This window comes from Mytilus galloprovincialis, chromosome 2, assembly GCF_965363235.1.
Source record: "Mytilus galloprovincialis chromosome 2, xbMytGall1.hap1.1, whole genome shotgun sequence".
Lineage (NCBI taxonomy): Eukaryota > Metazoa > Mollusca > Bivalvia > Mytilida > Mytilidae > Mytilus > Mytilus galloprovincialis.
This window is the reverse complement of record NC_134839.1, coordinates 32744433-32857142: the sequence shown is the minus strand read 5'-3', so window position 1 is coordinate 32857142 and position 112710 is coordinate 32744433. Positions and strand designations below refer to the sequence as shown.

Sequence of the window (112710 nt, the reverse complement as noted above, 5' to 3'; positions counted from 1 at the left end):
GCTTCTCCGAGCGCAGCTGGATACGACCGCAAAGGTCAATCCCTGAACAGTTAGGGCAAAAATGGACACAAAATTTGCACTTGATACAGGTCTTTTAAATTTTGATTGTATTTTAATATTTGACACATGATAGTTTTCTGACACAAAATAACTATAGTCAAAGAACTTGAATTGGTTATGAGATTATATTCATTTTTTTGCTTTTGTGCAATACACTATGCTGTTGCGAATTGACCCCACTACCCCCTCCCCTTAAAAATATTTGAAGACATACATAAGCATGGCTAAAATTAAATTACTTTCTGCTTCATCAGCATTTTGAAAAGTAACTTCTAAAAATAAATTGACAGCTAATCACTTCAAAACAATACAATATTTCTTTATACATTATTTAAAAGCAGTGTAAGGGAGGTAATTCAAAATGTTGTGTTTGAATTACTTCCCTTAAAGATAAAAATCTATTCACTAACACAAAAGTTATTATTCGGAAACCAATGTGTCTTCAGACGACGACGACGCAGACGCAAACGACATCATACCATTATACGACCCCAAAATTTTAGCAGTGTAAAGGAGGTAATCCAAATTTTACTTAAAAGTAATTGTCCATTACCCAGGACACCCTTGTTTTCCACCCTTTTTGCCCCTAATTCCGAAACTATTTGAGCCATAAATCTCCAAAGTTAATCATAACCATCCCTTTCTGGTATGGAACCTTGTGGCATAATTTCAGAGAGATCAATACACCATTCCACAAGTTATTGTCTGGAAACTACAAACATGCTTATGTGGGCCCTTTTTGGCCCTGAATTCCTAAACCGTTGGGACCATAACCCTTAATATCTATTCCAACCATACTTTTGTGGTCATAATAGTTAATCAAAGGTACCAGGATTATAATTTAGCACGCCAGACGCGCGTGTCGTCTACGTAAGACTCATCAGTGACGCTCATATCAAAATATTTATAAAGCCAAATAAGTACGAAGTTGAAGAGCATTGAGGGTCCAAAATTCCCAAAAGTTGTGCCAAATACGGCTAAGGTAATATATTCCTGGGATAAGAAAATCCTTAGTTTTTCAATAAATTCAAAGTTTTGTAAACAGGAAATTTATAAAAATGACCACATAATTGATATTCATGTCAACACCGAAGTGCTGACTACTGGGCTGGTGATACCCTCAGGGACGAAACGTCCACCAGCAGTGGCATCGACCCAGTGGTGAAATAGTTAATCAAAGGTACCAGGATTATAATTTAGCACGCCAGACGCGCGTGTCGTCGACGTAAGACTCATCAGTGACGCTCATATCAAAATATTTATAAAGCCAAATAAGTACGAAGTTGAAGAGCATTGAGGGTTCACAATTCCAACCAGATGCTCCGCAGGGCGCAGCTATATACGACCGCAGAGGTTGAACCCTGAACAGTTGGGGCAAGTATGGACACAACATTTAAGCTGGATTCAGCTATAAATTTGGATTGTGATTAAATAGTTGACACAGCATAGGTTTCTGACACAGATTGAATGTTGTCTAATGAACTTAAAATTTTTTTTTTTGCTTTTGAGCAATTCACTATGCTGTTGAATATTAATCCTCTCAAAAAAATGTTTGAAGAAATTTTCTTTTTATTTATGAAATCTGAAATGAGAAAAACTTAACCCAAACCCCCCACCCCCCATTTTTTTTCACATCCCCCTTTCCCTTTTTCCAAAACTGATCTCAATTCAAATTCCTAATGAAGTTTGCAACAATAACTACTCATTTAAATACATCATAAAATATTAAAATGTAAAATAAAGTGCTTGTTATAACTGAATGGTAAAGATTGTTTTAATTTATCAGTTGGTAGTAAAAGTGAATATACATTGTATATTGTATAAAACAATGATTTAAGTTGATTCAACTACTATTCTGGACAAAGAAAGATAACTCCAATTGAAAATTTCTTGCTATTGCACAATATTGTGCAATTAGATATTTCTTGCTATTGCGCAATATTGTGCAATTGAAAATATTTGCTATAGCACAATACTGTGCAATTGAAGATTTCTTGCTATTGTGCAATATTGTGCAATTGAAAATTGCTTGCTATTGCACAATACTGTGCAATCGAAGATTTCTTGCTATTGCTGAATACTGTGTAATTGAAAATTTCTTGCTATTGCACAATACTTAATATAATAATTTTGGATCCTGATTTAAACCAACTTGAAAACTGGGCCCATAATCAAAAATCTAAGTATATGTTTAGATTCAGCATATCAAAAAAGCCCAAGAATTCAATTTTTGTTAAAATCAAACTTAGTTAAATTTTGGACCCTTTGGACTTCAATGTAGACCAATTTGAAAACGGGACCAAAAATTAAGAATCTACATACACAGTTAGATTTGGCATATCAAAGAACCCCAATTATTCAATTTTTGATGAAATCAAACAAAGTTTAATTTTGGACCCCGATTTGGACCAACTTGAAAACTGGGCCAATAATCAAAAATCTAAGTACATTTTTAGATTCAGCATATCAAAGAACCCCAAGGATTCAATTTTTGTTAAAATCAAACTAAGTTTAATTTTGGACCCTTTGGACCTTAATGTAGACCAATTTGAAAACGGGACCAAAAATTAAGAATCTACATACACAGTTAGATTCGGCATATATCAAAGAACCCCAATTATTCAATTTTTGATGAAATCAAACAAAGTTCAATTTTGGACCCTTTGGGCCCCTTATTCCTAAAAACCTGTTGGGACCAAAACTCCCAAAATCAAACCCAACCATCCTTTTATGGTCATAAACCTTGTGTTTAAATTTCAAAGATTTCTATTTACTTATACTCAAGTTATTGTACGAAAAGCGAAAACCAAGAATAATGCTTATTTGGGCCCCTTTTTGGCCCCTAATTCCTAAAATGTTGGGACCAAAACTCCCAAAATCAATCCCAACCTTCCTTTTGTGTTCATAAACCTTGTGTTTAAATTTCAATGATTTCTATTTACTGATACTAAAGTTATTGTACGAAAACCAAGAATAATGCTTATTTGGGCCCTTTTTTGGCCCCTAATTCCTAAACTGTTGGAACCAAAACTTCCAAAATCAATCCCAACCTTCCTTTTGTGGTCATAAACCTTGTGTCAAAATTTCATAGATTTCTATTCACTTAAACTAAAGTTATAGTGCGAAAACCAAGAAAATGCTTATTTGGGCCCTTTTTGGCCCCTCATTCCTAAAATGTTGGGACCAAAACTCCCAAAATCAATCCCAACCTTCCTTTTGTGGTCATAAACCTTGTGTCAAAATTTCATCGATTTCTATTCACTTTTACTAAAGTTAGAGTGCGAAAACTAAAAGTATTCGGACGACGACGACGCAAGACGACGCAGACGACGACGCCAACGTGATAGCAATATACGACGAAAAATTAAAATTTTTGCGGTTGCATAAATACAGCAAAATTTCCTTAAATTACCATTTCAGGGGCAGCAACCCAACAAAGGGTTGTACGATTCATCTGAAAATTTCAGGGCAGATAGATCTTCACCTGATAAACAATTTTACCCCATGTCAGATTTGCTCTAATTGCTTTGGTTTTTGAGTTATAAGCCAAAAACTGCATTTTACCCCTATGCTCTATTTTTAGCCATGGCGGCCATCTTGGTTGGTTGGCGGGGTCACGTCACACATTTTTTAAACTAGATACCCCAATAATGATTGTGGCCAAGTTTGGTTTAATTTGGCCCAGTAGTTTCAGAGGAGAAGATTTTTGTAAAAGTTAACGACGATGGATGACGAAGCCGGACGCCGGACGCCAAGTGATGAGAAAAGCTCACTTGGCCCTTTGGGCCAGGTGAGCTAAAAAAGAAGATGTGGTATGTCAGATTGCAAATGAGACAACTCTGAAGTGTAGTCTAAATTTAACAGATAAAGATAGTCGGTAAGATAAATTTGTTACATAGCTTTAGTGTGCTAGTAACCTAATACGATATACACCGGGTCAGTAACTTCCATATGGGGTTTGAGCAAACTCTCACCCCATATGGAAATTACTGACCCCATTTATTTTGTATTGGGTCACTAACACATGATTTAACTAATAGTATTGTTGATATTGAATGCATATTAAAAGTATCATAAAATTTTATTTAACAGTCTTTTATTCTTATTAACATCAATACAGATAGTTAATACTATCAGATTATTACATGGCATTTTTCATATCGCATGTATTATCAGCCCTAGGTTCAATATCAGCCCAAGAGCCGCATGGCTCGAGGGCTGATGTTGACCGAGGGCTGATAATACATGCGATAAGAAAAATGACATGTTGTGATCTTTTTATCATATGCTTCAACAATGGAGAAAAATAACAGATTCATATATTGATCCTTTTACGTGGTTCCCAAAAAGAAGTTCAAAGACTGAAAGTTCGAGGACGTTGGATCCCAAATTTAGTACATTCGATATGAAATCTTTCTATCATATGCCTCAACAGAGAAGAAAAACTTTTTAATATAGATCGGACGAATCAAACAACAACAACAACAAATAATCAACACTATACATGATGAACACTGTTTGGAAAGTCAACTTTTTTTTAAAGTAACTTTCTAAATTTTGTTTGAAACTGTTAAAAAATGCATTTACTTGATAATTTTTTTTTTTTTTTTTTTTTTTTTTTTTTTTTTTTTTTTTATTATTATTTTTTTACACAATATACTTTCCAGTATCCAAATAATTGTTTTGTACACTTTCTGTAATGTTTCACTAAAAACGTAGCATTGAGGTGTATTTTCCGGAATTTGCCGAGTATCACCGGAATGCCATGTGATAACGTTACGGAAAGGCATGTGATAACGTTCGAAGCATGTGATAAACTTTTCATATCAGCCCGATAAGCACCAATTCGAAAAATATGGAATTTACTTTAATTTGATGCTATTATCATACAGTAAAAATCATATGTTATTTATTCTAAGTATATGATAAAGATAGCTATCATTTTACAAAACCACAATTTCACAGACCAAAATCCTATATATAAATCTAACCCTTATATCTAAGGTGTTACCACAGGAACCAACCATACTAGGGCGTATTCAGGAATCAAGTTACTGTGCTATCAAGTAAGAGATTTGTTGAATGTACACATTCCTAACACATGAAGACTTGACCGCTCAGTTTTTGTTGCATAACTTTCAATTATTGGAAAATTATTACGAAAAACAAACAAATTTCAAGTTTACCCTTTTGACAGAAAATTACCTTTATTTAGTCAGTGTCGTAGCTTGCATGTATGCTCAGATGCTCAAGCATCCACATCATTTTGACAGGAAAAAATATAAATAAAGATATGTTCGCAGCAGTTAAACTCGGAAGTATCCGTATGTAACAAAGATTAGGATATGAGGATAGCATCCAGTTATTTCCGATGAAGTATGCGTGGTCTTTTATTAAGGATAATTTAGTTTTAATAAAACAAGATATCGCAGAAAAGTGTTCTCGATTTTTTCGTAAAAAGACTACGTCGTCGGCTACGGCAAGTGCAGAAAATGATGCACATATCCTCGGACATGTTTCATCTGAAATTGAGCCTAGCGGAGCGATGGCTTCTACAACTGACTAACATCATAACTGCCAACTAAACCACCATATCCTGATATCGTTTCCTGTGAAATTAACGACGACGTGAAAAAAACTAATCTGTAATAGAGTGTGATCATTCCTAGGCTTATCAGAAAATTCCGATTCCTATCTAGGTCCACATATTAATTTTATTTTCAATAAAAAAACAAAGTTCCTATGCCCCTTGCATTGCACATATTTTATGTAACCAAATGAACAAGATCAATAACTAATAAAAATTAATGTTTTTCCTTTTCCTTTTATTTTTAATGGAGAAATAAAAGCTGTAGAGAAAATGCAATGCGATTTCCATTTTAATTTTTATTTCAAAAGGTCAAAGCTTAGGACTTATTTTCGAAATTGTCATTGCTGATGATATAAAAATCTGGCAAGAATTGTACACATGAGAGTGCAAACAAGACCGGATGGACGGACACCCGGTATTTCGAGGATGTCCCCTGCGACGCGTTAATGGGGTCACTTCAGTTCCTATATTCCGAAGTGCCGCTGTGATAGGGCCGTTTTTTGAGAAATGCTAGAAAAGGAGATCACTTCAGTTCCTTTATACAGAAGTGCCGCTGTGATAGAGCCATATATGAGATGTCTAATATTAAGATTGGTGGGAAACTTTTTCATCAAATAAATAAATTATGAATTTCATTCAGTTTCGAGAATTTCGAGAAAACATTAGAATTATGTTTGAAATATAATTATATGAATAGGTGGGTATTTTGAAATTAAACAAAAATCTATATAACCAGTGTCGGATTCTATGGGAGCAAATGTTCCTACAGGAACAATGTCTGAAAAAATATAATTTTCTGCATAAAATAGTCCAAAAATAAATTCGCCTCGCTCCGCTCGGCGAAGGCATCCACATCATTTCAACCCTGGCTACGCCACTGTTAGTGTTGGATAATCAGTTGAAATTTCCAATCGATTATCTATTACTATCAGTTGACAGCAACCAACCGACTATCGGTTATAATCGCATCATTATACCATGCCCTTTTTTTAAATGAAATCATGCATTGAGTCACATTGTACATGCATAATGTGTATACTCCATATCATTGCAGATCTCATTTGTGTATGTCCATATTTGATCTTTTGTTTCATTTTCATATTCAATTTAGCAATTTAAACAGTGAATTGATTAGAATCCAGATTAAGATTGAACATTGATTACCAGCATTGACACTCAAATTTCTAAATGTCAATGGTGTTACTCACATCATAATTTCAATAACATAGCTGTGTAAACATTTGAATACTTCTCAGATATAGAGTATTTAGTTTAAGCAATTTAAAATTAAGAATAATAAAAATAAAAACAAAAACAAAACAATCTATACAGTAAATTAAGGGACCCAACCAATGCTGTTAATTTGTGTAGAATGCTTTTTTTTTCAATTTTGTAATCATTATTCTTCTGTCAATTGTGTCATTCGCGAGGTCTACCTTTATTTCATGCATTACATTTCTGGTATATCTTTCTAGGTATGATATTGGTTTAAAGATGTATACTTACTGATGACATGGAATATTGCATCACAGGCATTAATATTTGACAAAAAGGCATTTCCTAATCCTTTCCCTTCATGTGCCCCTTTCACAAGTCCAGCAATGTCTGTAACATTTAGAAATGCTGGAACCTTGCTGTAATACAAAAAGTTAGTGTTTAAAAGATATGAAAAGAACACCTTAGGATCAAACACATCCATCTCAAAATATCAATACATGCTAATAATAATAAATATCTAAGCAATTAGCTTTACATGATATCGTTAACAATAACACTTCAATCAGTTTTACACTATTGTGCGTATTTACCAAAGGAGATTTCATACAAGAGGTCCTAAGGGCCAGAATCATGTGGTAAAAATATGTTTTTTTACTTTTATTGCATTTCGTCATATTAGCTTACTTGCAAATCTTATTCTTATTATGTGGAATTTTTGTAGATGATACAGTGATTAATGATCATCCATGAGAGGCCAGTGTGACCTTTTGCCATTACGCGGTGTCCATCGTCTTCCGTCATCTGTGGTCATCATTCTTTAACTTTAAAATGATCATCTCCTCTGTCTAACAATTTACCGGTACTAGAGTCATATTTTTTCTGATGGCAACTATGGGACTGAATGTTATTATACACTATTCTTAACAGGACTGAGAATCTTGACTGGTTATTCTTACATGCTGTTTCAGTGCAGAGGGACTTGTTAAAGAGATTCAGCATCACAGAAGAGTTGACTTCTGTTGGAAGTCTAAAGTTCACAGCAGGGAAGACTTAACACAAGTTTTTAAAGGCCTGGGGTTTCTTCATAAGCTTTCATCAGTTGGCATAATGAATACAACTAGAGGCCCTCAAGATCTAGAGCCTGTGTCGCTCACCTTGGTCTATGTGCATATCAAACAATGTCCAGACGCAGATGACAGATTCATGACAAAATTGACATGATGGTGATGTGTTAGTAGATCTTACTTTACTGAAAATTCTTTTTGCTACAATTATCTCTATCTATAATGAACTTGGCCCAGTAATTAGTGGAAAATATTTGCGAAAAATTTACAAAAATTAATGAAAATTGTTAAAAATTGACTATAAGGAGCCAATAACTCCTTAAGGGGTCAATTGACAATTTTGGTAATGCAAACTTAATTGTAGATCTTATTTTGCTGAACATTATTGCTGTTTCAGTTTATCTCTATCTATAAAAATATTCAAGATAATAACCAAAATCTGCAAAATTTCCTTAAAAATTACTAATTCAGGGGCAGCAACCCAGCAACAGGTTGTCCAATTCATCTGAAAATTTTACAGCAGATAGATCGTGACATGATAAACAATTTTGCCCCATGTCAGATTTGCTCTAAATGCTTTGGTTTCAGAACTATAAGCCAAAATCCACATTTTACCCCTATGTTCTATTTTTAGCCATGGCAGCCATCTTGGTTGGTTGGCCGTGTCATCAGACACACATTTTTTAACTAGATATCCCAATGATGATTGCGGCAAAGTTTGGTTAAATTTGGCCCAGTAGTTTCAGAGGAGAAGATTTTTGTAAAATATTACAGACGCTGGACGACGGACCCCAAGTGATGAGAAAAGCTCACTTGACCTTTCAGGTCAGGTGAGCTAATAAAAATTCATAACAGAATCAGAAATTACCTGGCTGGTTTATAATGTTCACAGAGATAATCAAATCTTGCATCTGGAACTGGAACTCTGCCTGAAATTATGTTAAATTAAACAGGTTAATGAATAATATCATAATACCCCAGTTGAAAGGCATACGCCTGAATCTGACAGATAAAGGTCAATCTATCGACACAAAAAGTACCCGTACGTAAAATGTTTACGCCCACAAACAGCGCAACCTATATATTTTTCTACTGCATCTTTGAGAACGATCCTGTTTTGTAGTAAATTAAAACATTAAAACATATAGAAAAGTAAGTGTAAACCAGATGCTCTGCAGGGCGCAGCTTTATACGACCGTAGATGTTGAACCCTGAACGGTTGGGGCAAGTATGGACACAACATTCAAGCTGGATTCAGCTCTAAATTTGGATTGTGATTAAATAGTTTACACAGCATAGGTTTCTGACACAAAATGAATGTGGTCTAATGAACTTAAATTTTTTTTTTTGCCTTTGAGCAATTCACTATGCTGTTGAATATTAATCCTCTCAAAAAATGTTTGAAGAAATTTTCTTTTTATGTATGAAATCTGAAATGAGAAAAATTGAACGCCCCCCCCCCCCTTTTCCCTTATTCCAAAACTGATCTCAATTCAAATTTCTAATGGAGTTTGCAACATTAACTACTCATTTAAATGCATCATAAAATATTAAAATGTAAAAAAAGTGTTTGTTATCACTGAATGGTAAAGATTGTTTTAATTGTTTAAAATCTAAGTACATTTTTAGATTCAGCATATCAAAGAACCCCAAGGATTCAGGTTTTGTTAAAATCAAACTAAGTTTAATTTTGGACCCTTTGGACCTTAATGTAGACCAATTTTAAAACGGGACCAAAAATTAAGAATCTACATACACAGTTAGTTTCGGCATATCAAAGAACCCCAATTATTCAATTTTTGATGAAATCAAACAAAGTTTAATTTTGGACCCTTTGGGCCCCTTATTACTAAACTGTTGGAACCAAAAATCCCAAAATCAATCCCAACCTTCCTTTTATGGTCATAAACCTTGTGTTTAAATTTCATCGATTTCTATTTACTTATACTAAAGTTATAGTGAGAAAACCAAGAACCAGGTGCTCGGCAGGGCACAGCTTTATACGACCCCAGTGGTTGAACCCTGGGGCAAATTTGGTCACAATATTCAAGCTTGATTCTGTCTGAATTTGGATTGTGATCAAATTTTTGACATAATATAGGTTTTTGTCACAAAATTAATGTGGTCAAAGATCTAACAAATCTATTGCACAATACTGTGCAACTGAAGATTTCTTCTTGAACTTTTCAAAATTCGAAATTTGAAAAATGTTGAAAAAAAGAAAGCCCTTCAAAAAATGGTAAACAAAAAATCCCCCCCCAACTTTTTGAAACCCCCTTGGAGCAATAACCCTTAAACTCAATCCCATGCTTTCCATTGCAGTATTGAACCTTGTAGTACGATTTCAGAGAGATCCATACACTGAAACACAAGTTATTGTCATGATTGTTTGGAAACTAGAAACATGCTTCTTTTTGGCCCCTTATTCCTACATATTTTGGGCAATTAACCCAAAACTTAATCCCAGCCTCCCCTTTGTTATATGGTACCTTTAAGAAATAATTCATGGAAGCCATATATTGTTGGAAATTTACACATGGCCCAGGCCATGTGTAAATTTCCAACAATATATGGCTTCTATGAATTATTTTGATTCTAATCGGACAAATACGGTCATTAAAAAACTGAAGCGGCGGTGGGTATGCTGTGTGTGTGTGTGGCTGTTCTTTTTTACTCCCTGCTAGATAAAGCTCAAATATCTTTATAAATATGTAGCATTCGTGAATAACTGCTAGAAAAAACTTTTTAATTCTTTAAATTCTCACACCCAACATTTGCCATTTTTAATTTACATGTTTTTCTCGTAAACTTCCATTAAATCCAAAGTTGACATTTTGTAACTAAGGAGCCGCCATGTTAACTTGCTGAAACGAGTAAATATGCGAATAATCCAATAGAATAGAAAATAAAACAAAACCTACCTAAAAAGTCAGTTTTAATACAATATCATACGAATTCCGATAGTTCACGCAACAGGAAACTTTCAACTTTAGCGGTTTCATTTGTATGACGTCATGTTTTGAAATGACTTAAATGCGCCAAAAAGATTAATAGACTTTCGCGGAATTTTATTTAATTTTTATTTTGTTGATTTCTCCGAGCTCTTGTGCATTACTTCTTTTTATTATGCATACGAATAAGAAAAAAAAGTTATTTTGTCTTTTTTAATTGCCCTTTTTAAAACAATAAAATCGGCAGACGGTCTGCAAATAGGTTCCAATACATGTAGATTACGTGGGAAGTGTATTGTAACAGCCATTATTATCTATATCTCTGAGTCTGCGCTAAGTATATTTTATCGAGAATTTTATCACAGTGTTGTTTACAACGCTAAAGAAGCACGTCATATTAGAATGTGGTACAATTTCAGAGAGATCCATACAATTACACTAAGTTATTGTCTTGAAACTAGCAAAATGCTTGTTTTGACCCCTTTTTGGCCCTTACCGTAATTCCTAAACTTTGGCCCCATAACCCCTAAATTGAATCCAAACCTTCTACTTGTGGTTTTAAACATTGCGGTATGATTTCAGAGCAATTGAAATACTTCTAACAACAAGTTATTATCCTGAAACTGAGAAATGCTTATTTTGGGCCCCTTTTGGGCCCCTAATTCCTAATCGGTTGGGACTATCATCCCCAAAATCAATCCCAACCTTCCTTTTGTGGTATTGAACCTTCTGAATAAATTTCATGAAGATCTATTCACTTAAACTAAAGTTATTATCCGGAAACCAATGTGTCTTCGGACGACGACGACGCAGACGGCACTGACGACGACATTATACGATCCCAAAAAAATTTTGGGGTCGTATAAAAATGCTTATTTGGGCCCCTTTTTGGCCCCATATTCCTAAACTGTTGGGACCTCAACTCCCAAAATCAATCCCAACCTTCCTTTTGTGGTCATAAACCTTGTGTTTAAATTTCATTGATTTCTATTTACTTATACTAACATTATTGTGCGAAAACCAAGAATAATGCTTATTTGGGCCCCTTTTTGGCCCCCAATTCCTATACTGTTGGAACCAAAACTCCCAAAATCAATCCCAACCTTCCTTTTGTGGTCATAAACCTTGTGTCAAAATTTCATAGATTTCTATATACTTAAACTAAAGTTATACTAAGTGCAACCAGGTGCTCCGCAGGGCGTAGCTTTATACGACCGCAGAGGTCGAACCCTGAACAGTTGGGGCAAGTATGGACAAAACATTCAAGCGTGATACAGCTCTGAATTTGGATTGTGATCAAATTTTTGACATTACATGGGTTTTTTTTTACACAAAACAAATGTCAAGATTTTACAAATCAATTAAAGATTTCTTCTTCAAACTTTTTAAATCTAAAATTAAATAGTTGACACAGCATAGGTTTCTGACACAGAATGAATGTGGTCTAATGAACTTAAAAGTTTTTTTTTGCCTTTGAGCAATTCACTATGCTGTTGAATATTAATCCTCTCAAAAAAATGTTTGAAGAAATTTTCTTTTTATTTATGAAATCTGAAATGAGAAAAATTTAAACCACCCCTTTTTTTCACATCCCCGTTTCCCTTTTTCCAAAACTGATATCAATTCAAATTTCTAATGGAGTTTGCAACAATAACTACTCTTTTAAATACATCATTAAATATTAAAATGTAAAATAAAGTGCTTGTTATCACTGAATGGTAAAGATTGGTTGGTTGTAAAAGTGAATATACATTGTTTATTGTATAAAACAATAAAAAAAACTTCATCAGCAACATTTTATATTGGCAAATTTCCAATGAAGTTATTCACATAAAGTTATTGGCAAATAAAAATAGAAAATGACATCATAGTCATGTCTGGCAAATGTCCAACATACATTATCTAAAAACATTTTAGATAAGATAAGGAAAAAAAGCTTCATCAGCAACATTTTATATTGGCAAATTTCCAATGAAGTTATTTACATAAAGTTATTGGCAAATAAAAATAGACAAGGTGCTCCGCAGGGCGCAGCTTTATACGACCGCAGAGGTCGAACCCTGAACAGTTGGGGCAAGTATGGACAAAACATTCAAGCGTGATACAGCTCTGAATTTGGATTGTGATCAAATTTTTGACATTACATGGGTTTTTTTTTTACACAAAACAAATGTCAAGATTTTACAAATCAATTAAAGATTTCTTCTTCAAACTTTTTAAATCTAAAATTAAATAGTTGACACAGCATAGGTTTCTGACACAGAATGAATGTGGTCTAATGAACTTAAGAGTTTTTTTTGCCTTTGAGCAATTCACTATGCTGTTGAATATTAATCCTCTCAAAAAAATGTTTGAAGAAATTTTCTTTTTATTTATGAAATCTGAAATGAGAAAAATTTAAACCACCCCTTTTTTTCACATCCCCGTTTCCCTTTTTCCAAAACTGCTATCAATTCAAATTTCTAATGGAGTTTGCAACAATAACTACTCTTTTAAATACATCATAAAATATTAAAATGTAAAATAAAGTGCTTGTTATCACTGAATGGTAAAGATTGGTTGGTAGTAAAAGTGAATATACATTGTTTATTGTATAAAACAATAAAAAAAAACTTCATCAGCAACATTTTATATTGGCAAATTTCCAATGAAGTTATTTACATAAAGTTATTGGCAAATAAAAATAGAAAATGACATCATAGTCATGTCTGGCAAATGTCCAACATACATTATCTAAAAACATTTTAGATAAGATAAGGAAAAAAAGCTTCATCAGCAACATTTTATATTGGCAAATTTCCAATGAAGTTATTTACATAAAGTTATTGGCAAATAAAAATAGAAAATGACATCATAGTCATGTCTGGCAAATTTCCAACATATATTATCAACTACTATTCTATACAAAGAAAGATAACTCCAATTGAAAATTAATTGCTATTGCACAATATTGTGCAATTAGATATTTCTTGTTATTGTGCAATACTGTGCAATTGAAAATTTCTTGCTATTGCACAATACTTGATATGGAATCCTGATTTGGACCAACTTGAAAACTGGGCCCATAATCAAAAATCAAAGTACATATTTAGATAAAGCATATCAAATAAGCCCAAGAATTTAATTTTTGTTAAAATCAAACTTAGTTTAATTTTGGACCCTTTGGACCTTAATGTAGACCAATTTGAAAACTGGACCAAAATTAAGAATCTACATACACAGTTAGATTTGGCATATCAAAGAACCCATTTCTTCAATTTTTGATGAAATCAAACAAAGTTTAATTTTGGACCCCCATTTGGACCAACTTGAAAACTAGGCCAATAATTTAAAATCTAAGTACATTTTTAAATTCAGCATATCAAAGAACCCCAAGGATTCAATTTTTGTTAAAATCAAACTAAGTTTAATTTTGGACCCTTTGGACCTTAATGTAGACCAATTTGAAAACGGGACCAAAAATTAAGAATCTACATACATAGTTAGATTCGGCATATCAAAGAACCCCAATTATTCAATTTTTGATGAAATCACACAAAGTTCAATTTTGGACCCTTTGGGCCCCTTATTCCTAAACTGTTAGGACCAAAACTCCCAAAATCAAACCCAACCTTCCTTTTATGGTCATAAACCTTGTGTTTAAATTTCATAGATTTCTATGTACTTAAACTAAAGTTATGGTGCAAAAACCAAAAATAATGCTTATTTCGGCCCTTTTTGGCCCCTAATTCATAAACTGTTGTGACCTCAACTCCAAAATTCAACCCCAACCTTCCTTTTGTGGTCATAAACCTTGTCTTAAAATTTCATTGATTTCTATTTACTAATACTAAAGTTATTGTGCGAAAACCAAGAATAATGCTTATTTGGGCCCTTTTTTGGCCCTTAATTCCTAAACTGTTGGAACCAAAACTCCCAAAATCAATCCCAACCTTCCTTTTGTGATCATAAACCTTGTGTCAAAATTTCATAGATTTCTATTCACTTAAACTAAAGTTATAGTGCGAAAACCAAGAAAATGCTTATTTGGGCCCTTTTTGGCCCCTAATTCCTAAAATGTTGGGACCAAAACTCCCAAAATCAATCCCAACCTTCCTTTTGTGGTCATAAACCTTGTGTTAAAATTTCATTGATTTCTATTCACTTTTACTAAAGTTAGAGTGCGAAAACTAAAAGTAATCGGACGGCGACGACGACGACGACGCAGACGACGACGACGCCAACGTGATAGCAATATACGACCAAAAAATTAAAAGTTTTGCGGTCGTATAAAAAGTTGTGTCAAATACGGCTAAGGTATTCTATTCCTGGGATAAGAACATCTTTATTTTTTCAATAAATCAAAGTTTTGTATTCAGGAAATTTATAACCAGGTGCTCCGCAGGGCGCAGCTTTATACGACCGCAGAGGTCGAACCCTGAACAGTTGGGGCAAGTATGGACAAAACATTCAAGCATGATACAGCTCTGAATTTGGATTGTGATCAAATTTTTGACATTACATGTTTTTTTTTACACAAAACAAATGCCAAGATTTTACAAATCAATTAAAGATTTCTTCTTCAAACTTTTTAAATCTAAAATTAAATAGTTGACACAGCATAGGTTTCTGACACAGAATGAATGTGGTCTAATGAACTTAAAAGGTTTTTTTTTGCCTTTGAGCAAATCACTATGCTGTTGAATATTAATCCTCTCAAAAAAATGTTTGAAGAAATTTTCTTTTTATTTATGAAATCTGAAATGAGAAAAATTTAACCCCCCCCCCTTTTTTTTCACATCCCCGTTTCCCTTTTTCAAAACTGATATCAATTCAAATTTCTAATGGAGTTTGCAACAATAACTACTCACTTAAATACATCATAAAATATTAAGATGTAAAAAAACTGCTCGTTATCACTGAATGGTAAAGATTATTTAAATTTATCAGTTGGTAGTAAAAAGTGTATATACATTGTATATTGTATATAACAAAGATTTAAGTTGATTCTGGACAAAGAAAGATAACTCCAATTAAAAAAAATTCTTGCTATTGCACAAATAGGATATTTCTTGCTTACTAATCTGGACAAAGAAAGATAACTCTAATTAAAAAAAAATTTGCTATTTCACAATATTGTGCAATTGAAAAGACTTGCTATTGCACAATACTTAATATAATAATTTTAGATCCTGATTTGGACCAACTTGAAAACTGGGCCCATAATCAAAAATCTAAGTACATGTTTAGATTCAGCATATCAAAGAGGCCCAAGAATTCAATTTTTGTTAAAATCAAACTTAGTTTAATTTTGGACCCTTTGGACTTTAATGTAGAATTTGAAATTTGAAAACAGGACCAAAAATGAAGAATCTACATACACAGTTAGATTTGGCATATCAAAGAACCCCAAGGATTCAATTTTTGATGAAATCAAACAAAGTTTAATTTTGGACCCTTTGGACCTTAATGTAGACCAATTTGAAAACTGGACCAAAAAAACTTCAATAATCAAGAATCTAAGTACATTTTTAGATTCAACATATCAAAGAACCCAACCGATTCATTTTTTGTCAAAATCAAACTAAGTTTAATTTTGGACCCTTTGGACCTTAATGTAGACCAATTTGAAAACGGGACCAAAAGTTGAGAATCTACATATACAGTTAGATTCGGCATATCAAAGAACCCCAATTATTCAATTTTGATGAAATCAAACAAAGTTTAATTTTGGACCCTTTGGGCCCCTTTTTCCTAAACTGTTGGGACCAAAACTCCCAAAATCAATACCAACCTTCCTTTTATGGTCATAAGCCTTGTGTTTAAATTTCATAGATTTGTATTTACTTATACTAACATTATAGTGCGAAAACCAAGAAAAATGCTTATTTGGGTCCCTTTTTGGCCCCTAATTCCTAATCTGTTGGGTCCTAAACTCCCAAAATCAATACCAACCTTCCTTTTGTGGTCATAAACATTGTGTTTAAATTTCATAGATTTCCATTTACTTAACCTAAGGTTATTGTGCAAAAACCAAGAAAAATGCTTATTTGGGCCCTTTATTGGCCCCTTATTCCTAAACTATTGAAACCAAAACTCCCAAAATCAATCCCAATCTTTCTTTTGTGGTCATAAACCTTGTGTCAAAATTTCATAGATTTCTATTAACTTAAACTAAAGTTACGGTGCGAAAACCAAGAAAATGCTTATTTGGGCCCTTTTTGGCCCCTTATTCCTAAAATGTTGGGACCAAAACTCCCAAAATCAATACCAACCTTCCTTTTATGGTCATAAACCTTGTGTTAAAATTTCTATTCACTTTTACTAAAGTTAGAGTGCGAAAACTAAAAGTATTCGGACGCCGGACGACGACGACGACGACGACGACGACGCCGACGCCAACGTGATAGCAATATACGACGAAAATTTTTTCAAAATTTGCGGTCGTATAAAAATGACCACATAATTGATATTCATGTCAACACCGAAGTGCTGACCACTGGGCTGGTGATACCCTCGGGGACGAAACTTCCACCAGGAGTGGCATTAAACCTTGTGTTAAAATTTCAAAGATTTCTATTCACTTATACTAAAGTTATTGTGGGAAAATCAAATGTTTTCGGACAATGACGACACCGTGATACCAATACACGACCTCAAAATTGTTTGCGGTTGTATAAAAACTCCTATAAGGGGTCAGTTGACCATTTTAGCCTTGTTGACTGTTATGTTAATCTAATGTGTTGTGCTAAAGATTTTTTTTTGTAATGACAGATTCTTTCCATCACTTATAATTTCTTTGGAAGATGTCAACAGTTGATGGAAAAAATCATTTCAATGGTAATAACACATAAAAGCTGTCAATAAACAAAATAATCAAGCTGGAAACAGTATATCAATATATATGTTCCTGTTGAATTTCCCTTGTAGAAACAGCAGCCATGTGTGTTGATGATACAAATTCTTAAACTAGTTTCTGTAAGGATTATTTCGTCAATTTAGAACAGATTGGTAAAATACCAGGTCCTTATTTGCCACACAGATTTGACCACCTTTATTAACATCTGGCACATTTTACTATTTAGAATTTTTTAGACCAGTATAGTCTTTTACACTGTATAACATGACCACATGCAGTCTGACACCAAACTTCAATAAATTGCCTCGCCAAGCGCAGCTGGATACGATCGCAGAGGTCCAAACCTGAACAGTTGGGCCAAAAATGGACACAATATTCGAGTTTGAAACAGGTCTGAATTTGGATTGTAATTTGACACATAATAGGTTTCTGACACAGAATAACTGTAGTCAAAGAATTAAGAATTAGTTACATGATTTGAATTCATATTCAAGTTTTTGCTATTGTGCAATACACCATGATGTTGCAAATTGACCCCCTCCCCTCCCCCCAAAAAAAAATAAAATAATAAAAAAAAAAAAAATACCCCTTCCTTTTTTTGTGCAATACACTAAGCTTTTGAGAATTGCCCCCCATTTTTGGATAAAAAAAAATTGAAGGAATTATCTTTTTAATTTTTTAAATCTTCAGAATTCTCCCACAATTTCTTTTTTACCCCCCCCCCCCCCCCCCCCCCTTTCCAAAAAGAAAAGATATGGTCACAATGGAGTTTGCAACCATAATTACCCATTTAATAATTAACGAAGTGCTCCGCAGGGCGCAGCTTTATACGACCCCAGTGGTCCAACCCTGAACAGTTGGGGCAAATTTAGTCAAGCTTGATAACGTCTGAATTTGGATTGTGATCAAATTTTTGACAAAATATAGGTTTTTGTCACAAAATTAATGTGGTCAAAGATCTAACAAAATCTATTGCACAATACTGTGCAATTGAAGATTTCTTCTTGAAAATTTTCATAATTTGAAATTTAAAAAATTTTGAAAAAAAGGAATCCCTTAAAAACTAGAGGCTCTAAAGAGCCTGTGTCGCTCACCTTGGTCTATGTGAATATTAAACAATGGACACAGATGGATTCACGACAAAATTGTGTTTTGGTGATGGTGATGTGTTTGTAGATCTTACTTTACTAAACATTCTTGCTGCTTACAATTATCTCTCTCTATAACAATACTTTCTGTGGAAAATGTTATTGAAAATCTTCAAATTGTAAGAAAATTGTTAAAAATTGACTATGAAGGGCAATAACTCCTTAGGGGGTCAATTGACTACTTTGGTCATACTGACTTATTTTTAGTTCTTACTTTGCTGTACATTATTGCTGTTTACAGTTTATCTATAATAATATTCAAGATAATAACAAAAAAACAGAAAAATTTCCTCAAAATTACCAATTCAGGGGCAGCAACCTAACAACCGATTATCAGATTCATCTGAAAATTCCAGGGCAGATAGATCGTGACCTGATCAACAATTTTACTTCCTGTCAGATTTGCTCTTAATGCTTTGGTTTTTGAGTTATAAGCCAAAAACTGCATTTTACCCCCATGTTCTATTTTTAGCCATGGCGGCCATCTTGGTTGGTTGGCCGAGTTACCAGACACATTTTTTTAACTAAATAACCCAATGATGATTATGGCTAAGTTTGGTTAAACTTGGCCTAGTAGTTTCAGAGGAAAAGATCTTTCTAAAAGATTAATAAGATTTACGAAAAATGGTTAAAAATTGACTATAAAGGGCAATAACTCCTAAAGTGGTCAACTGACCATTTTGGTCATGTTGACTTATTTGTAGATCTTACTTTGCTGAACATTATTGCTGTTTACAGTTTATCTCTATCTATAATAATATTCAAGATAATAACCAACCAGATGCGCCGCAGGGCGCAGCTTTATACGACCGCAGAGGTTGAACCCTGAACGGTTGGGGCAAGTATGGACACAACATTCAAGCTGGATTCAGCTCTAAATTTGGATTGTGATTAAATAGTTGACACAGCATAGGTTTCTGACACAGAATGAATGTGATCTAATGAACTTAAAAAAAAATGTTTGCCTTTGAGCAATTCACTATGCTGTTGAATATTAATCCTCTCAAAAAAATGTTTGAAGAAATTTTCTTTTTATTTATGAAATCTAAAATGAAAAAAATTGACCCTCCAATTTTTTTTTCACATCCCCCTTTCCCTTATTTCAAAACTGATCTCAATTCAAATTTCTAATGAAGTTTGCAACAATAACTACTCATTTAAATACAGCATAAAATATTAAAATGTAAAAAAAGTGCTTGTTATCACTGAATGGTAAAGATTGTTTTAATCTATCAGTTGGTAGTAAAAGTGAATATACATTGTATATTGTATAAAACAATGATTTAAGTTGATTCAACTACTATTCTGGACAAAGAAAGATAACTCCAATTGAAATCCAATTGGAATTTCTTGCTATTGCACAATATTGTGCAATTAGATATTTCTTGCTATTGTGGAATACTGTGCAATTGAAAATATTTGCTATTGCACAATACTGTGCAATTGAAGATTTCTTGCTATTGCACAATACTGTGCAATTGAAGATTTCTTGCTATTGCACAATACTGTGCAATTGAAGATTTCTTGCTATTGCTGAATACTGTGCAATTGAAAATTTCTTGCTATTGCACAATACGTAATATAATAATTTTGGATCCTGATTTGGACCAACTTGAAAACTGGGCCCATAATCAAAAATCTAAGTACATGTTTAGATTCAGCATATCACAGAGGCCCAATAATTCAATTTTTGTTAAAATCAAACTTAGTTTAATTTTGGACCCTTTGGACGTTAATGTAAACCAATTTTAAAACGGGACCAAAAATTAAGAATCTACATACACAGTTAGATTTGGCATATCAAAGAACCCCAATTATTCAATTTTTGATGAAATCAAACAAAGTTTAATTTTGGACCCCGATTTGGACCAACTTGAAAACTGGGCCAATAATAAAAAATCTAAGTACATTTTTAGATTCAGCATATCAAAGAACACCAAGGATTCAATTTTTGTTAAAATCAAACTAAGTTTAATTTTGGACCCTTTGGACCTTAATGTAGACCAATTTGAAAACGGGACCAAAAATTAAGAATCTACATACACAGTTAGATTCGGCATATATCAAAGAACCCCAATTATTCAATTTTTGATAAAATCAAACAAAGTTTAAATCTGGACCCTTTGGGCCCTTTATTCCTAAACTGTTGGGACCAAAACTCCCAAAATCAATACCAACCTTCCTTTTATGGTCATAAACCTTGTGTTTAAATTTCATAGATTTCTATTTACTTATACTAAAGTTATGGTGCGAAAACCAAAAAAAATGCTTATTTGGGTCCCTTTTTGGCCCCTGATTCCTAAACTGTTGGGACCTAAACTTCCAAAATCAATACCAACCTTCCTTTTGTGGTCATAAACATTGTGTTCAAATTTCATTGATTTCTATTTACTTAAACTAAAGTTATTGTGCGAAAAACCAAGAATAATGCTTATTTGGGCCCTTTTTTGGCCCCTAATTCCTAAACTGTTGGAACCAAAACTCCCAAAATCAATCCCAACCTTTCTTTTGTGGTCATAAACCTTATGTCAAAATTTCATAGATTTCTATTTACTTAAACTAAAGTTATAGTGCGAAAACCAAGAAAATGCTTTTTTGGGCCCTTTTTGGCCCTAAATTCCTAAACTTTGGCCCCATAACCCCAAAAATAATCCAAACCTTCTACTTGTGGTTTTAAACATTGCGGTATAATTTCAGAGCAATTGAAATACTTGTGCACAAGTTATTATCCTGAAACTAGAAAAATGCTTGTTTTGAGCCCCTTTTGGGCCTCTAATTCCTACACGGTTGGAACCATCATCCCCAAAATCGATCTTAACCTTCCTTTTGTGGTATTAAACCTTCTGAAAATATTTCATAAGGATCTATTCATTTAAACAAAAGTTATTATCCGGAAACTAATGTGTCTTCAGACGACGACAACCACGACATAGACGCAAACGACATCATACCATTATACGATCCTAAAAATTTTTTGGGGTCGTATAAAAAGCAGTGTAAAGGAGGTAATCCAAATTTTACGTAAAAGAAATTGTCCATTACCCAGGACAACCCCCCCTTTTTTGCCCCTAATTCCTAAACTGTTTGAGCCATAAATCTCCGAAGTTAATCATAACCATCCCTTTCTGGTATGGAACTTTTTGGTATAATTACAGAGCGATCCATACACTGTTCCATAAAATATTGTCTGGAAACTAGAAAAATGCTTATCTGGTCCCATTTTGGCCCCTTATTCCTAAACTGTTAGGACCATAGACCGAATAATCTGTCTCTTCGTGTTTATTTTTGACATTTCATATTTTGTATTTATCATTTGGATTTTTCATAATTTTTTTAAACACTTGTCCAATACGTTTAAAGTTTCGCTGAGCGCAGCCTGATAGGACAGCAAAGGTTGAACCCTTAACATTTGGGGCAAATTTGGATACAATATTCTAGCTTGATAACGTCTGAATTTTGATTGTGATCAAATTTTTGATACAATATAGGTTTCTGACACAAAATAAATGTAGTTAAAGATCTTACAAATCTATTGTGCAATACTGTGTCATTGAAGATTTCTTCTTGAAACCTTTTGAAAAAATATGAATTCTTTAAAAAGAAAAATCCCCCCTCCCACAACTTTTGGAATCCTGCCTGGGATCAATTACCCTACTTCTCAATCCAATTCTTTCCTTTGAAGTATGAAACCTTGTTGTACAATTTCAGATAGATCTATACACTTAAACACAAGTAATTGTTTGGAAACTAGAAAAATGCTTGTTAATCTCTGAGACACAAACCTCCTTGAACAATTCAAAATTCTTCCATGTGATTGGATTTCATAGAAATTCCAGCATCTAATATGGCATTGTTCAGAATAAATTTCTGCAGATATCTGTCATATTGATCTTGTATATTTCTGTATTTCCCTTATTAGGTATTGCAATTATGATTAAAAGCTACATCATAAATATGAATTACAATTGTACACATCCGTTTTATGGCATTTTTAATTTATCATTGTTTGTCTTTTGAGTGTAATCAGTGTTGGAAATGGAAGGGTATAAATTATTCACTACTTTTCAAACTATCTTTACAAATTGTTGCAGGAATAAATAACTGAACTAATTTATCAGACCATTTCATTTTACTTCCATGATCAAACCATATTTTTTTTACAGAGGCAGCCCATTAATTCCATCCTCCATTCCACTGAACAAACTTTATAGAACATGCAATGGCATTAAGTAGGTGGTTGCTTAACATAATTAAAACATAATGAGGGACTCTATCAAAAAGTTTAAAACAAGGTTGCATACAACAGTTCTTCATTAAATGCAGGTAGTTATACTAGTTAAACTGTAATAAAAACAAGATATAACAAAACAACTGTTTTATTTTCCATAAAAAATAATTTCAAAAATTACATAAATCATACCTGCCAAGTTTTCAAAATGCCCATGGGGGTTTTGCATGCAAGATGGCTGCCATACTCCTAAAAAACCTTCAAGGGGGCCTTCAAATACAATGTAATGTTGTTTTTTTGGCTTCTTCATACTTTTATAAGCATCAATTCATTGTAAAATTGATTGTTTTGTTAAAATTGTGGACATAATTGCTCTTTAAAAATTACAATTTGGGAGCCTCCATGGGGGAAATCCCCCGCAAATAGTAACAGTTGGCAGGTATGATAAATTGTTAAAGCCATCAAACAAATATTTGTTTGGCAATAATATCTATGGATACTACAACAATTTTACCAGCTGAATTTTTAATCTTACGGATCAGTATAAATTCAATGCCTTGCTTACTAGCAACAAGAATAAAATGTGAAAATATGAAAAATTGAAGCACTGCATAAAATAAGTTATCATAAAAGAACATATTTTTTTGTGTTTTATGGTTTCAGGCAAGGATGTTTTATTTTTGAAAAAATGCTTTTTTTACCTCCAAATTTCTTTTCTTTTTATTTTATTGTGTTAAGTGTTGCTGTCTTATTGACCTATAAACCTCCTCTTATTCCAACTCATTGGGTGACAATAAAGTCTGTATTATAATATAAAAAAAAAATAAAGTCTGTATTTAATTGCATGCCTTTGCTCGATTAGTATTTATAGTATATAAATAACACATAGCTGAGAGGGTGATAGAGCCTATTGGTACCCCTCGAAAAAGAATTATCAACCTTAGCTTCGCCTCGGTTGACAATGTTTTCTCTGGGTACCAATCAGCCCTTAGCTTCGCCTCGGTTGACAATGTTTTCTCTGGGTACCAATCAGCCCTTGGTTTCCCCTCCGTTGACAATGTTTTCTCGGGGTACCAATCGGCCCTTGGCTTCCCCTCGGTTGACAATTTTTTCTCGAGGTACCAATCGGCCCTTGGCTGCGCCTCGGTTGACAATGTTTTCTATGTGTTATTTAATTTATTATACTGAATGTCCAATCATTATTGTGGTTTACAGATTAATTTTGTTTTAAAAGTATTTTCTTTGACGTCACGTAGAAACAACGGTACGGGTATTAAAAAAAAAAAAAAAAATTCAGCAAGATGTTTTATTTTTTTTATTTTGACAGTAATATAATAAAATCTGAGCCAAAAGTATTCAATTACTTGATGTTGATTTTTGATTGGTCTGGACAAGAGGGAACATTATAAAAAATTGTCACCCTCTCATAAGCCATGTGATAGAGTAAATTAACACCCTTGTATTAGCCAATCAAAATATGGCATTTTAACGTGAAGTATAATAATAGAAAATAATTCCCTAAGTCCATGAAATAAAAAATGTTCTTCTCACATTGTCAAAAAAAATGATATCCCTCTCATTTATGATTATATGTAGGTAAAAAAAAAAAAATGCAGAATGATACTAAAGGTAGAATGAAAACTTACAGGTTAAAAAGAGGCCAAATTATTATGGCCAAAAAAGGGAAAAAAACAACACAAAGACTACCAAAGGTCTACAAAACACATAAAGTGTAATATATAACAAAACTATTTTACACAAGATTCCCTGTTAAGTGTGAAAGCAAAAGAACTGTATTTGCATTTCATGAACAGCAACTGAGTAATTTATTAAAAAAAACATTTCCATAGAATCTGACATACATATATTAAGACATACAAATGTATTTAGACAAATGTTTAACCGTACTACAATAATCATAAAAAATAAGCAACACAGATAATATAACATAATAAAACTCATTAATATAAAGTAAATTGTCTACTTCATTTTATTTTCATTTCCATGCTGAGGTTCCTTCATACAAATGTTGGCAACCAATTTTTTTTTATATTTAGTGCTTGTTTTTTCAATATGTCCCATTTTAATAAAAGTATTCCAATTATTGTTTTCACACTTTTTTTCAGTTTCCTGACATTGATGCAAAATCATTCTTGCTGTGTTGATTTATCTTTATATGAAAAGATTTGTATTCAACTCTATAAGTCATGTAAATAATTTGATCTGCAGAATATATGACCTATATTAGTTTATGTATAACTTGCTAACATACAAGCCTAAATTACATTATGGATGTAAAACGATTACAGATATTAAGTGATGACAAAAAATATTGAATATCTTTTAAGAAGCATATCATTAAAAATATTTCATTCAAGTTGTATTGCACGCCATTAATTTATAACATATATGTTATCATTAATCCTTTGTTTCACTGTCAGTTTGAATTATTTCAATGCAGTCATATTTTCAGATACTAAACAACACATATTACGCTAAAAAAGACTTATTTTCTGCAACAGAATCGATCCTTTCATGATGAAAAATTCTCTGATCGACAGAATTCTATATTTGTTTTTAATATTTGCTCTGTTACAACTATCACAGATAGATGTAAAAAAAAATCTTCCTGTTATCCACCAGATAACTATCTGGTTCCCACAGGAAGTAAATTCCATCCACATCATTCTGGCTAGGGTTGACTCACTGTGTTGGTAACTGTTCTACTGGTGTAAAGAACTTATAGTCGGCAGGGAACAAGTCATGTGCTCTTGGATACATCTGTTTATAGGCCTGTCTGATTGTTACTTCTGCTACTCCAGCAATGTCACCAATCTCTGTAATATAATCAACCATCAATATAATTGTTTTGTGTGTAGAATCGTGTTTTAGAGCTTTTTTCATGATTATGATAGGGCAATCATGAAATGCTGAATGTGGTCAAAATCGTGTAGTTCAGGCCTTAATCATTAATTTGGCTGGTTTGCAATATTTGTTTTAAATCTTGCACTTATTTAGAAAGTCAACAACAATACTGTAATTCAAGCATTATGAAACAAACAAAACAAGAATGTGTCCATAGAACACAGATGCCCCACTCACACTATCATTTTCCATTAGCAATGACCGTGAAATTAGGGTCAAAACTTTAAATTGGAATTAAAATTAGAAAGATCATATCATAGGGAACATGTGTACTAAGTTTCAAGTTGATGTGACTTCAACTTCATCAAAAATTACCTTGACCAAAAACTTTAACCAAAACTCAAACCTGAACTTCGCACTATCATTTTTAGACCGTAAAATTGGGGCAAAACTTTAATTTGGCATTTAAATTAGAAATATCATATCATGAGGAACGTGTGTACTAAGTTTCAAATTGATTGAACTTCAACTTCATCAAAAACTACCTTGACCAAAAACTTTAACCTGAAGCGGGACGAACAGATGAACGAACGGACGGAGGCACAGACCAGAAAACATAATGCCCCTCTACTATTGTAGGTTGGGCATAAAAACAACATCATATAGCATTTAAATAGTCACAACTTAAATAAAATATCATACGACATGTTAAGCAGTGAATTCTGTAAGACACAGGTTAACCAACATGTTCTCTTCTTCTTGTATACTTCATTTTTCTTAATTTTAAAATAATCATTCATTCTTTTTTTAACATCAATATCTATAAATAACAGTTTTTAGAGTTTTAGAAAAAAAAAAACAATTATTCAACCTTCCCTTCATCAAGATTAAATCAAAAAAGCTTTGAAATTTATGCTTAATTTATTGTTCTGATCACCAATTATTTTTAAAAGAAAATATATGGCAGGGGAACTTCTCAGCAGGAAAAACCTTCTTAAAATAACAAATGGGTTATAATCACAAATTAATATTTAAGTAAAACTCAAAATATATGTTGTTTACTTATGTTGAATATGTTTAAGACACTATTGTTACCTTTTTGGTTCTTTTTGTCAGCTGAGGCCTGAGAAGCCATATAAATAGCTGATGCAGCAACAGAGATAGGACTCCTCCTACAAAACAGAACCAGTAATGTTTACATTATCAATATTCTAAACAGCTAAGAGTGTCCTTAAGTTTAGTCACTTAGTATGAAATAATAACAGATGCTGTGACTTGCTACCCTTTAAATGTTAATCTTTCCATAGAGATATATGTCAGTGTTCTAGTTCACACCAAGTGTAAATTCAGATATTATTGAGAGGATTTTATTAATGCCAATAATGGGACTTGGTGAGTATCCCAATATAAGAACTTAAAATTTGGTAACTAAACATTGATCTTTATGCAGATTTTTTTTTTGTAATCACAATACCTAAACTCACTATTTCGTCAATTCTTGAAAATCAGAATAATATATGCCTGCAATAATTTCTAAATTTACAGCATATCAAATTTTTGTTTCAGGTATTCTTTGAAAGGATTAACCAAAAAACTAATTTAACAGCGATATCCAGTAAACTTTAGACACTTAATTTTCAGGTTGAAATTAAGAAGCATATTTTAATCTAAGTGCTTGTCAACAACACACATTAATTCAGGGGAGATCATCTGAAACATTTCCCTTAGCTTCCATTCTCCGCTATTAAAAAATGTTAAAATGTAACAATTATATTTTTCATGCGTCTGTTCAACAAAGTTGTAGTGGTCACATCTTGAATATCTGATCTGATCTTTTTTATATATCTTTATACATTACACCAGATGCTCCGCAGGGCGTAGCTTTATACGACCGCAAAGGTTGAACCCTGAACGGTTAGGGCAAGTATGGACACAACATTCAAGCTGGATTCAGCTCTAAATTTGGATTGTGATTAAATAGTTGACACAGCATAGGTTTCTGACACAGAATGAATGTGTTCTAATGAACTTAAAATTTTTGTTTCTCTTAGAGCAATTCACTATGCTGTTGAATATTAATCCTCAAAAAAATGTTTGAAGAAATTTTCTTTTTTATTTATGAAATTTCAAATGAGAAAAATTGAACCCAATTTTTTTAATCACATCCCCCTTTCCCTTATTCCAAAACTAATCTCAATTAAAATTTCTAATGGAGTTTGCAACAATAACTACTCATTTAAATACATCATAAAATATTAAGATGTAAAAAAACTGCTTGTTATCACTGAATGGTAAAGATTATTTTAATTTATCAGTTGGTAGTAAAAAGTGAATATACATTGTATATTGTATATAACAAAGATTTAAGTTGATTCTGGACAAAGAAAGATAACTCCAATTAAAAAAAAAATCTTGCTATTGCACAATATTTTGCAATTAGATATTTCTTGCTTACTATTCTGGACAAAGAAAGATAACTCTAATTAAAAAAAAATTTGATATTTCACAATATTGTGCAATTAGATATTTCTTGCCATTGCGCAATACTGTGCAATTGAAAAGACTTGCTATTGCACAATACTTTATATAATAATTTTAGATCCTGATTTGGACCAACTTGAAAACTGGGCCCATAATAAAAAATCTAAGTACATTTTTGGATTCAGCATATCAAAGAACTTCAAGATTTCAATTTTTGTTAAAATCAGACTAAGTTTAATTTTGGACCCTTTGGACTTTAGTGTAGACCAATTTGAAAACAGGACCAAAAATGAAGAATCTACATACACAGTTAGATTTGGTATATCAAAGAACCCCATTTATTCAATTTTTGATGAAATCAAACAAAGTTTAATTTTGGACCCCGATTTGGACCAACTTGAAAACTGGGCCAATAATCAAGAATCTAAGTACATTTTTAGATTCAGCATATCAAAGAACCTAACTGATTCATTTTTTGTCAAAATCAAACTAAGTTTAATTTTGGACCCTTTGGACCTTAATGTAGACCAATTTGAAAACGGGACCAAAAGTTAAGAATCTACATACACAGTCATGACAGTTAGATTCAGCATATCAAAGAACCCCAATTATTCAATTTTGATGCAATCAAACAAAAGTTTAATTTTGGACCCTTTGGGCCCCTTATTATGTTGGGACCAAAACTCCCAAAATCAAACCCAACCTTTCTTTTATGGTCATAAACCTTGTGTTTAAATTTCATAGATTTCTATCTACTTATACTAACGTTATGGTGCGAAAACCAAGAAAAATGCTTATTTGGGTCCCTTTTTGGTCCCTAATTCCTAAACTGTTGGGACCTAAACTCCCAAAATCAATACCAACCTTCCTTTTGTAGTCATTAACATTGTGTTTAAATTTCATTGATTTCTATTTACTTAAACTAATGTTATTGTGCGAAAACCAAGAATAATGCTTATTTGGGCCCTTTTTTGGCCCCTAATTCCTAAACTGTTGAGACCAAAACTCCCAAAATCAATCCCAACCGTTCTTTTGTGGTCATAAACCTTGTGTCAAAATTTCATAGATTTCTATTAACTTAAACTAAAGTTATAGTGCGAAAACCAAGAAAATGCTTATTTGGGCCCTTTTTGGCCCCTAATTCCTAAAATGTTGGGACCAAAACTCCCAAAATCAATACCAACCTTCCTTTTGTGGTCATAAACCTTGTGTTAAAATTTCAAAGATTTCCATTCACTTTTACTAAAGTTAGAGTGCGAAAACTAAAAGTATTCGGACGCCGGACGACGACGACGACGACGACGCCAACGTGATTGCAATATACGACGAAAATTTTTTCAAAATTTGCGGTCATATAAAAATATATATTTCAAATTGATTTAAAAAGTCTGATAAACAGATGCAATAATTTGACTAAGAATTAATTATGAACTGTGTTTCTCAGTTAAAAATGGACAGTTACAAGCTGTCCTGGATGCTTCTATATTGACTTACTCTACCTATCATGTGACTAGATCAAATTAAAAAGTTCTCTTAGCTATATGTCAATCTAATTAAAATTAAAAATCCATACTCATTTTTTAACCTTGGTCGCTCGCTGCCTGGGAGCGACCAAGAATGCAAAATAATCCAGTGAAGAGATTTAATTTCAATTGGATTAAGCTATATGTGTGGCTATTATTTATACTGATTAATTCAACTAACCCTGTGACTTGATCCATTTTTACCGCTTTCCCAGCTATATATGTGGTTATTATTTATATTAATTAATGCTACTTACCCTGCGACTAGATCCATTTCTACAGCTTTCCTAGCTATATGTGTGGCTGCTTTCTGTACTGATGTTGGCAGACCCAAATTGGAACAGAATCTGGACTGAAATTAATAATAACATTGCTAACTTTAATAATGATACACTTATATCTTTTCTGACTCAAGAACAGTAATAAATGCTTAGTTCAGTTGACATTTAACCATACTTCAATTCTTGTCATTGCATTTAAATCCAAAGTTTATTTAACATGAATTTGTATTGACAATTCAAAATTCAAATTTTAAGTCCAAAACATGACAATATTTTAAATAGAGTTATCTCCCTTTGTAACAGGAAGATTTATGCACCTCTTAGTAATATGGTAATAAACATTCACATCAATTTGTAAATTGGGTACAAGTTTTTGCGTGGCATGGATATGATCCTAAAAACTGTTCACCAAGCTACAATTTGTACTGTGAATGCCATAGAAACTAGAATTAAAGTTAAATCCAGTGACTTGTCACAAAAATAAAAGTTAAACTGCACAAATGGAAACATGAGACATCTATAAGCCTGTTTATTACATACAAAAAACAAGAATGTGTCCAAAGTACACGGATGCCCCACTCACACTATCCTATTCCATGTTCCACGGACCGTGAAATTGGGTAATTATCTAATTTGGCATTAAAATTAGAAAGATCATATCATAAACAACAAGTGTACTAAGTTTCAAGTTGATTGGACTTCAGCTTCATCAAAAACTACCTTGACCAAAAACTTTAACCTGAAACTCCCACTTTCATTTTCTATGTTCAGTGGACCGTGAAATTGGGGTCAAAAGTCTAATTTGGCTTAAAAATTAGAAAGATCATCTCATAAGCAACAAGTGTACTAAGTTTCAAGTTGATTGGACTTCAGCTTCATCAAAAACTACCTTGACCAAAAACCTGGACGGACGAACGGAACCACAGACAGACGGACGAACGGAGGCACAGACCAGAAAACATAATGCCCCTCTACTATCGTAGGTGGGGCATAAAAACATTTAGAACTAATCAAATCTTACCATAAAATCTCCTGTAGTAATCAGCTCTACATTTGTCTCAAGATTCTTCAGGATCAGTTTGAACACTCTACCAATCTCTTTCTTAGATATCTTGGACACAGCACATATTTCTACAAAATAGAATCAACTTAAAATTGATTAAATCAAATAAATTCAGTATATATTTAACTAAACATGTAGTTCACAACAGCTTTAACCATCCTATGGCTTAGTCTTGTTATCATCATCACCCCTCAGCTCTCAAAAAGAAGCTAATCACATTTAAAATACTGGAAATTTACTTTCGTTTCAGTCCATTGCAACTGTAATGATAAATTCCGAGCAATACGAAAAGAATTATGACAACATGACAAACGCTAATTCGATAAAGACAGAGAAGATCGAAAAGTTTTTATCACCTAGTGTACCTTTGGAGTAACGGCAAATTTCAACAGGGAACCTTTTAACGCTCTATTTTAAGAACGAAAGGACATTTCCAATATTAACTATTTAAGCGACAACTATGTAATAGATAAGGGTAAACTACGCACACGATTTATCTGGAGCTCTGATGTGATTAATAATAAAATACAATAAAACAAAAATGTATATGCAGTCTAATTAATATTTATATCAAAACAGGTTATCTTGCAACTTGGTGCATTCTTACTTTATACGACGAGTAATCTTAGGCTGAGTTGACTATATATAGCGACTGGTTAACGGTAGAAATATTACCCTCCAGTATCTGTATCTGTATGTAAATAAAGAGGTCGTGGAACCAGTGTAGACAATATTCAGCGAAGTTGTCAGATATGAACGCCGTTTGGACTGTACTTTGCCGAAAGTACAACAAATTGATGTTCAATGACAAATAAATTTACTAGCACCTCGGGCTACCGCGCCACAGACATTTACTAGCAAAACACAAAAGTTACTTGTCTTGGGCTAGCGGGCTAGCATTAGTGTCGAACCCTGATTTACCTTTGAACGTCCTAGGAACACCTTCTTGTTGACAAGCAATGTACATACAGAATATTTACCTTTGAACGTCCTAGGAACACCTTCTTGTCTACAAGCAATGTACATACAGAATATTTTTTTACCTTTGAACGTCCTAGGAACACCTTCTTGTCGACAAGCAATGTACATACAAGCAGCTGCTATTGCGTCATTACTTCTGCCTTTCAAAGCTTTTCCATCATTTACTTGTTTAAACAAATTGTTAGCTCTATCCTACAAAACATTTAATTTAACTAATTATCAAATGACTTATAAAATTTTATGTTCAGAATGGAAATGTTACTTCCTATTTCTATGGGATGTTGACAACATATCTGGCCAGACATGCCTTTGTGAGTTTAACTCATTAGATTTTGCCATCTTTGTCCATTTTGTCAAAGTGAAACCCAAATTTAGCCGTATAAACCGTCATTCAACAATTCATTGCAAGAATTCTGCAGCCACCCTACTATTTCGTTATCTCTGAAAATAGTTTTTTTCCTACATTTAAAGAACCTGTCAGCTACCAAATTCTTTTTATATCTTTAAGACCTAGGTAACTTATCAATTTTTTTGAAAAATATTCTTTTTGCAATATGCACTCAGAGCTTTTAATTGCTACCATCTTTGTGTTACTGTAAATTAAGAAATTATTGCAAAGTTTTTATTAATGCGAATAATGTGACTTGGTGATTATAGCAATAATGAAAAGTTGCAATCTAATAAATATATGTATATGCAGGTTATATTCAAATTGCAATAATTAATCTCACATTTTTGTCCATTTTTCAAAAATTGCAATAATAAATGCATGCAATTATTTCTGGCAGGAAGGATGATACATATAGATTTCACCACTGCATCGAGTGTAATACGATATTTATCCACTCGAGACAGTTAAATTTTCAATTTTAAAGTCCGAGCCGCCTCGGCGAGGACTTTAAAATTGATAATTTAACTGTCGAGAGTGGATAAATATCGTATTACACGAGATTTGGTGGTGGAATCTGTTTCTCTAATGATTTTCTAACATTATGCAGGCAAACTTATTCCTTCTTTTCGAATGATCTGCAAGAAGATGTGTTCTTTCTATGTGACGTCGTCAGGCATGGTCGCCTTTTTTCATGTCGTCACAATAGGAAATTCAGAGGATAGCAAGACAATTCGACGTCACAATCGGATTTTAACCAATGAAGTACTGAGATCAAACGAACCACACGTTTGTTAAATTTTTTTATACAATGGGTGCAGAAAGGGATAAATTGACGAAGAATTAGAGAAATAAGTTTACAAAATAATGTTAATCTAACCTCAATCTATACACATAATTCTGATAAGAATGACATTTGTGTTCTTATAAACTTACAGCTATCATTTTAGGGAGGTTAAGTCTGTCTCCCATGTTTCCTATTTCTCTGAAAGCATTTATCAAAGCTCTGTCAGCACTACTCATCTGTAAAATATAAATAACATCAATACAATTAAACATTAAACACAACTTTGCTGTTACAGAAATCATCCATTCAAAATTGCTGATACTAAAAGTTTGGATTTTATTTCAAAAGAGTCCAGCGATATGTCATTTTCACCAAGTATTAAATATGAGATTAAAACTGCTTAGAATCTCATGAAATTCATGATAAAAATACGATAAACTTCAGCAAATATGGAATATACAACAGTATAAACTGACCGAAAATCTGCCAACATATCTGTAGGTAAGGAGGAAGAGCCCTGACAAATGGTTGCAAGCTTTTTATACTCTGATGGACTTAACAGGACAACGAACTGTTTTTAACGGGGAAACGAACGGGCAACTGGAAACGGGCCTGACAAGTACAAAAAGAATACCAGACTGCTAGAATTAAGTACATTAAAATGTAAACAGTATGTTCAGGAACATAAAAATCATCTTAGTACAATTAACAATCATAATTTATATCGTTTTAATGTGATAATCCTGTAATTATCGATCTACAAACGCTATAGTAATCATACACTGTTTTACGGTAGTGGTACATAAAGTTCACTTGAGGTTACACACAGTTGACCTTATTTGCATAATCAATACACAAAAATCCATGTGCCAGAAATAGCGGCTGATGCTCAAAAGTGAAAATAACAACAGAAGTTACCTGGATTATACAACAATTAAAACGGTTGAACACTGGGAAAACGGAATGAATAGGACACTGAAAGCATAATGAATTGAATTAAAAAGGTGAGAACCGGTGTCAAACTTTATAAAATAGCAAAAAATCAAATCATAGCCAATAACAGGTGCTTGAAAGAAAAAACACGTTATCAAAGGAATTTCACTTGGCCAAGTCATTACAATATTACTTACAGTTCGTCTGTTTTTGTACATTGGTTTTCCATGTTCGTCATACGACATACTGGTCGGATCTACTTGTATCATTGTACTCAAATCTCCTCCATCTAACAAAGGATTCTGTTAAAACAAAATGTGGTATATGTTATATATTCAACGAAACAAACACATTTTGTTTAGAAATATGCAATTTGAGACATTTTGAGAACTACAATGTACAATATCAAGACAAAAGTTGTTCTGATTTGTTTTACTCCATTCAAATTTGTAGATTTAAGAAAGAACACTTTGAACTAATTTTACAACTGTTTTTTTATTTTGTTTTTTAAATTTTGATTGTTTTATTAACATGGTTAATCTTAGTTTAAAGATTTCATAAGTTAAACATGAACATAGTTTTTTAGAATCACAAATTACTATATATATATGAATGTTACCAACAGAAGTCACGGTAGTGTTGTTAAGGATATTGTTAAATCATTACCTGAAGATTGCCAGAAAGCATGAAAGCGTCAGTGATAATATTTCAATGAACTGTTATGATTTGATGTGAAATGCAGTTTGCCAATTTTACAAAATCATACAAATCTCCCTTAACAGTTTTTATCAGACTCTGGAAGATAAAGAGCAGAAAACATGGTCTACTGGATATATATGTTGATTCTTTAATGTCTACATATATCTTTATTCTTGTAAAACAAAGTACAATGGTACAGAGAGTCTGAGGGGTTTACAAATGTACTATGTTACTGTCCATTGACATATGCCCTCATCTCCATTTATACTTAGGAATAACAAGGATGTCCAAAACAAAGCAATCAATCAATTAATCATTTGTATTATTCCACGTAATCTAGGTTTATTTCCTACTTCGATTGAAAATACTCACAAAACCTGTTTTATTCCCAACCATTCCACAAACCAATACATACTTACATGTAAGACAGTGCAAGAATAGGAGGCTAATGAATTTATGCATATCTTAAGGTATTTGATCTACATCACATTCTACCATATTATTTTTTTTAGAATCTAACCTCTGCAGCTCCCACACGAGATGGATCTTTGTTTCCCGTACTTTTCTCATTGCTGAACGTTCTCCATTCTGTACCAACATCTACAACACTGTCAACAAAAAATAATACCAACATCTACAACACTGTCAACAAAAAATTAACATACATTTGTACATATATGTTAAACTAATAAGCTAATATCAATTCAGTTTTTGAGACTGTTATGATATTGTAATTATTGTATTTATTTATGTTGGCCTGATTTGTGTTGTGTGGCCTGATATTTGTTTACAGAATAATCTTAGAACTGCGCAGTTTAGAAATCACTGGAACAATCACAGAATGATTGAACTTTCCATTTGACTAACATAATGATTCCAAAATGATCCTAATAAAAGATGCGTTATATAAACTTCTATATTTTACTAGAAACTTCCGTTGTAACTTTCTAGGACGTTCCATTCTAGAGTGTTCTAGAATTTTCTGTGACAACAATATATATATACACTAAAGTTAAACTCTCACACTTAGATTTAGACATCGATAGACATTACTATTCATAGCATTTGGATTGTCACTTTTATTCTACAAACAACATCATACTGGATTGTGACCGTAGTAGTGAACGTAATATTCAGATTGGATTCCGAAAGATATCCGGATACAGATAAAGACCAGATGCTCCACAGGGCGCAGCTTTATACGACCGCAGAGGTTGAACCCTGAACTGTTGGGGCAAGTATGGACACAAAATTCAAGCTGGATTCAGCTCTAAATTTGGATTGTGATGACATAGTTGACACAGCATAGGTTTCTGACACAGAATGAATGTGGTCTAATGAACTTAAAATATTTTTTTTGCCTTTGAGCAATTCACTATGCTGTTGAAAATTAATCCTCTCAAAAAATGTTTGAAGAAATTTTCTTTTTATTTATGAAATCTGAAATGAGAAAAATTAAACACCCCCCCCCCCTCCCCACACACACATTTTTTTTTTCACATCCCCCTTTCCCTTTTTCCAAAACTGATCTCAATTCAAATTTCTAATGGAGTTTGCAACAATAACTACTCATCTAAATACATCATAAAAATATTAAAATGTAAAATAAAGTGCTTGTTGTCACTGAATGGTAAAGATTGTTTTAATTTATCAGTTGGTAGTAACAGTGAATATACATTGTATATATTGTATAAAACAATGATTTAAGTTGATTCAACTACTATTCGGGACAAAGAAAGATAACTCCAATTGAAAATTTCTTGCTATTGCACAATATTGTGCAATTAGATAGTTCTTGCTATTGCGCAATACTGTGCAATTGAAAATATTTGCTATTGCACAATACTGTGCAATTTAAGATTTCTTGCTATTGCGCAATACTGTGCAATTGAAAATTTCTTGCTATTCAATTGAAGATTTCTTGCTATTGCTGAATACTGTGCAATTGAAAATTTCTTGCTATTGCACAATACTTAATATAATAATTTTAGATCCTGATTTGAACCAACTTGAAAACTGGGCCCATAATCAAAAATCTAAGTACATGTTAAGATTCAGCATATCAAAAAAGCCCAAGAATTCAATTTTTGTTAAAATCAAACTAAGTTTAATTTTGGACCCTTTGGACCTTAATGTAGACCAATTTGAAAACGGGACCAAAAATTAAGAATCTACATACACAGTTAGTTTCAGCATATCAAAGAACCCCAATTATTCAATTTTTGATGAAATCAAACAAAGTTCAATTTTGGACCCTTTGGGCCCCTTATTCCTAAACTGTTGGGACCAAAACTCCCAAAATCAAACCCAACCTTCCTTTTATGGTCATAAACCTTGTGTTTAAATTTCATAGAAATCTATTTACTTATACTAAAGTTATGGTGCGAAAACCATGAATAATGCTTATTTGGGCCCCTTTTTGGCCCCTAATTCCTTTTATGGTCATAAACCTTGTGTTTAAATTTCATAGATTTCTATTTACTTATACTAAAGTTATGGTGCGAAAACCAAGAATAATGCTTATTTGGGACCTTTTTTGGCCCCTTATTCCTAAACTGTTGGAACCAAAACTCCCAAAATCAATCCCAACCTTCCTTTTGTGGTCATAAACCTTGTTTTAAAATTTCATAGATTTCTATTCCCTTTAACTAAAATTAGAGTGCGAAAACTAAAAGTATTTGGACGACGACGACGATGAGGCAGACGACGACGCCAACGTGATACCAATATACGACCAAAAAATTTTCAATTTTTGCTGTCGTATAATAAAAGATTGGACTCATATTTTGACAGTTAAGTTAACAGTAATATTTGTGTAATACTTCTTGTAAACTTTTGTATAATAAATATTGTTAAATCTTATTATTGATTTGTGTCTTTTGTTGGCTACAATTTAAAGGTAATGTCTGGCCGTAACAAGACTTCTGAATCTTACAACAAATTGAATTTCAATTGTGAATTGAATTTATCTCACATTATGTAAATGTAAATGTCTGCATTGTGTAGCACAGATTTACAGATGTCATGTCAACACTGACATTGCGATTTCCAACAATGGCATTGGCATGTTTTGTCTGATCTATTCAACTTGGATGCCCAATACGGACGGTTTTCTGGCCTTCTTCACCAATAAAAAGAAACCATCTGGTCCTGACAACATACCAAACAGAGTACTAAAACAATGCTCCGAACATCTGGCACCAATAATAACACTCATATTCTAGCTCTCACTAGACAGTGGTACACTACCAGAGGATTGGAGAAATGCAAACATCTCTAGCATATTTAAGAAAGGAGACCGACACGCGGCCGAAAACTACAGGCCAGTCTCATTGACATCAGTACCATATAAACTTCTTGAGCACATCATATGCCGTCATATACTTAAACATCTGGAAAAGCATAGTGTATTAACATCACTAAACCACGGCTTTAGATCTGGATATTCCTGTGAGACCCAACTTGCCATTACAATCCATGATATGCTACAATCCTACGATAAAGGAAACCAAGTAGATATTGCGATTCTGGATTTTTAAAAAGCGTTCGACACAGTACCTCATGATAGACTCTTGCACAAAATAGACCAATATGGAATTAGAAGAAATATCCACAAATGGCTAACTTCATTCCTAACCGAAAGAAAAATGCGAGTACAACTTGATGGAGAAAACTCAAGAAATGCTTCAGTTGAATCCGGAGTCCCCCAAGGAACGGTACTAGGACCCATCCTCTTCCTGTGTCATATAAATGATCTCCCAGATGCAGTAAACTCATCAGTACGACTATTTGCAGACGACTGTTTGCTCTACCGGGAAATCAAAACCCAAAATGACCAAAACAAACTACAAGAGGATCTCAAATCACTAGAAAAATGGGCCGACAACTGGGGTATGCGCTTCAACACCAAAAAATGTTATATGCTTAGCCTGAAAAGTAAAATGTATTAACATCACTAAACCACGGCTTTAGATCTGGATATTCCTGTGAGACCCAACTTGCCATTACAATCCATGATATGCTACAATCCTACGATAATCCCTATTGAAAAGTAAAAGTCAGCGTTTTTACAACCTTAACAACCACAGGCTTGAACAAGTGTCATCCAACCCATACTTAGGACTCCAAATACAAGAAGATCTTAAATGGAAAGAACAAATAACAAATATGTGCAACAAAGCCAGTTCTACCCTAGGCTTCCTTAGAAGGAACCTACAACACTGTCCTATGGAATGCCGTAAAACAGCATATATAGCTCTCATACGATCAATAATGGAGTATGGATCAATTATTTGGGACCCATATACCCAAAAAGACATTGACAAACTAGAATCCATACAAAAGAGAGGTGCTAGATTCATTACCAAAGACTACAAATCAAGAGAGGAAGGATGTATGACAAAAATGCTAAAAGAACTTCAGCTCCCGTCATTACAATCCAGACGCCAACAACAACAACTGATCTTCTTTTTCAAAGTGGTTGAGGGGAAGATACCAGCGCTTCCTCCCGACGATTTAATCCAATTTCATAGACCAAAGAGACAAATCAAAGCAACAACATATAATAACTTTGTAACAAAAAACATTATAGACCACCAAGTCTGTAACAACAAACGTGCGGTCATAGTTCCAACCAGTAAGACAGAACAATACAAGAACTCTATTTTTGTGCGCACTGCAATAAACTGGAACCATCTGGAAGACTCAGTAGTGTGCGCCACTACTACCGAGGAGTTTAAATCAGCACTCCTCAGCAAGCGCGACTAATTGTGCGCAGACCAACCCGTCACATAATAGCCGAAAGGAATCTGTGACGTACCCATCCTAATTACACAAGTGGGAAATACAGATACAGATACAGATACCATTATATAGTCAAGACTGTGCTCAAATTGACATAAAACACAAAAAATATTTTTTCAAACAACTAAGACCCCGTTATAGCTATGGAATGTTTGATCAAAAGTGTGATGGAAAAACAGACAAATTTAACCAGGAGTACTATACTCTGGGGGATGGGTACTCTTAAAGAGTACAACTGTATGATGGTAATGATTACAACAATGAGTAACTTTACCAATCTCAACCACAAGTAATAATGATTACAACAATGAGTAACTTAACCAATCTCAACCACATGTAATAATGATTACAACAATGAGTAACTTAACCAATCTCAACCACATGTAATAATGATTACAACAATGAGTAACTTAACCAATCTCAACCACAAGTAATAATGATTACAACAATGAGTAACTTAACCAATCTCAACCACATGTAATAATGATTACAACAATGAGTAACTTAACCAATCTCAACCACATGTAATAATGATTACAACAATGAGTAACTTAACCAATCTCAACCACAAGTAATAATGATTACAACAATGAGTAACTTAACCAATCTCAACCACATGTAATAATGATTACAACAATGAGTAACTTAACCAATCTCAACCACATGTAATAATGATTACAACAATGAGTAACTTAACCAATCTCAACCACAAGTAATAATGATTACAACAATGAGTAACTTAACCAATCTCAACCACAAGTAATAATGATTACAACAATGAGTAACTTAACCAATCTCAACCACAAGTAATAATGATTACAACAATGAGTAACTTAACCAATCTCAACCACATGTAATAATGATTACAACAATGAGTAACTTAACCAATCTCAACCACATGTAATAATGATTACAACAATGAGTAACTTAACCAATCTCAACCACAAGTAATAATGATTACAACAATGAGTAACTTAACCAATCTCAACCACATGTAATAATGATTACAACAATGAGTAACTTAACCGATCTCAACCACATGTAATAATGATTACAACAATGAGTAACTTAACCGATCTCAACCACATGTAATAATGATTACAACAATGAGTAACTTAACCGATCTCAACCACAAGTAATAATGATTACAACAATGAGTAACTTAACCGATCTCAACCACATGTAATAATGATTACAACAATGAGTAACTTAACCGATCTCAACCACATGTAATAATGATTACAACAATGAGTAACTTTACGGATCTCAACCACAAGTAATAATGATTACAACAATGAGTAACTTTACCAATCTCAACCACATGTAATAATGATTACAACAATGAGTAACTTAACCAATCTCAACCACATGTAATAATGATTACAACAATGAGTTACTTAACCAATCTCAACCACATGTAATAATGATTACAACAATGAGTAACTTTACCAATCTCAACCACATGTAATAATGATTACAACAATGAGTAACTTAACCAATCTCAACCACATGTAATAATGATTACAACAATGAGTTACTTAACCAATCTCAACCACATGTAATAATGATTACAACAATGAGTAACTTAACCAATCTCAACCACATGTAATAATGATTACAACAATGAGTAACTTTACCAATCTCAACCACATGTAATAATGATTACAACAATGAGTAACTTTACCAATCTCAACCACATGTAATAATGATTACAACAACGATTAACTTTACGGATCTCTGACAACAAATAACTAGAGGGTCCAAGGACCCTGTGTCGCTCACCTTAGATTTTTGTTGACATTTGATGCATGAAATAACAGTAATACTTTTTGTTAAAGGAAACTTTGTGAACCAAAATCTAATCTTTCTTGTGATTGAACCACTTTCAACAAGTTTATTATTTTCAGTTTTGAGGTATAAAACACACTTTTCAAGTATTGTGTTGTTCTCTCATGAACATACATGTTTATATATTTGTTCTATATAAACTCATCATCGATACCAAGACTACATTTTGTATATACGCCAGACGTTATCATTACTGGTCAAGGACCATTAAGGAAACTTTAATTGATTTGTTCAATATATATAAGTTGTTCAATTAGTTATGACAGCAAAGTAACTGATCATTATGGAGAATGGCAACAGATCAACTGTATCAATCTTTTTACTGGACCCAAGATTATCATCTTTTATGAGTGGTGACCTGACCTTTAAATTAAGATTCAAAGTGAATAGGTATTACTTGAATTGAACAAGGTAGACACAGAGAACTAAGTTTTTGCTAGCTTAAATAGAGACGACCTTTATAGTAGTTCTAACATGTGTGAAGCTGCTATTTGTTTGTCATTTTTGGGTTGTGACTCATTTTTATTTCTCTTCTTGACTGGAAGTTTTGTTCTTATCAATTTCAAGGGGTGTGAAAAATAATAAAAGACATCAAATTTAATTGTTTATTATGAAAAATTTGAACACATCAAATACTTCAAATAATGCATTATAATATTCATTGTCTTATACATTTTTTTTTATATATGTGCATTAAAACAGTTCACTTATAGAACAATATTTACATTCTATAACAACACATATTCAAAGTCAAAATATGACAGTAAAAACAGTATATATAAAAAGCAACACAGAGATTATATTATGATATGATTATTGTTTCCATAACTTGACCTTCAAAATTTCTTGAAGGTAATTTGTAAGGACTTGTTGAGAAGAATATTTAACAGTTTTTTACAACTTAAAGAGTTTAGATTCTATATATAATTTATTTTCTCTTGAGCATTTAACAACTATCTGTCAAAGTAATTGTCATTGTTGTTTCATTTCTAATCATGGTATACTGAGTTGTACCATAGTATCTCTGTATTAAACTTTATTCATATCAGTTCTGGTGGATTTGCTTTAATGCAAGATTCAAGAGTTTACTCCATACGTTTATTAATTGTTGTATGATGTTACTGAAACAATCTATATAATTCTTATTTTCTTCAGCAATTAGTTTACTATTCACTTTACATTGGCTTATTATAAAACAGTCATTAAATGTTCTCAAATTTCTTCTCTATTAAGCAAATGTTCACAAATTTCTGCTCTATTAAGCAAATGTTCACAAATTTCTGCTCTATTAAGCAAATGTTCACAAATTTCTGCTCTATTAAGCAAATGTTCACAAATTTCTACTCTATTAAGCAAATGTTTACAAATTCTTTTCTAATAGGCAAATGTAACAAATTTCTGCTCTATGAAAGCAAATGTTCACAAATTCTTCTTTAATAGGCAAATGTCACAAATTTCTTCTCTATTAAGCAAATGTTCACAATTTTTTTCTCTATGAAGCAAATGTTTACATGAATTGTTCATTAGTTTCTGTTTTATAAATGACTTCTACATATTTATCAAATGTATAAGCAAAAATGCAACCACATAGTTGAGCAGAATGACAAATTAATGCAATATTTGATTTTTTTTCTCAACATTTAACCCTTTGCATAAATTAATGATTTACACATTTTGATAAACGTGTACTTAGAATAAGACATAATTGAAATCATAAGAAATCAAAAATGTTGGATTTATGGATTGTTTTTCAATTTGGAGAACTCGAAGTAATTATAATATTATAATAAAATATGTGGTATTTGTACAGAAACTGATTTATTATGTCTGACATGAACATGAGAGCATTTCTTAAACAGAAAAGTCAATGAATATTGGATGAGATAAATATACAGATTAATTTGGCATTACAAAAAGTAAACTGTACATACTTAATCATGATAAATGTTTAGTATATCATATATATATATAGTGAACAAAAGTATTGTAAATTGTATCAAGTTATCTATATGAAAAATTACAATGAATATATGTATATAACAGCAAGGATTTCAACATTCATAAACATTTTGATTATTTAATCATAGTTCATCAAACAGCCAGTTAAATTTAATAATTTTGTAGGAAGAGAAATGAGGCATGGAACTTGTGGTCTTCAAAACTCCCTTTTTACATCTATATTAAAGCAATGGCTTTTGATTGTATTCAAAAACAAATATTTCAAGAATTATATATATATACATTTATAATAAGTAAATATCAGGAGTGTTCACATGCGAAGTGCACACAACTCTCCACTGATACAATGAGCATTCAGGTAGTAAAATTTGATGTCTCCAATCATTACTGACTTGAAATGAATGGAATTCTACTTTTCTTCCATAGCAAATAGTGGACTAATCACCAATGGCCTTTCTGCTTTATGGAAGTCAAAGCAACACAGTTTCAAATTTCTTTACCTCTGCTACCTTTAATCCAGTGTACCTATAAAGAAGAAAGCTTTGTAAAGAAGCTTTCTTCTAAACAGGTAAAACTGGATATCAAGAGCCTTGAAGCCAACTCATTTCTATTCCTACTAAAAAAAAGGCAAATCTGTTGGAGTGGAAACCCATTTTCCTTTAAAACCACTCCTGCACATTTGAGGTTGCATTTTCAGCAACCGCAAATGTGTCATGTTTTTCAGCGGGTTTAATTTTCATTGTTTCAAACAAAGCTGGTTTCGGCATATAAAATAATTATGACACTGAATCATTGAGTTTCAATGGCTACATATATAACTTTATGATCGGACCAATAGGAATCAAGAACTTCTGTTTCAAAATTTACCTTACTATCAAAATTTAGGAAAATTAAGTCCAACAATGTACCATAAGATGTAGTAGGTTTAGACACAATTTGTGAACAGCAAAATGAATCTCTCATGAACTTTAAAAAAGAAGTGTTCCCAGTGTTTAAATCAATATTAAAGTCTCCCATTAGGATAATTTTTGGATGTCTTAAATACACGTCAGGAAGAAGGCTTGCAAGGAAAGTATCTTTAAGTTGTTGCAATTTGCAGTTTGGTGCTTTGTAAACAAAGACAACCTGAAAAAGACCTTTGCTGGGTGATATTATGTCTGCTATAACAAACTCTAAAGATGGAGTTGAGAAAGTGACTGTATTGTGAAGAATACAATCATTTCGATAATATAATACCAATCCATGAGGTGGTCTTGTATTAAAGTTTGTTTGCTTTTGGTCTAATCGAATTGGTGGTTCAAAACCAGGTACATGAAAATCATCATTTTCATCTGTTGAAATAAGTCTTGATTCAGCAATACCAATAACATCAGCATCCAAGATGTTAGGATCTGATTTAAGATCATTAAAGTGAGCATGCAATGACCTTGAGTTGTGAAAAACTACTTTAAAATAGTTACTTGATAAGTTATACAATGGCTTAAAGCACAACTGTAGAGTTGCATCTGTCCTTAGTCTGTGTAATTCTTGTCGAACACAATCTGCTACAGCTATTGCTTCTTGATTAAGATCTAATATCTGTAATCCAGTTAAAGATGTTACTCTGCTTAGTGCAACATAGTGAATATGTGGTATTTTCCCTTTACGTTTTGATTTCAGACTAACAACAACCTCGTGTAATGTATCTCCTTGCGATTTATGTATTGTTTTTCCGGCTGCTGGGCGAAGAGGAAACTGAATTCTTTCAAAGGTCTTATATTTATAAGTAAATGATCTTTTAATGTCAAACATTGGAGTCCATGTTTTTTCAACATCTTTTCCGTACAAGTGTGAATATTTTTTTCTATTGTTAGCACCTATTCTGGCATCTTCAAACTTAACCCATATGATACTTGGTCTTAAAGATGTAGTTTTGCACTCAATCAATTTAAGTTCACATGTTGAACCATTTGTGAGACCATCAGTGACTTCAATATTAGCTGTAAGATCATATTTCATCCCAATTGCTAGTACTACTTCTTTTGCAAGATTGGCTGTATCAGACTGTTTTTCTGGTAAAGAACTAAGTAATTTTGTTTTTACAGATGTTGGTAAATCCCCACAAACTGTGTCAACTGCTTTAACTTTAACTTTTGGTGAGCATAATTTAGATATGTATTGCAAATTAAAATTATCCACTAAAGCATTTTCAACAAACAAATGTGTAGCATTAGTTCTGTATGTTGTATCACTGATTGAAACAGTTCTTGTACTTAAAACTGCAAAATCATTTTCAGTCAGCTGATTTTGTCTCAACCTATTTAGTAGAAGAGCAAATTCTAAATCATCTTTTTGTCTCATTATTTCAGTAAGTTCATGAAAAGAAAATAATAATTTCCAGTAATTAGGGGCTAATGCTGTTAATCCTTTGCTAAGATCATTGAAAATCCAGCTGTCAAATACAGGCTGGAGTTGGAAAAAGTCACCAATAGCTATGATACTGACGCCACCAAATGAACAGTTGCTTCCCTTGATTTTTTTCAGCCTTCTCTCCAGTAAAGAGAACATTTTGTTTCCAACCATTGAAATTTCATCAATCAAAATCAGAGACAAATTTCTGTATTTCATTCTGAGTGTATTGAGAACATCACATGACAGTGACTGGTCAAGTCCTTTATTTGGTTGTATCTGGAAAGCATTGTGAATAGTCAGACCATTTATATTGTAAGCTGCCTTTCCAGTAGGAGCACAAAGAAGAATTCTTATATCGTCAGGGTCCTCACCTTCAATAGAACATAAGTGTCTATGTAAAGCTTGAAATATTGCTCTGACAACTACAGATTTTCCGCACCCTGCTCCACCTGTCAAAAATGTATAAAATGGTTCATGTTTTGTTTTAACCCATGTGACAACATGTTGGAAAAATTCCCACTGCTTTTTATTCAAGGATCTTATCAATGCAAAATAATCACTCTCACTTATTCTGTTGGCATGATTTGTCAATTCTACTGTTCTTGCTTCTATTCCAACTTCACGGGACATATCATACAGTCTATGTTCTGTTGGTCTATCTGGATTGAAATGAACATACTGTTCAGATTCTGTTGGGCCTATTTCAGCATCTTCCATTTCTACTTGCTGTGTGGCAGGTGCTATTTGATCATTCTCATTACATTCATTTTCTGCCTCTTCTATAGCTTTCTCTAGATCTATTACTTTACCCTCATATTGCTTGGCTTTTTTTTCTAATAGTCTTGCAACAGTCAAGTACATTTTTTCAAATGTTTCATGTCCACATTGCAAATCTGAAAGTTCATTTCTCCATGGATAAAATAACATTAAGCGTTCTCTGTAGAAGTTTTCAGAGTCAGTCTTGTAATTGTATTTAACATATCTTATAACCTTAGGTGTTTTTCTTTGGTATATTCTAATACCATTCTTCAGAGTTAAGTCAATTTTGTTATTGTTTTCTTCTATAACATCTGTATTTGCCTCTTCATTTTCACTTTCAGATCCATTGTCCTGCTGTTCTGTTTCATGATCTGAGGACTCTGAAGTTTTAGGATACTGCAATTCAAGTTCAGATACATAGTCTGCTAGACACCAGTTCTCCAGTTGTTTTGGTCTACGCGAGTATCTTTTAATATCATTGTCTGATTCTATTTCAGTAGAGTCTGGGCCTAGTTTTTCTAGGGCTGATGATTGCTTTAGGAGGAAAGTTCTTTTGTGACGTGGAGATGTGTTAATGAATACAACTTGTCTTGTAGCTTTTGTTAAAGGCATCTGTAGTGTTAAGTAGGTTGCTTCTTGTGCGCTTGTTTCAACAGAATTTGAAAAGTAATTCCCAATGTGTCTTACTTGATGCTTCAAGTCTAAATTTCCCTGTCGTGCTTCTTTTGCTGCTTGGTCTAGTAATGCACTCATACCTTTTTGTGACTTACTTATGTATGAAACAATATACACTGCACATGCAAATGCATCTAAAACAAACTGTAAATCATGATTGGCTTGCCAGGCTACCAACACAGTTTTCATGTAACCATTAACACGGACTTCAGATGGTTTTCGTTTGAGAAAAACTTTTGGACCATTCAAGTTGCTTCTAATGGCTTTAATGTAATTTTCATCATTCATTTGTAACACGTCATCTAAAAACATGTCATATGTCATCTGGTCTATATCTTCAAAATTGTGAAGTGTATTAATTTCGTTTTGTATTTCTTTATATATAGCCTTGTATTTTTCTATGTCATCATTTTCTCCCAAAGGTTCTAAAATTACTGTTGCTTTCATAGGTGGAAGGGGAAAACCAAAACGACAAATTGGGTGACCTTTTTTTCTGCACGTTTTTGAATGTTTATGAACTTGCAAATTGACTAAACTGTCATTTTCTACAAGTGAACAGGAGACATATTTATCAATAAATGCTACAACATCTTCATTTGAATCACTTTCATACACTGGTGCATTTTCAATCCAAATTAAGATATGAATATGTGGTGAACCTCTCTGTTGAAATTCAACCCTATAAAAAAAATCTGTCAATTTTCCAATAGGATCATGATCACTTTTCAACACCAAGTTGATAAACTGTTGGACACGATAATCAAAATATCTAGAGCACGTCACAGGGTCTTTCTGAACAAGTTTAGATTTCTGATTCCAATCCATTTCTTCCAATTCGTTGTCAGTATACTCTTTGCCATCATTTAATTTGCCAAGAATTCGTAACAAATCTTTCCAGTTAGTGTCTGCAGATGAAAGAGAGCCAAACCATGTTGGAAGACCCAACTGTCTAATCATTGCAAACAAATCTTTTTTCCTCTTTTCAAGGTAAACTGGAGAGTTTCTTAAACTTCTAAAGATATAATAACCTTCATCCAATCTTACAAGATCATTCACAGTGTTAGGATTCAGTACATCTTTTGCTGTCCATTGTTTTCCTTCTGATTGACACCTTCTCAGAGCAAGATTGACCTTATCACTTATGTTTTTTAACTGAATTTTCTTTAACTTAAAAAAAATGTTTGGTACAGACTGTGCTACTCTCCTATCCATGGACCTTAGTTCCCATTTAACAATATCAGTATAGTGAACAGAAACAGACCTGTCTTTGTTATCTGGCCTTCTTTGACCACAAAATATAGTTGGAAAAGATAAGTACTCTGCATCAGGATCACTGTAGAGACTAATTGGTCGTTGACCTTCACCAGGAGCAAAAGTTAAACCTGTATCACATAGTGGATTGTCGTCTGGAATGTGATCTAACAGTGTATCTGTGTTTCCAACATGCGTTTCACTTTCATCTACTTCACTGAAATGATCGGAGTCATCGTCTGAATCATTTTCATCTTGGTCATTCTCTTGTTCTGTACTATTGTTTTCATTTTGTGTTTCTTCTTCATTTATTTTTGCTATTTCTGTAATCCAATTATCATTTATTTCAATCCCAGAAGACTTGTACAAGTCACTTGTTCTCATTAAATAATGTAATGCACAAACGACAGCAAATGGTCTGACATTTTCACTAAAATCACATTTTTTGAATTCAAGCTTTTTCTTCAATTTGACTGATATTGTACCTGATTTCTCTATTGTATGTGGAAGAGAATTTATTGTAGGTTGAACTTCAACAGGTACATTTACAACATTGCCTTTAACTGATAACTGTCCACCTCTAGGCAACTGTCGAATCTGCATAAAAGGAATTCTTAATGATAATAGTCTCTCTTCTAAAGGATACAAATTTAATTCTTTTGGTTTTTGAGGAAATCCCATTTTATTTACTATTGCAAAACGAGGTATTTTTCCTCTTTTAATTGCATTTAGACAAGTGTGGCATATCCATTCTATGTGCTGTACAGATTTAAAATTAGTAAAACAATGAGTCATGTTAGCAGGAGTGTTCGTTTTGACAGTTTTAGAATTTACTACAGAATCACAGAACCAAGTTTGATGACATGAAGTACATATATATGTAGGACCTTGATTTATTTTTGTTTTAAAATTTCTTATGCAAGCATCAAGGGTTATACCCTGAGTTCTTTTCTTTTTCAGGTCTTTTTCATGATCTGTAAAATCAATGTTTTTTCTTTTAGTACTTTTGGCTGTCTTTTCATAACATCTGTCTATATCTAGGTTTTTCTGTCTAGAACTTTGTTTCTTCAAACGCTCATTTTCTAAATTTTCTGGATTTGACCTATATTCTTTTTTTCTGTGGAAGTCTCGTTCAGACTCATGTTTTCTGTAGTCTTCATCTTGTCTGGCAATTTTTTTCTTTTCTGTTTCGTTTCTTTTGAAATCTTCACTCTTTCTAGCCTCTCTTTTAGAAGCAAGTTCTCTTTGTCTTTCCATCTGTCTTATATCAGAATTATCTCTTTGAGACTTCTTACTTTCCGCTTCAGCCCTTCTATAATTTTCATCCTTTCTAACTTTTCTTTTAGCAGCAAGTTCTCTTTTATTGAAATCTTCATTTTTTCTAGCCTCTCTTTTAGAAGCAAGTTCTCTTTGTCTTTCCATCTGTCTTATATCAGAATTATCTCTTTGAGACTTCTTACTTTCTGCTTCAGCCCTTCTATAATTTTCATCCTTTCTAGCCTCTCTTTTCGCAGCAAGTTCTCTTTGTCTTTCCATCTGTCTTATATCAGAATTATCTCTTTGAGACTTCTTACTTTCTGCTTCAGCCCTTCTATAATTTTCATCCTTTCTAGCCTCTCTTTTCGCAGCAAGTTCTCTTTGTCTTTCCATCTGTCTTATATCAGAATTATCTCTTTGAGACTTCTTACTTTCTGCTTCAGCCCTTCTATAATTTTCATCCTTTCTAGCCTCTCTTTTAGAAGCAAGTTCTCTTTGTCTTTCCATCTGTCTTATATCAGAATTATCTCTTTGAGACTTCTTACTTTCCGCTTCAGCCCTTCTATAATTTTCATCCTTTCTAACTTTTCTTTTCGCAGCAAGTTCTCTTTTTTTGAAATCTTCATTCTTTCTAGCCTCTCTTTTAGAAGAAAGTTCTCTTTGTCTCTCTCTCTGCCTTATATCAGAATCATCTCTCTGAGACTTTTTTTTATCTGCTTCAGTTTTTCTATAATTTTTATCTTTTCTGGAATATCTTTTTGCATTTAATTCTTTTTCCTTGAATGTTTTATTTTTTCTTCTATTTTGCATGTAGTTTTTCATATATACAAATTTGGGTACCTTCATATACTGGTAGGAAACTTTTTTTTGTTTTGTGTTCCTTAGTTTCTGATCATCGAAATAATTCTTAATCTGCTTGGTCACATCTTTGTCAGTATCTTTACTACTGATACATACAGGTAAAATTTCAAATTGAGAGTCTAAATCAATTTGTAAACTTGCGTAAAAAGCATATAAGTAACTGAGGAGGTCATGCAAGTCAGCAAATCCAATCAAAATACTTTTGCCAGAGGAATCTAATGGATTATTCAGTGTACATTCTGAATGAGAATGAGTGTCAAAAAAATAGTATGTATGATTAAAATAATAAACTGCCGAACATATGGCTCCAATCAATATAAGAAATTTGTTAGACTGCTTTATACAACTTTGAATTGCTTCTTGTAATGTTAGAAATCCAGTCAACTCTTGGTACTGTAAAGCTAGACCAAACAGAATATTTTGTTTGTTAATTATAAAAGTCCCTTCAGGAATTTCTATTTTGATGGGAATTTCATCAAAATTTAAAAGCATATTTTTAAATAATCCCTGTGTTGTTAATTCTTGAACATGCTTCCTGTAAATTTCATCACCTTTATTCAAAATGTAATCCAGGTTCAGTGTGTTTGAATCAAAATTTGATGTAGAAAGTGACAAGAAAACTAAGCAATTACAAGTACATTGGTTTCCCCTGCTTTGATCAGCAAATTTTGTGGCATATTGGTCAAAAGTTCCAAATTTCAGAAATTTTGCATTAAAAGAATTGGAATAATCAGATATCTCTTCTAAATTATTTTTAGATTGTTCATTTTGGTCTTGCAACAGATCAGTTTGGATATTACTATGAGAATCTTTTCTTGCATAACTATTGTTTGATTCATTTGACAGAATATCTGTTTGTATTTGACAAGTTTCTTTTGCACAGCAATTGTTACTGTTTTGATTCAATTCTTTTGCACAGTTATTGTTACTGTTTTGATTCAAATCAGATAGTTCATGTTCATTCAATTCAGATATTTCAAGTATATTCAGTTCAGATATTTCAAGTTTATTCAATTCAGATTTTTCAAGTATATTCAGTTCAGATATTTCAAGTGTTTTCAATTCAGATTGTTCAAGTAGTTTCAAGTTACTGTTGTTTGCATTTGAGTGGAGGTCAGTATCCCCCATATTATTTGAGTTACTGTTGTTTATATTTGTGTGGAGGTCAGTATCCCCCATATTATTTGAGTTACTGTTGTTTATATTTGTGTGGAGGTCAGTATCCCCCATGTTATTTGAGTTACTGTTGTTTATATTTGTGTGGAGGTCAGTATCCCCCATATTATTTGAGTTACTGTTGTTGAGGGTGTCAGTATCACCTATGTCAAGGTCTAACTCTGTACTGTTAATGGGGCCAGTATCCCTAGTCAAGTCCGTCAGTCTCTGTTTCTTTGGGTTTTTCCCACCACGTTTAGCCTCAGCTGCCCTCCAATTTTTTCTTCTTGGCATCTTTAAAAATCTAAAAATACATATATATGCAAACAATGTACAATAATGAGGACAAAATGTTATAAATGCATAATGTGATAAAAGAAAGGCTAGATGAACAATTACATAATGAGAGCTAATATGATTGGGGTAGACATAGTACCTTTATATATATCATGAATATAATATGTGTTTTCTGCCATAGAGTGGTCACTTGTTCAGACATATTTATAGCTATATCTATATATGTGTCTAGAATATTTTATGCTTCGTGTATTTGAATAAATAATTTATAAAAGTGCATTTATAGTTTCTAAACATGTAGCCTTTGGTTAAATAAGGAAAAGTTATGTTATGTCCTTTTTGTCATGATTAATATTATGTCCTTGTTATCATGATTAATATTATGTCCTTTTTTTTTTTTTTTTGCATGTAAAAAAATGAACATTTTAGAAATTGGTATTGCTAGTGCATGGCGCAGCTTTATACAACCGCAGAGGTTGAACCCTGAACGGTTGGGGCAAGTATGGACACAACTTTCAAGCTGGATTCAGCTCTAAATTTGGATTGTGATTAAATTGTTGAGACAGAATAGGTTTCTGATACAGAATGAATGTGGTCTAGTGAACTTAAAAAATTTTTTTTGCCTTTGAGCAATTCACTATGCTGTTGAATATTAATCCTCTCTCAAAAAAAATGTTTGAAGAAATTTTCTTTTTTTTAATGAAATCTGAAATGAGAAAAATTTAACCCCCCCCCCTCATTTTTTTTTTCACATCCCCCTTTCCCTTTTTCCAAAACTGATCTCAATTCAAATTTAATAATGGAGTTTGCAACAATAACTACTCATTTAAATACATAATAAAATATTAAAATATAAAATAAAGTGCTTGTTATCACTGAATGGTAAAGATTGTTTTAATTTATCAGTTGGTAGTAAAAGTGAATATACATTGTATGTTGTATAAAACAATGATTTAAGTTGATTCAACTACTATTCTGGACAAAGAAAGATAACTCCATTTGAAAATTTCTTGCTATTGCACAATATTGTGCAATTAGATATTTCTTGCTATTGCGCAATACTGTGCAATTGAAAATATTTGCTATTGCACAATACTGTGCAATTGAAGATTTCTTGCTATTGCGCAATACTGTGCAATTGAAGATTTCTTGCTATTGCTGAATACTGTGCAATTGAAAATTTCTTGCTATTGCACAATACTTAATATAATAATTTTGGATCCTGATTTGAACCAACTTGAAAACTGGGCCCATAATCAAAAATCTAAGTACATGTTTAGATTCAGCATATCAAAATAGCCCAATATTAAGAGAGCCGTGGTGTAGTAGTTAGTGCATCGGACTACTAACACAAAGGTTCCTGGTTCAATTCCTGTCTGGGATGAAAATTTCAGGAACTGAATTTTTGGCTCTCCCTTGACGCCATTTGCGAGTGTATGGTCTCGAGGAAACGATGATAGTCCGTCAGAAGGGGACGATAAATGGCTGACCAGTGTTAAGAGAAAGCCATATCTCTTGCATGTTAAAGACACCCTGGTAGATTTCGAAAAAGAGCAGGCTAATGGCGCTACAAGGCAGCACTCACACCCGCAAAGTGGAAAGGGATTAATATAAGTTGCAAAACTTGTTTCCTAATCCACTATAAATAAATATGTTTAAACTAAAATAGAACAAGAATTCAATTTTTGTTAAAATCAAACTTAGTTTAATTTTGGACCCTTTGGACTTTAATGTAGACCAAAAAACTAAAAAATGGGACCAAAAATTAAGAATCTACATACACAGTTAGATTTGGCATATCAAAGAACCCCAATTATTCAATTTTTGATGAAATCAAACAAAGTTTAATTTTGGACCCCGATTTGGACCAACTTGAAAACTGGGTCAATAATCAAAAATCTAAGTATATTTTTAGATTCAGCATATCAAAGAACCCCAAGGATTCATTTTTTGTTAAAATCAAATTAAGTTTAATTTTGGACCCTTTGGACCTTAATGTAGACCAATTTGAAAACGGGACCAAAAATTAAGAATCTACATACACAGTTAGATTTGCCATATCAAAGAACCCCAATTATTCAATTTTTGATGAAATCAAACAAAGTTCAATTTTGGACCCTTTGGGCCCCTTATTCCTAAACTGTTGGGACCAGAACTCCCAAAATCAAACCCAACCTTCCTTTTATGGTCATAAACCTTGTGTTTAAATTTCATAGATTTCTATTTACTTATACTAAAGTTATGGTGCGAAAACCAAGAATAATGCTTATTTGGGCCCCTTTTTGGCCCCTAATTCCTAAACTGTTGGGACCTCAACTCCCAAAATCTATCCCAACCTTCCTTTTGAGGTCATTAACCTTGTGTTTTAATTATTGATTTCTATTTACTTATACTAAAGTTATTGTACGAAAAACCAAGAATAATGCTTATCTGGGCCCTTTTTTGGCCCCTAATTCCTAAACTGTTGGAACCAAAACTCCCAAAATCAATCCCAACTTTCCTTTTGTGGTCATAAACCTTGTGTCAAAATTTCATAGATTCCTATTTACCTAAACTAAAGTTATAGTGCGAAAACCAAGAAAATGCTTATTTTGGCCCCCCAATTCCTAAAATGTTGAGACCAAAACTCCCAAAATCAATCCCAACTTTCCTTTTGTGGTCATAAACCTTGTGTTAAAATTTCATAGATTTCTATTCACTTTTACTAAAGTTAGAGTGCGAAAACTAAAAGTATTCGTACGATGACGACGCCAACGTTATACCAATATACGACCAAAAAATTTTCAATTTTTGTGGTCGTATAAAAAGTCTGTATAACTGTTATTTTCAACAATTTATAGAAGTCCAAAGTACATAATTTCTGCAATAATTAGCAGGGCGGAACAAAAGTTAAACTTAACTCATCACGGTTAACTCACATACTAAAAATCAGGCCAACATCTGAAGGCATTTAGAAAACAAGAATGTGTTCATAGTACATGGATGCCCCACTCGCACTATAATTTTCTATGTTCACTGGATTGTGAAATTGGAGTCAAAACTTTAATTTGGATTTAAAATTAGAAAGATCATATCATAGGGAACATGTGTACTAAGTTTCAAGTAGACGTGACGTACTTTAACTTCATCAAAAACTACCTTGACCAAAAACTTTAAGCTGAATTTTGCACTTTCATTTTCTATGTTCATGATCAGTGGACCATGAAATTGGGTTCAAAACTATAATTTGGCATTACAATTAGAAAGATCATATCATGGGGAACATGTGTACTATGTTTCAAGTGGATTGGACTTCAACTTCATCAAAAACTACCTTGACCAAAAAAATTAACCTGAAATAAGACAAACGGACGGACAGACCAGAAAACCTAATGCCTCTCTACTATTGTAGGTGGGGCATAAAAAGTATGTTGTATTCAGAGGTGCTCTTACCAGAGTAGGCTTACACATACGGTAAACGGTGCAAATTGTGCTCATATGATAAATTCATTTAATATGAAAGGCTGTATGAACAAATTTCTGTTTACAAATATCTGGACGGGTGGGCACCGGGTATATATTATACTAAAGGAAAGTATAATAGTCCCAGCAAATATTAATTAGTGAGGATTGTTGACCCATCAGGTAATCCAATTACATGCAACAACAAATTATGACACCTGTTGTGACTGTTGATTAGCGTAGGGTCTTAAACTTGTCATTATATTAAATTAAACATTCATTTGAATGGACCAGAAAAAAATAAAATTGGAAACCAATAATTGGGATTTTGACCTGATTTATGATCCTGATATCAGGATTCGGGTAAAGGTATGAAAATCAGGATGATACGGCAAAAATCGGGATAGTTGGCAAGTCTGATAACAGATGTTTCAATTGTTATTTTGTAGAATTACAAATAAAGTATATCAGTACACAAGTTCCAACAAACAAAACTCAAATGGTTAAAATATTTTTAATGAATTTAATATTTCCATTGAAAACTTGTTTTTCGCTTCATCCTTCTCTTTTAAGTCTTTAGCCAGAATATGTTTTCACGACAACATCATAATTTGAGAATATGTATAAGGGTTTGCAAATTAGATACATTTAGTTGTATGCTACTATATTTTCAACTGCACAACGCAGTAAAATAAATATTAACAGCAAAATAATGTGTAAACTATTTTCATCAGGTAATATTATTTGCTGTCATTTATAAATCTGTATAATTTCTTCCCTTTCATCAGGTTGGGAACAAACCCTCTATATGGCGATTATACCTGTATAGAGGTACTTCTTTTAAAGAGGCATACAATTATCCATCTATAGAGGGGTATTTTTGTTTAGATTGGATTTAAAACAAATTAGGGCAGAATGTCATTTTCTAGTTTTATTGGCTACAATCTCTAGCATAATATGCAAAAAGTGACAAAACATGCAATCTATTGTTTAGCTTAGGAATACAATGTAATCACCATATAGAGGATTTGTGATCATGTGTTCCCAACCTGTTCATCGTTATCTAGCTTCTTTCATTCTAAATTTAGAATGCTAGCTAATCAAATTTTTCATTTAACTATGTTGATCATATTCATCTATATTATATCCGAAAATACAAAGCAGTTTATGTGCCCCTATTTTAGTTTTAAACTTGAGCAAACTGTTCCATTACTGTACCTTCAAGAAGTTGACCATGGAAGAATTCTGACTTTTCATTGAAGAGTTTCTTTTTGCCTATATCTTAATACCACAAAAAAAACTTAAACAACAAAGTCCAATAAATATGATGACTGAAACCAATGACACTGAAAACATGGGTCTTTATTCTAAGAATGTGAACCTCCCAACGAGAGTACAATAATCTCATTTTTAAGGGTCTCCTCCTGTTAAGGAGAAAAAAATTCCTCTGTATGAAATATTTCATGAATGAACATTTTCAGCTGCCATTTTTGATAATTTCTTACTTTTATGACTACAGTAGGGTATTAAATTTTACCTGTAAATCAAAGAAGATGTATAATTATATGGCTTCACTTGACAGCTTGGGTGTCGAACATACTGGTAGTCAACAATGTTTACCTCTGGCTAACTGCCTTTGTGTATCATGTGTAATAAAAACTTTTGTGTATTGAAAAAAGTGTTACTTCCCTTTGAATTATCCTTTTTTAAGTTATTTTTCTCTAAAAATGTAAATTGTAAAAAGAATATAAATTAGTTATATTTTAATAAAATAATCATAAAAGGGTGGTAATTAAATGAATTTAAATGTTTTGGGACAAATAAAAAAACATAAATTTATAAATTATTTTAGGAATCTAGACTTCTTTTCAAGGATTAAATTGAAAATTATATTCAAAATCTGATTAAGTAATAGTATTTATTGTGTTATAATCTTCAAGGAGCATAACCTTGAATTTGATTTTTAAGAATATTGTTATATTCATATAAATCCTTACAGAATATTGTTACATTTAACTAAATATAACAAAATATTTTACACTTATAGAAACTGAATATTGTTTACTTAATGATTAAAAGTGGTATCATTCAAATAGAAAGGCAACAAGGGTACTATAAACATGATAAACATTACTTTCTGATGGAAATTTGAAAAACAAATCACTTTTATTAAAGACAATATCTACATCCCACGGTATACATTTATGACAAAATTATCTTGATAAAAAACCTCCTTATCTCCTGACCAAAATTTCCCAATCTCCTGATCTGAGTTTCACAGTCCATTTGTGCTTCTTCGTTACATTTGTTGTTTTTATAGTGATTAAGATAATAACACAATGTTGACTGCTGTACCCCTATTTTTGACATTTTTACCTATTATGTCTGTTTGTTTTGTTCACGCATCGGTGATAATATAATGGAATTTGATGCGACTGTCATACAAGTGGGAGGTTTAGCTAGCTTTAGAACCAGGTTCAATCCACCATTTTCTACATTTGAAAATCCCTGTACCAAGTCAGGAATATGACAGTTCTTGTCCATTCGTTTTTGATGCGTTTTGTTATTTTATTTTGCCATGTGATTATGGACTTTCCGAAATGATTTTCCTCTGAGTTCAGTATTTTTGTGATTTTACTTTTCACATGTATGATTTTCTTGTAAAGTTATATTTTTATATTAAGTATAATCATTTCTTAAATATCAATTCAATACCAATACTTTATATTGGATTTATCCTATGAAATGAGAACAATGGACACAATTATATTTATTTATAAAAAATACCCTAAACTTGCAATAAAATATAAAATGATGAACTATATTCTTTCTTTTATTTTTATGAGAAAAAATGTCTTTTAATAGTAAATTGATATTTTCAACAATATAAATTAATTTTAAGATCCTGTGTTGTTGAAAAATCTAGCTTTCAAAATTTCTGTTATTCTATTAAAGTTTTAAACAATAATATGAGGCACACACAGTGGTGATTCCAGGGGAGGGTTCAGGGGGAGGGTTCCAGGGGTTGGAACACCCCCTTTTTTTAATGATCAATGCATTTGAATCAGGACTTAAAGTTGGAACACACACACACCCCTTTTTTAAATGTCTGGATCTGCCCCTGACACATGCATATAATTATTACTTGTGAAAGGGGACAAAATATATATAAATAATTTTTGGAATTCGAAATTGACATTCAAACTTCAGAATCTGTTGAACAAGAAACCAAAATACTTACATTATTGCTGTTTAAATTTTATCTCTATCTATAATAATATTTAAAAAACTTACAATTTTCTAAACTTGGCCCTTTAGATACAGAGGAAAATTGTTGAAAATTGACTTTAATGGGCAATAACCCCTTAAGTGGTCAACTGACCATTTTGGTCATGTTGACTTATATTAAGATCTTATTACGCTGAACATTATTGCTGTTTACAGTTTATCTCTATCTATAATATAAATATTCAATATAATAACCAAAAACAGCAAAATTTCTCTAAAAATTACCAATTTTGGGGCAGCAACCTAACAACATGTTGTTCGATCCATCTAAAAATTCCAGGGCAGATAGATCTTAACCTGATAAACAATTTAAAAGCAGTCAGATTTGTTCTAAATGCTTTGGTTTCAGAGTTATAAGCCAAAATTTACATTTAACCCCTATGTTCTATTTTAAGCCATGGCAGCCATCTTGATTGGTTGGCTTGGTCACAGCACACATTTTTTAAACAAGATACCCTAATGATGATTGTAGATAAGATTGGTTAAATTTGACCCAATAGTTTCAGAGAAGAAGATTTTTGTAAAAGATTACAAAAATTTACGAAAAATTTGTAAAAAATGACTATAAAGGGCAATGACTCCTCAAAAGGTCAATTGACCATTTTGGTCATGTTGACTTATTTGTAGATCTTACTTTGTTGAACATTATTGCTGTTTACAGTTTATCTCTATCTATAATAATATTCAAGATAATAACGTAAAACGGCAAAATTTCCTTAAAATTACCAATTCAGGGGCAGCAACCCAACAACCAGTTGTCCGATTCATCTGAAAATTTCAGGGCAGATAGATTTTGACCTGATAAACACTTTTAACCCATGTCAGATTTGCTCTAAATGCTGTGGTTTTTGAGTTATAAGCCAAAAACTGCATTTTACCCCTATGTTCTATTTTTAGCCATGGCGGCCATCTTGGTAGGTTGGCCAGGTCACGCCACACATTTTTTAACCTAAATACCCCAAAGATGATTGTGGCCAAGTTTGGATTATTTTGGCCCAGTAGTTTCAGAGAAGAAGATTTTTGTAAAAGATTACTAAGATTTACGAAAAATGGTTAAAAATTGACTATAAAGGTCAATACCTCCTAAAGGGGTCAACTGACCATTTTGGTCACATTGACTTATTTGTAAATCTTACTTTGCTGAACATTATTGCTGTTTACAGTTTATCTCTATCTATAATAATATTCAAGATAATAACCAAAAACAGCAAAAATTCCCTAAAATTACCAATTCAGGGGCAGCAACCCAACAACGGGTTGTTGAATTCATCTGAAAATTTGAGGGATGATAGATCTTCACCTGATAAACAATTTTACCCCATGTCAGATTTGCTCTAAATGCTTTGGTTTTTGAGTTATAAGCCAAAAACTGCATTTTACCCCTATGTTCTATTTTTAGCCATGGCGGCCATCTTGGTTGGTTGGCCGGGTCACGCCACACATTTTTTAAACTAGATACCCCAATGATGATTGTGGCCAAGTTTAGTTTAATTTGGGCCAGTAGTTTCAGAGGAGAAGATTTTTGTAAAAGTTAACGACGACGGACGACGACGGACGACGGACGACGGACGACGGACGACGACGGACGACGGACGCCGGACGCCAAGTGATGAGAAAAGCTCACTTGGCCCTTCGGGCCAGGTGAGCTAATAATGATTACAACAATGAGTAACTTTACCGATCTCCGACGACAAGTCCACATTCCGGACAGATCATGTCTCCGGCATGGTAATCTTCTACTAAGTTAGCATAAGGATGTTCTGGACAGCATATCTGTTTGGCCTTAGGTCTGAAAAATATACGATAAAGCTTAGCATAACTAACAGTCTACTACAACATAGTAATAGTAATTGTGTTACTGTCATTCATTGAAATATATTTATCATGTGGGGATTGTGCAACAGAAATAAAAATGGTTGCTATAATTTGACTATAATTCAAAATGTAATCACAATAATGAATTATTTCAGTCTGCACAGAAAACTTTTTCATTTACTAGTCTGTAGTCTCGAAACTAAATATCAAAATTTGTCCCTTTATCATATGACTATATAACATATTGAAAAATTTCACTAGTCCAAATCAATATTTACTAGTCTGGGGCATCGGACTAGTGGCTAACCATGCAGACTGTTATTTCTAAGATTGGTACTTTAAAAAGACTGTCTGGGTTGACTTATTGACAGACTATATTAAACTATCAAAACAACTCAACAAGTTGATCTCTTAAATGTGTAATATTCTCATTCATGGGTATTATACCCCAAAACCAGTATCAACTTTTAGAGATATACATGTTTATATAAACTTTGGATTAACAGATATTTTCAGTCATGGCTCAACCATTTGGGTAAAGGGCAACATTTTGGGTAAAGACACCATTACTGATATATTATCAGAATAAAAGTTAACAGACTTCAAAGAGTAGGATCTTTAGAGGCCATTATATTTGTATTTAGTTCTAATTTGAACAATGGTCTGAAAATGTTGCCATTTATGGTCAGATATATTTTCGTACCTCATATGAATTCCTACTAGGCATGTGTACCTCATATGAATTCCTACTAGGCATGCGTACCTCATATGAATTCCTACTAGGCATGCATACCTCATATGAATTCCTACTAGGCATGCTTTCGTACCTCATATGAATTCCTACTAGGCATGCGTACCTCATATGAATTCCTACTAGGCATGCGTACCTCATATGAATTGCTACTAGGCATGCTTTCGTACCTCATATGAATTCCTACTAGGCATGCTTTTTTAATGGAAAGTATGACATCACAATGCATTCTTAATTGCTCTAAAACCCATTAGACCAATATACATATATTTGTACCAAGAGAGGTCAGTGATGAAATATAAAATTTTAATTTTTTATCACAGTAAATTGATACCCAATTAATGGGAATAGTGCCCATTTATCAGGTTAAGAACAACCTCTAAATGAGGGATATCCATTAAATGAGGGACTGTCCCTCAGACAAGGTGTCATTTTACTGATGTAGAAAAAAAAAAACTGAAGACTTTTAACTTAAAAGGGGGAAAGTTCATTATATCTAAAAAAAACTTTTCTAAAAGAGGTGTCCAATTATTTTTAATAATACAGAAGATACAAGTCCAGTAATATAACAAAATTCTTGGACTTATTTGAACCATATACCAGTAATGCCAGATAGATTTATAGTTCTTTGGGAAAAGTTTCTTCAAATAATATATAATAAATATGTGCTCATTTGTTACTTTGTACAAAACCAACAGGTACCACGTACAACACCAGTAGTGTCACTAATCCATGATTGACTATCTTCAATGGAAGTCACTTGAAACTCGCAGAACATCAATCAAGTAACAATGATGTACAAAATCTCACACAAACTCATTGCAGTACATGTAGATCCAAACCTTTACCTTATACCACAGCCAGTCAAAAACACCAGATTCAGAATGATTCACCAGTTCCCTTCAATACGAAACATTCAGCACTAGAACAGATTACTTCAAGTACAGCTTTCTTCTATTCACAGTTGAACTGTGGAATTCATTTCCACTAAACGTCATCAGTGTTAAACCCTTGATCAGTTTAAAATACTGATCCAAAGTCAGTATACTTACACAGGTGTCATTCAGTTCAATGAGAGAAATGATCGTGAAAGAATATCTAACGGTGGTCAAGTATTGCGAGATTATCGTGAAAGACATTTAATGTTAATTCTAGTTCAGAATCTGTGAAAAAATCGCTAAATTTTAAAAACGTGGAACAAATCGGAACAAAAAAATATGTCTGTAAAAATGTTTCAAATTTCTCAACATTACTGTGCAATAAGATAAAGAAAATATGCCGTACTTTATGAAAAAACACAAAAGGCGCAATGCATGTCTATCATGTCTATGGAATTAATTAAAAAAAAACATGCTAATGGCATGAATGGTACCTATTTAATTATGGTCATATTTCAATATATCATGATATATTTGAAATTTTATCTTTGTTGTATCTGATAGTACAGTAAAAAAAAAGTATGCTCTTCCCTTAAAAGCGTTAATTTGTTAATGAAAACCTTGAATTTTGTTGAATTTTCATCAAACTTGATTGTAAAGATCAGGCAACGCATTATTTTGATCATGAAAGAAAATGCGTGGCCAGACTTAATACTAGTAATCAGAAATCAATATTTCTAATACCATTTGATGCCTGCAACTGGTTGAATCCTGTAACTAAGGCTATTGTTTTTCTTTAATTCAACACTTTACCTCGAAAGTTAAAAAAAAAGAACCAACTCAAACGTGTCTTTAAAATCAGTGTGAAAAATTTAGCTCTGAGAATCATTCCAGTACAATTCAGGCAGATCCCTACTATTTAGCCAATAATATGGGCATGCAAAGTTTAAACCAAAAGCTTAATCATCAACAAAAACTTATAGCAAAATCAGCATCTTTCATGAAGAATATGAGATTGAACATTTTGTGCAACAGTACTTTCTTAACTTCTATGTATCTTTATATACAACATAGCAGATGTGGATTGATTTCCAATGAGATGACTATATACTACAGGCTAAAGAATACCAGAATGTAAATGCTGAAATGTTGTCTGCTTTACTTATGATAGTGTACATGTATTTGTTGAGCGCCTGTAATATCAAGGGTTTTACTAGAAGTGTCAGATACGCTTAAGATTGTCAATTGTTCATAAAAAGAGTCAAGGTCAGATGAACCATGCCATACAGATCTCTACGAACATCTCGTACACCAAATATACATTTTTGTAGGTGTTCCGATCCCTATAATACCTTAGAAACTGACAAATGTAAAATTTATGTTTAACCAATTAATTCAGAACATAAGGTCAAGTGTATATGAACCCTGACCGACAGCCAGACATATACACAAAAAAACATTTAAATTTCGTTTCATCTCCGCATCAAGTAAGTGCTTCTAACTACCTCCCTTACTACTATATAAGAACTGGTTATTAACTTTTGAAATAAAGCTTATGAAAATAATGATATTAATTATTTTTGGAGTGTTAAAAATTCTTTGGAGGTTTTAGATAAAATACATGCTTTTGATGGTCCTTATAATTCTGTTGACAGTTATGATTTTTCTACTCTTTACACTACACTTCCACACAATCTTATAAAGAAAAAGTTTTTGTATTTGATAAAATGGTCTTTCGAAAAATCTCATTGTAACTAATTTTATTTGCTGTAACTCGTTTAAAGCCTTTTTCTGTAACGAAAAAGGAAAGTATGCTAGATACACTTACTGGAAATGTGAGGATATGATCGAAGCTTTAAATTTTGTGCTAGATAACATTTATGTACGTTTTCGGCGATAGAGTGTATCGGCAGGAAGTAGGTATTCCTATGGGCACTAACTGTGTCCCTTTAATAGCAGACTTATTTCTATATTGCTATGAATCTCAGTTTATGACTAAACCCAGTAAAGACTCATCCTTGTTATATTTGGTTGATACATTCAAAATACCTACCGTTATCTGGATGATATTTCTTCGTTGAATAATCCAGAGTTCTCTAAATATACTTCCGAAATTTACCCAAAAGAACTTACTTTAACTAAACCTAACATAAACAGCAGCAGTTGTCCTTTTATAGATTTAGACATTTCAATTTTTAACGGGAAACTTCATGCTAAAATTTACGACAAAAGAGACGATTTTTCATTTCCTATTGTTAATTTTCCTTTTTTAGACAGCGATGTGCCTTTGGCTCTATCATAAGGTGTTTATATATCCCTACTCGTTCGGTATGCCTGTGTGTGTTCTGATGTCATAGATTTTAACGAACGTAATCAATGCATCACTGGGAAATTATTGTGTAAACTAGATATCATTGAGATGGGAGCCATCTCTGTGGGCCCCGCTGTGAATAATGTGCATTAAAAAATTGTATCTTTACCATAGGACATGGGTTTGTCAACTGAAATCAAAGTTTTTGACCTTGACCTTTGACCTAGGAAGTTGTAAATAAATTATGACACACCCTTTGGTGTTGGTTTATAAACATGTCAAGTATAAACTTTGAAATGATAACGGTTCTCAAGATATAGAGCGGACACGATCTTTACCATAGGACATGGGGTTGTCAACTGAAACCCAAGTTTTTGACCTTGACCTTTGACCTAGGAAGTTGCACATAAATTATGACACACCCTTTGGTGTTGGTTTATATACATGTCAAGTATAAACTTTGAAATGATAACGGTTCTCAAGATATAGAGCGGACACAATCTTTACCATAGGACATGGGGTTGTCAACTGAAACCAAAGTTTTTGACCTTGAACTTTGCCCTAGGCAGTCGTTCATAAATTATGACACACCCTCTGGTGTTGGTTCATATACATGTCAAGTATAAACTTTGAAATCATAATGGTTCTCAAGATATAGAGCGGACACGATCTTCACCACAGGACACAGGGTTGTCAACTGAAACCAAAGTTTTTGACCTTGACCTTTGACCTAGGAAGTTTTACATACATCATGACACACCCTCTGGTGTTGGTTAAAATGGATGTCAAGTATAAACTTTGAAATCATAACGGTTCTCAAGATATAGAGCGGACACAAAGTTAAAGTGTTACGGACGGACGGACAGACGGACGGACAGACTGATCACTATAGGGCGACCCGCCTAAGGCGGGGCCCTAATTACTTAAAATTTTTACTAAATTCTTTCATAGATACAAAGATTTGATTAGTCAATTTGGCTGTACCTGTAGAAAACTTATTAAAAATGGTAATTCACATCCTAAATTTTACGGTACTATTATACTTAAAGTGAGGAAATCACTATGTGATCCATGTAAACTCATCGAACCTTTAAACAAACTTATAAGTAAGGGTTATCGTACCAATATTGTAATCAGATCTCTGAATATAGTTTACATTGGCACTAATATCGATTTTGTCATTAGCAAATTAAAACATAACTAAATTGTATCTTCTTTTGAGCCAGGATGTATAGAGACACAAACACGTTAATATTTTATCTCTAAAGAAGTCGCTCCTCGCTACCCTACTACCTGTCGATACATTTGTTTTTGCCATTGTACAAGTCATGTCTTCTCTGACAGTTCATGACGTTAAAATACTAAATCCAGGGGATGTGTTTAAGTTGATTTTGGTCTCTGATTCATTGCATGATTTTTTATTATTAATTATGTCACCCGATCGACAATGTCGGGTGACATATTGCTTTTCCTCTGTTTCTTTTTCTGTATTATTATTATTATTATACTTCCACCTAATTTTGTCCGCCCGCTTTCTCAGAGCCAAAAGTACCAATCCGAATGATGGTGCACTATAACAAGGAACCCTGACTCCCCAGAGTCTGTGCAACTTTGGAACTAAAAAATGGCTGCCATCACCATGGAAACGGAAAAATGGTGAAAAAATATAATTTTGGAGTTCCTTGAATTATTTGAGAATGCTTAAGCTTAAAATCTTTAGATTTCAATACAATGTAGGTGCCCACTATATACTGGTTTTGGATGATTTTGGCACATTTTGGAACTGCTATGTTGCCATGGAAACTACACCAAAAATTTCAAAAATATGGAAATGCTCCAATTTTTTTGAAACTTTAGCATAACGATGAGCAACTTTGGTAGATGTGGAATTTGGCGTTGGAATTTCCAAAATGTCTGCCGTTTCCATGGAAACAATGCAAAAAGGTCAAAATGTTCCAAAAACTTCCGGGTTTGGTGAATAACTTTGGTATGCTTGAACTTAAAATCATCAAATTTTTATGCAATATAGTTGTCCACTATATACAGGTTTTGAATGATTTTGATAATCATTGGAACTACTATGTTACCATGGATACAGGAGCAAAAATTTCAGAATGCTTCAAAATTGATGAAACTTGATATGATTGTTAACTGTCAAGTCTAGATATAACTTTTGAAGTTGGAATTTCCAAAATGGCCACGGTTGCCATGGAAACTGCAAAAATGTCAAAAATTCTCAAAATGGTTTTAACTTAATGAAATTTGATATTATTGGTAACTGACAAGTTAAGATGAGACTTTTGACTTTGAAATTTTCAAAATGGCTGCCGTTGCCATGGAAACGGTATAAATGTGAAATACTTTAAAATGCTCTGAATATACTGAAAATTTACAAAAAGATGAATAGCCATGCATATTTGTGCATTTACTGTTAAACAAGTTTAAAATGGCTGCCGCTTAGTGGCAATAGGGGGAAGGGTGACATCCGCTATTGCTTGCAATGGCAATTCTAGTTGTTTTTGGCTTTTAACTAGCTGTCAGTAACTGCGAGTACTCTCAAATTGTATTTTCTTGTTAATTCGACCAGTTGATACTTTTAATTTAATGTTTTTTTGTTATTTATTATTAATATGGATCAAGTCTTCATGCTGAGTGGCAGCCCAGGCTAGTAAAATTGCTCTCGGGCCTGTAAAAATCATATCTACAGGCCAACAGAACCTAACTAAATATTTTCAATAATTGAGCTCTGGGCCTGTAGATTTAAAAGTTCGTCGTGAAGACTGTGGATGGGGTCTATATACCAGCTTTGATTATTTGGAATATCTACTAATTTTGACTTCTTTGTACTACATTTGTATGAACTTCAAGATTATTCTCCTTAAATCTGTACAGGGAAGTTTTAGCTAGCTCTAATTGTATAGTTTTATTGTTGATATTCACCCGAATTTGTATCTAGTGTTAAATTATGTATTTATATGACATAACTTTCTTGGTTTTCCTAATTATTGGAAGTATTTATACACAAAAGTACAATGTAGTATACTTAAAACGACAATGTTATTTTTCATTTACCTGTAGATATTATAAAAACCGATTTTTTTTTTAAAAATGATTATTTTCAAAAAAGGGTTAAATATTTCGCGGTGCCATGACTTTGCTTTTTGACCTTGTATGTTTGTCTCTAATATTTTATTAACTGTGTATTTGCATTCAGATATCGCAGATCAAATTTATTTGTTCATAGTGTGTTAATTTACGTTTTTTGATTGAGTAAAGCCTTCCAATTGATATTTTATCATGTGGTTTTCTATGTCATGCTATTGTTTCAGAAAAAGGGAGAAGGTTTGGTACCATTAAAATGTTTAATCCTGCTGCAAATGTTTGCACCTGTCCTAAGTCAGGATCTGATGTACAGTAGTTGTCGTTTGTTTATGTAATTTATACGTGTTTCTCTCTTTTTTTTTTATATATCTAGATTAGACCGTTGGTTTCCCCGTTTGAATGGTTTTACACTAGTAATTTTGGGGCCCTTTATAGCTTTTTGTTCGGTGTGAACCAAGGCTCAGTGTTGAAGGCAGTACAGTTTCTGTACATTGACCTATAATGGTTTACTTTTATAAATTGTTATTTGGATGGAGAGTTGTCTCATTGGCACTCACACCACATCTTCCTATATCTATAGATATCTTACTATCATTTAATATATATCAAATACAATTGACGTTAAATATGAAACATGCAGACAGACATGAACACCATACACCAAATACAAAATGTACTGTGGCGCTATAGCATACAGGTATATAAGCAAAAGGCCAAACAACATAAAACGAACATTGCCAAATGATGCATGATAATGTGGTCAATGCTATTTGAAACCTTAATGAGGATCTTGGCCAATTTAATTTTTATTAATACCAATAACAAATATTAATTATCATACAATTGAAAAATAATTTGAATGCTTCGTAGCATCAGATCTTTCGCGATCCTTTTCACGATCTTTAAAAAGCGGTATGTGATCTTTCACGATCTAAAAAATCAATTTTGTGTAAATATTTCTTTTTTTACCAAGTTTCAGATTATGTTTATACAAAATAACTATGAGAACCATTTGATACATTAAAATAGAATGTCCTTATTCGTATTAAAGTAGTTTATTTTATTCCAATTTGTGAAAAAATCATGTTTGTTATCATTTTTTATGTCATTGAAATGTTGAGAAGCAATCGGCCTTTCGTTGTTTTGTAAAAACTATGTATTTTTAAAACTAGATTTTCTCACGTACTAATCATAATGTTGAACCATATTGACAGACAGTTTTATTTTGTTGTAAATTTGTCTGCCTAATTAATTAAATAAGATTATTTACTGACCTTTCATATGTCTTCTCGATTAAATGTCTTTCACAATCCGGTACCAGAGCTTTCACAATCGTCTCGCAATACTTGACCCCGTTAGAAATTCTTTCATGATCATTTCTCTCGTTAAACTGAATGACACCCGTGATTTAGATATCTAACCTGTTTGTATCCAGCTATAATGATAAGTCATTCACCTCAGGACATTTTTTTCTTATTTTTTTCTGTAGACTTAGCTTTGATTTTTTTATAACCATGCATTGTCAAGCTTGGTAACTCATAATTGTTTCTCAGTAACTCAATGTACGATGCTGTCTGATACTGAACCTACTGACCTTGTTCTGTTTACATTCCAATTCCAATGGCGTCAAAATCATGTCATGTAGTAAAATCGTTCTTCCCAATCTAATTGCTCTATTGTCAATTAGCTGATTTTTCAGTCTACGGCAATTACGTTATTTGTTTGTGGGATATTGCTTTAAAATAGTTTGCAATAATTTGGGGTTTTATTCAACAGGAAACATCATTTTTTGCCATCCCTTTTGACATCAATGGAATTTTGTATAAATATTTACATGTACCTAGTCATGATGGTCAGAATATCGATCTTTTTATAATGAATAAAAAAAAAAAATCTATGAAAAATAAATGTAAATTGTTTTTAACCTACTCTATATTCCTGTACCAAATTATGACATGGACATTGTTTTTTCATATAGTTTTCCTTTCATTTTGGTTGGGCTTTTTTGCGGGGGAAATCGCGAAAGATGTAAGGAGCATGTCATTTTGAAATTCCTAAAAATATGATTTGCTTGACCTGTACTTCCTGCCCCAAGATTGATGATTCTAAATGGAATGTACACAAAGCAATGGAGGCCGGAAGTGGGATTTTGTGAAGTTTTAGACATGAAGTCAGGATTGAAACGGTAATTAGAAAATTGGCATTTTTGAGCAATACTTACCTTTAGACATGTTTTTTATTCAAGAATAGAAAAAACGTATTCTGCACTAATTTTCTACGCTTGAAGTAGCATAGTGACGTCAATTAGTAGTTTCCCAGTGAGTTAAGTTCAAACACAAATACCGAACGAACTAACAAGATGACCGATTTTTGACTACGATAGGATAAATATGTAAATGTGTGGGTTTTTTTTTTTTTTCGACAAAATTATTTTTGAATTATTGCACTCATAAATTGTTATATTTTATTAAGAATCTGTTTACGATGCATCGACATATAGTCATCAATGTGCTGATGGATCGTCTTATGTCATGATGTATCCAGGTGTAATGATAAGTCGTTATCCTAAGGCTATTTTTTTCTTATTTTTTCTGTACACTTAGCTTTCATTTTTTATTACCATGCATTGTCAAGCTTGGTAACTCATAATTATTTGTCAGTAACTAAATGTACGATGCTGTCCCATACTGAACCTTCTGACCTTGTTTGTTTACATTTAAATTTCAATGGCGTCAAAATCACGCGGTGTCAATTCGTTCTACCCAATCAAATTGCTCTACTGTCAATTAGGGGATTTTCCAGTCTACGGCAATTACGTTATTTCTTTGTGGGATATTGCTTCAAAATAGTTTGCAATAATTTTTGGTTTAATTCAACAGGAAAACTCTTTTTTTGCCATCCCTTTTGACATCAATGGAATTCTGTATGAATAATTATCTTCAGTCATGATGGTCAGAATATCGATCTTTTTATAATGAATAAAAAGAAAATTCTATGAAAAATAAAGATAAATTATTTTTCATTCACCTACTCTATATTCCTGTACAAAATTATGGCATGGGCATAGTTTTTTCAATTAGTTTTCCTTTCATTTTGGTTGGTTTTTTTTCGCGGGAAAATCGCGAAAGACGTAAGGAGCATGTCATTTTAAAATTCCTAAAAATACGATTTGCTTGACCTGTATTGCCTGCCACAAGATTGATGACGCTGAATGGAATGTACACAAAGCAATGGAGGCCGGAAGTGGGATTTTGTGAAGTTCTAGAATATTTTTAGACATTCGGAAGTCGGGATTGAAACGGGCATTAGAAATTTGGCATTTTTTAGCAATAATTGAGAACAACAATGAAAACTTACCTTCAAAAATGTTTTTTTATTCAAAAGTGCAGAAAAAACGTATTCTACATTGTTTTTCTTCGCCGGAAGTAGCGTAGTGACATCAATGCGGAGTTTTCCCGTGTGTTAAGTTCAAACACAAATACCTAACGAACTGACAAGATGAACGATTTTAGACTACGGTAGGATAGATGTAGAAAGGGCGATTTTAACCAAAAAAAAATATTTCTATCATAATTTTAATAAATATTAAAACCCCTCATAACAGGAATAGTCATTACATTGAGGGGTTACCCCTCATTCGAAGGGTTGTTCTGATGATTATCCCCAACCGACTAAATATAAAATAAATTCTTAACGGGGGATGAAAGTAGGGTGATTTACTCAGATAATTTAGACAGGTAACAGGTCTATAGGGGGATATTTCAATTTTTCTAGGAAAGTTTCTTTTCCAGAATTGCTGTTTATTGGGTAGTTATTGTCGTATACAATGTGTGTCTTACCCTCTGCTTGTTGATGCCATGATTCGAAATGACGATTCGGCTATTTCTGATTTCTGACGATAAAATTAATTTATATATAGCGGAAATTTTCCCGGATTCCGGGTTTCCCTAATGCCCTGACACTAATGCCCTGACATATGTCACGACCAATACACATTGACTTTCGCAATGTCTTTTCCAATATTTATTCTTTTTCAATGTGATCTACATTACATCTTTGATACATTTCCAAAGGTCGATAAGAAAAACAGGAATGCAAATAAAATCGATCAAAAATAAATAGTTTTGTTTTAATTTCAAAGGATTGACTTAACTTAACATTTAGAACCAGAGACATCTTGTTGGCTCATGAATTGCTTTTAGATTTTTACAATATATTATATGTCTCTGATAAATTTAAAATCAAATATCGATTTTTTTTATTTGAAAACTTCGATATTTAATAACACACTGAAATGGGCTGATGATAGACTGAATATGAAACTATGACAGCTATATATATATTGTCTTATCAAGCGTTCAGTGGTAAATATTTATTGAATTGTCAGGACTGGAATAATTAAAATTTGAATTCACCGATAGGCTGTGCAAAGCAGATTCTTTTTGGTTTTTCAGCTCCATATGTATTTATGCACCGACCATCCATCTTTTCTGTGGGAAAACAGGGTTTTTTTTCTCGACACAAACGCTCATTTTGAAAATATCAAAAACATACAGGAACTAAAATTTCAACAATATTTTTTTCCAACTCGATGTTGAATCCCTTTTCACCCTAAGTTTCAATGAAAACCAACTAATGGAGTTATTTTTAACTTTCCTTCTGAAACATTTAAAAAAGAATTAAAAAAATAGAATCTGCAATTTATCTAGAAAATCAATTTCCCCACCACAACAGGTGAATGGCAGGCGTCTTATAAAACTTAGTTTCCCAGTGTTCCTGATAAAAAAGGGTCAGCCGAAGCAAGGCATAATTATAAGTATGAGTTGATACCTAAGTATCTTGATTAAGGTGCTACCACATTAGATATCTTTGTATGATGGCTGTGTTAACACCTTATATATCTGTACAATGGAGATATTAGCAACTGAGATATCTTTGTAATATGTAGATGTTACCAATTTAGACGATAAAGCACCTCCATCGTATCTTTGTACGATGGAGGTGCTTTAACATCTTAGATATCTATGCCTGAGGGTCTGACGGGGATGTTTAAAAAAACCTTAATATATCTTTGTCTGATATAGGTGTTACCACCTTAAATAACATTGTCGGGGGGGGGGGGGAGGGGTTAACACCTAACACCTTGAATAACTTTATCTGACGGAGATGTTAGCATCTTAAATAACTTTGACTAATGAAGGTGTTTTTAACACCTTATTTGTTGTTGTCTGTTGCAGGTATTAAAACCTTATATATCTGTGGATGTGGATGTGTTACCAACATAGATATCTTTGTCTGATGGAGATGTTAAAATCTTAATTAACTTTGTCTAGTGGGGGTGTAAATATCTTAGATATCTTTGTCTGATGGATACTTAAAAACCATAGATATCACTGTCTGATGGAGGTTTTACCACCTTAAATAACTTTGACTGATGTAGATGTTATTACCGAAGATATCTTTGTTTGATGGGAGTGTTTCTAAGATTTATATTTCTGTTGGATGTATTACACAATATATCTTTGTCTGATGGAGGTTTTACATACGAAATCCTTGGTTAGGCGGATGTGTTACACAAGATATTTGTCTGATGGAGGTGAAACATGAGATATCTTTGTCTGATGGAAGTGTTACATACGATATCTTTGTTCGATAGATGTGTTACAAAAGAAATGTGTCTGATGAATGTATCACATAGGATATCTTTGTTTGATGGATGTGTTATATAAGATATCTTGGTTTGATGGATGTGCTATATAAGATATCTTGATTTGATGATTGTGTTACATAAGATATCTTTGTTTGACGGGTGTGTAACACATGTTATTTCTTATGCAGCAAGAATACTGCAATCTGATTGGTTGACTACCCCGGTGTAAATAGCACCCCACCCTTGTTCACCCGGGGATAAATAAAATTTTGCCAAAATTTAAAAAAAAATTAAATTTTGCCAAAAAAAAATAAAAAATTAAATTTTCAAAAAATATAGAAAAAAAATAATAAGAAGAAAATGCTAAAAAAAAAAAAAAATATTTTTTTTTTTTTTTTTTGTAAACTCAAAAGAACACAAAAATTTTCAGAATTTTTCCAAAAATAAAGTAAAAAGTATTTGACAATGTGCAGCATTATGGACATTGAAATAATATTACGCTGGAAGTTTTTCATTACCATTTTTACAATTTTACGTCCTGGTTTCAAAATGAGTAAAGGAATTGTTCATAAGAAATTAATTCGTTATCTTGGTGTAATCAGGGGTGTACGGAATTTTACACCGTTGTTGAAAATTCATACACCCGTTCGGCTGCGCCTCAGGGTGTATGAATTTTCAACAACGGTGTAAAATTCTGTACACCCCTGATTACACCAAGATAACTAATATTATAATACCTTGGTTTGACTAATGTGTTACATAAGATATTTGTCTGAATGAGGTGCTACATAAGATATCTTTGTCCTGTGGATGTGCTACATATGATACCTTTGTTTGATGGATGTGTTAAATAATATATCTTGGTTTGTTAGATGTTTTACATAGGATATCTAGGTTTGATTGATGTGTTTCATAAGATATCTGACTGATTGAGGTGCTTCATAAGATACTTTTGTCTTGTGAATGTGCATCATAAGATATCTTTGTTTGATAGATGTGTTACATATGATATCTAAGTTTGATGGATGTGTTGCATATGATATTTTTGTTTGATAGATGTGTTACATATTAAGATATCTGTCTGATAGAGGTTCTAAATAAGATATTTTTGTCTGATGAATGTGCTACATAAGATATATTTATTTGACATATGTGTTACACGGAATATATTGCTTTAATAGATATGTTACATAGGATATTTTGGTTTGATGGATGTGTTACAAAAGATATTTTGCCTTTGACGGATGTGTTACATAAGATATCTTGGTTTGACAGATGTGTTACATATGATATCTTGGTTTAATGATGGCGTTACATATAATATCTTGGTTTGACGGATGTGTTACATATGATATCTTGGTTTGATGATTGCGTTACATATGATATCTTGGTTTGACGGATGTGTTACATAGAATATCTTGGTTTGACGGATGTGTTATATATGATATCTTGGTTTGATGGATGTGTTACATATGATATCTTGGTTTGACGGATGTGTTACATATGATATGTTGGTCTTATGGATGTGTTACATATGATATCTTTATTTGATGGATATGTTACATAAATTATCTTGGTTTGGTGGAGATGTTACATGAAATTTTGGTTTGACAGATGTGTTACATTATGTATCTTTGTTTGATGGAGGTGTAAGTTATGTATGATATATTTGTTTGACGGATGCGTTACATATGATATCTTGATTAGACTAATGTGTTACATAAGATATATTTGTCTTGTGGATGTGCTACATAAGATATCTTTGTTTTATAGATGTGTTACATAGGATATCTTGTTTGATGATTGTGTTACATATGATATCTTGGTTTGACAGATGTGTTACATATGATATCATGGTTTAATGATTGCGTTACATATAATATCTTGGTTTGATGGATGTGTTACATAAATTATCTTGGTTTGGTGGAGATGTTACATGAAATTTTGGTTTGACAGATGTGTTACATTATGTATCTTTGTTTGATGGAGGTGTTATGTATGATATATTTGTTTGACGGATGCGTTACATATGATATCTTGATTAGACTAATGTGTTACATAAGATATATTTGTCTTGTGGATGTGCTACATAAGATATCTTTGTTTTATAGATGTGTTACATAGGATATCTTGTTTGATGATTGTGTTACATATGATATCTTGGTTTGACAGATGTGTTACATATGATATCTTGGTTTGATGATTGCGTTACATATGATATCTTGGTTTGACGGATGTGTTACATAGAATATCTTGGTTTGACGGATGTGTTATATATGATATCTTGGTTTGACGGATGTGTTACATAGAATATCTTGGTTTGACGGATGTGTTATATATGATATCTTGGTTTGATGGATGTGTTACATATGGTATCTTGGTTTGACGGATGTGTTACATATGACATGTTGGTCTTATGGATGTGTTACATATAATCTCTTTATTTGATGGATGTGTTACATAAATTATCTTGGTTTGGTGGAGATGTTACATGAAATTTTGGTTTGACGGATGTGTAACATTATGTATCTTTGTTTGATGGAGGTGTTATGTATGATATATTTGTTTGACGGATGCGTTTCATGTGATATCTTGGTTAGACTAATGTGTTACATAAGATATATTTGTCTTGTGGATGTGCTGCATAAGATATCTTTGTTTGATAGATGTGTTACATAGGACATCTCTCTGATTGAGGTGCAACATAAGATATTTTTGTCTTGCGGATGTGCTACATATGATATCTTGGTTTGATGGATGTGTTACATATGATATCATGGTTTGATGATTGCGTTATATATGATATCTTGGTTTGACGGATGTGTTACATACAATATCTTGGTTTGACGGATGTGTTACATATGATATCTTGGTTTTAAGATTGCGTTACATATGCTATCTTGGTTTGACGGATGTGTTACATATGATATCTTGGTTTGATGATTGCGTTACATATGCTATCTTGGTTTGACCGATGTGTTACATATGATATCTTGGTTTGATGATTGCGTTACATATGCTATCTTGGTTTGACGGATGTGTTACATATGATATCTTGGTTTGATGATTGCGTTACATATGCTATCTTGGTTTGACGGATGTGTTACATATGATATCTTGGTTTGATGATTGAGCTACATATGATATCTTGGTTTGACAGATGTGTTACATATGATATCTTGGTTTGACGGATGTGTTACATAGAATATCTTGGTTTGACGGATGTGTTATATATGATATCTTGGTTTGATGGATGTGTTACATAGAATATCTTGGTTTGACGGATGTGTTATATATATGATATCCTGGTTTGCCGGATGTGTTATATATGATATCTTGGTTTGATGGATGTGTTACATATGGTATCTTGGTTTGACGGATGTGTTACATATGATATGTTGGTCTTATGGATGTGTTACATATAATCTCTTTATTTGATGGATGTGTTACATAAGATATCTTGGTTTGATGGATATGTTTCTTTGTTTGATGGATGTGTTACATATGGTATCTTGGTTTGACGGATGTGTTACATATGATATGTTGGTCTTATGGATGTGTTACTTATAATCTCTTTATTTGATGGATGTGTTACATAAATTATCTTGGTTTGGTGGAGATGTTACATGAAATTTTGGTATGACAGATGTGTAACATTATGTATCTTTGTTTGATGGAGGTGTTATGTATGATATATTTGTTTGACGGATGCGTTACATATGATATCTTGGTTAGACTAATGTGTTACATAAGATATATTTGTCTTGTGGATGTGCTACATAAGATATCTTTGTTTGATAGATGTGTTACATAGGACATCTCTCTGATTGAGGTGCAACATAAGATATTTTTGTCTTGCGGATGTGCTACATATGATATCTTGGTTTTAGAGATGTGTTACATATGATACTTAGGTTTGATGGATGTGTTACATATGATATCATGGTTTGATGATTGCGTTACGTATGATATCTTGGTTTGACGGATGTGTTACATACAATATCTTGGTTTGACGGATGTGTTATATTAGGTATTCTGGTTTGACTGATGTGTTACATATGCCATCTTTGTCTGTTGGAGGTGTTACATAGGACATCTTTGATGGATGTGTTACATAAGATATCTTTGTTTAATGGATGTGCTACATAGGATATCTTTGTTTGATGTAGATGTTGACACTTCAAATATCTTTGATTGATGGATATTTTACCCACGATATACTGATTTGTCTGTGTTACATGGTTGTATTGTTTATGTAGGTGTCATTTTTTTTTGCTGTTTAATAACAATCCAACTGTTTAGAGTGATCGAAAAAAAAAATTACTACTCAAAACTATAATGAAAGATTTATTTTTGTAAAACTAAAACATAAAGTAACTGGCAATATTTCACATTATATATAAGCAATTGTTGACATAGCTTGAACACATAAATCAGTTAAGTAGACAAACAGTTTTCTTGTGTATAGACATATTGACTTTAAAAGCTTATTTCAAGATATAAACTGTTAGATCAAAAGTATATTGACCGATTATAAATCTTCTTCGTTTATGTGTTCATTGTATTGTTGTTCCCGCACAACCAATGGTTTCAAACAAAACGCCCGTATCCTCCGAACGGACTGTTTCGCAGCTGTTCGTATCTCATCATCACTTAACCAGAGGCAAGGTGTAAATAATGATGTCAGAGTACACAGTATCAATGTTGCTTTGAAGACCTCCAAACCTGGAAAGCACCGGTGAGATCTACAGGTTACCATTATAAACATATTGACCAAATAAGGGAACCAGAACAACATTGTAATACAACTAACAATTAATGTTGCAATGGTGGAGGATCTAAGATGTGGAGTGATGTGACTTCCAGGAGCCTCTGGTTCGTCCAGTCGATACCAAACAGGGCGTTTTACTTTGTAAATAATTAACATGATAACAGTTGTCAAGATTAACAGTAAATTTGGTATCAAGTATGCAACAACGGCTGTCGGAACTAGCATATCGTCATGTAATATAAAACCACAAGTATGGCGGAACACGACACCCATCGTCTTAACGCTTGATAATAGTAATGGCAGGAAAACACATAATGTGAAAAGCCAAGGCATAATGAACAGAAACAGTTGCACAAATTTTATTATCTGTAGTTTATCCGGATACAGCTCCAAAAGTTTCGACAAGAATCTGTCCGCGCACATCGTTGTAATAACTAAAGAAGAAAATCCAAAATGTGTAACATCGAGGATAACATACGTTTGACAAAGTACATGACCATGAAGCCAAGCATAGTTGTGCGTGTAACTTATTCCAAACGGAAGCACTAATACCCCAACGATAAGGTCAGACAAACATAAATTTAAAACCCTCCAATAGAATAATTGTTGTCGTATCTTTGAGTGACAGAGTATTAATACTGCAAGAGAGATATTTAGCAGTAGAACAAATACATTAACTAAACAGTCCATTATAATCAGCAGTGTATCTTTGTCCCCTATTGCTGGAGAGGCATCGATGGTTAAGTCATCGCTCTCAGTATAGTTAATGGCAAAGTTAATCTCCTCCATTGGAAACATCTGAAACGATAACAGTTAAAAGATAAACACAGTTTTCAAATGATTTTTACAGTTCGTTCTTATGTTGTACTGTTATACCCCTGTCCCAGGTTAGGGGAGGGTTGGGAACCCGCTAACAAGTTTAGCCCCGACACATTATGTATGTATGTGCCTGTCCCAAGTGAGGAGCCTGTAATTCAGTGGTTGTCGTTTGTTTATGTGTTACATATTTGTTCTTCGTTCATTTTTTGTAAATAAAGAAGGCCGTTAGTTTTCACGTTTGAATGTTTTACATTGTCATTTCGGGGCCTTTTAATGCTGACTATGCGGTATGGGCTTTGCTCATTGTTGAAGGCTGTACGGTGACCTATGGTTGTTAGTTTCTGTGTCTTTTTGGTCTCTTTTGGACAGTTGTCTCATTGGCAATCACACCACATCTTCTTGTCTATAAATAGATCTGAAGTAGCACAAGTTCAGTAAAACAATTTTAATTGGTTTAAAACATGTTATATTTTAGCAAGAAATGTATTTGAGTACTAGCTAGTATATTTAGCGTATGTAAACGATTTCAGTACGCTTATCGCGTGTTTGTGTAATAATCTTCATCAAGTGACATCTAGTAGACTACATCAGAGCCGTAACTAGGGTTCGAATTCTGGGGAGGCAGGGGTTTGGGGGCCGCCGAATGAGGCCCCTAAAAGAGGGGGTTGGGGGCGCAGCCTCCGCCGATTTTTTCCTCTTATTAAAATGGCTAAAAAAAATGGAAAACAACACGTTTAATAAGTTATTGCGTCCGAAGCGCTATTCTGGATTTACCTTCATCAGGACCCTTTTTCATTCGATTTCCTTACTTTAAGAAACATCCGTATTACTTGAACCTGGAAGCAATTTTTATGCAAAAACAAACTGAGATTGCTGTTCGGGGTGACTGAGCCAATGCTCAGTCTTATTGGCTCAGTCTTGAAGGCCGTACTTTGACCTTTAATTATCAACATTAAATACACTGTGACCGCGGATGTTTTTCTCAATAAAATCTAGCTAAAATGACCCGTTTTCCTTCGATTTCCTTTCTTTAAGAAACATAAGTATTGTTGGATCCTGGAAGCAATTTTTATGCAAACAATTATTATTTGTACTTAAAAATCTTTTTGTTAGAAACCAAACTAGTAAGTTAAAAAAAAAAAAAACATATAAAGCAAGATTATAGAACGCAAGATATATTTTTTTTTTATCGAGGACCTTGAATTTCAATATTTTTGAAAGCTGAACAAACATGTATATAACTACAACCAGGGACTTTCTATACTAGTATATATTATACTTAGTATAGAAAGTCCCTGCTACAACGAATGGGAGTGTTTAACTACTAAGGTATTAAGACCATAATGTACTCGTACGATCGGGAAACGTTAAAAATGATCGAACTGCTGATTCAGCTGGTAACGAATTTCCGATATTATTAAAGATTCACAATACAAAGGGAACTTCCTATGCTTAATTGAGTCCCTAAATAAATCTGAACAGTTGTTTTATTCAAAATTATCGAAAAGCAAAGTTTAATATGAGTTCTCGCACGAATACTGAATAACAGACGGACGGCCACACGAACAAAAAAAAACAAACAAATACTGAAACGTTTCACTATCGATCAAAAATCCTGAAAATGACATATATCACGTATCATGATAACACTGTTAAAACTGCAAACTTGTGTTGTTTGTACTATAAATTCAAATTCTTCGTGGACATATTGTCAATATTTCATTTTATTACTTCAAAAAAAAAAAATTGGTGTAGAAAATTCATCATAGGTAGTTACGGCCCTGTACATATAAACTTTGGAAAGACTTGCTCGTATGAATACCGAAACCGAAAGGGTCAACCCCGTATAAGGCTTGTCTGAAATTTAATCCATTACTTTGTTTTGCCTTCGGAACATTTTTTTATTCGAGCGGCACTAACGAGTCCGTCATTTATAGACGAAACACGCGGCTTGCGTACAAACATTTAAAAGTCGAGTATCTATGAGTCTGGTATCTATGATGAGTTTATAGTCCTTTGACCCCTGTCCAAGGTTAGGGGGTTGTTGAGCACTTCTAATCTTTATTTTGGCATACGGAATAGTCATGTGCAACTTTCGCTTGGCCGGATGTAGTTCTTACCAGACCTGCACAATGTTTTCCATACTCCTCAAACCTTATATTATATATATATATAGAACGCTAGCTACTTTTCAGTATTTCATCAGAGTTATCTGTCTTTGATCAATAACCTATCAGCATCAGTCGCGTCCACGTTTTTTTGTATCCTTTGTGTCTTTTTCTAGTTTTTTACATAAAAAAATATAGCCTACCTTTTCAAAACCGCTTGTCCGTGTAAGTAAATTAAAACTACTTTGTAATAAACTGTTTCATGTCTAAGATATGTCGCTTAAGGGGAATTCATGTAAACGCGAAATTAGTTTTTTGACAGGACGATATTTTTTATCGGCCTTATGAACTTATGTAAAAACATTGAAATTTAGCTGTCAACACGTTAATAAATTCGGTGTTTACAGGAAAAGACTAAAATTTAACTGCTAACATGTAGAGTGGAAAGTAGGAAATAACTAAGCTTTGTCTATATTTAGAAAATGTGAAATCGTAACTGAATTAAGCCTAATTGGTGGTTTCAACGCATATTTGTATTCCGTCTATCATAAGTTCCTCTGAAAACCTTGTCATAAATAATGCCATAATATCTGTCCCTGCTGGAACACATATTCTATACCCTTTATTCTGTTAGAAACAAATACTGTAATAATTGTTCCCGGTAAAATAACATTACAGAATATTTCCTCTAGTAGGCCTGATTTTATTATGAAATTTATAACGTCTATTCAAATTACAGGCAGATGGCTAAAATGTTAGTTTTATTTGTAGCACATACAAACTTTGGTGCAATGAACAGACACTGACCGTCTATGCAAAAAGTGTTTGTACATATCAATTATAAAAAATAATCTTAACCATATATAATAACAGTAGCACAATGCTGAGAGACCACTACTATAAATTATCAAATATATATTACGCCTTGGAATTCTTTTTGTTAAAATGACCTGACAACGAAACTTATGTCTCATTTATAAGTTAACTACAAAATGTTCTTGGCTCTGTCCCAAATCGAATGTGTTTTGGTTGGAACTTGTAGTATCAATCTTACTGTGTATGATAGTGTAGACGTTTGGTATTACAAATATGACGGCCAAGTCCCACGGAGGCTTGATCCTGCAATATTGAAATATGATTCTTCTTGGTCGTATACAAAATATATTTTACTCACATTTGTTTGTTTTCCCTCTTTTGTCTTTTACTCTTCACATACCATGTTTCTTTATAATGCTAATACAATTCTAAATATTTAGGTACGCATGCGCTTTTGAAATACAGCTGCAGAAACCATAATCGATAGCAGGAATACGTGGGGCTGTAAATGCTAACGCTTTTAACTATATTTTTCTAAGAAAATATAATTATATATTTGTTTATTATTTACTTATGTATTTATTACGACATTTTAACCAGGTTTTATGCTAAGGGTTTTCAGTTTAGTCTTAATTTATTACCATTATTATTTGTTATTATAAGTTATGTTTTTTTAATTCTTAATTCATGGGCGGATTTAGGCGGGGGCGTGGCGGGCGTGCGCCCCCCCCCTAAAATTTGCAAAGCATGGGTTGTCTTCAAACTTTTTTAAGTATCAGAAGAGACCATTCCATTTTTTTGAACAGTTTAAAGTACATAAAGCAGTCAGTTTAATAGAATCAACGTGATATGTATGTATGTATGTACTGGTAAATGCCTCCGATATCCGAAGAACCCCTCGAAAACTGCGAGGGTACAGTGGCATCCATGTTCACTCACTAACGGGATTAATGGAGATGTGTCACTAACGTATGTTTATACGACAATTATTTTTACAAGGACAATCAATCCCCACCCAACACAAAGGGAGTGCTAGGACACCGGGCAGTCTGTTATTATGGTGGAGGAAGCCGAAGTACTCGGAGAGAACCACCGGGCCACTCGGTGGAAACAGACAAACCAGAGAGATATCAGAAGATTGAAAGGGACAACTTTGTCCAACCGAGGCCCCCAAAGTACCCATTCTAGTTTAAACTCTGGGTACCAGAGATGTGTGTGAGAGGGTGAAAATTATCCTTCTGATATGCTGATATTTTTAGCACCCCGAGTGAGAATCGAACTGGGGACCTTCAGTACTGTAGCCATCGGTCTTAACCACTAGACCACGAACTCGTGATAACTAATTAACTGACCTACGATTTATTCAAGTTCTATAAATATTATATACTTCAAAGAAATGTGTCAAAAGCGGAGCTGTCTATGTGAGATTCTTTCTTACATGTAATGTCCTTAATGAAAGATATACAGAAATACTGTTTCGAGCGAAATGTTAGTTTATATTTTGTTTCTCTGTGTCTTTATATATTTTTTACTTGCAACCTGGAAGTTTGCCGAATTATGTACTGTATTAAATGCATGGGATCCCCAGAAAATAAACATAACTACGTAAAAAGTAAAATCACAAAAATACTGAACTCAGAGGAAAATCAATTCGGAAAGTCCATAATCACATGGCAAAATCAAATAACAAAACGCATCAAAAACGAATGGACAAGAACTGTCATATTCCTGACTTGGTACAGGCATTTTCAAATGTAGAAAATGGTGGATTGAACCTGGTTTTATAGCTAGCTAAACCTCTCACTTGTATGACAGTCGCATCAAATTCCATTATATAGTCACCGATGCGTGAACAAAACAAACAGACATAATAGGTAAAAATGTCAAAAATAGGGGTACAGCAGTCAACATTGTGTTATCATCTTAATCACTATAAAAACAACAAATGTAACGAAGAAGCACAAAAAGGCATACATCAAATTAACATCCTCATTTTGATTATATTATACGATTATATTTGTCTATGTAAAATGCACCCATCAAGGAAGGAGGGTATGGGTACTGGTGTAAAATTGCGCGTTTGAAATTCGCACAGGTAGACATGAAATAATTTTGTCGTTCAAAGTATGACGGGATGCATAAATACAGTCACGCAAAATAGATATAACAAACACTGACTTAGCAGTTAAAGTAATAAAAATAAATAAAATAATAGTGTGGTTCAAAGTATGACGTGATACATAAGTACAGAGTCACGTAAAATGTATATCACAAAAAAAGTTGGTTAACAGTAAAAGTAATATTAATGAATAAAATAATTTTGTCATTCAAAGTATGACAAGATACATAGGTACAGAGTCACATCATAAAATAATTTTGTCATTCAAAGTATGACAAGATACATAGGTACAGAGTCACATCATAAAATAATTTTGTCGTTCAAAGTATGATGGGATACATAAGCACAGAGTTACGTCAAAAGGATATCTAAAAAAACAGACAACAGTAAAAGTAATATTAATGAAGACAAATAAAAGAATAATATAACACGTAATTAAGATGATAAACAACGTCAGTACGCAAAATCTATACTTCAAGACCATCGTGTATTATTTGTGAAGTTGATACGGAATATTTATCAACAAGTTCTGGGTACCTTCCGATGAACTTTTTTAGAAAAAGGACGAGACGTTCTTTGACATACCCCTGGTTCATCAACTTTCTGCTCAGACACTGGTGACGTTTTACAAAGTCTGAGTAGGAGCTGCAAGCCCTTGAATACCGAATAAGTTGGGAAATGTATATTCCATATGCAGGTGAAGTTGGTATGTTGCTACTAAGGTGGGGGAAATTGATAATTTCAAAATCAAAATCGTCTCGTTTGTCATAGATTCTGGTACTAAGATGACTGTGTATGTCAAATTCGAGGTATAAGTCTAAAAATGAGGCGGATGAAGCCGTGTCTGTTGTCTCTTTAATTTCTAGTTCTGGTGGATATATTAATGGAACCCAATCAGAAAAGTTAGGATTGTTAATGGAAAGAACATCATCAATATATCTGAAAGTGAAATTAAATAACCTGGCTTCTTTGATCTTCTTGTTTTTGACAAGTGTCTGAAGGAACTCCGATTCATATGAAAACAAGAAGAGGTCAGCAAGGAGAGGCGCGCAGTTCGTTCCCATAGGAATGCCGACAGTTTGTTGAAAAAGTCTACCTCCAAACTCAACAAATATGTTGTCGATAAGAAACTCCAGCATACTGACCACTTGTTCTTTTGTGTAGCAGGTTTTACCTTTTTGTTTGTCACTATTAACGAAATATGCCTTATGAAATCCCAAAGTAATAAATTTATAGCGTATGCTACCATTTTTATGTTGAAAGGCATTGTGGATTATTTCTTTTAGGCGATTTTTCAATTTCACATGGGGAATGGTGGTATACAGGGTTGAAAAATCAAAAGTTTTGATAGAACTAATTTCAGAAATAGACCGAGATTTAAAATTGTCTAGAAGTTCTTTAGAATTTTTAAGAATCCACATATGGTTAATACCACTACGCGAGTAAACAGTTTCACAGTATTTCTGAAGACCCTCTTTCACTGCGGATAAAATTTTAGTCAATCTAATGGACAATTCTTTAGTGGAACATGAAGATGAGCCAGCAATATACCGTTGTTTGTACGGAATTTTATGAAGCTTTGGTATCCAATACAAACAAGGTAAGTCCTCCGATTTGGTGTTCAATGTAATGTTTATGGAAGCCATGAAGGACTTATGCATCTCATTCTGATTTTAATGGTTTGTGGTGAACACAGTAAATATAAAGTCTGGTACGACCTCCGAAAATTAAAAAAAGTAAAAACAGATACTATGAAAGGTCAATTAAAAATCACGGAGAAAAGTAGAAATTTTTGTTTGCAAAATCTAATACTAGTATTGGTCAAGGTGAGCTGTCTATCTCAACTCTTTACATTGCCATCGTCTTAAGCAAGCTGATGTAATGGAGTGTTAGAGTAATTTTTTAGTGAACCGGTTTCATTTCACATTATTGAAACCATGTACAATTGGCTTAGACAACTACCAGCACCATGTCTTTCAATGATAAGTTGAGATATGTATTACCTGGTATTGCTATACAGATAATTTTACAACAAGTGCTGGTGTCTTGGTTTTAGATTGGTTTGCATTGGAACACAAAATCAAAATAAATAGTTCGCATGATCTTCTGTTTTTTTGGGCTGCAGCTTTATTACTGTAGCTTTATAAACTCATATGTGCAATATGAATATCTTAATGTGTTAGTAAGGGGTGTTTGAAAATTGTTGTAGATTTTTCTAATTTGTAGGAGATTTTGCCATCATAACTCTAAGGTTCTTCGCGGAACAGGAACATATTGCATGTTTTACCTCTGTCCGTCCATCCATAAGTCAGTCTTTAGTGATTGTAGATTGTTGGCAGGGTAGATTAAGGCGGTTTCTGCTTGAAACTTTTTAACATTTCTCGCTAATTTTACCTCACTATAGTTCGAAATACCTACATTGCACCAGAGACATATAATACTGTATTATATGTCTCTGATTGCACCCCTTTAGAAGAATATTTCAATAATTTTACCTCAAAAAATTTTTCGCCTCGCTCCGCTCGGCGAATATAAAACTTTGCGCCCCCCCTAATCGGAAATCCTGGATCCGCCCCTGCTTATTGTGTATGATTTTTAAGACATATTTACTGATCTGTAAATACCGTTTATAAATCAATACAATAAGAAGATGCGATATGAGACAACTCTGTACCAGAGACCAAATGACCTAGAAGTATGGTTTTCATGATTGTTGAAGCCGTAAAGGTGACCTGCCAGAATTAGCTCGAGAGAATTAGTCCTGTTTGGAATATTTCATCTGCTATTCAACGTAAATTATCTTTCCTCAGACAATATTCTATATATGTTTTATATATATAACTCGTCTAAACATCAACCCAACAATTTAGCTTCATCGGGCGTGTGCATCTATCTAGGTGAAATCGGATGCATGACAAAAAATATCTTTGTAGCTTGATGTTTTTGTGTAAAAGTTATATACATTGATTGATGGGGTATATACAACATATTTTTGCCGTTTATTGTACATAACAATTTTTAAATCTAAACAAATAGTTGTTTTAGTTAAATAGAATGAAATTCATGATTTATTCCTTTGGTTTTGGGTAGAACTGTTTTTCATCCCTCTCATTAAGTCCATCAGGTTCAAGAGTACGTAGCTGATGCATCCAGAACCTTTCTCTCTGTTTTCTCCTTTCGGAGTCCCAATTTTGATTTACCTCAATTATTTGAAAGGTGATATTATCAAAAGTATGTCCTGTTCTTAAGAGGTGTCTCGTAATTGGACAGTTTCTTCCTTTTGTATAGAACGACCGGTGATTGTTAAGTCTGATGTTGAATGTAGTTTCTGTTTCACCAACATACTGCAGCTTGCAAGTTCCACAAGTAAAATATAAATACTATTTTCCGTTTTGCAATTAGATGTAACATAGATGTTGTATCGCTGCTTTGTTACTGTGCTGCTGAAAGAGTAGTCAGTGTTGGCGGCTTTACAGCACTTACAATTGCTTCTACCGCATTGTTTGTAACACCCAAATTTAGAAGTTTCTTGTTTCTTTACTTTTGATGTCACAAGTATGTCTTTGAGATTTTTGGGTCTGCGATAGGCAATAACAGGAGGTGATGGAAAAATTTCTTTTAAGGAAGAGTCATTTTCGATAAGACGCCAGTGCTTTCGGATAGTAGATGAAATATTTGTCAAATCGGGATGGAAGGTTACAACAAACGGAATTCTATCTGCACGGGTCGTCTTATCTTTGTATTCCATGAGGCTAGCTCGATCTTTTTCTTGGGCTTTATCAAAAGCGTCTGTGATATTTTTGGTTTTATATCCTCTTGATTTCAGCTGTGTTTTTAGTTGTCCCAAACGATAGTTAAGTTTGGATTCCGAGGAGCAAATTCGCTTTAGTCTGATGGCTTGACTGTAAGGTATACTCCTGGAGCAGTGTTTCGGGTGACAACTTTTTGGAGAAAGGAACTGGTGTTTATCAGTTTTCTTTCTGTGGAGATCGGTTGTCATGACCCCGTTTTTTACAAATGTGGTGGTGTCGAGAAAAGCAATTTTCTCGCTTGAAAATTCAGATGTAAATTTAATTGAGTGATGGAACTGATTACAATGATCTAGGAAATCTTGCAAATGTGTGTAAACAAGTCAGAAATATTTCAAAGTCAGAAAGTCAAGCCATGATAAACTTAAAAGACCGTGACAAAATTGTTATCAAACAAGCTGACAAAGGAAGTGGCGTTGTAGTGATGAACAAGGCAGACTACATCGAAGAAGGAAATCGTCAACTCTCAAACGCTAAATTTTATAAAGAACTAACATGTGATCCAACCAAAGAAATCAGCAAAAAAATTAATAACGTCCTCTCAGAAATGAATAAAGATAAACAAATTGATGACGATACGTACGATTATCTACGCCCAGACGAAACGTGCACAGCCGGTCGATTTTACTTACTTCCAAAACTCCACAAAGAAGGGATCCCAGGGAGACCTATAGTATCAGCTAATGGCCATCCCACCGAAAAAATTTCAGAATTTGTTGATTACCACCTCAGACCACATGTTAAGCAACTACCATCTCATATTCAAGATACGACTGACTATTTGAAGAAAATGAATTCCTTTAGTCCTTTACCTAACAACACAATTTTGGTTTCAATGGATGTGTGTTCTTTATACACAACTATTCCAAAAGATGAAGGAATTGCCGCGTGTGAAAAAGTATGGAATACTCGAAAGGATAAACATCCCCAAACTGACTGTCTAGTTCAATTGCTCAAGCTAGTGCTTGAAAATAACAACTTTATTTTCAACGACAAGCACTTTTTACAGATTGACGGAACTAGTATGGGAACAAAAATGGCACCTTCTTTTGCCAACATTTTTATGGGGGATCTCGAAGAACGCATCCTTTTGAGTGTGCCATACACACCCTTGTCATGGCTCCGTTTTATTGATGATATTGACATGAAATGGTACGATACTGCAGAACATTTGCAAGATTTCCTAGATCATTGTAATCAGTTCCATCACAGTAGCATGGGTTCGAATCCCGGGGAGGGAAGAACCAAAAATTTGCGAAAGCAAATTTACAGATATAAGATTGTTGGGTTGATGTTTAGACGAGTTGTATATACATTATGTACACAGCCATGTATCACCATCATTGATGGCGATCCGATGGATACATCTGTTGTAGGGTTGTCACTGACTCAGACGTACTTATAAATATAATTATTTTCTGTGACTGTATCTTACATTAATTTGTACGATCCTTTACTATAGATAATTTAGCTGATCTGTAACAATAACATCTTCATGCCTTATATATCATGTACTGCAGTACGCCGCTAGATTAAAACTGACGTGGAAAGGTAACACACGGCCAGCGAAAGCTCTTTTTTTGAGAGCCCAGGTGGTCGTGTGGTCTAGCGGGACGGCTGTAGTGCAGGCGATTTGGTGTCACGATATCACAGTAGCATGGGTTCGAATCCCGGCGAGGGAAGAACCAAAAATTTGCGAAAGCAAATTTACAGATCTAACATTGGTGGGTTGATGTTTAGACGAGTTATATATATATATATATATATGCTTGTCTGGCTTTGCTTTGAAAGTCAATGACTTGCTATACATTCTGTGTATTGACTTAATCTAAATTTTATTACCTTTTTAATTGTTTTTAAATTCTAACACTGGATCGCTTTTAACCCAATACAAATTATCATCTCAAGGATGTACTAAGGTGAGGTTTTGGATTTGTGTCAAATGTTCGGATTCCTTGCTGTTTTTCCATACGATACAAGGTGAATAAATTTCCCCTATAACACCTATTTATCTTTTAGAAATTACATTAGATGTCTGTTACATCCGCGCTTCATACAAAATGTACTTCGGTCAACGCTTTTACACCCCAATAAAGTTACAAAAAGAAGCATTCAATTCTTAAATATAAGACAAATTTAAGCTGATTCTTGATTTCTTTGTTTTTGATTGAGACCCAAATAATACCAACACAAATATAGGGTAAAAGACGGAGTCAGCGTTTTCCTACCATATTTTATATATATAATTCAAGTACTTGTATCTCGAAAAGTAGCTCTATGACCTATCAATATTTTTAGCCTATTTTTATCCTGAACTAATACTCTTCAAGTTTATAGTATCAATTTCAAATTCTTGATTTATTCAATTTCATCTGGGATCACCTTAGTATATACTTAATCCATGGTAATAACCGACTTTACTCCCGAAAGAACACATCATAAGCATATTACTGGTGATCAAACTCTTGCACTAAAACGAGAACCCTAAAAATTACTAAACAGTAAAGCCTTTTTTGTAAACTCATAAATTCTTTAATTCTAATGCCTTGTGTTATCTAGAGTTCCACGTTCTCTACATTTCAAGAACCTCTTACTGGCCTTACTTGCAACAACGATTGCATTGTCCTTAGATGGTCAATCGCAATGCTGATTTCCTAAACCTGTCCAAAATACCTTCTATTTCAAGTGACAGTCGTCCATGTTCAATCGCACAATGTTATAGATACTGAACGCTTATACTTGCTCCGCTAGTTATAGATACAGAACGCTTATACCTGCTCCGTTTTTAAATAGATTATGAACACTTATACCTGCTCCGCTTGATATACAGATACTTAACGCTTATACCTGCTCCGCTTTTATACAGATACTGAACGCTTAGACCTGTTCCGCTAGTTATACAAATACTAAACGCTCATACTTGCTCCAAAAGTTATAGATTAAGAATGCTTAAACCTGCTTCGCTTGCTATACAGATTATCCCTGTACCGCTTGTTATACAGATACTGAACGCTTATCCCTACTCCGCTTGTTATTCTAAGACTGAGCGCTTATACCCGCTCCACTTGTTATACAGATACTGAACGTTTATATCTGCTCCGCTTTTTATAGAATATATACTGAACGCTTACACCTGTACCGCTTGTTATACAGATAATGAACGCTTATACCTGCTCCACTTGTTATACAGATAATGAACGCTTATACCTGCTCCGCTTGTTATATATATACAAATTATGAACACTTATACCTGCTCCGCTTGTTATAGATACTGAAAGCTTATAATTGCTCCGCTAGTTATATTTACTAAATGCTTATATCTGTTCCGCTTGTTTTACAGATTATGAATACTTATACCTGCTCTGCTTGATATACAGAAACTGAACGCTTATTCATGCTCCGCTTGTTAAACAAATACTGAACGATTATACCTGCTCAACAAGTTATCATATACTGAACGCTTATACCTTCTCCGCTTGTTACACAAAAACTGAATGCTAACCTGCTCCGCTAGTTATATTGAGTCCGTTTATAATATACACTGAACGCTTATACCTTCTCCGCTTGTTAAACAAAAACTGAATGCTAACCTGCTCCGCTAGTTATATTGAGTCCGTTTATAATATACACTGAACACTGACCTGCCCTACTACCTACACAGACTGAACGCTTTTTACCTGATCCGATAGTTACTAAAGTACACTGTCCGACTGAACGCTTCTTTCTCCGCTTTTTATAGAGAATTAACGTTTTTTACCTGCTCCGCCAATTATACAGAGACTAAACGTTCTACCTGCTTTTCTAGTTACACGGAGACTGAAAAGTGTTTACCTGCTTCGTTAGTCACACAAAGACTGAACCTTCGATCATCGCTAGTTGCACAGAGAAACGATGAACTGCTCCGCTTTTGTCGAGAACCGACAGATTGTAAAGTTTCATGCAAGGCTATTATTGGTGTTGGCAGAGCTGAAAGACAGATTCGGACACCACACCAACATGATAGTCGAGGTTTAACTCAGTACCAAAATATCATATCTCGTCAGCTGAATCTTATGTCATGTTATATGTTTTTATATCAAACTATTGATGTTACTGTCGAAAGTTTTCGACATTTGGTAACGTTTCTTGGAATAGAATACTTAGTTTTCTTCTTCACCAGATCGTGTAAAGATATACTAGGCGGGGTTTAAAGTTCTATTCACAAAGACGCATTAACAACTTATTTATACTCCAGACATACATCTGATGTTCAGTAGTTGTCGTTTGTTGATGTGGTTCATAAGTGTTTTTCGTTTTTACATAGATTAAACCGTTGGTTTTCCCGTTTGAATGGCTTTACACTAGTCATTTCTGGGGCCTTTATAGCTTGCTTTTCGGTGTGAGAGAAGGCTCCGTGTAAAAGACCTACTAGTATAATGGCTGTAACTTTTATAAATATTTATTTGGATGGAGAGTTGTCTCATTGGCACTCATACCCCATCTTCTTGACTTATATCTATAAACTTTCTTTTGAGGCAGATTATGTTTTGCTCTAAGAGAATTAAGATGATTTTTTGTTCTTTCCACTTGGGTTGTCGCTCACTGATGTTAATTCAAAGGTTGTTAATGCAAACAACAGTTTTTGTATGTATGTAACAATTTATTCAGAATATGATCAATTTTACGATATTTCTCTTTAAACAATGGAACATATAAAATGTATTCATTACAGAAAATAAATATTGTTTACTTGAAATATATACATACATGATACAAATATACCATTTAGCCTATTTCTTTCACAACTGAGCAAAATGCTGACCTTGCATATTTAAGGGGTAATTAATACTAACGTAGGTGTCTCTTTGAGAGAGAGTTTATACAACACAAGCACAATATGCAAAAAAGTACAAACACAAATTAACAATGTTTACCTGAAATTTAAAAACTGAACACGTGTGCCGTAATCATCTGATTTTTTTTTCATCAGATTCAATATATTAATCAGATTTAATCATAAAGAAGCAAAATATTTTTGTCAGATTTAATCAGACAGATTCTATAAATATATTTGTGGCAGAAATAATTATACAGAATAAGTGAATATTTGATTTTGATTAACTAGTTCCCCCCTCCAGTTTTACTTATTTATATTTATATATCCTGTCCCTTGCATTTATAATAATGTACATTTCACTTATGATAAGGCCCCACACTGGTAATCACAAACTAGCAACTCTTGCTGTGAGAACAGCATACTAAAAATAGGTAAAAAGTCTATTAAATACTCCTTCGTGTGGTTTTTCTTGATAATAAAAAATCTGAAATTCGAAGCTTTGTTATAAAATCCCTGTTATGAACAATATTTGGGAAAATAAGCAATAAAATTGCATCAATAAATCTTAAAATCTTGAAGAAAGCCATTACTGGTTCTTGAAACTGTATTCATAAAGTAAAACAAGACATTCTTATTGAACACAATACGTTATCTTAGATATACGTGGTACGTCGTTGCCAAAGTTTAAAAGCAATATCAAAAGCGTATGTTATGTTTGTAATGAATAAAGTATAGAAGGACCATGTCTGTATCTATTATTCAATAAATGTAATAAATGGTCTCCATTTATCAAAATAATGGTCAAGTAAATGAGAAACATTGTATAACCAACATTACCAAGTGTATATAAACAAACTATTAATGAGCAACAGAGTTTCAACATTTAAAAAAAAAACAGTTTCTTTTTCACGTTTTTATAAAATATAGTACAATGTACACGAACAGACAAAAGTTCAATGTAAATTTCATAAAATCCTAATGCTTTTTAAAGGTGGCATTTTGATTGCACTTAATAAAGGGAAGACAACAAGAAAAGCTGTAAAATGGACGACACTGCAGCACAAAATAGCGGAGAAGAAAATTGGACTCTTTTCAAAGATGAAGTAAAATTATGAGATGATGATCCAAATAAAATATAAGAGATTATGATGCTTATAATGCTTTAAATCAATAATGTTATTTTTTATAGATTGTTCGCAGGGGACGTCACAAATCCTCTCTGACATTATTCTTCAGGGAAAAAGGGGGCAGTTACTCTAACTAACTGTGGATTCTCCATCTCCCTTTTAGGAATTTATTAATATTAAAATAATCTGGATAAAAAAAAAAGTATTTAATTTTTCAAGATTTTGTTCATATTAAAAATGTAATCAAACAGTTGCCCTTTATCTCATTTTAAATATTTTTATATTTTGGAATCTATATATATTTGTGTCAATGTAGGAAAATATGTTTAAAAAAAGTTAACATTTCGTCCCAATATTTCATGAGAAGACAAATGAAATTAAACATACAATATTGTGGAAAAATTGCACCTTTTACAAAACTTATATTGGCACTATAATAAGTATACTCAACAAGGAGGTAACCAGTTGAATGAATATAACTTTCTAAGTATCATTTCTATTATAAATAAAATCTTCGTATAACGTTTCCATCATAACATTTTCACCGCATAAATATTGATCCGGAACCAACTCTATTTCAGGATCCGATTCCGGTATTATAATACATAAATAATGTTTTTTCTTCTTTGTATCGTAAGGATAAAATGTTATAGGAGAAAACCGTTTACCGTTTGCGATAAAATCAATCAGTTTTCTATAAATTTTCGGAAAGCAATGTCGCAAAATGACCCCTCTCTCGCGCAATATTCTTTGAATGTTAATGAAGCATGTCTCACGTGCATGTCGATCATCCATTTGACTAGCAGATGAAAATGCATTGACTTCCGTTACAAAATGTAAGATTAAAACAGAATGCATATCCGTTCCCGACTTAAGATGAAAATTAGTTGGTCCACAAAGTCTCAATTTGGCACATCTTTGAATGGAGGAATAATTTCCACTTTTATTAAACGAACTTTGTGTCGGATTGGAAACTGAAACCAGTAAGATATACTTTAGATTAGGATTATAGTTTTCCACGGCTGTATTCAATTCTGCGAAAGACTGACTAACATGTTCGTCGTCTTTAAAACATTTCTGAGTGACATAAGTCGGTTGTTCTTGTAAGAATGGATGTCCAAAATTACAAAAACTTTCACCAGACCAACTTTCACGGAACGTCAATTTTACACAACCTTTTCCATTTTCCGAGAAACCTATCCGCGCTATTTGAGAGAGGTGAAACTGCATATCTGGATTTTTGTTACAAAATTTAATCACTCGCTTACACAAATCTGATATCCTTCCGTATATACATGAAATCTTGTGACTATGCCAATCCTCCGCTCGACAAACACGGCTACAGTAGTATGTTGAACAAAAATGACAAGTTATCAAATAGTCCATAGCATTTTGAAGATAAGTAGCTTCCCGGCAGTTTTCACAAAATACTGTTTGTCTGTCAGTGTTAAAATTATCATTATTAATAACCAAATGTTTGATTTCGTGATGAGAGTTTGAACTAAATGTATTATGTTTCTTGTATATTTCTAAATCACAGCCCAGTTCTCGTGAATACGGGACACTTTTCCGTCTAGATAATATATCGTCGGAGGAGCAAGACCTCTTCTCTATGGCTAATAATCCATCTATAACATCCTCTAATGATTTACATTTCTTATGTAAACTTTCTCCTTCATTGTGTATTCCAGTAAATGTTTTATGACATTGTGTATTGGGCGTGTCCACTGTAAGCAGGTTTTCTACCATATCGGAATGTTGAGAACTAACGGTGTAAATGGGACATTCTTTCACTATTTCACTTACAGCATCATCAAAACTCCTGTTATACTGTGGTTTCTGAAAAAAATAAAAAAAATGTATTAAAATTTGGGTAAACATTTATAATTCTTAACATCTGCTCTTCAACTGCATGGTTCAGTAGGATGTATTATTACATGCATGCACTCTACTCTGATAATTTTTTGACTATTTACATGTGTATCTTATAATAAAGTTAAATGATAGCAGGGAGAAGTACCTGTGTATTACTAGCTAACTAACATCTATTTCGGCTAGATTGTAGTCCTCAAACGTGCATGTGAAATATCTATCGTTTGGGAGAGTTGTCTAAATTGTTTAGTTTCTCTGATTAACTTGAGTTTTTCCTTCGATTATCCTACTTTTTAAAATACCAAATAAATTATTCTTCGACCAATAGTAACGATATAACACTAATCGACTTCGATTTTCCAATCAAAATTTTCAAGATGTGACTGATTAACTTGGAGAAGAAGTTGTAGTTTGCCGAACACCCAGTGGCAAATATTTCATAAATTTCTTAGGATGATCAAAGAATCGACTGCTACTGGGATAAATTTGGATGACAGTCATGTTTGGTAGCAATCATGATCTGGCAGGAATCCTTCGAGTTATTTTATTGGGTGTTTTTTTTTCGATGAGAGGAGCATGCCCGTCATTACGATGCATTATTTTAGAATCGGCTTATATGTATACAACCCATGTAGCCAAACAGACGCCTTTCAGGGTCCATTCGGTTGTTTTAAAAAAAATGAAGTTCTTGTTTTGACATATTTGACGAGTCTATTTTAATGTGAATTCGGTTGTGGGAACATATAGTGAAACATATTCAAGTCGTATAAACGAATTCAAGACAAAGGGTAGAATAGGAGCGACATACTAAACAATTCTTAACATGTTAGTATGCATCCATGCAGTTATTGTCCACAACATTATAAACTTTGCCACTGGACGTATAGCAACCAACATTCAATCCATGCAGTTATTGTCCACAACATTATGAAATATTTGCCACTGGACGTATAGCAACCAACATTCAATCCCTGCAGTTATTGTCCACATTATGAAATATTTGCCACTGGATGTATAGCAACCAACATTCAATCCATGCAGTTATTGTCCACAACATTATGAAATATTTGCCACTGGATGTATAGCAACCAACATTCAATCCATGCAGTTATTGTCCACAACATTATAAAATATTTGCCACTGGACGTATAGCAACCAACATTCAATCCATGCAGTTATTGTCCACAACCTTATAAAATATTTGCCACTGGACGTATAGCAACCAACATTCAATCCATGCAGTTATTGTTCACAACATTATAAAATATTTGCCACTGGACGTATAGCAACCAACATTCAATCCATGCAGTTATTGTTCACAACATTATAAAATATTTGCCACTGGACGGATAGCAACCAACATTCAATCCATGCAGTTTAACACTCCTTATAAAAAATTAACTTGAACATTTATGAAAAGTGCCATGGTGACGTCTCTTAAAAACTTAAATGTGATATTTTGAATAAGTGGTGATACTTTTCAGACGTCACTTATATATATTAATTGAGATGTTTCAGATATAAAACTAGCATGCAATGACTTTAATATAAACTGGCCTTAGGTATAGGTTTGGCAAAATCGTTTTAATAAAAGTACGTGTCGATGTCTTTATATCATTGATTTCGGCTTTTCTTCATACAGTTTACATAGGCACATTAGTCTTCTAAGTACAAACACATTAAACATATTTATCCCATTTAAAGTTCATTTATAGTTATTTCTGTAACTTTAGAACATTTATCTTTAATTCTTTATAGATGTATAGTAAAATGGCCCATTGTTGAGGATTGTGTATAATTTATTGTACAAAATCTAACTTTTTTTATCCTGCTCTTTAAAACGGGATTTTTGTGACGCATCAAACTTAAACTTTAAACGACATTAGTCAACTGGAAAATCATCAGTATCTATGACATTATAATCTATAAAAAAAATATTTTCGAATGGCCTCCGTGTAAAGAAGTATCAATTTTCCTCTCTTTAAGGTGGTATGGGTGTCTTCCTCCATCTTGGATTGTAAAAAACAGAGAACCAAAGGTCCAGATTTTCTATCAAGTTTGCAAAATTTGATGCAGGAATGCAGATATTTAATGTGAATTTTCATTTAAAAGAATCAATTTATAAGAATATAACTTATAAATATTGATATTTTTGCAAATGATAATTTTTGGTTGTTCTTAAAAATAAATTAAATTGGCATTTTAAGGGGAGGTAACTCTAAAACAGTGCATTTTCTGAAGGATTCTACATGGAATTTTCCTATTTTGTATTTTAGCCGGAAAAAACGTACGGTGACCCTATCTTTTCTTTTGATATTCTCAAAGCATTGTCTGAAAGCTATCTTTTCCTTAAGTAATTAACAATTCTATCATTTTGTTTAGTTTCTAATCACAAAATTGTGTTTTTTCCTGTATAATCCATACAAAATGTGTCATTTTGTCACGCCCTGTAGCTTGAGAAAATGCGCGGTGACCTATCATTTTTATAACATTTTTCAACATATATCAATAGATACTACGTTTTGGCAAAGTATGAACAAATTCTATCATTTTTATTTTAGACTCCCATACCACCTTAAACAGAAAACTGTTATTTTAGATTTGTCCCTTAATATTATCAAATCTAACGTAATAAATTACCCTGGCACAGATCACAGGACTTGAATCCATTTAAAGTATATTTTTTGTATAATGTTTTACTTTAGACTAGTCCTTGAAAAAATAAAGTTACGAACACATGGAACAGAATGAAAAAAGTTCAAGAGTTATCCGATTTTAGTCTGACAGCAATAAGATGAGAGAAATAGCAAGAATCAAAGTTAAAAAAATAAGTTAACATATTGTATGTACATTTAGCTGCATTGACGTAGGAAAAATACCCTTATCTTCAGCTTCTTTTTTTAACAATGTTGGCGATTTTGTCCTCGATACGTCCTATTTGACAAAATTGTTGATGTCTAAATATGTTTTACCATTGCGAGACTGAACCTATATATGTTGAAAATATGTTGGCATGCTATGTTATCCACAATGTTAGTATTACCAATATTACACCATACAGACATGTTATGATGGTAGTCGTGGGCTAATTTTAATATTAGATTTTAAAGGTCTTACCGACTTTGCTTCCACCAGAGTCTACAGTTGAGGGTTTCTGAGGTCGTCGAAATGCTGATTTTAGGCTCTTCGACAGACTACTATACCTGCCAGATTTTGAATTATGCTCAGTTTGATTTTCTGCAGTATTTGATATTTGAGGGGTTACTTTTTGATCCTGTACTTCCGGTCTTACGACTTGGACTGGTTTGTCCCCTTCAAAAGTCGTTTCTTTCGGTTTACGTACCTCTGCTTGTCCGACAGTTCCATTGAAAGTTGTCTGCACGCGTCGTCCACTGCGAGGTGACGTCGACATCGGCTGAACACTTACTGGTGCTGTTTGGCGTAGTTCGGGTTCGACGCGTCCGACATTTTTATTTTCTGTCGTCTTCTTCAGTATTGGTTTCGCGAGAATACTTGGTTTCGAAGCTGATAATTCCGGCGCTATTGTAGATTTTATTTGCGAAGTAATCGGAGTGACAGATATAGGAGATAAAGGAGTTGTCGGAGATATAGGAGTTGTCGGAGACTCGATACTTTTTGCAGTAGTGGATGTTGGGGACGACGGGCTAGTTGGCGAACTTGCTAGCGCTGTAGGCAATCTTTTTCGTGAACTTTCCTCAAACATAAGACGCAGTTTTGAAAAAGGCACAATCGGTATTGGCATGAGTTCCTTAGCCTTGTCTTTTTGTCTCAGTTTATCACTTGGCAGTTGAACACTTATCGGTGTTGGCGATTTTTCTGGAGTGGTTTGTAATTTTGGCGCTCGAAATAATCTAGCGCTTGAAGGCGTAACGCGAGTTCTGATTACGACAGAATTTGAACCAAAGCTTACTGACGGGCAGGGTGACGAGGTAATACTGGGCGGGTATGCATATGATGATGACGAAATCGAATCTTTGCGCGGCGAACTATACAAACTCCATGTACTTCCGCTTCTTGAGACGCTTGATTTTTTGTACCAATCGGGGATATTAAGCTTTTGCAAAGATTTTGTAACTCGTAATTCGTGTACTGACGGAACGCGTCCAAGTGTTCCCGGTCGCGGGGCTTCGTCGTTATCATCGTCAATATTAGTTTCTAAAGTACATAAACTTTTTGATTTCGGAACATTACGATCACTAAAACGACTTTTAATTTCTTTCTTGGTCTTTGCCTTTGATAATGATCCTATCTCACTCATGCTTGCTGTTCTCTGCAACGGGAACTGAAATTCAAAATCATTTTCAAAATCAGTAAAAATTTGATATTCAGTTGTTTCACCCGAATCAATATCAGTTTCAACGAGAGAAGTAACAGATCCATAGCGCATTGAACTTGTTTCTAAATTATCAATAGAGAGTGTTCGATCCATAATTTCTTGATGTTTTTGGGGAGTGAACATGCAATTTTCATGTAACGCACAAATATCCGGTTTTTCTACAGAACTCCCAGAAGAATTTAATGAGTTAAAGTCTAGTTTGTCGTAGCTTTTATGGGTTCTTGAAGACCTTGGCAGGCTATTTCCCCTTCTTACGTATCGCGGTTTCCGTTGTGCAACTTCCTTAAATGAAGTTTTATGTTGCTGAAATTGTTCTTGCATTTTATCGGAAAACAGATTCTGTTCACTTAGAAATTTCTGTCTAGAAGAAATAATTTGCTGTCTTGACCTCGGCAATTTTAACGCTTTTTCCGGAAGCACAACCGCTACGCTTCGAGTATCTTCCGGAGACATTGGTTGCTGTAAAACAGACACATACGATTTGCTACGTTGCTTTTGTTGTTGTTGAATTCTAGCTTTGGTTCCTCCTTTGAAAAATGACGGTTTAGCAGCCGATGATCTATCAATTTGACCTTTAACTGAATGTAAAAGGTCAAAAATTTGAAGTTTGCTATTTTGTTGAGGACTTTTGTTACATTCTTCTGTGCTATTAGATTTACTTTGTTCTGAGTCTAAATCTATTCCTGAATCGTGTGCTCTGGATAAAATGTCTATACAAGGCTCTAAAGATTTTTCAAATTCCTCTTTTTCTTGCAATTTGTCATTTTCTAATTTATTAATTGCTAAATCATTTACTATGACGTTTTGTTCTGGTGTAGTGTTCGTTACTGCATTCTGACTTACAGCCATTAGCTCAGAGATTTCGCTTTTGATGGCCTTGGTAAACTTTTGTTCATTTTCAGTTCTACTATTTCCGTTTATATCTATTTCCTCGTTCTGTAATGAAACATTATTTAATTTGAGACCCAAATTTATTGATAAATCGATTCCACAGGCTTCATTCAGTAAATGAGACGGTGAATTATTAATGTCAGAACTTGGATCAGAAGGTAAAGTTTCATTTGTTTGTAAATCCTCTTTAGAATCAATAAGTTTCTGTTCATTTTTCTCTAAGCTGCAATTTTCCTTAAAATTATTCTCGTCTATGAAGAGTTCAATATTCTCTAAATCTGAAATTATAGGATCTCCGTCAGTAAAGTCTTCGTGATTTCGTAATTTGCTTTCGTTATATGAGTTTTTATTTTCAACTTCAGAATCTACAACTTGCACTTCTTTAATATTCGCCTCCACATCATGTGACGTAATGTTACTAGTAATCGGCCCAGGTTCTCTTTCTTTCACGAATACTCGCGTTCTGAATTCGGTGCCTATTTCTTCTGTACGTGTAAATATGAATCTTCCGTCATCTGATAAGCCAGATTCACACGGACTTTGGAGTGAAGGAGAAGCTAATCCAATTGAGTCAAGATTTTCAAAAGTATCGAAATTACGCAAATTACCGTTATCTGCTTTGTTGAATGTCGCGAAATCAGGCAAATTGTTTGATTCACCAACAACAAGATAAAACGAATCGTCATCAGAATCACAGTAGTCAAATTCGGCGAAATCATCTTCGTATGGATTGTATTCACGAGGTCCGACGTCATCATCGAATCTATCTTCGAATTGTTTGTCTGATATTTCATCAAACTGACTGTTATCAGAAATGTGCAATTCTGTTTTTTGATTTGCAAATGTGGTTCGACAAATTAATTCTTCAACAACATGATTTGGTATTTGTTCTGAAATGATTGCGTCTGTTTCATTATTTCCCTCATCCGAATGTGTCTCGTGACCGTTTTCATTGTTAGTTTCGCTCACAGCTTTTATGTCTTTTATAAAATCCTCGTAATTCAAATTTGTTGGTGTTTTCGAACTTGCAATTTCCTTTTCCAATACGTCATTTTCCGGCGTTTTGTTAAGATCGTAATTGTTTGTTGGGTTTTCATCACTTCCGTGAATAAAAGCGATTATATCTTTTCCATTTAGATTGTCGGATATACTCGATTCGTTGTCGGTATAAATGAAAGACGTCGGCTTGTTTGATTCCTCGACCACCTGAATTTCAGGGGTGTCGCTCGAATAAGATTTTACGCTTACAACGGTAATAACAGACCCACTACTACAAGATTCGTCGGATAAATTAGCATATTCCTCATCAATGGCACGAGTTCGAATTATCGGCGATGGTGGCAAACTGTCAGTACTATCGGAACTTTTATCCGAATCATATCCGTCGACGTTTTCCTCGTCACACTGATCGAAACATTCATCTATGTAATTATCTAATAAAGTTTGATGATCGTCTGTTAAATCAGCTTGACATAATATGTCACTAGTACAAGTTAAATTTTTATCACTTTGATGTTTGACAAGATCTTGTCTTGTTCCTTCAGGCTCATTGTTGGTAGGAACCTCTACATTTACAACAATTTCATCGTTTTCGTCGTCACTAAAATCGTCCGAATCCTCCTCCATAATAGGTTCTAAACCACCACCTGCATAAAACATATCATCTTCTATATTAGGAGGCTCGTAAATACCTTCAATCATTTCATCTTCGTCGGAACTACTACTACTATCGGTTTGTCCGTCGTCGACTATACTTTGGTATTCTTGATTCATATACAGTTTTTCTAACATTTCGTGGGATGCGGGTATCGGACTTAACTGAATATCGGGATCCATTTCGTCAGACGACGAGGAGTCTGAAGTTCTTTTTAATGTAAAATCTTTAACATTCCGTCGGGTGTGGACTGTATCATACATATCCTCCTCCCAGCTATAGTCTCCCCATGTGGGAGTTGAATCGTCATCTTTCTTTGGTTCACTGTCTAGAGAAGCATATTTTTGAGAACAGGTCAATTCGCTGTTTTCTACTGAACTTATATTTTCATCAATGGGTATTTCGGCAGTTTCTTGTTTTTCTGTATCGTCAGTATTGGGTGATCGTACCCCTTCTATAGCTCTGAGGAATCTTGGGCGAGTATCTCCATCAGTTAATTCCTGACCTTCTGCGAGAAGTCGCCAGGAGAACACGATAGTTATTATAGCTGCGAGGGCTGAGGTAACAAATCTTTCAAAGGCCCCGTCAGGAAGCGATCCAGAGCCTTCCATAGATGATAACGGCTACCTGATGTTAGCGGTGATGTCGAACAGGTGTATTGTTTACTATACCTTTCATAAATTAAAATCCATTAAAAATTATTCCATTATTTTTCACATTCATACATAATCCATATTTTGAGCATAATTCATAAATCTGAAGGTTACTTTTGATGTGTCGCCATTTTTACTTTTTACAGGTAAACAAAAACACACAGGTAAATCCCACACAACTGTATAGACGACAAATTTAGCTCACGGTGAAATTCCTAAATCAATAAATGACCAATCATAAAGGTGTACTGCAGTCATGTGGCGTAATCTTCTACGGATCATTGGGCGTGTCGCATGTCGAGTATTTTTGGACTTTAAATCTCCCGTGTAATTAACACATAAACATTCTGTATAGAAATATTAACGTTTGGTATACAATTACAGTAATTTGTTTACATTGGTCAATTTGTCACCTCACTGACCTAACCGTAATTTCATTTAATGTCTTTTGTCACTATAATAACATTAGCGGTATCCAATTAACAGTCAATTCTTACGTCTGGTGGCCGCATAGTCGAATTCATCTAATAAATATGATTGTCTATATTATATTTCCTCTTCACAAAAACGGTCAGTATTTTTCAGCAACAAATGTGAACTGCCACATGTTGATTTGACCACCGGCAGGGTGTCCGAAATTGAAGAGAAGTCGCAGTTGATTGATCAACTATCCATAATTGCAGTTGGGAGGAGGCGGTATCAGTTAATAGTCCGTAAAGTACTTGCAGTTGCAAGGACACGAAATTAGATAATTATGGGCACTTGTTGGTATCGAAATTCGAAATATAGAAGATACATATTAACGTTTCCATTTTCTCTCTGTATATGCTTTCCTTGTGTTAATCCTCACGAACTTGTAGCTTAAATCAGTTGCATATTTTCTTGAAGTTTAAATTGTATTTTTATTTTTTTATTTTAGTGATTTGAAAATATTTATATCCGTTATCAAACAGAATAGTTGTATGCCAGTGTCGCCCTGTTACCCTATCGAAATGTTAATGTTTCGCATAACTTATATTTATGACTCATATATATGATAATGTTAATGAAAAAGTATATCAGTACTTGTCACTTCTATTCTAGTTCTTTTGTTATCTATAGGTGCACCTCACATGCATAACACGTGCGAAGAATCGGATATGCATAAAAAATTAATTCATGTCAGTATTCAAATTTCGTATTTAGATTAGGCCTTCTACTGATTCATCCCTAGTTTTTCCTTGACAAAGTAAGTATTGGCTTAATCTCATGTGAAACAAAATAATTTAAGTTATCCGAATCAATAGTATTCAGTGAAGTTTCGTATTTCGGTTGTGCCTTCTACGGATTCATTCTTATAGTTTTCATCGATGAAATAACATTGAATATCTCTCTTATAAACAATATAATTCAAGTTATCCGAAGTCAACAGTATTCAGTCAAGATGACTCAAGTTCCCTATTTCGGTTCATCCTTCACGTTCTCATTGATGAAATAAGCATTGAAGATCTCTCTTATAAACAAAATAATTCAAGTTATCCGAATCAATAGTATTCCGTCAAGTTTCGTATTTCGGTTGTGCCTTCTATTGATTCTTACTGGAGCTTTTCATAGATGAAATAAGCATTGAACAACTCTCTTATTAAACAAAACAATTTAACTAATCCGAAGTCAATATTATGCAGGTGTGTCATACAGGATTGTTTGTTTCATTGCTTCATACTGACTGTCCGAGTCGTTTGCCATTTCGAACGTTTCACAGGCAAAGCATGTTCTAATTGAGCTATAAGCAACTATAATGGTACAATGAACGATCGTCCATTACATGACAAAAGCTGTTGTGCTTAATGAGCTTGATATGGATCTGTTACTTCTCTGTCAACTTACTACATTTATACATTATATATTACTCAATGAAAAAAAAATCTACATTTAAATCGATTTTACCAAGGAAACCCAATGCAATGCAACACCTGTTAATTCATCGATTTATAGGTATATATATACTTACTGTATAATCGGATAACAAAAGACAACGATATATCATAGGGTTTTACTGTAGAAGTCAATATGTGACACATCATCTTGGATGAAGAGAAATAGCGAGACAGTCTACATCCAATGTGTTCAAGATCAATAAACGTGAACTTCGGGTATTTTATATTGCGTAAAAAAATGCATTGAACTATTGACTCCTAATAGCAGGCTGGTGCGCTCTCTCCCGAGTCTTTTTATGGGGGCTTGAGATGAATAGTTGACCTACACAGCGAGTGTTAGTATTTATTGTCCCTTGGTCTTATTTGTAAAGCAGCATTGAAACTTCCGAGGACTGACCATGGAAGGATTATATTATATTTATATAGTACTTCCATGGACTGATGCACTGTAGAAAGAATGGTCAAGTTTACAAACAATGAATTAAATTTTACACCATTCTCTGATATTTCATCAACTTATGAGGTCAAATCACAAGAAGCGCAGTTACATAGGAATGCTTCATAATAGGTCAATAAAGCGAGACAACAAAAGTATACCGATGTATATGACAAATTGATCAAGAACATTTAAATCAAGGTAGCAAACAGAAACGGAGGGGATCACTTGAGCTGTAATAGGAACGATACCAGGTAAGCATCCCCTGTTTTGCACGAATCACCCAACACCGAAGTGACGTAAGTCCCCATTGCATTACATAGAAGTGTTATCATTTATCAGCAAAAAGTTCAGAAGTGTTATCATTTATCAGCAAAAGTTCAGAAGTGTTATCATTTATCAGCAAAATATTTCAGGTTTTGCCTATTAAACCAGTAAAAAAGAAAAGATAGGTGATTCATAATGCCATATAAAAGCATTGATGAGGTATCAATTTGGTGACAGAAAACAGACCAAATAAAGATTTCATTCATAATCCATAACTATTAAATACATTCTGAAAGTGTAACTGCATTTGGAAAGATTATGACACCATTCCCTTTTATTGCTCTTTTTAAAACAAAAGAAAAATTAAAATATTTAGGTATTTATACTTCTGTGTGAATAAAATTTGCCCTCATATCTCAGTCGGGCCTGACGTCCCTCCGATATGAGAAGAATATACATATGCAGACACACAGTATTAGAAGGTGTTACGCTCACGTCCTCATCAACTCAACACTTGTGTTCTTCTACGACGTCCGCCGTGATAATGGTTTTAACATCGTTAATATCTATGGAGATCCCAGGGGATGACGAGAATCTGATTGTTAACATGATTTACATTAAAAGGCGATAAGAAACGATGATGGTAGCAAGGAAGGTTTACAAGACTGATAACATTCACTTAATTAAATGAAAACAAATTTTCGATAACAGAAAACGGGTACAGCAAAGATATTTTGATCAAACTATATCAAATGAAATATTTAAAGTGGATGATTTCGGGGTTATAATCTATGGTGGTCATTTAGATCTTTCACGGAATAAGTCATTTTAAAGTTTTCCCCTTAAACTCGTTATTCTGTATATTAGTACTTGATTTATATGTTTCGCAGAAAAAATAGCATGCAGGACTCTAACAAATGCCAGATTTAGCAGATGCCATCGTAGCTGTAATTTTATAAAGAAATAAATAGATTGCTGTAATTGGGAATGACATTTTTCCCTGTGCAACCGCATATTCATGTATTTGTATTCATGCTTGCTGATTGTATACGTTAAACCTCTCTAAAAAATAAATCAATAAAATTGCAAACTTAAACGCTATATATGTACAAATGATATCATTGTGAAAGGAATCATTTAAGTAATCTTCACACAACTCAAATGATGAAAATAAATTCTAATTTAAAAAAGAAAACCGTCATAACATTTCTCTATATATATGCACCCGTCACTAAGGATGGATAGACAGAGACAATAACAATAGCCCAATTTTCCTGACAAAAAGTAAAATAACAAAAATACCGAACTCCGAGAAACATTATAAACGGAAAGTCCCAAATCAAATTCAAAAGCTCAAACATATCAAACGAGTAGATAACAACTGTAATATGTGGCAAATGTACGAAAATATTTTTAAAAGAATCTAATACTACCGTTTATTTGACAAAACTAATACAACTTTTGTAAACGGTGGGAGATTTACATTTGCAAGGACATTTTTTCTAATTTAAGTCCATCCAAAGGCTATATTATTGGCTGTATTATTTACCCTTCAGATATATGTGTAACATTCAAAATGTCATTTGAATTTGACACCAGATTAAATCTTATAGCCTCACACAAAGTTGGATACACGGACACAGATAAACTTGTTTACTTGTGTATTGTTAATATGCACCACTAGATAATATAAGTAAACAGGTTTATTTACTTTTCAGCAGATAAATGTGATCAAAAATCTATTTAGTTTGAAAAGAAGATTAGATTATTCACTCGACGAGGTCTTGTCTCATTTTGTTCAATCATTTTATAATACGAACGTCCGGCTACTAAATTAAGGCTAAATGTGTCATTGGAATGTACAGCCACGAACCAGAACTAAATCTTATTAATACTTAATTAAAATGGAAAATATATGTTAATTTAAGCTGTGATCTTAAGACCAAAGTAACTGGTACATTGATTGCGTAGAAAATGTCAACAATTTCGGGAAAACTAGTTTCGTACATACAAAAAGAAGGGTTTTAACTTCAAACAGCAGTAAGCGATATGTTGGTTATTTTCATATATTATATTGCATAACATTTTTATCATCATGATAACCTTGATTTCTCACTAAAAAAACGAAAAAGAAACGTTCGCATAGGGGGTGGAATTTGTGTTTAGAAGGGCTTTAGTTGGGGAAAAGGGGGATGCAGAAACAATGTCTGAATTTCAAAATAATTAATTGAATTAACGGCAAATACATGGCATCTATACTTTTTCACCAACTTAAACCGAAGGTTAAATGAAGGGACCCTTTTCCTTGTCAGTGGCCTATGAATACATTGAAGACCTGTTGGTGACCTTCTGCTGTTGTTTTTTTCTATGGTCGGGTTGTTGTCTCTTTGGCACATTCCCCATTTCCATTCTCAATTTTATGTATACATGTTTTTATCATACATACTTAGTTCAAAGTAAAAGTACAGGTGACCCTCAAACATTCTTTCTGTAGTCTGAAATAAAAAGAAGATATCTCATTAAGTTTTTTTTTTCAATAACGCAAAACATTAAAGAGATTTTAATACTATTTGGTAGCATGCCACATAGAATAAGAATTAGCATTTTTATTGTTCCAACAAAGGGTCATTGAGGGGCAGCATGACATTTATACACACAACCAATACACTATGATTTTGTGAGAAAAACCAAAACATTTAAATGAATTATCAAATGTTCATATAGTTATAAACCTACATATGTTTTTTCGTCGTATATAAACCATGCACAGTTTACCCTAAGCAGGACTAGAATCTTAAACTTATTACAATAATCATAGTCATTGAGAGTGTTAACCCACGATTTGTCTAACATAAAACAAACTATAATTCCTTCAATACTTTAGGACAGACACATTTTCATTAGTAAATAACTAAGCAAATGTTGCTTAATTTGAGAGATCTGAAAAGTAATGACACATAATTGTTTATCTTTTTGAAAAAAAATATCTATTTAGATATAAAGGAACAGTCAATACAATACAGAGGCGGATTTAGGGGGGGGGCGCCCCCCCTTTCTTGGGAAAAATTTGGTTGCTTATATAGGAAATCACTGAAGCGTGACTGGAGCGGGCCCCACTTAGGTCAGTCAGTGGGCCTCCACTTATGAAAATTTGTGGATCCGCCACTGCAATATAAGGGTGTTCTAAGGAATATGCATATAGAGACCTGGTACAAAATCCTGAAAGAGTTGTGTAAGAATTTTGCGTAACTTCTAAGATTCAATAGTATTTCCAAGTTATGGATTGAATCTAAGTACACAAACAAATTTAGTTGGATGTAAAATGAAACGTGTTTTGATGGTATATGGAATGTCTAGCTGTGTAAATACCATTCCTATCTCTCTCCAGGCTCTTCATATTAATTATGACACACTTAAGAATGATTTTAGCATCATCAACTTTGTTTATATTAATTGCATAATCCGAACATAATGTTTACATTTGTCTGCTTGATTGATATTACCGAAGATAAACAGTCAACACATCATCCTGGGTCAGCTGATTAACATACAGCTAATCACTGTCATAACTGGTAAATCAATTTCAAAATCAGCCATATGGTAACCATTACTTTGCCATCAGGCGGGAAAAAGGGGGATGTAAATATGAAAATACATGAATGGGATGAAAAAATACAATTTACGACAGGTTTTACTTGGATTAAATGGTGATCTTAACAGAACAAAAAATTCTGCATAAAAAAAGATACATCTTTCCCACTAATCAAGAAACCTCGATCAGAACAAACAGCTGGGAAATAGAAATTTTAGAGTTGGACCAAGAAATTGTATATTTAAATTTTAAATATACAATTCCTTGGTTGTACTGACCCTTCTAAAACATAAATAAAGTGATTTCACTAATTAATCCTTCATATTTTCCGTAGTCATTTACAAGTCTTATTGACGATAAATAGTCTCAGTAAATAGTGCAGCCAAAATAATAAACGCAGACATTAAACTGTTGTGCAAAACGTATTGTTGAAATAATATGAAGTGCCAAACCGTGATAAGAAATTGAAACATATTAAAATAAATATGCCACTCTATTATGTATTCGTTATATACACAAACATCGAAAGGTTTTAAGGATCAGTGACAACATCTAAAATCCATGTTTTAGTTTTTGGTTCCATATAGTATGAATATTTTTGGTAACAATGGACAATTCAGTTATATGACTTGGTGCCCATATCAAGATTGCATGATCACGATCAATTGAAAACTCCAGAAATAGTCATTGGATTGCTGCCTATTTGACAATGTTTGATGCTCAACCTAAGTTTCCCTTTATTTAACCTTACATTTTTCATCGATGTAGAAAACAAATGGAAAAGGCCAAGTAAAATAATTGAGAACAATTAGAACATTTCATCAGTAAACAGTATAGGATAGACAAGGACGTACAACGTGTCCATTACCTCAATCTAATGTGCCAAGTTATATTAAAATGTGAAGATAATGTACACGCTATCATCAACTTGATAAACTTCACACATCAAAGGAATGGATCATGCTGATTCAAAAATCTCAACAGCATTACATCATTAAAATTAGGTTTATCTACATAAAACAATATACTATCCCAAATATAAAACTCGAAATCCTTACCCATCGAAGAGCCTTGAAAAATATAATCCGCATCCGAGTACAAAATGATGTGTAAATATATCCTCCATAATTGAGCACAGAATGTTTATGATACTAGTAAAATTCCGTTACCATGGTAACAAAAAACTACAGCCACTTGTACAATTATTGCTTTAGTGTAACGATGAAAATTGTCTATTGTTCGTTATTTATTTATGATGCTCTATACTGTGAATTTCAATTTTTGTTTACATTTACACAAATATTTCACTTTTATCATTAGTTTGTGTACAACACCTATAATCAGTATTTATAGGTACGAGTTTAGCAGTTACATCAAATAGTTTCATCCTAGTTGAGGGTCTTGTCGGTAGATCGGCGATTACCTATGCAAATGTTGACGGCTATAAACTTTCAAATGTGGGAATTTTATTTACTTTTAGTTAAATCAAGGAATTGTACTAGTATACACATCCTTGGTTAAAAGTAGATTAGTATGCAACAACATGTACACTACTTGCTTCAAAGAAGAATGATGCAATAATCTATAAGTATGAAATTGAAGAGGACACACATTTCGTAATAAAAAGAGAGGAGAATAATAAAATCTTTTATCATAAATTTTGGTATTAAGCTTCCCAGTAATGATTAAGATATCAGACTGTTCATTGTCAGTATTAGCTTTTTATTTAAGTCAGTTCAACAGGATAAATCTCTTCAGTGTACATACCGTGAACTTCAAGTCGTTTTTATTGAGAGCCAATATATCATCCAAATATCTAAAAGTATTAATAAATTTTTGTATCACTTTCAGGTGTTGTTTCGATTGGTATTTGCTGATTTTAGTCATAAATAGTAACTCATAACAAGACAGAAACAGGTCCGTAATAAGTGGGGCATATAGTAAGTCCCAATTAAAATACCGATAGCTTGACGATATACGGAAAAGCTGCCTCAACTTAATTTCAAGTAAATATATATTCCAATATTTTGGAAAATTCCTTGAAGGGAATAATCGCCCGGAATTACATTTTTCTTACCAATACTATAACCATCTTCATAGTTCTCACCAAAGCATGCGACATGGTTGTGTACGACACTTCACCAGAGACATGTAATTCATATTATATATCTCTCATTTCATATTTTTAATAGAATTTATTATCTGGGAATTAATATACATCTATTACATCCCAGTTAAAGAACGACTTATTTTCTTTTATGGTTTAAGGTCCTTTCTCCTGACCTCTGTAATTGAGTTCAGGGGTTGTGTAACATTAAAAATTCCTGTTGTATGTCAACTATTAGAGAAGTCAGAATGTATGGTCCGCAAAACAACTCTGCCGATGGATTTATGTCGCGTAGCATTATCCTTACTTTTGGTATTGATGAATACAACGTATTGATTGATTGGTGTTAGCGTAACGTATAGTGGACGCTGGTGTTCTGTATTTGAAAATTATAACAGATAGTTACCTTAGTGTCTTTACTCAAATTTTTTATATAATTTCAGTCGATGTCATTTCATTTTTGTTTAATCACTCCAAGATCCGTTCTCCCTTCATAGTTGATACTTTTTTTTCTCAAATTCTGGGTCTTATTTACTCAACGGCTTGATCATATTGTCAGTATATCATGATTTATTTGAGACACGAGAGCACGCGTATTGTGGAAGACATCTTCAATATAACCATAAACATATGTTACCCTGTTACCCTGACAGTCATCTTGAATTTCTAACCAGTAGAAGAGTTGATAGATTATCTATTAGGATATGCCAAGAACATGTTTCAACAATAATACAAATCTAATGATCGTTTCCCCGTAACCTTACGAAGACACTTTCACTTTTGACCAAGGACATTATATGATATTAACCAAGGTTTATCTGATCACGAGAAAAAAGTCCTTACTGAAATGTTAAAACAAGATCTAAAGTCACAACTTTTTTCTCACAACTGTAAATTATCCAGACTTTAATCGCTTCTAGCCATTGGCCAATAAAATAAAATATAAAATTGACGGCAAATTTAGTACCTATGTCTCAATTTTTTAAACAT

At 33.2% G+C, this 112710-nt stretch overlaps 3 protein-coding genes across 6 annotated transcripts; all 3 read right to left on the bottom strand.

Moving 5' to 3' along the window:
* Window positions 1-22745: 22745 nt before the first annotated feature.
* Window positions 22746-71874, bottom strand: LOC143063403 (transcription initiation factor IIB-like). Of its 2 annotated transcripts, XR_012974997.1 has the most exons (11): window positions 71780-71874; window positions 60762-60872; window positions 35619-35706; window positions 34597-34701; window positions 33616-33702; window positions 32354-32483; window positions 31269-31378; window positions 30224-30318; window positions 27058-27134; window positions 25255-25934; window positions 22746-25212 (listed from the first exon to the last, which is right to left on the bottom strand). XR_012974997.1 is itself a non-coding variant. In XM_076235542.1 (10 exons), exons 1-10 carry the CDS (start codon window positions 71797-71799, stop codon window positions 25801-25803), a joined length of 957 nt encoding a protein of 318 aa, XP_076091657.1. In that variant the 5' UTR covers window positions 71800-71874; the 3' UTR covers window positions 22746-25800. The 2 variants fall into 2 exon arrangements, 1 of the variants encoding a protein (XP_076091657.1); XM_076235542.1 differs by having other exon boundaries at window positions 22746-25934.
* Window positions 71875-77919: 6045 nt separating this feature from the next.
* Window positions 77920-111006, bottom strand: LOC143063402 (histamine H2 receptor-like). Of its 3 annotated transcripts, XM_076235538.1 has the most exons (3): window positions 110672-111006; window positions 108468-108516; window positions 77920-79159 (listed from the first exon to the last, which is right to left on the bottom strand). In XM_076235538.1, the coding sequence occupies exon 3, from the start codon at window positions 79157-79159 to the stop codon at window positions 78122-78124; it is 1038 nt and encodes a 345-aa protein (XP_076091653.1). In that variant the 5' UTR covers window positions 108468-108516; window positions 110672-111006; the 3' UTR covers window positions 77920-78121. The 3 variants fall into 3 exon arrangements, with proteins under 3 accessions (XP_076091653.1, XP_076091654.1, XP_076091655.1); XM_076235539.1 differs by lacking the exons at window positions 108468-108516; window positions 110672-111006 and adding an exon at window positions 82463-82603; XM_076235540.1 differs by lacking the exons at window positions 108468-108516; window positions 110672-111006 and adding an exon at window positions 81492-81569.
* On the bottom strand, window positions 92651-104678 carry LOC143063401 (uncharacterized). The gene is made up of 2 exons (XM_076235537.1): window positions 98965-104678; window positions 92651-95814 (listed from the first exon to the last, which is right to left on the bottom strand). The coding sequence occupies exons 1-2, from the start codon at window positions 103358-103360 to the stop codon at window positions 95801-95803; spliced, it is 4410 nt and encodes a 1469-aa protein (XP_076091652.1). The 5' UTR covers window positions 103361-104678; the 3' UTR covers window positions 92651-95800.
* Window positions 111007-112710: the final 1704 nt, after the last annotated feature.

Excerpts from the sequence above, each read along its gene's own strand:
- LOC143063401 (XM_076235537.1), bottom strand. The coding sequence starts at position 103,360 with ATGGAAGGCTCTGGATCGCTTCCTGACGGGGCCTTTGAAAGATTTGTT.
- LOC143063403 (XM_076235542.1), bottom strand. The coding sequence starts at position 71,799 with ATGGCATCAACAAGCAGAGG. Across the intron at positions 31,379-32,353 it reads TGTTCCTAGGACGTTCAAAG|AAATATGTGCTGTGTCCAAG; the intron begins GTAAAAAAATAT and ends TCTATTTTGTAG. Across the intron at positions 30,319-31,268 it reads TTACTACAGGAGATTTTATG|TCCAGATTCTGTTCCAATTT; the intron begins GTAAGATTTGAT and ends TATTAATTTCAG.
- LOC143063402 (XM_076235538.1), bottom strand. The coding sequence starts at position 79,159 with ATGTTTCCAATGGAGGAGATTAACTTTGCCATTAACTATACTGAGAGC.